Source organism: Lagopus leucura, unplaced genomic scaffold (assembly GCF_019238085.1).
Source record: "Lagopus leucura isolate 7727_CA_CO unplaced genomic scaffold, USGS_WTPT01 Super-Scaffold_100157, whole genome shotgun sequence".
Taxonomy (NCBI): Eukaryota; Metazoa; Chordata; class Aves; order Galliformes; family Phasianidae; genus Lagopus; species Lagopus leucura.
The window spans coordinates 49151277-49273278 of record NW_024962334.1 but is presented as its reverse complement, the minus strand read 5'-3'; the positions used below and the strand labels follow the sequence as shown (position 1 = coordinate 49273278).

Genomic DNA, 122002 nt, shown 5'->3' with positions numbered 1-122002 from the left:
AAGGGAAAGAGAAAAAGGAAAAGAGAAAAGGGAAAAGAGGAAAGGGACACACGCCCGGCGCCCGCCGGGGGGGGGCGCGCCCCCCAAGGTTTTAGAAGTGGAGAAAGTCTGTAAAAGAGAAAAACGGTGGAAAGGGAGGGAGGAGGGAAAAAGGGGAGAAAGGAGGCAAAAAAGATAAGGTGGAAAAGAGAAAAAAAAATATGGGAACTGGGGGAAAATAAAGATACGAGGGGAAAGGGGAGAAAAGGGGAGGGGTGGGAGAAGAAAAAGGGGAGAAGGGAGAAAGAGGGGGGGAAGGGAGAGAAAGGGGGAAGCAGTGAAAGGCGGAAAACGGGGGAAAGGAATGGAATGTGGAAGAAAGGGAGAAGGAGGAAAACGAAGAAAAATGAAAAGGGGAAGGGGGGGGGGGTGAAAGAAAGAATGTAAAAACTAAGGGAGGGGAAAAAAAGGAGGAGGAAGGAAATGGGGAACGGACGGGGAAAGGGAAAAAAACGGGAAGAGAAAAAAAGAGATAAAAAAATATATAAAAATGGATAAGGGGAGGAGGGCACCCCCTCCCTCCCCCGTGCAGCTCCGGCACCTGGGGCGGGAGGGAGGCGGAGCGGTCCCGCCCCGTGCAGAAGGCGGCTGGGGGCGGCGGAGCGGTGCGGAGCCGTGCGGAGCCGTGCGGAGCCGTTTCCGTCCCTCTGTCTCTCTCTCCGTCTCTCTGTTCTCTCACCGTGAATGCGCGCAACGGGAGCGCAAGTCCTGGAGCGCAGCGCAGCGCTGAGGCGAGGAACGGAGCGCTCGGAGCTCGGCGGAGCGCGGTGTCCTCGGCAATGCAATCCGCGCGGCTGCGCGTCCTCCTGCCTCTGCTGGGCTGCCTCCTATCCGCGGTGAGTGCTGCCGGTGCGGGGTTGCGTGGGGTTCTGCCCCGGTCTGTAGGCGCTCGGTTTTTGTTGGATGGGTTCAGAAGAGGCGTTTCGCTTAAAGCAAAGTTTGGGCAACTTTGGAAACGCGGTCGGTGAAAGGCAGGTGTGCGTTTGCTGGGTTTCCCTTTCTGTGTATAAGCGGGAATCTCTTAGTTATTATTATTTTTTTCTCCTTCTTTCCTCCTTTATTTGTTTATTTATTTTTCTTTCTCTGAGCACTCCCTCTTCAAGAGTAACGGTATCGCAGGAGCTCGAGGAATTCACTTTGTGTTTTCAGTGCTTTCTCTCGACTCCCGCTGGCATTCAGCTTTGCCGTCTGCCGCTCCCGCTCAGGAGCGCAATGGTTTTCGTGCAGCACCCTGCCAAAACTGGGAGTAACGGGATGCGATACCCCAGGACAGAGGCTCCAGATGGTACCATCCCCACCCATGAGAAGTTCAGCAAAGTGCCATTCTCCGGCACTTCAACCTCATCGTTCATCCTTTGGCAGCAAAGGATGTGTTTTCTTCCCGCTCTGTCCCTTCTGCTTGTAATTTCCATGCTAGCCAGTCCCTGACCACGGGCAGCGCTGCTTCTTTCCCACTGCTGACAGTTGGTAGCATGCTGTAGGGGTTAGCAAATGGGATTGATTCTGCTGGTGCATGCAATAGCTGATTTGCTGTGCAAACAGTGCAGGCGTGGGGTTGGGTACTGAATGTTTTACTGAAGCTCTTGTTTCCTTGCAGTTTGCAATTTCTAGCTCGTTCCACACTTTTTTTTTTTATTATTATTATCTGGTGAGCTGCATGGGGAGCTGGCTGTGGCTGAGTTTCCTTCCCATAGAGTTGGCTGATGTTGCCCATGGGAACTGGTTGCCCATTGGCACATGGCCACAGGTCTCCCTGTATGATCACAGAGTGGGTTGGGTTGCAAGGAACCTTAAGGACTATCCAGTTCCAGCCACTTTGGCTCTGCTCAGCAAGTGACAGCTTTGAACCACTCCACTCCCCATAGGGCAGAGCCAACCAGGCTGAACCTCAGAGAGTGACAAGTAACCCAGATTTGAGACTGCATCACTTGTGTCTCCTTACTTCTCCCCTTCTCACAAAGCAGTTGTTTCAGTGTTGCTTTCTTTTCTGCTGTCAGTGTGAGCCACCCAAGCAACTTCATCACCAAAACTTTCTTTGAGGAAGAACAGGTGGGAAAATGGATTGGAATATATGTACATGTGAATAAAAAATGGCCAGGTATTTCATTCCAGGAATCCTATAGATTTTGCCATAGTGAAGATCCAAAACAGCTCATGGCCAGGGCTGGAGTTGAGGGGGGGTTAAGAGAGGAGCAGTGCTCCTCAGCTGCTGGAGCTGCTCCAGCCTTTGCTCCCGCTGAAGCTCGTGGCAAAAAAAAATCCCAGTTCATTAAATGCTGTTGGCATGAAGGGGTCCTCTGGGTCAGGATCCTGCAGAGTTGTTTGCACCACATGTTGTAGTTTGGCATGCGTTTGTGTCGCTTGGTCCTGTTGGTGAGTGCACACCCTGAAGCTCTGCAACAGTGGCAACCTGCAGCTTCATTGTGTTCCAAGGGTCAATCCCAGTCCTTTTTCAACCCTTGTAGTGTTTTCTCGTTCCATGCTTTATCTTGCTTCCTTGCCTTGGTTTAATGGAACCTTCAGTTGCTTTGCTGTTCTTTTGCTGTGTTGCTTTTCCTGCACCTGGTTTGTGCTGGTGGGTTAGAGAGATTTACAATCTCCTTATCTATGCTGATCTACACAAGGTGACTAATACCAAAGTGTCTCAGTGCCAGAGCAAATCCCTGTTGTTTCTGTTTCGCTGTTTGAGCCCAGGAATCAGGATTTGTTTTTAAAGCAAAAGATAGCTGTGTGGTGGTGACAGTCTGGCTCTGGGACCTGAGATTGCAAAGGTTTTTTTGCAAAGTTTGTTGTGATAACTTTTATTGGTCTGCCATTGGAAAAAAACTTTGAACGAGAGCAATAGGCTGATTGAGAAGTTCAGTGCTATAAAGCTGTTGTGGCCCCGTGGCTTCTAATTGCCCCTGTAAAGTTTCACCTTGCCCTCTCGTGTTCTACTGTGGAAAGAAGAAACTGGGTAAATGTTATTTGCTGTGGTTCAGCAGAGCTGCCTCTAGCAGTGGTCAAGCTTAACACTGACCCAAAGAGTGAAGTTTGGGAGGGAGGATATGCAATGCAAATCTGCAGTGATCCCTGCTGGGTTCTGTTGGGTTGATTTGCCATTTTGGGGCTGTGATTGAGTTGATCCAGCCCAGATCAACAAATTGCACAGTGCGTGTCCAGCAAATGGGGATGTGGTTTAATTCAGAGCCCTTGGTGGGCTCTGTGTGCTTTCAGAGCTCATGGATTTGGTCAGACCTTTTCCATTGGTGTAATCTGTGCTTTTCTTCAGAGGTTTGTTCTGCTTCTGCAATGAAGGAAGGGAGTAAAAGCACTCAGATCTGATCTTTTAATACCCTAAATGTAGATGCAAGAGATGGATGATTCTGAAAAGAAAACAGTTAAATTTAGGCTTGTTGGACAGCCACTTTGGCCATAACTCCATCTCTTTCATCTGACCATCGACTGTGAATCTGAGCATTGAGAAACACACATTTAAACCAAAATAATCCATTTCATGTTTAAAGGAGGTGTTGTTACAAAACCGAAACCTGTTGCTGGGTTTGTGATTGATAAACATTTATCCATGTGTAAATGCATGGCTGGTTTTATTCATTCATTCATTTTAGGGCCATCTAAAAACACATTACCTCTCGGTAACTCCAGAACTCTCATTGGCTCTGTATAAAACTGAAATAAGTTCTTAGAGCATGTATTTTCAGCCATGCATATTTCTAAGAAGCTCTGATTTCAGGCATAACAAGAGAAAAGAGCAAAGTAGGCAAAATTATACTGTGTGGAGTATTGAAGGCAGTTTCCTCCAACGCGTCAGCAAGGGGATTCACATCATAACCCTCCCTCCTTCCTGAGCTGAGAGATCTGCAGGAAACCTTGGAAGAACCAGGCGGGATTGGGATCATGATGTGTCATAAAAAGGGCTGAATCCTACTCAGGGTTTTTAAAGAGAAGGGATAATTGCCAAATATTCAGCATCAGAAAGCAGATGTGACCATGGACAGAGAAAGCTGCCTAGCTTGTTAATTTGGGTTTGGATGTACACAATGCTTCCTTTTTCCCTTTTTACAGTGCTCTAAAAATAATCTGCTTCAAGTTCCTTCACCGTTGTAGTATCAGCAGTGGTGTGACAGCCAGAGGGCTGAGCTGAATACCAATGCCAATTGAGTTATGCTCTGTCTCAGGTGAAATCTGGCTGGTGTGGACTTGTGATGGTGCTGCTACTTTTTGTTCTTGTTCTCATTGTGACACAGTAGTGCAGCTTTTCTGGGTGCTCTACTCACCCAAGCGTGGAGGTTGAGGTCCCTGTTGGATGCAAAAGCTCTTCTGCAGTTGGACAACTGCTCTGGCTCTGATCACGCAGCTGTCTAAACATGGAGGTTGAGTTCACTGTTGGATGCAAAGCCAGTTTTGCAGCTGGACAACTGAAGCATGAGTTCAAGAAGTGTTTGGACATGGCTCTCAGATGTAGGGTTTGGGTTTTAGGGGCACGGTGTGGAGTAAGGTTGGACTCAGTGATCCTTGTGAGTCCCTTCTGACTTGGGATACTTGATGGTTTTATGATTCCCTGAGTACATTATGGGTCTGGTCACGAAGGCACTGATTGTGAGACCTAGAAAGAAGAAGAGGATGAGAACTGGGGAGAAAAAAAATAGGATTGGAAGCAGCCTGAGCCAGGCAGTGTTGCTCTGTGCTGTAGCTGCCTGAAAGCCCTTCGGGTGCTCAGCCCATGACTCAGCCATGTCCTTGCTGTGTCTCTGTGTGGGCTGTACTGTACCTTGTCTTCTTAAGTGATGGTTTGTGCAGTTCTCAGGAGATGAAAGACATAAATAGTGTTTTCTCTTTACTAAATGGTCTCTGGCAGAAGCAACAGGAAAGGCTGGGATCTCATGAAAATCAGTCTTGCCATATCCTATGGTGACTGAGTCTGTAGGACTGGAAAGTCAACAGCATTTGGACTACTTCATAGACACAGATTCTTGTTGTAGATGGAGAAGTGGGACAGGAGGAATATCTCCCTATTCAGCATCAGTTGTCCCATTGTTAGCCTGAAAAAGACTCCAGACATTATATAGATCAAGGAGATCCAAGACAAAAGTGATTATTTTTTAATTAGATCTGAGTGCACTTGGTGGTTTGTCACATTCTGTGTGAAATCAGTGGCTCAGATTCAGGAGAGTAGTCTGCTGATCTGTGTGAAGGGAAAGTTGGTACTCAGGTTTTGATGAGAAGAAGAACTTGACTTGGTTTTATGAATGTAGTGGGTCACATCATGCTCTCAGGCCAAGCCAGCACAGAGGCAGTGTAATTTCTGTGCTGGGAATGGGATCTTTGCAGCATTGTGTTGGTTTATGGAAAGAGGGATGTTCCAGTGCCTGGAAAAGGGGGTGTAGTTATTACAACCCTGTTCTCTGATCTCATCAACTTTATTCTGTGTTAGAAAAACAAGGAAAGTCCTTTGTGAGGTCCAGAATCTAAGAAATGCAGCCAGGAAAAAAAAAAAAAAAAAAAAAAAAAAAAGAAAAAGAAAAACACATTTATGGTCCAAATATGTAGGCAACCTGAGTAAGAGATGCTGTGATGCCTCAGGGCAGGAGAAGTGGTCAGCAAGGGGGTTGGATGGACAGACAGACGGACAGGAGCTCCAGCTCCTTCCATGAGACTTGCTGGGCCTGACTGTGCCCTGGCACTGATTACTCTGAGTTTCCCTTGCTGAGTGATGAGTATTTGATGCTTTACTGCTCACAGATGTTCTCCAGAAGTCACGAGCTACGTTTGGGTGGGAACGAAGCCAACACAGGGATGTCTGGAAATGAGATCCCAGAGGACTGTGGTGGTGGAACGAAGATCAAACCCTACGTTTTTCTCTATGAGAGAGGAAGGGAAGCGATGCTGGCTATCAGATTGGCCTCCATCCAGAGCTAACACGGCTAACAATGTGTCAGGGAGGTTGGACACGAGCAGCCTTCTCATCACAGCTCCCTTTCAGAGCACCCTGCGGCTCGCTTGGCCTCCTGCCTGCCCACCAGGGATCTCTCTGGGATGATTCATCTCACCAGGCACCAGCTTTACCTTTCACATTGCAAGACCCATAATGCAGGGAGAGCTCATTCATTAGCATTCAGAAAGTGCCCTGGGGAAGGGATGTGATGCAGATGGGCTACCAGAAGCCAGCTGGGTGCTCCTTAAATTCTTATCCTTCAATTCTTTACTTGTTGAACGGGGCAATAGTAGGCTTCTTCAGCACTGTGTTTATAAAGTACCTGAAGTCTTCTGGAGAGACAGGTGGAAATGCAAAGCTTCCTTCTGATAAAGATGGTGTTAGCAGTGCCCGGAGTTTGTCCTCAAACTTCAGTTTGACTGGAAGCATCTGCTGGTTATTAGCTTTGCTACAAATCACTTTAAAACTGCTTAGCCTCACACACAAACCCTAAGGAGGGAGCAGATACAATAGCAAGAGCAATTATGTTAAATGATTGCCAGTCTGCACAAGTAAATATAACCCGTGTGAGCACAGCCTGACCTGGCTGGTAAGGTTAAGTGGCGGAAGCAGGTGTGACATTTCTTTACTTATGGTCCTTGCCTCCAGCATTCATCCTGTGCTCGTTGGTTGGCTTGCAAATGTGGTGCCCTGGAGTTGCCATAGCCCTGGTACCGAGTTAGTGTTGGTGACATCAGCAATCAGCCCAGCACATTTGGGCACCTCAGTACAGAAAGGACACGGAGGTGCTGGAGCAGGTCCAAAGAAGGGCAACAAGGCTTGTGAAGGGCTTGGAGAATATGGCCTATAAGGAGAGACTGAAGGAACTGGGGCTATTTGATCTGGGGAAGAGGAGGCTGAGGAGAGACCTTACTGCTCTCTTCCAACACCTGAAAGGTGATTGCAGCAGAGTGGGGCTGGTCTCTTCTCTCTGGTGACAGGAGGAGAGGAAATGGCCTCAAGTTGCACCAGGGGAGGTTTAGGTTGGATATCAGGAAAAGCCTCTTTACAGAAGGGTTGTTAAGCACTGGAATAGGCTCCCCAGGGAGGTGGTTGAGTCACCATCCCTGGATGTGTTGAAAAACCATTTGGATGTGGTGCTCAGGAACATGGTTTAGCAGAGGGCTGTTAGAGTTAGGGCAGTATGGTCTGGTTGTTGTTGGACTTGATGGTCTTTAAGGCCTTTTCCAACCTGAACAATACTACGATTCCATGATTGTAGGCTGGTTTATAAAGTGAGTTTAGGGATATGTTGTGCACCAGAGTGTGCTTTGTGGATTGCTTATGGCTGGAAAGCACTCATTTTTGCTGTTTTACTGGTGTCTTAGTGTTCTAGGTTTTATCTACAGCCCCAATTTATACGTGTACATTAGTCTCTAGCTTCTGAGCTAAAGTCTCAACACATGAGTGTTGGAGACCCTGATGTGTTTTTCATAAATGAAGTCCCTTTTCCAGTCAACTGAAACAGCAGATGTTAATAGCCCTAAACTCCTCTGTGAGTCACATTAAGTAGGTTCCTTACCCCCAGGGCATTCTATTTAGTGTTTGAACATCTGACAGAGGGAGATTTACACTTCTGGTGTTCTATTTAAATTCAGGTGCTAGAAATGCGTGGAGATTATTTTCTGATTCAGATCTGAACTGGGATTATTTTCAGATACATTTCACAGGTGGGCCAAACAAAAGGCTCCGTGATGCTGCTTTGGTAATCTCTTCAGAACTTGAGAATTCGGCGTTGTTGATTTGCACGAAAAGTCAAGAGAACTGAACATGAAGGCCCCAAATCTTTCTGGGGCCACATATGTTTACTGAGCTAAACCCAAAGGTGTTTGCTGAGCTGCTGTCCTCCTGATCCACCTTTTGCTTGTACAGCAGGCTCAGGGATGATCCTACTGAAGTCTTGATGCTGAGCGTGACCTCCCTGTTGGTATAGTTTAATCTGCATCCCTGTGAAATTTCACCTCATCAAGAGGGGGGAAGAAAAAGTAAGATCTATTTAAATCCGGTTCTTCTCAGGAGGGAAAATAATCAATACCTCATGTCTCCTTTGTAAATCTGAAATCTATAGTGTGTCTTTGAAAAGGATGTTTATTTGTGGCTCCAACCTTGATTTTTGCGTTGAACAGATGTTTCAATTAATACCTGGTGACCCGCAGCATCACAGCACCTGAGCAGCGAGTGTCTCCAGGGCCCTTATCAATGTCACAGTCTCTTGCAGTTAATCAGCCTCTATGGGTGACCTCGGGCTGGAGATCACCTTGCAGAACAGGATGCCCGTGCTGCACAGATGTGACCTGGAGCAACGGAGATCCCACTGGGTCAGGTTCACTTTGGGTCAGAGGAGATGCATGAAAATACCCACAATCTCCCTTTCTCAACAGCCAAACCCACACAAATCCTGTGTTATCTGCCAGTCCCATGCACGTGCCATGAGCACAGAGGATAACAGTGCACCTTTTCAGGCCTCATTTTCAGGCAGGCTACAGCAGCAGTTTGCTCCAGCTCCTGCAGTTAGAGGTCTGGAGCCGCCAGCTGGATCCCTCCCCAGGTTATCCATGCGTTGTATCCCTGCAGTCTTCTTTATTCACAGCTCAGAAGCAGCTTTTATCCCATATTCCTTAAGTGGCCAGGTGGCTGAAGTTCAAACTTTAAGAAATATCTGCGAGGCAAAAAGGAAAAAGAAATATACTTAATAAAACCCTTAATCACTCTGTGCAGTTGTGAAGCTGCTTCAAACCAGAGTCTGTGCATCCTTATGCTTGGAAGCAGCCAGAATCCAAAACTTGCTGGAGATTCTCCCTCTTCCACCTTTATTTAGCTGCAGCCAAATTCACCTCCTAATTTAAGTGAGTGCAGTGATTTATTATGCACTCTTTCCCATTACAGGCCCCCTGCTACCTACCAGAGAAGGAGTTTATCCCGTTTGTGGCCATGTGAGATATAAGTCCTGGCTTTTTCTTTAAGTCACCTTTTGAGCCCTCAGGATGTGTTTTCATACTGAGGGAGGGAGTGAATAAAATCCTCCCTGGAAGCATTCAGCTCTAGCTGAGAGGAGAAGTGGTATCACACACACCACAGAGCTGCAGCAGGGCAATCCTATCGCTAAAGCCACTTAGTCCTCACCATCAGCAGCAAGGCTCCATCTGGAGCTGTGCCTGATGCTTCTAGTTTCCTGGAATACCTGCACCCATGTGGTTCTCTCCCATTTACACCTTTCCTTTTAACTATAATCAGGCTTCTTCCCTCCACTGCTTTTTCTTTTTTTTTAGTGTATATTAAGTTTTCTTGCTGCTCAGCATGCTCGAAGGAAGACAAATGGGCCCCGAAATGAGGCCAACCAGTGCGTGAAGAATTGCCGACATACTTGAGTGTCAACTGCTCGTTGCTTGCATTTTTTGGGAGACTGACATTAAGCAGTGTAGATCTTGGCTGTGCCATGCACTTAGTTCCTATCCTGTAACAATTCCTCTCAAATCATTCCCCCTCTTCTGTTTTCTCTGCTTATCGGTGTTGTGCAGTTGCATATTTTCTCTCTTTGCCTCCTGTAGGTTTGCAGTTGGGGCATAAGCTGTGTTTTTTGGGTATGGGAATTCTTGCTAGATCATCCCTTTCTTTTGAAGCACTGTTTTCAACAAAACTAATAATTGGAACCAAATAATAATTGGAACCAAATAATAATTGGAGTTGAAACTGGATGATCTTTAAAGTCATTCCGTGATCCCGTGGAAATTAACCTGGTTCTTCCTTCCCCACTCTCTTTTCCTTCCCCTGGGAAGTTAAACATGTTTCAGCAAACAGTGTGTTTAACTTCAGGCTGTTTCTATGCAGTGTGGATGAGGCAAGGTTTGTCGAGAGAAGCGAGAGCTTACACTGGAACAACTGAAATAGATAATATTAAAAAATAAAATAAAATCTAAATGTACTTGCATATGTAGCATTGCACCCTGAGTTCTGAAAGAGAACTGAAGCCAAGTGGCCATTGCTCTGGCTTTAGCCTGCAGACTAGCCTTAAAAAGAGCTGGACAATGACCAGCAGTGTTCTCTTGCAGCCCAGAAAGCCAACTGCATTCTGGAGTACATCAAGAGAGGGGTGGCAGTGGGCAGGCTCATGGTGATATGACAAGGTGGAATGGTTTTAAACTAAAAGACAGGAGATTTAGGTTAGATGTTTGGTGGAAATTCTTTACTCAGTGGGTGGTGAGGCCCTGACACTGCTGCCCAGAGCTGTGGGTGCCCAATCCATGGAGGTGCTCAAGGCTATGGATGGGGTCCTGGGCAACCTGAGCTGGTGGGGGGCAACCAACCCATGGCAGGGGGTTGGAACTAGGTAGATTTTTGAGATCTTTGAGGTCTTTTCCAACCTCAGCTATTCTGTGATTCTGTGTTTGTCAGCTGGATAATCTGGAAGAGAAAGCAATCCAGGCAAAGTGCCTGGAGATAGAGGCACTTTGCAAAGCCACTGCCGCCGTCCTTCTGCATTACAGAGCTTCAAAAGCCAGGCCCATGCATTGCCATTCATGGTTCTGCTGGACTTTAAAAAACACGGGCTCAATGAACATGTTGGTTTTTATGAGGTTTTGCCATCTCTACATCTCACAGCCTACTGGTTTCTTGCAGTCACAGAGTGATGGGGCTGATGTTCCCAGCAGCTCCTCCCTGTCTGTGTAGTTCATCTGTTCTACAGGTGCCAATTACTCTTTTCTCTGTAATTAACTAACATGACTAAACTCAGAGCAGTTAATTCAGGCCTACGTATAGCTTGAAGTTTCCTGTGTTTGAGTTTTATTTCTCTTTCTTAGTACAGAATCATAGAATCGCTGAGGTTGGAAAAGACCTCCAAGATCATCCAGTCCAACTGCCCACCTACCCCCAGTATTTCCCCACTAAACCATGACCCTTAATATAGAATGGTAGAATCACCAAAGTTGGAAAATCTCTATTAGCCTAAGAAAAAAATCTGATGTTCCACACACTTCATGGCCATTGCAGTACTTAAAACTGTGGTGCAAGAGGTTAATATAGGGATCTACTTATCACTGTACCTATTTTCTTGGAGTTGGATGTCTACCAGTGGGTGAAGATGTGCTGGAAGGGTGTGATCTAGTCTGTAATTAAATTGAAGTCGTCTGAATATGAGGCTTATGATGCTGGCACATGTATTTACATCTTCCTCTTAATTCTTCTTTGTATCTTACAAGTTTGGGGGGCATAAAACAGGAAGAATTTTTCAGTCTCCTTGAGATCTCTGCCAACACAGGTCTTCTGTTGGATCCATATGGTTATTTAAGTTACTGAAGTTCCTTTGACTGGGAAGATCTTCCCAGAGCCAGACAGCACTGGTGGTTTAACTGCTTTGGTCAAGCTCTGATACTTTCGTAGAAGGAAAGGAAATGAAAAATCAGAGCTTGCTGCCTTGGGTCTACTTGACCTGAGCCTCAGAAATGTCTTAAGCATCTGGAAATATTTTTAAACCTAGCTGTAAAGTTGAAGCTTTGGTTGTTTGTTCAGCTATTTTACTACTATGCTCTTTGTGAAGTACAGATGAAACAAAACCAGGATTTATTGAAGGGGCACCTTCTAAAAACACCAAATTCATTTGTGGAAGAACAGCAAAGCAAAGAGCTGATGGGCTGCAGGGTTTTGCTAGAGGAATGGCAGTGACAGAGTGTGACAGAACTGCATTTACTCTTTGGGAAAAACAATGTGGAAGGGAAGGGATGCATCTCTTGTGCAGGTTCATCAGATCTCTGATCTCACTTGGGTCGATGCTGTCTGGGACCATCCAGAGCTGCAGCATTCCTTGGGATAGCCCATGCTGGCATTGCTGTTCTGCCCTTGTGAGGCCCTATCTGCAGTACCGTGTCCAGGTCTGGGGCCCTCAGTACAAGAAAGACAGAGAGCTGTTGGAGAGGGTCCAGAGGAGCCACAAAGATGATCAGGGGGCTGCAGCACCTCCCTACAAAGACAGGCTGAGGGAGCTGGGCTTGTTCAGCATGGAGAAGAGAAGCTGCAGGGTGACCTGAGTGCAGCCTGCAGTACCTAAAGGGAGCCTGCAGCCAGGAGGGGAGTCAGCTCTTGGGAAGGGGAGATGGCAGCAGGACAAGGGAAATGGTTGGAAGTTGAAAGAGGGAAGATTTGGGTTGGATATCAGGGGGAAATTCTTTGCTATGAGAGCGGTGAGGTGCTGGAACAGCTGCCCAGAGAGGCTGTGATGCCCCGTCCATCCCTGGAGGTGTTCAAGACCAGGTTGGATGGGGCCCTGGGCGGCTTGGGCTGCTATGAAATGTGGAGGTTGGTGGCCCTGCATGCAGTGAGGGGTTGGACCTTCGTGATCCTTGAGGTCCCTTCCAACCCAAGCCATTCTGTGATTCTATGGTCACAAAGCAGCCTGGGTGCTCTTGTCTTTCTCACTCTGCCTTTTTCCAGCCTATTGGGTTGTGTTTTTTCCCTCTATGTATTGCTCTGATGTTTTTCTCCTGTTGTCCTTCTCTCCTGGAGATCTGACAGGTTTTGTTACCCCGCAATTGAATTCATCATCCCAATAAAATGGCATCTGTGCCTTTGATTTGGACTGGCTTTCTTCCCCACTGTATGACTGCTGAAAAGTCACATCTCCTCTCCAGGAGTGTTACAATGTAGGACAAGTTGGTGCTCCTCTACTTTGTAATTATTTCTTCTCTGCCAGTTCACCACTCAAGCTTCCTGGGCTGTCAGCTCTGGAAACAAATATTAATTATATATTGCAGCCCCAGGATGGAAGCCTAAGTGGTCAGAGTACAACACACCTAAAAATAAATGCTTGCTCCCTTTGCAGAGTAGCCTGGAGAGAAGAGCAGCAGCATCCGTTGAGGTGACTCTGAGCTGAAGGAGATGAGCTGATAAATTGGGCTGCTGCTGGCGATGAGCAATGATTCAGGCACAGGGTGAGGTTGAAAATTCCTTAGTTCAGCTCCAGGATCAGTCAATGGACTAAGGGTGTGCCTGAAACCCAACCTGCAAATAAGAAAAATATGCTTTCTGTGCACAGCATTTGCTTATTTCTTTATTTTGCCTGCCTAGATCATAAAGACAAAGCACTTTGTATTTGGTTAGGTTAGCCTAGCAAACCATATTGACCGTGGGGATGATGTTATTGTGCTCTACATGTGAACTCGTGATAATGTCAGGGAGTGGAAGCATCTCCTGAAGTCTGAGGCTAGTGCAGGCACAGGAGTGTCTGTACATTTGGTGGGATTGAATTTGGCTGGGTACAGGAAATTTTCTAGCCGTGAGAGGAGCATGATGTGAGAGCAGCCTGCCAAGCGCGGCACTGAAAGCCAGGCAGTTAAATTCTTGTGTGGGAGGTGGGTCCGTTTCTGGAAAGGATGTGGGATCTATCCCAGGATCTGCCTTGCAGCATTCTATGAGGTGCATGTTATTCAGCTGCTGCATAGTGAAAGTAATCAGTGTAATACCATTCGTGAGGCAGGGCCAGCCCTCCTGCTCAAGCAAAAGCTCTGCAAAGCAAAGCCAGGAGCAAGACATGGCTGCAGTAGGGACCTACTGCTGAGGAACCTATCACTGCAGGGATGGGAGGATGACTGGGTTTGCAGGTGCATCTGGGTTTGGATTTGACATAGCTGAGAGCTGGAGATACAGATGTGGTCTTGGAAAACTACTGGTTTGTTGAGAAATGTGCAGGATCTTTCTATAGTCCCTCCCAGTGTTGCAACTTTGCCAGTTCTCCAATGGGAAGCTCGTACTGATAAGGTGTTTCTAGTTGGTTTCTGCTGCAGGACACATCCCTGACACAAGAAACTCAAACTGGAAGGCTTTGCTCTGCATGTGACTGGGGTCGTTGCTCTCTGCCCCCTGTTCCCATTTGTTTGGAGGAATCCATCCGCTATTGACTCAGACCTTCCTGTGCCAGCCAACAGTGTCATCATTCGGGCTGTCATGGGAGTCATTGCCATGAAGGGAAAAGTGTTTGGCTAGGGAACAGAGGCAGGGAAGATTTATTTCATCAGAACAATGACCCTGGCCATGTGCTTAGCATTCAGCCAGAGGGTGACAGTCCCAGCACTGTCTCACAGTGCAGATGAGGTCTGTTTCTCATAAATCTTCTGTTTCATGGCAGAGGAATCATACAATGGCCTGGGTTGCAAAGGAGCACAGTGCTCATCCAGCTCCAACCCCCTGCTGTGTGCAGTCACCAACCAGCAGCCCAGGCTGCCCAGAGCCACATCCAGCCTGGCCTTGAATGCCTGCAGGCATGGGGCATCCACAGCCTCCTTGGGCAACCTGTTCCAGTGCCTCACCACCCTCTGGCTGAAAAACTTCCTCCTCATAGCCAACCTAAACCTCCCCTGTCTCAATTTAAAACCAATCCCTCTTGTTCTATCACCATCCACTTTCTCAGAAAGGAAGGTTTCCACCTGGTGTCCCAGTTAGGATCTCTTCCTCCATCCCTTCTTAAGGAAATGTCTCAGTTTAAAACCATTCCCCCTTGTCTTATCAATATCAACATATATAAACAATCATTTGCATGGAAGAGGGGAATTAGTATTTTTTTATTGCTCTTATATGAGCCGTAGGAATTCTTACTCAGATCCTCCACGCCGTACCAAAGTAGCAAATTCAGAAATGGTCCTTTTCTCCAGAAATGATATGATCTGCTGTCTCCATGTGCATGTGCAGAGGGATGTGAGCTGCCTCTGAGGGGTGGGCAGCTGGGTGAGAGGGAGAGAAGCTTAAAATTCATATTGTGCTCAGATACTGAGGTCTGTCAGTGGGAAACCACTGTATTTCTGCACAGCTCACCCAATCGGTGGCTGCAGCAGACCTGTGAGCATGGGGTGTGAGACTGTGGGATGAGATTTAATGCCGAGATCTAAAGAAAACTCGACTGATTTCTTCACATTAGACTTTGCTGGGCATTTATCTTCCTAATGTGTTTCTCTTAAAACAAATGAAAAAAGAAAAAAAACCTACAAAAAAATAGAAAACTTTTTCTTAAGGTTTTCAGAAATGTTTACTTTTTTGCTCATAAAGTTTTTGGGGTGAGGGGGATGTTTAACAGTGGGCATTTAAATTTTTAGGTTGTTAAAGAAAAAGAAACGGAGTGCATTTAACCTTTTTTCTTCTCGTCACATAACTGCAGAACTTCATGATTCCTGAAGTATTTTTCTTGGTGGAAGAGCAAATAAAAAGACACAACTTGCTTTTTATAGATTGTTTTTTAACGACGTTTTTCAGGCCAGAAAAGTGACCAGCCTGTGCTAAATCCAGTCACGCTTTTACAGATTGTACTGCAATGGGAAGGAGGGAAATGTCACTACTGATTTGCAGGCTGGAGGCCTGACACATGCAGAGAAGGGATAATGACCTGGGTTTTAGATCGTAGACCAGTTGCTGTTAGTGGAAGAGTTTCAGCATTGGAAGTCATTCAATTGCAACTCTTATTTGGAAACTATTCGTTGTTCATCTGAGGATTTCTACCTCGCTTCAACAGAAGTACAATTAATCGGGTAAAAAAAAATGTCCAAACTTCAAAATAGTGGAATAAGTCTTGGTTCTGAAGGTGTTTAAGCACGTAACAAAGTCCTGTCCCACAAGAACAGGCTTTTGGTGTTTCCTGTGAAAGTGGAAATGTTAGTGGGTATCCACGTTATGTTTTCTGTGCAAAAGGGTAGCATTAAACTGGTGTGACTGGAAGTGGCACATCTAAGGGACAAGAGCAGGAGGACTTACAGGAGCCAAACTCTGTTAAATATCATATCATAGAATCATAGAATGGCCTGGGTTGCAAATGCTCATCCAGTTCCAACCTCCTGCTATGTGCAGGTCGCCAACCAGCAGCCCAGGCTGCCCAGAGCCACATCCAGCCTGGCCTTGAATGCCTGCAAGGAGATGTTATATGTATATATGGGAGATGTTTGGAGATCAGTGTTTCCTCAGGTTTGTCTGGGAGAGGGTTATTTCAAGCTCTGGTGGCTGCCATGGTCTGACTGGAACAACAAAAAACCTTCCCCAAATGAAGTAACGCGCAACCTTCTGGCATCAGGGAAATGCTGCTGAGTTCCTGACAGTGCTTCGCTGATAGAAAATCCCATAGATCGATGTAAACAGAATGGGTTCAAGACCTTATTTTTAACATCCTGCCTCCACATTCCTTTTCCTAGCAGGAGCTTGCACCGAGAACAGAAAGATAGCAGCATGTGGGCACTCGGTCCTTTATTGGGTCAACCCGAGGAGTTTAACTAATGGTTGTGCTTGGGAAAATCCTGCCCTGCAGTTACCACCCTCAGCCAGAACAAATCAGCTTAGCTTTGCTGATGTTAACGTTACTGTGCCATGTTGTCTGAGCATCTGACCAGAAGTTTAATGCTCATGAAAATTGTTATGAGAGTCTGAAACGTGGATGTCCAAGCATAAAAAATGCAACTGCAGTGCCCTGTTTTCCCCAGAGGCTGTGACACCTGAGATGTTCCTCTAGAGAATGCCCCAGGGTGGGTGGATGGCATCGCTTGTGTGGCACTTCCTTGGCCATATGGTAACTTGTGTATTTTGTTGTCACCACATAGGGAGACCTCTGACAAAACAGACTGACTCTGGCTGTGAGCCTGGCTGAAAGTCTTTGAGCGAAAAGGGAAAAAAAAGGGCCTTTAACTAATGGAGTGGGTCTGATGTACTGCTTCAAACTTTGGCCTGAAGGTGCTTTAGAGTGGGAAACCTTTCCGTTGCCTACAAAGTTGAATTGCAGTGCAGCCAAGGAGTTGAAATGAAACATTTAGAGATGCTTCCATAGAGCATTCCCAGGACTCAGCAAATTGAAACAAGTGTGAACTCTGCTAGGTTCAGACAGAGGCAGGGAACTTTTCTGTATATTACTTCTTGTACAGGACTCTATCTTCTATATAGAATCATAGAATCACCAAGGTTGGAAAAGACCTAAAAGATCATCCAGTCCAACCGTTCACCTATTCCCAATAGCTCCTACTAAACCATGTCTCTCAACACAACATCCAGCCTTTCCTTGAACACCCCCAGGGTCGGTGACTCCACCACCTCCCTGGGCATCCATTGCAGTGCCTGACCACCCTTTCTGAAAAGTAATACTTCCTCATGTCCAGCCTGAATCTCCCCTGCCATAGCTTGAAGCCATTCCCTCTGGTCCTATCACTGATGACACGAGAGAAGAGGCCGACCCCCAGCCCACTACAGCCTCCCTTCAGGAAGTTATAGAGAGCAATGAGGTCTCCCCTGAGCCTCCTCTTCTCCAGTCTGAATATGACTTTTTCTGATCCTTAAATAGGATAAGAAGAGCTCGTTTGGCACATGTGGCTTAGCAGAGTGAGTTTGCCGCACAGCTTGGCTGGAGCTGGGAATGGGATGACAGAGGTTCATGTGTTTCCTCTGTAATGTTCTACATTCTCACTCTGATAAGCAAAGCGTGATTTTAATTAAAAAGCCATTCCAGTTGGATTTAATTTGTATGCCATTGAAGAGGCAAATTACTGTGGATAAAAAGAGAAAAAAAATGATTGTCTTCTCACTGCCAAAGAGTTTTAATCCACAGTGGCTTCAGAGTAGAAAGGGAGAATCACTTCCCTTGCCCTGCTAGCCATGCTTCCTTTGATGTGGCCCACGATGCAGTTAGCATTCTGGGCTGCAAGCACACACATCTGGCTCATAAGCATCATCAAGCAACAATCCCAAGTCCTCCTCCTCTGGGCTGCTCTCAATCCACTCATCACCCAGCCTGTATTTGTGGTTGGAGTTGCCTTGATCCAGATGCATCACCTTGCTCTTGGCCTTGTGAACCTCATGGAGATCAACATGAGCCCACCTCTCAGCCAGGTTCATCTGGAAGGCATTGCTTCCCTCCAGCATGATGACCACACCACTCAGTTTGGTATCACCCAAAAACCTGCTGAGCACTCAACGTCCATGTCACAACAAAGATGTTAAATAGTGCTGTTCCCAATACCAACCCCTGAGGAACACCACTCTTCCTTGGTATTCACTTGGATGTTGAGCTGTTCACCACAGATGGGGGTCAGCCTCCTCTCCTGCGTAACTGGTGATAGAACTAGAGGGAATGGCCTCAAGTTACACCCAGGGAGATTCAGGTTGGATGTTAGGAAACATTTCTTCTCCAAAAGAATTTTTAGATGCTGGAACAGGCTGCCCAGGGGTGTGGTTGAGTCACTGTCCCTGGAAGTGTTTAAGAAGCATTCAGATGTTGTGATAAGGGACATGGTTTAGTGGGGAGATACTGGTGATAGGTGGAGGGTTGGACTGGATGATCTTGGAGGTCTTTTCCAACCTTGGTGTCTCTATGAAATGTGGCCATCCATCCAATTCCTTCCTCATCAATAGGTCCCTCCATCAGGGAGTCATATTTACTCTTTTCCAGTCTATGAGAACTTCACAGTACTGCCACAGCTGTGGTTGCATCCCATCAAATCGGGTGGACTTGTACACCTTTAGGTTCTTTGGATGATCCTGAATGTGATCTTCTGCACAGGACAGTTCTTCATGTTCCCAGTTCCTGCCTTTGTCTTCTGTGACTGGAGCGGGTTGGCTAGAGCACTTGCTAGTGAATTCTGAGACAAAAAAGTCACTGAGACCTCAGCTTTCTCCATATCCTGGGTAATTACCTCTGCTGTTTCCTACTGGAGAGGGCCCACGTTTTTCCTGGTATTCTTTTCATCACCTTTGTATCTATAGAAGATTTTTTTTGTTGCCCTTTAACCATGTTTTATAGAAGATGACTTATGAGAGAACAAAGATGTTATTCTATTCCATTGCACCATTCAGTCTTCCTTGGTTATGCTGTTAAGCTGCTGCATGAGATGCTGCTGTCAAATAACTCTAATAATCAGCTGTCTGATAGCAAATTGTATTATTGAGGATATGAATGACATTTTAATCAAAAGCTGATGTACCTTCATATCTACCAAGGGAAAAAAAGGAGCTGGATCAGAAATGCATCAACGTATCGGATAGAAGCACAATCCAGAACTCCCCCCAGGGTTCTCTCTGATTTTTGTTTTTTCAGGTTTCTTATTTCATTTAATCATCTTCAACAACCATATTTTCAGTTCGTATAATCACAATTGTAGCCTGAAGTGTCACTGTAAATAAATGGGGCGGGATTGCTTAGTTTCATTTTCCTAAACTCTTTGCAAGATTCAGTTTTGGATGTTCAGCTGGCTGGGAGCGTGCAGCAATGGATGGCTCCTTGCCCAGGTTGGGAATCTGTGGAAGAAGAGAGCTCCCTCTTCATGTGCAGTCTTAATGAGTCTATAAAGCACATCAGTTACAAGTGACAGTAAATATGGCTTTGATATTGGAATAAAAGGCTTACAGTTAAAATACATGCCTGGCAATAAGGTAGTAACAGTTGATTTTAGGTTTTGTTGTGTTTTCTCATCTCGTGTCACCCTGTCCCACTGCTGTGCCTTCAGTGTGAATCTCTTGATTCTCAGCCTGGCAACGTAGGAATCAAATGGAGACATAAAGTTGCATTTCCACCCTTGAAGAAGCCAGTTCCTCTTAGAAATGCTCATAGTTTGGTAAACCTGTGAGGGATGGTGTTGGTTTTGCTGTGATTTAAAAGCACTCTAGCTTTGTGCTATGTCAAAATGCCATAAATTATCATCTTCAAAGAGCAGTTCTTTGTAATGTCTGCAGGGCTGAGGTGTTCTGGGCAGGAAAAACCCAGTTAAGAGAAGTTAATGGCGAGAATTGGGTGATGGTTAATACAATTTCTCATTGCTATATGCAGGCAGGGCCGCTGAGCAGAATATCCTTCTTTGTAAATAGCTGGTAAGTGAGTTGGCTGGGATGGGATTCTAAAGGTTTTGTGTCCTTCTCAGCCATAGCACATGTTGCCAGCAACCTTTGCTAGGTTGTCTGGAAGTGCTTCCCTCAGTGGATCAACTTCTGCCATGGCTGCAATGACCCTATATCACCAAGATGCGTTTTTGGCTCTGACAGCAGCTAAGCCTTGGGGAAAAAGTTGCATTCTTCACAGGAAGCAAAAAGCAATTGAGTTGTGAAATCCCAGCACTGCTAAGGTCTGTGTTCTCAGATTAGCAGCCAGTTGAGTCTGATAAGCAATGTACGTTGCAGCCGTCCTCTAAACGGACTGGGAATCTGTGATGGCAAGTGGGTTGAAACACTGTCCCATAGCATATCTGCAGTCCCAGCAATTGCAAAATCCATTTGTTTTCATTAGGTGAAGTACATCCAAGTACTTTGTAATTGGCAGATGCAGTCAGAGTTCATTGTGTCCTCAGCCAAGCACTCCAGGCCTGGGCTGCGGGGTTCTGCAAACCCAGAACTGGTGACATGGAAGTCACTTCGCTAATTGGAAGACAAACAGATAGTAAAGAAAAGTAAAAACAGCATCTCTTCTTTCCTATTGGGATGGATTTATTTCTTCTGTAAGCAGGAAAGAGGAAAAGGCTGTTTGAGAAGTAGTGTCAGCAAGACATCTGGTATCCTTCATCCTTTACTAAGACCTGGATGCACATCTTTAAAAATGTCCTCAAGGTGGGATTATTTTACAGACATATTTTACATGTCCAGTTCTGTCATAATGCTCACTGGAGCTTGATGTAACTGCTCCTGATAGGGTCTTTAGCCAGTTGAGGAAGCCTGGGACTCCCAGGTACCCATGTAGAAGGCATAGGTTTCTTACATATGCACTTCTTACTGGCTAGCCCACATGCCTTTGCAGCTGTGCTGTACTGGGCATCAAACTGTCAATATCTTTCCTTTAGATGAGGACATGGTTTAGTGAGGAAATATTGGTGGTAGATGAACTGGACTGGATGACCTTGGATGTCTTTTCCCACCTTGGTGATTCTGTGATTTTCAGTGCTCTCAGGATGTTCAGAAGGCTGCTGCTTATGAGTAGCCTGGGATGCACTGTAGGACAAATATTGCAAGACATCAAGTGAAACACTGGGGCTTGGCAGCACCCATTGGTTTGGGATGGATATTAGGAAGAATTTCAGTGATTGGGCACAGGCACAGAATGCACATGGAGGTGGTGAAGTCCCCGTCCCTGTAGGTGTTCAAGAACCACGGAGATGTGGCACTGAAGGACATGGTTCAGTGGGCATGATAGGGACAAGATGGGGCTGGACTACGTGAACTTAGAAGTATTTCCAGCTTTAATGACTCTATGACTACAGCAGCATCAGCTTGGCTTTGCTTTGCCTCTTTTTTCCCTTGTTCTGTATATTTAAATCACAGTCTCTTTTCTAACAATTATTCAAAACAGTGTGGCCATAAAGTTGGGGACTTGTGTGCAGTGTTTCCTCTTCTTGAAGTTCAGAACCTCACTGAGATAGAACTTGCATTATTTGAATACATTTGTTCCCAACCATTCAGCAGCAAGAGGACTCCCATGATTAGAGGCCAGCAGCTATTTGGGGAGATCTAACTGGAATATAATGTCTCAGTGCACAGGCCAAGATCAGACATCAGATGTCCAAGAAGTCTATGTAATTTCAACTGTATTAAGATTAGAGTGATTCCTGATGGAGAGGATAGATTACTTTATTTGGCTAGTTATTAAAAGCAGCCAGTTTTCATAATTTACCATGAGTAAATTGAGTCTAATCACCTGTTTCCGATAAAAGCATAACTCACACTTTGCACTCAGGAGCTGCTCCTGACAAATCATTGCCCCTTGCCCTAGCTATTAATCTAGACACCCTGGAGAGAGTTCTCAATTTGCAGAAGTTTCCACTTTGCACTTCATTGTGTCTTTTCTCTGCTAGATTTTATCCCCTTGTGGCAAAATGCCTTGTAGATTACTTTATAGTGAGAGCATCCAGGTGTTGCTCCAGAAGGGATTAAAGCTCCTGTAATTGCTTTGGTGGCCCCTTTCTACGCCTTTGCCTTGGTCTTCATTTCCCTTTCACAATGCCTGAAGTTGGCATTGCAGTACAGATCTTCCAACAGTGTGTGGAAAAGGAGTGTTATCATCCTATTCTTCCTTGCTTATACACTGAGCAGTTGTTAGCCCCTTCCTGATTGCACATATTGTGAGATCACACTGAATTATTTATGCTTTCTAACTCCCAAATCTTCTGCCACATTACTACTTTAGAATTCAGACTGCCATACAGGATGTCTGTGCTGAATTTGCTTTTTCTTGAGCTCAGCTTTTGCATTTGGCTTTGTTCAAATAGACCTTTGGCTGTATTCAAGAGTCCAAAGTGCTCTTACATGCAAGTTATCCAGGCCCACTGATTTCAAATGTTTATGCCTCGTAGATGTTGTTTAATATCCACCTGTGTTACTAATGGACTGGAAAAAGCTTCTTCATCATAATCAGATACATGCACGTTGCCCTGCTGCTTTCCAAATACAGATCAAAATCACACACTGAACTTTCCTCTACTGGACTGTGCCATCTGTAAGATGTTGTTTGCTGTAATGCATTTAGAAGGATGGGGAAGCCTGGAAATTATAACATTCTCGTTAAATTCTTATTGATACCAGCAGTAGATTTCTCCTGGTGTCTCAAAGTTCTTCTGAGCTTCATGACACATTGTTTATATTTGTTCATCTTTATTTTCCTTCCATTTAGTAAATGTTGATGGATTCGAGCTGTTTGTTAATTACTTATTTTTTCTCTTCTGGTTGTCCTTTTAATCTCAGTTCAACTGTGAGAGAAACTTTGAGTAAAAGTTAATGATTTGGACTGGAAAATTTGCTTGGCTCGGCTCCTTACCCTTCTGGCTGCCCAGTCCATCTCTCCAGAAGAACTGTGACCTGCCTTGCAGCACAGTGTGCCAGTGGGGCAGGCAGCAGGCACGTGGTGAAGGAGGCACCCCATGATCAGGCTGGGGCTTGGCCACCAGGAGGAGAAGGCTACATGGCAGCTGGGGGACATAGGTCACAAAAGGAGCGATGGCAGTGATTACAGAAGCATACCCTAGGAGAAGATGGGGGTGTTTTAATGGAATACCACTACGTGCTCGAGTTGCTTTCTGGTAAAAACAGATCTGCAGTTGGAAGTGGGAAAAAGATAACAGCATCTTAATTGGGATCCTTCTGAAAGTGTGACACAGGTTCCCAGAGAAGGTCCAAGGAACTGTCAGGGAAGAACGTATAAATGCAATGATCCATTTGCCACGACAACTGTCAACTGTTCACTCAAAACTCAGCTTTGGATAAACAGTGTTGGGGGTTTGATAGATGTTTATAAGTATCTAAAGGGAGGTGGGAGGTAAATGGATGAGACCAGGCTCTTCTCAGTGGTGTGTAGCAATAGGACAAGGAGCAATGGCCTAGAACTTGTGCATAGGAAGTTCAGTACTAACATGCAAAAGAATTTCTTTATGGTAGGGGTGACAGAGCACTGGAACAGGCTGCCCAGAGAGGTGGTGGTGTCTTCTTCTATGGAGATACTCAAGACCCATCTGGATGCCAACCTGTGTGACCTACTGTAGGGTGCTGCTTTAGCAGGGAGTTGGACTCAGTGATCTCTTGAGGTCCCATCCAACCCCTGTAATTCTGTGATTGTAATCTGCACAGTGAAATTTCCCAGAGTTCATAGAAAGGATCAGAGGGAAACTTTATTCATTCCATGAGGAGATAGATTTGACATTGTTATGAACAATTTAAGTGCTGTTTCATTAACAATTTTATGGCTCGTGCAATTAATAACACTAGAGAAGAAAAAGAAGCATGCTGTAATTTAAAATCAGCTTTCAGTAGATAAAAACAACAAAAAAAACCCAAACATACAAACAGGGAACTCCTGCTATGTGTCATTGTTTCTGGAGGTACATCTGTGTTTATAGAGCATATTCCTGTTTCTATGACTTGGATGGCAAGCTTAAAAACTTGGCTGGGTTTTGTGAGTTGATGTTTTCAGAGAATTCTTGGGATACATTTGTTGTGTGCCCATGCTTGAATTGTTTCTGTGGTGAATGCTTTCTGCAGGAAGCCTGTGACTTGCAGAGTTTATATTGTGGCCAAGATGGGACTAGATTTGTTTTCTTTTTTTTTTTTTTTTTTTTTTTTACTGCTATACCTTAATTGTTTTAAGATGGCTTGGCTTTTGTGTTTATTTCCCACAAGGTATTTTGTATTTGGAAAATGTTGACGGCAGCTCAAGCTATTGCAGAGGGATTTTTCAACGGGACTCTTTTAAACCTGCTTATACAGTTTCATCTTTGCCTACATCCAGAGCTTCCTGAAGCCGTAAGATTCATGGATACACTTGGCTGGACTTGTTAGAGAAACAGAAACTGGATACGGATGGCTTAGCGGATGACATCTTTACAGCAGCATCTTGAATTAACACCCTAACAAGATATTGGTGTTGGCTGAGGTTTGCAAGCATAGGTCTTCCCTTGATTGCTGTGAAGTTACTCGGCAAGACGTTGCTAATGTGAAGTTGTCATGGGCAAAAAGGGTGAAGGAATGTCACATAGGATCTAAAAGGGCCTCGGCAGACGGTTGTGTTTTATCAGGGATGCTGAGCAAGGAGGTATGGCTGCCTCAGGTGGGCTCAGATGCTTGGAGAAGCTGACAGCAATCTGGGAGGAGGAGAAAGGGTTGCTTCTCCATGAGTGTCCGCAGGAGCTATCACCAAACCAATGATCATGTGTGTTTGAACAGAGAGTGCAATACCTTGGGGCTGTAGGTGTGCTTTGGCTGCTCCAAGGAGGTCTTGGGCAGCTTTGTGCATGGTTCCCTGGAGACCTGCACCGCTCACTTAGAGATGCTGAAATCGCAGACCAGAGCCAGGATGGAAATGAATGTTTTTGAGATCATTAATGTGCTTAAGTGTCCTCCTTATCCAGATTCTGTTTATCCCAACAGAGAGGTTCAGATGTCGATGGTGATGTAAAGATCTGTAGGCTGTATGCTCCTGGTCATCTTTAAAACCTTGTAAGAAAGGTAAAGTCACAGCAGATAGAGGTGTGTCTTCTGCAGAATCATTCCCCTCGTTGCCTCAGTTCTTTCAATGTTAATTTAAACTTGAAGGCAATTCAATCCTTATTTATAAAAAGGAAAATCTTAGGTATGCCATGAAACCTGCCTGCCTGAGTGAGGTTAATGCATGTGCAATGCTGCTGTGCTTTATAAATTGAGATAAACTAACGTGTGATGTTAGCTTTCCAGGTAGGAAGTTGTTTCCACCAACTGTTGCTTTTGTAGAATAAGTCTGTATTTTTACCTTTCTCTTTCAAAATGAACATATCTGTACAGGAAATACTGTAACATGTCCTTGAACTTTAGGGAATTGCCCTGTTCTGGTAGCTTTTCTGCTGCACCTCTGTGATGGTGTTATTGCTGGCAAGTTTGTTTTTCCCTTTCAGGTGCAAATGACCCTGTGCAACTTAAAGTTCATTAGCATGTCGCATTTACCTCTCACAATGAAGTTACCAGAATCAAAAACTTTGATAAGGGATCTGAAGGAGCTGCATTTGGTTCCTGCTCCTAATGAAGCATCTTGTCTTTTTCAGCTTTGTGAGGTTCTCATATACACCTGCAAAATCCAGAATTCTCCATCTTTGTAGCATGTGTTCCTTTATTTTCAACAGATAACATTCAGAGTGGGAGCTGAACATGTAGGTTGCCCCACTTTTATTGGGCTCCTGATTATATTAGGCTGTAAGTAACATAAATAATAACAAGCTGCAAACAAACTTTTGTTATGGTTAAAAGAAGAGGCAAGTCATCCCTCACAGTCTTTTAACCGAAACAGATGCATCCATTTTTGGGAAAAAGCCCAGGACCACACTGGAGAGAATCCAGACAGGGCCAGAAGAATGATGTAAGGTCAAAAAAACACTTGAGGAGGAAAAAAGTGAAAGAATGAGGAGTGTTTGTTCTGGAAAACAAAAAAAAAATGAGGGGAAAAATCCCAACTTATCTTTACGCATAAGTTCACAAGAGGAAAGTCCTGTTTAATAACTTTATTTCCATTTATGGCAAGGTTACTCAGCTGAGTTGACCAAGGGAAGCCAGTTAATGTAATCTCTTTGGATTTCAACAAAGCTTTTGATACTGTTCCATACAGTATCCTTCCAGTCTGGACAAATTGCTTAGCATACAGATAGACAAATGCGTAATAAGATGGGTGAGCAATTGGCCAAAGGGTTGGGCACCAAAGCTTACAACAAATGAGGTTACACCACTGGTTGGATTCCCCAGACCTCCATTTTGTCTCATTCTCTTCAATGTCTTTATAAATGATCCAGGAACAAGATACAGATGCACACTAACATACAGATGCATACTTGGTTTGTTCAGCACAGAGAAGAGGCTGAGGGGAAGCCTCATGGCGGCCTGCAGTTCCCTCATGATGGCCTGCAATGAGGCAGGTGCTGATCTCTGATGCACAGAATAAGAAAAACGTAATATCTACTGCCTGTAACCAGTCTAGATAGAACCAGAAATTTGCTCCTTAATTTGCAGCCACCAAGCTGCATGATGTGCAGCTTAAAAAAGCCCAGGAATCAGTTAGGGCAATAACAACTCTGTGAAATCTCTTTCATTGGGGAAGATGGGACAAAAGTTTGTCAGAAACCACTCCTGGGTCTTTCTACATTTCACATGAGGATAGAGTAGTTCATCCAATATGGGCTGTCCTTAGGTTGTTTTTTGCCTTAGATCTGTGAATGTGATGGCTAAACTGTTAAAAGAAGAGCCCCAAGATTTGTACTTGTTCTGTTTCCTCTTCGCCAGCTTGGGATCATTTTGTAACCACAGTCTCCAAATTGAAATTCATAGGTATTCCGTTTGGGAGCAGGGATTTGACTTAGAAATGTTCCTTTTGGAGCAAAGCACAGAACTACCTGCATAAAGGTGTCAAACCTGAGATAAACATGTGAGAGCTTCCATGTAGATGAACGCAGATAGAGGTTTCCCAAAATTGCCCATCCCTTTCATTTAAACTTGAGCACTGACGTAACTTGAAGCTAATATTTGAATTAAAGTTTTTCCAGACCTTGGATCATTCTTATAAAAATGTCTTAGATGTTTGCTGAGTCAGTGCTATGCCAGCAACCTGGAAACTGGAGGTGAAATTCTGACTGTTTTTAAGCCAGTAGAAATCTCTTCAGCTGAAGTTCGTGTCTTAAAATACACACTCCCAAGGCAGGTTCCTGGTTATTGTTTTTACAGATGACATTTTGCTACGTAAGATTTGGTGGTACAGCTCCTCTTTGTGTTCAAGTTGTCCTCGGGGTGGTACCCAAAAGATACCCAAAGAACTTTCACAAAGAGGATGGATTTCTACACTGTGAGGATTGTGCAGCAGTGAAATGGGTCACCTAGAAAGACTGTGATTTTCAATACTTTGCTGGAGAAATTGGTGGCTGACCAAGAGTAGAGTTAGTACTTTTTCTGGCTTCTCTCTCATCTACGTTACTTTCAGTGCTTGATGATGCTGTTGGATAACAACATATGTATATACATAGATATATAAATGTATATATATTTTTGCCATGGTTTCATACCTCAATATGAAAATGGGTTTTAGTTGCTGTTTCGTTCTCTTTTTTTTCTCCCCCCTGCCCCAGCTATCCAGAATGAATGCAACTAATCTGCAGAACTGCAGTTTCTGGGGCACGCATCTTGTATCATCACTGTCTTTTGATCCGATGTGACCAAGATCTCAGAATCAAGAGATGCTGGAAAGGAGCCAGGAATGATCAGGTTCTGGATAAAAAGTTGCATAGCAGACAGGCATTGCCAGAGCATGGAGGAGAAAAGAAAATCCAGGTTTATTGGCTTTCTAGCTGTGGTTGAGTGAATTATTCCTGTCTCTCTCACCATCACTATCTTGAGTGTGTATTACAAGGCTGTCTATTTTTGTCATTTATGATTTCCTTTACTGTGTTCATGCTCAGCCTTGGTTTTTGAACCACATTACTGTAGCTGAGTTGATGGCATTGACTGTGTGGGGAGGAGTTCCCAGTTTGGCCGGGTGTTCACTGGAGCCATCCTTTAAATCATCCTTCCCTGTGCCTTTCTCAGAGTCCTTGCCTCCTCCTCCAGTTGTAGCCAAATCTTCGTTGGCCATTTCCAGGTGTGTGCATGTGTGGAATGTATTATTCTGCACCTCCCTTCTCTCATGGAGGCAACCAAGGAGGATGCTCAGAAAATGCCTTACAGTTGGATTAATCCCTGTATTTATAGTTAAGGCAGTCATTTCCCTTTAGCATGCCATTAGACTATCTACTGAAGTTAGGAAAGATTAGGCCCACCGATTTTCCTGCTTCTGAAAACATCCAGGGATGCTAAAAATCCCTTATCAAAAAAAAGCTATCAGTTACATTGCCTTCATTTACTTTTGATAACCGACGTTGCATTTTATCCAAATCTCTGTTTGCTACCACGCTTTCAGTTGCTGTTTCCTTCAAGAAGTGCTCAAACATCTTGTGTACTTTTGTTGATAGGTGTCTGGATCTTTTTTTCATCTCCTACTTACATATGAAAGAGCATTACCTTAGCTGACAATCATCCAGATGGTACCACTCTTCCAACCCAATCTGAGCATGTTGTTCTGAGGGCTTTCACCTCATGTATAATGCTTATGTACCCTTATTTGCCTTCACAGTCAGCCCTGTTCTTCAGTTATTCACATTATTTTCCCCACATGCAACCATTCTGCCTTCTATTAGCAAAATGATATTTTTTTACTTTAGAGTCGTTGGAGGAAGCCAGCAAACAGAAGGCCCAGGGGGAAGAGGATGAATTGCATGCGACTTCATTTTTGAGCTCTATATTTAGTTTTGTCTTTAATTTCGACTCTTTCCATAGTAATCTCCTTCCCCTTCCCCCCTCATTGTTGTTTTCATACCACTGAAAGACATTTTGTGCTTAACTGAGTTGGTCCTGACAACAGCAACTGAAAGTGTTCAGATGTCTTTTTTCCTTCTTTCCATATTTCTCTAAGCAGAGTTTTCTTTTCAGAGCTATCAGCCCCTCTCCCCAAGTATCCTGATCACACCCCATATCTATCTCAGCCTTTATCTTCCTAATTACCTAATCTGTCATTTTACACGAACCCAACATTACTAGCATGATATTTGAAGTCCTTCTCTTGGTCATGTAACATGGACTGACCCCTTTCCCAATCTTTTATTTTTCTGCCCAAGTTCTCTTTTTCTTTTGCTATCTCTTTGCTGGCTGACCAGAGTATATTGAAGAGAGCATTGAAGTATTTCACACAATTTGGGACCTCTCCTCAGACTGAGGTGGATATAGCATATATTGGTATATGGCAAACCTGATCTAAATTGAGTCATCTGATACTTAAATCGAGTCATCTTTTGTTTGTTGGTGGATCTTTTTGTTTGTTTTATCTGTTGATTGCTGGATAGTGCTGGGCTTTCTGCCTCAGTTTCCCCATCTGCCAAAAGAAGCTACTACTTCTGTAAAAACATTTGGAGATCTACAGCTGCTGGCATCTCCTGTGAGAGGTCTGGTGATACTGTCCTGCTAAGATTCAGCTGTGCCATCTGAGCACTTACATCTCTTTCTGTGCCTCATATGCTTTCCCTTTTACATAAACGGAGCAGAAGCATCTTTTGAGCATTTTTCCCCAGCTGTGTTGTTATCTGGTAAGCAGTGACAAAAGGAAATGTCCCATGCAGCAAAGTAAAGTTTGTTATCTACCTGAATGGCCAGCTGATAATTATATGGTTGCGTGGTGGAAAACAACTTCGCATTGATTTTGCATCAGGGACCAATGAGAATCTATAGCTAATGACCATGCTGGTAGAGTGAGTCATGGAAGAAGGAGGCTGAGATCCTCGTTTCCTTTGATAAGCCTTCTTGTGATCGAGCCTAGCTATTGGCAAATATTGGTGGTAGGTGGGCAGTTGGACTGGATGATCTTGGAGGTCTTCTCCAACTTTGTTGATTCTATGATTCTAAATTGTGACAGATTACAGTGGTTTGCTTTAGTTTGTGATGCAGATATTTCTAGCACCTGGCACTTTGCTTTGCTCATCGTTTGACACTCGACTGCATCCTCAGCAGACGTGAAATAATTGAGATGCAGACTTGTCATAGCAGCCTTTCACCTTAGGATCTCGAGTCTTTTCTGAGAGTGATTAACTGGAAGGTGGTTGGGCCTGGCAGAGATATTAGGTGTGGCCCTCAGGCACATGGGAAGATATCTGTGCTCTCTTCAAGTGGAAATGTTGAATGCGTTCCTCACTTAGACAGCATGTGTGAGTGTATGTCATCTTATATTTGCTAAATTTTCTTGTGTGTCTGAGGCTCTTAGACTCATGTTACAACCTGCTTAACCTGTAGTTTTAAATTCAGGTTTTTTTAGAAGAGCAAAACTGTTTTTTGGGGTTTTTTTTGCTTTGTTTTTTTGGTTTTTTTTTTTGAGTGAAGGGTATAAAAAATATCTGAATCCAAAGCTCCTAAATGTGAACAGAATCATAGCAGCTTTTCTTTCGGACAGCTCTGGGAAACAGACAGCAATTAAGTTAAGTTAACCTCATCTCAGAGTGTCTGTCAATGTACTGTCTTGGGTAAGGATCTCTTCTGTTGCTCTCTGAGTGGTTTTCTCCGTTCTGTTCTTCACTCATCCTACCCTTGCACTCCATCAAGGTGATCTGTGTTATTCTATCCTCAGCTAAAGAACAGAGGAGTGCCTCCTGCTCCAGAAGGGGATCCAAATCACTGGGGCGCTATTCAGTTCTCTGTTATTAGGAGCAGTGACTCAATGCTTTGTTCTGAAACACACCCTCAACTGGGAACTTGTCCTGGTATGCTCATCTTCTTGGAAGATGTTCTGGGATGCTTTGGGCTGCCTGTTAAGAATCTTTTTATAGAGAGCTCTAATGCTTTATAAAGAATATTTTATGAATTCAGAAGTAATGTCCTCACCCAGTCTTGCTAATTAAATCCTTTTTACTTGATTTTAAAGGAGGAAAATTCCTTCTGTCCTCATCTCTGAATGAGCCAAGTACGTTTTTTGCCAAAGTTTCATTATTTTTCTTGTTTCTTTTTAACTCTTGGAGGTAACCAGTCTTTTGAAATGAACTCTTCTATATACTCTCATATATATATATATTGTTCCATAGGTACCTGGAGTTCAGTACAAAGTTTTGAGTGATAGCTCAAACAAACCCTCTTAGAGGTGCTTTTTCAGGATGGGAAGTGGTGTAAGAATGGTCAACTCCATTGGCTTTGGTCCCAATGTTGGTTTAATGAAAAATGTTGAAGATATTGACAAACAAGAAGGGTAAAACCTTATTACCAACCAAATTATAGAAGGACACTGATGGCTTCTGGAAGGATGACATATACTGCAAGACGGATTATTATACTCATGTCTCATTTCTTATGCATTCTGTGTTTCTTGTTTCATCATTTCCGCCTGGCTGCTCTTTGGAAAGTGATACTGACCTTGGCAAACCTGTGCTCAGTCAGAAGAAACAGACTGTTTCTTATGGTTGCTGGATCACATGTTTGGAAGATCCATGTCCTGACTGCCAAGTGAGCTCAGAAAAATTGTAACGGAGTACCTGAAATGCTGTATGTCCTGTTTCAGCTGTTCAGCTGGAGATGCTGAGGCTATGTACACCCCAATAAATGTCGTAAAGCCTCTTTCATCCACCCTACTGGATGCCACTGAGCTTCAGAAGTGCCTACTCTGCTTAGCAAAGACCATGCCTGGGATGTTAACAGTCCTTCCACAAATGGACTTGCACAGGGAAGCTGTACGTGGGAATTATGCCCTCCCCAGACAGTCCTAGATTTCCAGGTGAAGCAGCTGCTTACTGTAGTGATGAGGGTTTCCAGCATGAACTGTGGGCATACATACTGTTAATCAAACCATCCTATGCTTTACTGGTGGTGCCGTAGCTCTGGATTAATGCCGTATTTCTAGACATTCTTAAATCTTTCAGTTCTCCTAAAAGTTAAAGGACATTGCACCATTTCTAACTGAACTGTGATTCCTCAAACCAGAACATCACAGTATTCCTGCAGACTAGAGAACATCCAGATTTCTTCATCCAGCTCCTTGGTTATAAATAACGTCCCATAGCCAACCTTGCAGGGGTCCTGTTTGCCAACAGTTGTACACAAATCCTGGGCAGTGTGAGCAGTCCAGAGACTGATGGAGAGCTTGAAATGCAGGGAAGAAATCACAGGAGCTTTACTGTGCTTTTGATCAAGCTCTTTTGTCACAGTCTTCATAGTGAACTGCCCATGAACTCCCCAAAGTGTTGCTCAAACTACCAGTCTTCATTGCTCTGGATCTGGGAATCCCTACTGCTCTCCACTCCCACCCAAATTCTGAAGATGCTGGGGGGCCATCTAAGCAGATGTGAGTTCAATCCAACTGATCTTTGATATTATGGCAGGTGCCCTTGGTGGGAGGTAACACCTGGGTCAGAGCTGGGAAGGAAACAAGATTCTGGTGCCACAGCTGGAGTGGAATGCAAAAGATGTGGTGAGGAACAGGCAGGACAGGGTGAGGGTGTCTCTGTGCTTGGCCAGGGCAACAATTGGGTCTGGATAGATGGAGGTTTTGTCAGGAGTGAGGAGCTGGCACAGGTTGGAGAACACAGGACCAGGCACGAGCAATTTGACAGTTTTGATGAGGCACACCCTCAGGGTTTTACCCTCAGGGTTTTCCAGTCTCTTCTGAACTTGCAGTTGAGTTGAGGACTGTTTCTACTGTGCACAGCAGCCAAGAGGTGGCTACTGGGGAGATGACTCAGTGCTGGGTGGGTGGCAATTTGGGAGAGGATTAATAGGTAGCTGCACATTCTTATGAAGACAAGTACCTAGTTCTGAACAGTGTTTCAAATTCAGTGTATCTTGAAAATAACACAAGCCACAAACATATTGGAACACTTAACTAATCTTTCACCCAAATTCTCCTGATGGATATCATCTCTCTTCTACTCTTAGACTGCAGTGTGAAAAGATGGGGCTGTCTGGAAGGTAATTATTCAGGTTAGGGGTGAGTCTGTGGGTTTTCTCATTTATCTTTGGGTATTTGGGGTATAGACATCTACAGTTGCCTTCAGCTCCCGGAACAAAGCAGTGTAGGTTAAGTTTCCTCTAAAGTATTTTAGACAGTTCCTTTATTTTGAAGTGACTCATGCTCTAAAACTGCCTTCTTGTCTCTGCAGGCAGGGAAGAATAATCAATCATCTCTTGCTTTTTCTTTTTTTCTTTTCACAACCATGGCAGAGATGTTACAACTCTGCTCTTCGTTGTACCCAGATGGTAGATCCAAACACCACTGATCTCAGTATTGAAGCTTCTATTTCTGCAACCGCCTGATTTGAAATCCTTCCTTTGAGCTTGCTGGAATGGAAATGCATACTTAGCCACTCCAGATGATAATTTTAAGTAAGGAGCAAAATATTTTTTACTCAGTCACCAGAGCTGCCTCCTACTCAGCAGTGGAAACTTACTCAAGTGCTGCCTCTCATTTAATTGCTGTGTCATAATGATCACTTTTTCCAACTCAGCTCTGCTCTCCAGGAGAGGAACATACAAGCTGAACACTAAAGAGTTAAAAGAGCTGCTCAGCTTCTTCCCTTCTGGTTCTCCAGCTCTTTGCATAACAAAGCACACATTTCTTTGATCTTCCAACCCCTCACATTGAGAGGAGACAATAAGACTAAATGAGGTCCCTGTGTCTCCAAGCTGCTGGATTGGTTTGGCCAAGTTGTCTTTGTTCTATGGGGCCTGCTTAGTTCAGCTGGAAGAAAAACCCATCTGCATTCCTTGTCAAATGATAGCGCTGTTCCTGGCATTATTGTGTCTGGCAGGAGCATGAAATGAAGTGGTTTGAACAGCAAACTGAGAGCGAGGACTCTTGGGTATTTGCCTGGACCTCTTTTGTTTGGAAGGTCTCCTAGGGATGTGTGCCACCACCTTTGCTCTGAGAGTCCCTTGGCTGATGGTAGAGCAGTGCAAGAGCTGAGGACATAGCAAAGTATAGCTTGGCTCTGCTTGCAAACACTGAATTGTTCTTGCAAGTTCCCCTGAAACTACACTTTCCTTATTGACCCGATGAAGGTCACAAAGGACGTCTTGTGTGTTTTGATCTTGTTCTTATCTCCCAGTTGGTCTATATTACTGGTATCTACCACTTATTTCCCCGTGTTGTCATGATGTTTGTGCTTTCCAATTCATAGACAAAGATCATTTGAAAGAGTAAATAATTATAATGCTCCGTAAATAATTTACAATCTTTTTTTTTTCCTTTACAGATAAGCAGATCTTACGAAGCTCTTAGGTTTGATAATGTTCATAACTGTGTTATCCATCCCCACAAATAGAAATTCTCTGTTGGTATTTCTATAGGTTCATTCTTCACCCATTCTTGCACTTGAACCACTCTGTATTTTTGACTCATTCAAAGGCTTGTTAGGAATAACAATGCTCTAATTTTAGGAAGATGTTCAAAAGGAAGAAACTGAGAACCTAGTTTTAAAGCAGAGCTGAATGAAGTTAAGGAAGAAACCAAAGCAGAGGCTATCGCATAACAAAAGTCTTCAGTCCTATGTTCTCATAAATAATAAGAACAAATGAAAGCATCTGATGATGCTAATGGTGAGCTCTTCCTTGGGCTTAGCTAGAGCAGCCCCTCCAGGGCTATGCTACTAAGGCGACTAAGGAATAAGACCTACCTGCCAAAATCTTTTGTTTCCTTTGCCTACCTAAAAAAGAAAAAAAGGTTGAGAATCCCCAGCACTGCCTACAGCAGTGATTTTGTGTTATAGAAACCACAGCAGCTGATGCTCTTGTCTAATATAGTTACTGCCTCCCCATGGGTTTGTTTGGACAACAAAGAGAAATGCGCCTGTCTGTCACTGTTTTATAGCCTCTGGGAGCTGCACAGAAATGGACAAGGGATGTAGTTTCATTTTCTGTAGATTTCTCAGTTCTACTCCTCCTTTGTTGGACTTGAAATGGTGTTGTAACTGTGGTCGTTCTATTCTCCATCTCTGCTGGGTCCTCCAGATAGGCAGAGGAACACTCTGGGATCAGTAGAAAGGGAGGTGCTGATGTTTTTTTCACTTCTTGTGAGCCCGTATTCCTGTTGTGGGGTTTTGTTTGCTGTGAATCTTGCCTGCCTTTGAGAAATTTCCCCCTTGTTAATCCGTTTCTGCCAATGACAGCACAGATGAAACCAAACATTTCTGTATCTCCTCCAGTCTATGACAAACCTTCAACTTGTATTTAATTAAAGAGTGTACACAATGGCTTTCTTAGCACTAGCAGTAATCCTTTAACAATTGCTGGGACCCTGAGAGAAGGAAAACTCTCATTAATAAAGACTTTGGGGGATAACTCCACAGGAGAGTTGCTGCAGAATTCAGAGCTGCAGGAAATCATGCCCAGTAAAAAACTTGTTCGTCATTCTGCTCAGTGTGTGCTGGAAAAATGGTCCCTAGCAAATCCACCACAACTTTTACGTGGTAACCCATGCGTTCCAGAAGGGCTTTTAGTGAATGGGTGTTTAATGAGTTTGAGCTAACTGTACATCCATGATGGATATGCCCAGGAAAAAGGGGTTATTGTTTGCTAGCTAGTGTTTGCGTGACCTACCAAGTGTTGTGGTCATGCTTTCCTTTTATCTGTGCTTTTTGGGTGGGAAATGTGGATCACTGTGGTCCTTAGCCCTGTGTCTGTGTGGCCAGTTGCCACTGATGTGAAAGATGTCAAACTCCACAGTCCTTGTGGATGCCCCATCCCTGCAGGCATTCAGGGCCAGGCAGGATGTGGCTCTGGGCAGCCTGGTCTGCTGGTTGGTGACCCTGCACACGGCAGGGGGTTGGAGCTGGATGAGCACTGTGGTCATTTTCAACCCAGGCCATTCCATGATTCTATGATTCTATGATCCTTGCCTTTTCCAGAGGGAAGATAAAAAAGCCAAAGTGGGGAAGCAGTGAAGTGACTTCATACCAAGCTATCTGTAAAGTCTCTTTCATTCTCTTCTGGGAGGAACCCACCAAGGAAGGATTGTTATTCAGCCTCTGATCCCAAGAAGGGGATCAGAGGAGTCTTGTTTTGGCAGACAAGACTTACAGCACTGAGGTACATGGTTAGAGGACATGGTGGGGTGACTTGGGGTTGGACTCTAGGAGTTTAGAGGTCTTTTCCAACCTTTATAATTCTGTTTGTTTGGGTTGTTTATTTCCTTATTTAGTGAGTGTGGGGAATAAGCCATAAACCAGAAGGCTTCAAATGTGAGTCTGTTTGACCTTGATGATTCAGTTTAAGATCTTTTGCACTCTAAATTCACACATCGGTGACCTTCCCAGCCTAAATATTGGATGTTTTAGTGTGAACTTCAATCAGCCAAGGGGCATGAAAAAACCTTCAAGACTGATGCTCACAAGCTCTCTGTGGACTAGAAGGAGTGGCAAAAATCAATTGATACTGAATGCAAAGTGTTTACCCAACTAAAACGAGGGAAGATAAGTCCCACTGAGAGTAATGATAAAATAGTCTTTAAAAAAGGAGTTATCTCATGCTGTTTTTAGAGAACTTAGTGTATTTATGTAGCCTCCTGTCTTATGATGTTGGCCCATGATGTCAGAGGCTGATGTTGGTAGGATGGCAGTAGAGGTCGAACCTTCCCACCAATATTCCATTACTTTTTCTCTCCTTGTGAGTGATGGCAGCAGAGGAGCAATCTGATAGAATGGTGTCTGACATGGAAGTGTGTATAGAGCAAAGGAGTGTCACTGAATTCCTCCATGAACTAAAAGTGGCACCTGCTGACGTTCACTGATGAGCACAGTGAGGAGTGGGTGGTGCATTTCAACAGCAGCGTCAGTGGGTCACCTCTGCTGATGCAGATTTGGGCAAGCCCAGAATGAAGGCTTTTGATCATTGCTGGCAAAAAGGCACAGCAATGTGACTAGACTGAAAAAGAGTTTTGCAGCTGGGAATTTGCTCTAGCCCATAGTGCTATTGCGCTCTTTGCGTTGGTTGTCATTTCCATGAAAATAAAAAGGAGGCATTACTTTTGGAGCGACCTAGGCAATATATGCAGTCAACCAATTTAGGCTTGCATTTGTTTGTGACTAGGAGACATGGTGAAGTACTTGCTAGTGGGCTCAGAAGAACATTTGCAGCCTAAAAGAATCCTAACGATGGGTTCTAGCGCTTTGCCAACCTTGATCAAAGTTAGAGTTGTATGAATTAATTTATAAAGTGAACACTCAGATTGTTTATAAATGTGAGAGGGATCAGGTAATAGGCTCAGTCCAGAGAGTTTTGACTTTCCTTTGATAAAAGGAATGTTTTGAAAGCAGAACATTTCAATCTTTATTTTTAAAGTAAGCTCCACGTTCTTTTACACGCATACACACACATATCTATATCAGTTAAAATAAATTTCCCTTTTGGAAAAAATAAAAATAAAAATAAAAAATAGAAACATTTCAGTACCAGGACAGCAGCAACTCAGTCTCCTTCAATGTGCTGTTGTTTTGGTTTTTCTTTTAATTTGGCTGGAAAGTCACATTGCAGTAATAATTGTCTATATGCTGTTAATCAAAGCCCATTCTCAGCCTAAGGGAAATTATAGTCTGAGCAAGGCATGGACTAGAAGAAGGAAAAGATTAGGTTGGTTTAGTAAGAGACTGGATTAAAATTATAACATAATTTAGCATATTAATTTTTATTCTAAGTGTAAATTGCATCAAAGCTTTGTTCCTTTGGAGGGTTTCTGGGTCTTCTGTTTTACTGCATCGGCTGATGAATGAGTAGAAAAGTAGCTCTCATTTTGAAAAGAAACATGAAGAGTTCTTTTTTTTTCTTTCTTTCTCTGCTTTCATCAGACCAAAATACTTCCCCCCCCCCCAACTTCACCAACTGTGAAGGCAAGAATCAATGAATTTTAATGGAGAAAAGCTGTAACTCTGCCTCACATCTGTCCCTGAAGCTCACCTCACTCAGGGTTACTCCTGCATTGCATTTCATGTTGTCTGAGCAGACTCAAGCCAACACTGCTGCTCTCTCCACATCGTTTCCTTCTCACCGTCTCTTTGCAGTTGAGTTTCTGAACAGGTTATCTCCCAGCTCAACGTGGTTTGCCATCTCTTTGAAGGAGGTTGGGTTCTCTGTTTGATTTTGTGCAGCACCTGCCATAATGGGAAGTCTATGAAGATATGAGCAACAAAGTCATGCAATCACGAGCAAAAAGCCTTCTGAGATCCTCAAGTCCAACCCCAGCCCATCCCTACCATGCCCACTGACCACGTCCTCAGTGCCACATCTACCCTCTTCATAAAAACCCCCAGGGGCTGTGACTCCACCACCCCTGTGTGCAGCCTGTGCCTGATGGGGTGTTCCCTCCATGTGAGAGCAAGTTGGTGACATTAACATGACCCCATCTGGCTCGTGGTTCCTTTTTTGGATGCCAATTGTTATGGTCCATACTTTGTGACTGAGAATGCATGATGTAAGAGTCCATGATTAATTATCTGCATGTTTTAGACACTGATGTATTAAAAAAGCCAAATATAATTAGGTCTAAGTGGGGAGAAAACACTTAGGGGAGAGAAAAAGCCTTCTTACTGGGAATTTCCTGCTTTTTAGCTCCTTGATCTCCTAATCTGCATCTGAGATTTTGTTCTTATTTGGTTTGGGTTTTGTTTTGCTCTGAATTAGCATGAGCCAGGAGGCAGTCCATGTGGGAAGGGAGGGAATAAACGATGTAAGCGCAGATCCCACTGCTCCTGGCATGAATTTTAAAGCTGCCATCTTCCTGCCCTAGATAGCTGTCAGTGTTAGTCTAGTCAGGCAGGGTTCCCAGAGGATAAAGAAGCAGAATTGGTCTTGATCATCAGCAAAAAAAAAGTTTGTTTTTATCTTTTTATGATAGGCACAGAGAACAATGGTGTTTTTTGTTGGGTCTTTTTTTTTTTTTTTTCAGTAGGTACTGGATTATTTTCCCCTCTCTCAATCAAACGTAAAATGAGCCTGGATGCATATCCCCATGGTGCATTGACCCAGCAGAGCCTTGGCTAGCTGTGCATCCCCAGGAATGCATCCTGAGTACACATGGGTTTTGCTCACTCTCTCCTTTCCTCTTGCCCTTCTTGCAGGCATCCAGCACGCGCCCAGAGTGCAGCATCATGCTGGAGATTGAAGAGGAACGCAGCCAGTGCCTGGCAGAGATCACTGAGGATAATCAGACCTCAGGTATGGGAGCAACTTCTTCCATCTCTGACCCTCAGGCTCCCATCCCTGGATTCACATCTGCCTTGTCTGTGCCATTTCTTGTCCCTCTTGCAGCAGCAGAGTGCTGCCTGGGTTTGCTTTGGCTGATGTTGAGCTCTTATGTTAGGAGGGAGAGATGCTGATCCTTCTAAAGCACAGTTCCACCAGTTCCATCCAAGTATTTGAATAGCTTGATGATGATCACCCACAGGGGGGTGAACCTCAGCCATCTCAGGCTGTTTAATCAGAGTCAGTCACGCCTCTTTCTGAACTAGAAGTGTCTTAACCAACTCTGATACCTTTACTCACCTCCCTTCTTCAATGATAAGAAGAAGAGAGTCAAGTTGACAGTGCCAGCTTTGCTCTCCATTCTCCCAAGGTTTCCCCATCCCAGCAGCCAAGGATCTGTGCCTCCTTTGAGGAGAAGGCATAACGCAACATGAATTGGGCAAGTGGTGTTTCAGAACAGGAGAGATGCTGCAGGACATGTCTGTGAGGATGGGGGATATTTCATACATTTTTGCTGTTGAAGTTCCTTGGTAGGCAGCCTGTAGGAAGCTTGGGGTATTTTGGCACAGCCACTCGGTGCTCAACCCTTAATTGTAGAGATCTGAGTGACAGAAAAATGAAGGTTTTATTCTGGTCTTGTCCTGTCATATCTCACAGCAGTTAAGTCAAAGCTCCAGGAATCGGATGTAGGGGTGGACTTGTCCCCTCCAAGTGCCTCTCTCAAGGCAGGGTCAGTGTTTGTGTGTAAAGGAGGTGTAGGGAGCAGTGGGAGACTGGTGGGTTCCAAAAAGGGGAGATCACATCGGTTGGGGTGAAGGTAGGAGGATGCATATCCTGCTTTACATTTGCATCCTGAAAGGGGAAAAAGTGAAAGATGTCTTCTCATCCTCTTTCACTTGGCACTGCTCAAAATAGGCTACAGACCAAAGGGCTGTTCTGCAAGATGCTGATTAATGATAGAACAGCATCCTTGGGCCAAGCTGGTCCCTCAGGGAGCTTTATTGAATGCAAGGAAGGCTTTTGGCCCCTGCTTTTATCTATTAAGATATGTTTTCCTTTGATTTTAAGCATCCCAGTGCATTTAAATAGAGCTGTTTCAAGAAAAGTTCCCCTGGAATACAGTAAAGAAAGGAGAAGTCAGGGTACTTAAATACATCCTCTGAAAGCCAACTAAATGCTTCATTTCATTTTCATGCACACTTGGAGAAATTCAATTAAATGCAGGACATTCAAAATGAAAGAACAAATATTCGAGTGTTAATCTTTTTTTTCTCCTTTTTCAAAATGTTCTTCCCCATTGAAAAGTTTAGTCCAAAACGTGTTATGTATTGTTGTTTTGTTTTGTTTTTTTTCTCTCCACTGAATTAAACGAGCATATTTATGCTGATTCTGATGTCAGAGCACGCTCAGCCTTACTGTGTGCCATCCATGCCTAAAGCATAAGCAAGTGTATAAACACCTTCTGGAGCTTGTTTTTCATCAGGGAATGCTAAAATATTGGGTTGTAGGAATTCTGCATTTCTGCCCATTGCTACCGTAGTTGTTACACAAGATATGAGCACTGTAAGATGTTCTCCTCCACGGAGATGGTGGTTACTACTCCTGAGTTTGTTGAAATGGTCACCGATGATATCAATGTGGAACACACATAGTGTTCCACATCAGTAGGTATTTAACAGTTCAGTATATGAATTCCAGCAAAGAACTCACTTCTGCCCTTGCAATCATTGGAAAGAAGCCTCAACTTCTGATGTGTGATTGCTCCGGCACTGAGGTGGGTGACCAATAGATAAGTGCATCAACTTTTGGAGATGTCTATTTTGGAAGTGACGTGGACCAACAGCTTCTAAATGTCTAAACAGCATGTGTTTTCCTGTTGGAATGTCCAACCCATGATGTGTGAGCTCAAGTAGACTGAAAAAGCTCTTTTTTCTGTGCAAGTCACTAATTATAGCTGAGCACAGCTGCAAAATTCAGCTCTGATCTTTGGAGAGGTGGAGGAGAGGGCAGTTTGGTTGGCAGAGATGACATGGAAGTGATGACAGGAGATCGCACGGAGGTGAAGTTTATTTCCAGCAACGTTAAGACTGAACAATTTAAAAATAAATGTTGCATAAAACCTCCTAGCTGAATTCCCTAGAAAAGCATTAACTTTAACGTGGCTCAGTCTCACAAAGGAGGAGAATGGAAAGCAATTGGAGCTCTCTGCCAGTTGTAACGTAGTATCGTGATTTATGGCCAGGTAGGTGTATTGCCTTCTGTGCATTCAACATCCTGTTAGCAAGAAGAAAATCACTTGAGATTTAACAGCCAATTTATTATCCTTTCTAATTGAATGAGTGGGATTAAGGAAACGCGCAGTTCCAATACAGTCTAGAAATAAAGCTTTGTTTAGAAGCCATTATCAGTTGTATCGATTGGAGGGGCTTAATCACAGCTGTAATTTGTTGTGTCAAATAGATTAGTCATTTGTAAAGAACACCTGATGGTAATACTGAGATTAATCACTAGCTCAGGGTAAGCAGGTAGATTTCCACTGATAAACAATAACATCTGTCTTAACACTGTTTTGTGTTTGAACAGCCATTAATTACAGTGGGTACATGTGCGTGAGTTAAATCAATGCTTTCTTTTCAAATTAAATGTCTGTGTTTTCAGTGCACGTGGTGGGGGCCAATTGCTGTTCCTAGAATCAGTCCTGGACCACAAACAGCCACTGCTGGTGAGACTGGAGTCTCTCTTTTCTCTCTTAGGCCCATTTTTGAGGAAACGGTGTCTGATAAGATGATGTTGTCTTTTTGAGTGCAGAAGGTGCAACTGGGATGCAACAGCAGTGGAGATTGGTTTAAGCTGGCAGCACGTGCAAAGAATAAAATGGCTGTGAGATTGACGTTTGGGCTTTAAGGAAGTTGCTAACCATCAGAGGGCACAGAGCTGCAGGAAGGAATGCTTTATTGGCTCCACAGTGGAGTGTGCCCAGTTTATGAAAGGGTGTGTAAGACGCAGTTGTGCTTTGCAGTATGGAATTGAGTTTCATGAGCTGGACTGCCCTGGCAGCCCTCTGCCCTGTTATCCTTTCACCTCAATGATCAGACAGCATGATCTTGTATCTCTTGTAAAGTGGCAATTGTGATGCAGTACAGAGGTGGATTCTTTATCATTGAAATGAAGACCAGATAGACTGAGATCTGTTGGCTTCACGTGGGCAAATAGCTACTGGTTGGGAATAACTTTTGGTGAGGGATCTCTGATTTTATGTTGCTCTGAGGTATTCTAGCTGAATGTAGGCATCTCTTTTAGGATGCAGTGAATCGTGTTCAGATTGCTGTATTGTGGAGGCTTAGCTCACCTGTGCTGGAAACAACCCCAGCTCCCAGGTGGATCCCATCCTGTTGTCCACTGGTTTGGAGGGGATTGGGGTAAGTGAAGTGAAGTCTCACTCCCACCATTAGAAGACATGCATCTGTGTGTTCACATGCAGAATTGGAATAAAACTTTCACTAGGGCATTTGTTATATGATCTTTCTAGCCTTTTTTATTCCCCAAAGAGTGTTTACAGTATAATTTATAGCACTGTTAAGAAAAAGTCTTCTGTAGATGTTATTACTGTGCAGATGGCAGGTGTCTTGCCTGCCCAGTGCAGGAGGTGATGCACACAGTGCTCATCTCAGTCTTGGTGCAGAGCGTGTTCCTAAGTGACCTAAAAACCAGTAATGTTGCCTGTACTTATCCTACAGTGTGATATAGGGGACCTTTGCTGGGTTTGACATGATGGAAATTGGGCATTGGTTGTTCCTTCCTTTCTCACAAAGCCCAGAGAAGGTATTGCTGAGCTGCATCGCAGATGTGCCTGGCTGTTCAACTGGGTGGCGTTTTGTAGTTTTGTCATGTGGGAATTGGCTGGCTTTTCTTTGCAGGCCACATGCTGATCTCGTGGCAAGCATGGCAGGGTTGCAGTAGTTCAGATACTGAGAATGGCACAAATCATAGCTGCACGTAGATGTCACACGTGTGTGAATCATTTAGAATGAATCACAGCATGGCTTCAATTGGAAGAGACCTCAAAGATCACCTAGTTACAACCGCCCTGCAAAAGGGGGCTGGTTTTCTTTTTACTCCAGATTCTTTAATTTCCCACCCTAAATGTGTTCTGATTCTCTCTCCATGCTGGTCTCATAGTTGTTCTCCCTGCAAACTTTGCCTCATTTGACTTCCATAGAGTATTGCAACATCATGGTTTAGTAGGCATGGTGGGGATGGGCTGACAGTTGGGCGAGATAATCTTAGTGGTCTTTTCCAACCATTAGTATGCCCTAACAGCACTATTGCTGAAGTGATGGTGGTTCCTGAGTATTCTTGGCTTCAGTTTTCCTCCTTTAAACTAAAAGTAATGCTATTTTCGTATCTAGAAGGGGTAAGTTAAGGACAAGTACATTGAAATGTGTCCAGTTGCACTTTTTTATGATTTAGACTTCTAACAGAATTGTGCATAGATAGAATATGAAAGGCAGTATTTTGGCAGCACCTACAGTCTAAATTCACAGGAAAATATTATGTATCTGCAGAGCAATAACACTTCCAAAGAGAAATCCCATGGAGTTTAGGTTAGATAAGTCAGGTTTTCTATCTTCTTCCAGTGAATCTGTATGTAGTATCACGCATCACTCTGAATTGGCTGTGGGTGCAGATTTTGTGGGTGATATTTTCCTAGAAGCTGCCAACAGAGGTTCCCCAAGGAACTCAAATTATATCCAACATACACAAAACCACATTCCCCTGTACACTAGTGCCAAGCAGTGCAAAGTGAAGCAAGCAGAGGCAAGAGCTCAATTCCTGACAGTGCTCTGGCATTTGATGTTGGTGGGACATAGAGCCTAGGAGTTCATCAGCCAGTTCCTGGGGGAGTTCTGCCTGGGCAGCTGCAGGATCTGTTCACTGAATCATTAAGGTTGGAAAAGACCTATAAGATCATCTAGACCAGCCATCAAGGCCAAGTCAGACCCAGGATTTGAGTGCCTTCAACAAAGCTTTCCCACTGGATGAGCATGGTGAGAAGTTTTGGGAGTTACTCTGCAAACAGGGGTTGCCCCACAGTCAGTAGCTGCTGCAGTAAGATGATATGCAGTACATGCTTGGGCTGTTGTCTTTCCATTTCTCTTTGCTTTCCAGCTTATGGGACTGCTCCTCTGGTAGCATCTCTCAGCCTACAGTATAAATCAAGGTGGTAATTCTATAGCCTGGTGTTCTCCAAGGCATTTATTAGTTGGAGTTTATAAGAGTTCCTTCGACATCTATGTTACTTTGAAAATGCATGTGAGCATATTTCAGAAGCGAAGAATGCAATCCCAGGCCCACTGAAAACTAAGCTTTAATCCAGATTCTTTTTCAGCCAAGACATGTGTGTGCAATGCGGTAACTGCTCAGATGATAATGCAGATTGCAGCAGTAGGGCAAGGAGGAGAAGGTAGCAAGAAGCAGTTCTGCTTTCCAGGCCCACAGATGGTGGCAAATCTCCCTCCATGTGAAGTGTGTCAGAGCCCTTAAGGCTTGCTGCAGGGCAGGTTTCATCACTGCATGGCTTCATGCTGACTTCCACTTGTTTTTTGTTTTGTTTTGTTTTGTTTTGTTTTATCTCTGAGCACCAACAGTTGTTTTTTCATTGTTGTTTGCCTTTGTTTTGTTTTGTTATTTTACGAAAGCTCCCCTTGCAGTGGCTGCGGTTTACAGATAGTTCAGCTTAATCCTAAGCATCCAAATAAAATAAAATAAATCCCATTTTATTTACTCTTTTTTTTTTTTGCCCTTGTCAACAAAAGCAATCACGTCTAGGTGAGCTGACTGTGCTCATTATCTCCTTATCTCATTATTGCTAATTGATTCTCTGTGCAACCAGAAATTCTTTCAGAAGTGACAGAGTCAATTAGGGATGACAGTTGAATGAAGTACTGTGTGACTCATATTTGGATGGGGTGAGCAGCTGTGGAGACCATGCTTCTATGCAGGAAACTGTGTTGTCCCACAGTTAATGGCCTTCATGGAGAGTAGTGGTAATATTAGGCAGATCTCAGGCATGGAAAGTCTAGCTCAGATTTGTAGATTAATAGCGTGCAAGTTTAGGTATGAGAGAAGATGCTTGAGGACACAGAGTTGACATTTAAACCACAGAAGACTGCTGACTCTGATGATCTAGGTTGATGAGAGGGGATTTTCTGTGTTTGTATGTTCCTTGGCTTGGTAACAAGTGTTGAGGGACATGGTTTAGTGGGAGCTATTGGGAATAGGTGAACGATTGGACTGGATGATCTTTTAGGTCTTTTCCAACCTTGGTGATTCTATGATTCTATGATTCTATGAACAGAAATTGCTGAGGCTGGCAAAGACCTCTGGAGATCACCTAGTTCAAACCTTAGCCTAAAACAGTCAATCAGCACAGGGTGCTCAGGGCCATGTCCAGTTGGGTTTTGAATGTCTCTGTGGATGGAGGAAACCTGTCTAGACAACCTGCTCCAGAGTTTATGCTTGTTAACTGCAAATAAATAAGTAAAAAACCAGAACAACTTAGGTTTAAATGGATTTCCTTTGGGCTCCACTGAGAAAATGCTGGCTCTGTTTCTTCCCACCGAATCCCAGCTGCTCCAGTCTCTTTGTCATCTTCGTGGCCCTTTTTTGGACATTTTCCAGTATGTTCACATCTCTGTTGTACTGAGGAGATCCAGAACTGGACACAGCCTTTCAGGTGCTGAGCAGAGGGGAAGGATCTCATCCCTTGACCTGCTGCTACTTTGCCCTTTGCAACCCAGAACACCTTTAGCCTCCCGAATGGCAAGGTCACGTTGCTGGCTCACCTTCAGCTTGATACCCACCTGCAAGCTCAGGTCCTTCTCTGCGAAGTCCATAAAGTGCATGGCTTTACTGCTCCCCAGGTACAGGATTTTGCATTTCCCCGTGTTGAACTTCACTTTTTAAATGGTTTTTCAGGACTTTTTTCATCCAGAAAGGAAGGCCTTCTGCTCTATTTGGATTCCGACTTCCTGCAGAAGTTAAATGGAAGTGAAACAAGCTCAGCACTTCACAGCTGGCGGCTGTCAGCATCTTACAGATCAACATTTTGTCTGTTTGCTCAGTACTGAGGAGATAGCTGAGGTGATTTTCTAAGTGTCACCGAGAATTGCCAGTAGCCATTGAGGAGCTGCTACAGTTGAGCTGCTTCTGATAGCCTGAGTACTTCAGCGCTGCATTTTGTATGTGCAATCTAGACCTGTCTGTCATTCTAGCAGGATTTAAAACCCAAAAGTCAAAAAGTGGAAAATATGAATGAAAATAATCTCAGTCACTCTCCCTGCTCTTTGCTTACTGAGTTGCATATGCCTCAACTTGCTGTGAGCAACAGACTCCTATAATCTCATCACCAACATTGTCTCGTACAAGTGAATCCAGATAGAGAACAGCCCATGTTGCTTATCCTCCACATAATGTCTTTCTCATTCTGCAGTTCTGCAGTGGAGGTTGGCTTGAAAAGCCAGATCTGGAGCTTGGGGTTCTTTGACAGTCTCCCTTGAAGACGTCAAGGCGTGTTTGACGAGAGAAGAGGCAGTGAACATACGGAAATTAAAAGTCAAGCTGGAAAAACGTTAATGAAGTTTAAATGAGGAGTCTGTTTATTCATCACCATCTGTTTATAATGCAGTAAGATAAAAAATAATTAATAGCTCCTTGCGAGCAAAAGTTCAAGTGAATTCTCACCTTCCCAGTTGCATAAGACCTCCTGGGGCAGATGATATGTAGGTTGGGTTTGTATGGCAGCCCAGTTGTCAGCAGGTATCCAGGTGCTCCATCACTGGAGGAGATGGGATGGATGAACACTCACCCAGGGCTGGGAATGTATGATGTTTTCAGGCTGCATCTCTGAGACCTGCCAAATGCTCCTATGGGTGCTCCTTACACCTTCACTTGAATCAGGGTAGTTGGTTTATTGGCCACTGTTTTAAAGTCAGTAGCGTAGGGATTATTGAGACAAGCCACTGAGCTGGCAGGTTTGAAGGGCAGTAGTTTTCTAGGGGTAGTTTAAAGCACTCAAAGAAAGCAGCTGAGAAAAACAGCCCCTTGGACAGGGGTTGATTCATGAAAGCATGAGATCGAAGGTCTGACTTCATAGAATTATAGAATGGCCTGAGTTGCAAAGGAGCACAGTGCTCATCCAGTTCCAACCCTCTGCTGTGTGCAGGTCACCAACCAGCAGCCCAGGCTGCCCAGAGCCACATCCAGCCTGGCCTTGAATGCCTGCAGGGATGGGGCATCCACAGCCTCCTTGGGCAACCTGTGCCAGTGCCCCACCACCTTTTTCACTCTGGTGAAAAACTTCCTCCTCATATCCAACCTAAACCTCCCCTGTCTCAGTTTAAAATAATTCCCCTCCATCCTATTACTATCCACCCATGTAGACAGTTGTTCTAGGTGCTTTTGGACAATGGGTATGGCCACCAGTTACTGTTTCAGAGGCCAGTAGGGCTCTTATAATTGCTGTGTCATATCTACATAGCCCCTGCAACATTCTCATACATCCTAGGGCCTCAGGAATGGCATTAAGAGCCTTTTTATAAGAAGCTAAATCAAGCCCTGAGGATCTAGTTAATACATTCAGCGAACACTGAAGGGTATACCAGTTCAGTCTAAAACAGTCATAGAATCATTAGTTGGAAGGGACCATTAAAGACCATCTGGTCCAATTCCCCTGCAGTGAACAGGGGCATGTGCAGCTTCATCAGGTGCTCAGACCTTGAATGTCTGTAGGGACATGGTGTCCACTCTGGACAACCTGTGCCAGTGCTTCACTACCCTTATTGTAAAAAACATTTCTCTTCTATCCAGTCTAAATCTCCCCTCTTTTAGTCTGAAGCCATTCCTTCAGGTGTTATCACAACAGACTCTGCTAAAGAGTCTGTATCCTTTCTTTTAGCCTCCCTTTGAATACTGAATAATCACTCGAATTGGTTCTTGACGATCTCTTTAATGACAGAAGGACCTACAAGACATCTTTCTCTGTTCTTTCCTTATCTTCCCTTGTCTTCTGAGTTACTATACTCTCTAACTCTGGTCCAGGCAATATAGAGGGTTTCTTGATTTCAGTCTTGCTGTGACCAGCAGTATTGATGGTCCGAGCATCTGGGTAGTACAGTGGTCCTCACTGTTCCTGGACAATGTTCAGGAATGAATGTGTTCTCCCACTGAAGGGGTTCTCCCTACAAATCTAATCACCCTACCCTGTAGAGGTAAGAGCTGTTTTTTGCCTCAACCTCATCTTTCTACAGACGCAGCCATGAGATAAGATACAGAAAACAGATACCACATCTGTTTTCTCCCTTCATATGCTGAAGGGTGGAGACTTTGCTTTTGTTTTGCCTGTTGCTGACATGTCCTGGCTCCAAGTTTTCAAACAACAGTGTTTATTTGACTCAGGAACAGCTGTCCTGTAGCTTTTGGGGATTAACAGCCATTTATTGGACATAAGTCTTGTACTGGCAAAGGCATTTTATTTTGGAGAATGTGTCACATTTGGAAATGCCATCAGACTTGTTGGTTATTTTCATTTTTGTACGCTATAAAATAGAAATGCACACAGCATTAGTATTGCAAAGGTTACAGAACTAAATGCCATCGCCGTAGACCAAAAATGGATGGAAAGCAAATCCAAAATGTTTTCAAAGCTCTGGGTAATTGCTCATATGAGATCTATTTATGGAGAGCTTTTAATTTTTTTTTTTGATAGCACTTGGTAATTGTCTACTTCCCATCCCATCAGGTTTCTGGTTAAGAAATCTCTTCTTCCTTATATTTTTTATTATTTTCTTTCTGATTGTGCCAAAGCATTTTCATGATGGCATCCATCCATCTCATGAGCAACAAGTACATTGGGAAAATGTTGCATATGGCATCAGTTATGTGGAGCTTCTGTTACTGTATATGGCTAAGATCCAGCACCTGTTGCAGATACTGGGGATTTTACCTTGCACTGGACTTTCTGTAACCTAGATGTCTTTACTTCTTGGTAGCCAGAATATTTAACATAGCAAAGTGAAATTGTGGAGAAAAGGAGAAGCTGAGGTCTGAGGTGCCTCACTGGGTGTAAGTAGGGCTTCTATTAGGAAAACCTTTTACATTACTCACAAACTTTGTTCTTGCCTTCCAACCATCAGTGTTGTGGGCAAGAAGCAGACTTCCAGCATAAAGTCCAGCCCATTCAATAGGAAGGAACCAAATAATGAAGGTTTTGCTCTCCAGCTTTGCGTGCTGACTGCAGTATCTTTCTAATGGTAGGTCAGGGAATCTATGGCTTAGGATTTGTTGAGGAAAGTTCCCCTTTCAGCTTCCTTTTTCTGTGGGGTGTCATATTTAGCAGTATGTAGCTGTATGTGCCATATTTAACAGTATTTACTTCAAGAGCAAGGCTTGGCTGAAAATTTCCTCCATTGCAAAGCACATTCTTTGGTCTTGGAGGAAGAGAATAAATCTATAAAATAACAGAATATGATATTTAAAATTCTGCTTCCACTCATGCTTAATTGTGCTTGCTTCTCTTCAGTGAGGAAGTCAAGCTGAGCTGGTCATTTGGTCATCACTTGAGTGACCAAGTCATAGAATTATCACAGAGTTGTTTGAGTTGGAAGGGACCCTAAAAGTTCATCTATTCCAGCTCCCAGGTTTAATTTCTGTGAGCACAGACAGATTTGGACAAGGAATAAGGGAATGCTGGAATAAACTTTTAAGCATCCTCCATGTCCAAGCACTAAAGAACTATCTCTTAGAAGCTGAAGAGGAGTAAAGTTACACTGTAGGCTTTATAAATCCTTGTTTTGTGTCTTGGCATCTTTTGTTTCAGTTCACACGTTTTCCTATTAGACAGAAGGGCTCAGCTTACAAATATCATTAAAGAAAAGAATGATGTGGAGAGATGGAGTCAAGTGTTTGTTTAGTTTGTTGGTTAAAGAAGGGCTGAAAGATTTGATATTTTTTTTCTTGTTTCTTAGTGGATGTTGTTGATGGAAAAACTCGGGATTTTCATGCTTAAAAATAATGCTCTGTAGTTATTTCTTTCATGCTGCTAAGAATGACTCAGTCTGGGGGCTTAAGGTGAGGTTTCCTTCACGTGTCTTTGAGTCAAATTTCTGCAAACGTTTAGGAGGAAAGACACCTTTTAACGTTTCCTGTTGAGTTCCTGGACAGTTTCTATTGAAAACCACTGCAGAAGTGCAGATCAGTTCTTACAGCATGTAACAGTGTTGTCACTGACTCCAGCTTCTACACCAAGTTCAGAAAAATCAAATTGATCACTCTGTCTTTCCACACGTATGGAATTATAATTCAAGATAAAATTTTTCACTTAATCCTTAGTCTGAGGATCCTTTTTGTCTTCTGCAGTTGACCAAATCAATCTTCTGCCTAACTGGGATTGCAGATCCCTCACTGAGTTAAGGTTGAAGGAGCACGAGTGTGCTGCAGAGAGCAAAGCAGTGGTGAGAAGGAAATGCTACAGTGCTGGGGTTTTTCACGTTCTGTCAGGGCTGTGGTTTTCCTTCAGCTTTGTGGTTTCTCTGTCACATCCTGCCCACATCTCTGGAGTGGCAGTGGGCAGCAGGCAAAAAATATCCGAATTGAATGCAAAGCCACGGAAAGCTGGGAGGGAAACTCCAAAGGGACAGGTTAACTCCAGAACAGACTGTTAGTGTTGATAAAAATAAAAACACAATGAGGTGGAGGTGGAGGAGGAGAGATGCCCAAAGGATGCTCTAATAATATTTATGTAAGATGCAAGAGGCTGAATTTTGCAGGGAGATGCGAGAGGGATCACAGTGAAACTTAGAAGCCTTTAGTGAGGTTGCTACTTGAGTACCATGCGCAGTGTTGGGCTCCTCACTACAAGACCAATTAAGGCAATTTCTTCTCCAAAAGAGTGGTCAGGCACTGGAATGGGCTGTCCTGTTGTGTCACTGTCTCTGGAGGTGTTGAAGGAGCATTTAGGTGCTGTACTAAGGGATGTCATTTAGTGCGGAAATACTGGTGGTGGGTGGATGATTGGATTGGATGGCCTTGGAGGTCCTCTCCAAACTTGGTGATTCTGTGGTTCTAAACAAAAAAGGTGCAAGGGAGACATGATAGGAAACTGCTTCCATGCAAGAAGCAATTAAATAGGCTAGGACACTTCAGCTTGAAAAAGAGATGCTTGAGGAGGAATATAAAAGAGGATTTTATGGTTTTCCTCTCGAGGGAAAGGGAGATTGTGACTAGGTTATAAGTATTTCTGTATTCATAAAAGAACTAGGCAATTCCTTATGAAACCAGCAATGAGCACATTCAAAGCAAATTCAGAAAAGGATGTTCTTTTAGCAGACACTTCTGCTGTGCAATTCCTTAGCCCAGGAGGTTATGAACGTGAAAAATTTCCATAGGCTTAAAAGCAAAATCAAATTGCAATTAATTTAAAAGATCTACGGAAGAAAAAGAATCTTTCTAGATTCTTATTATTGTTATGTACCACTTCTAAAATTTAAACTGAAAGTCATCTCTGATTCAGTAAGACTGGGCTCGTTGGAGGCTGGGGCAATAGTAGCAGTAGTTAGAGGCTCATGATGGGCTTTCCAGTTCTCTTGCATGACTGAATTCATGTTTCCCATCGAGAAGTGACATGTAGTTAGCAGATTATTGCAGGGACCATCGTTTGGGATTTGTTTTCTTTAGTCATGCAGAAAGTTAATGCCCATCTGGGACAAGAAAGTCAATGCAAAGGTGATTGGTTATAATGAGACCAAACTGGACAAACCAGGAGAGAACATGTAGGTGTAACTTCTGCTCAGGCTGTCAGTGGGAGAGTAAATCTCACCTGACAGCTAACTTACAGCCCTAACTTCTGGGAAGATGGAAAGTGCCTGGTGATACCAAAGTGGAGTGAAAAGAGTTTCTATTCAAAGCACACCAGGTTACCACTGTGATGGGACTGGGTGATACCTTGGCTTAGCCTAACCTTTGGCTTGCTGTTATCCGTATGTAGGTAGTGAGAGGAAAAAGAGCTCCCCGAGGTTTATCAGGCAACAAATGGGTATCTTCACATCTGAATGTGGAGTTGGAGAGCAAAACTCTGGAGGACTTTTGGGCAGAAGAGACCACAAGTGATTGCATTTGTTAGGAGGTGTTCAGTGTGAGTGACAGATGTGCTGAATGCCAGATGTGCTGTGGGCTTTTTCTCTGACTTGTGAGTTCACCTGAGTTAAGGCCATGCCCTGAAAGCAGCCTACTGCCATTGATTTCATTCCTCAGCCAAACCCAGTCATATCTCAAGAGCCAAGACAGAGCTCTGGAGGTTCATCTTTATTCACAAGGGGAAGTTATACTCTACTGCTTCCTAGATAAGCTTTGAAGGTATAATTTCTGTAAGCGTAGATATAGCTCAAATAAATGTTCTTTGAGCTCTAATCTGCCAGATCTGCAAACTGCTGTATATCTGTGCCTGATATGAATTGCCATGTTTTGTGATTATTAACCTTTTAAAGGGAGAGGAAATGAGGTCCTGAGCTTTGATCCGCATTTATGAGTGACAGTGGGAAAGATTACCACCACCTGTAGCTGTGCTGGGTTGTCCTACACTGCTGCAGCATGGACTCTGTCAGCATCTCTGGCCACAGTTGTGGCAGTCAGGCATGGCCTGCCAAGAGCAAGAAGAACTGTATGGTGGACACCACCCCAACATCAGCTTCTATTACCCCCCAGAGCTCAGAGAGCTGTGGCTGGTACAGTCAAGACACTTGGCTTGCAAAGAGGGAAGTCTGAAGTGTTGGATGTGAAAATCCAAGCTCCAGCACATTGCTGACAGCCTCCAGCTTGTTCCTTGACCATACTCCTTCAGCAATGCTTCAGGAGCCTGCTTCAAGGTGGAGAGAGTTGGCTGCTAGTAATTACGCTAATTGCATGGCTCATAGAGGAGTGTGAGCAGTTAGAGGTGCTTATCTGAAGGAGACTTAAAAGGCAGCTTCATTAGGGTTGTAAAGGAGCACTCCAGAAAAAGATCCTTGGCTCCAGAGAGCACTTCATGAGATTTTAAAGCACTGATGCCTTTTCCCTCCCATGGATACAGGTGACTGTGACCTTGGAAGAAGAGTGCCATCTTGCATTGAAGCTGGAGTACGATTTTGAAGTATCTGGGCTGAAACCAAATCTCTTTGTCTTTTTTTCTTCTGGAAAAATATTGTGCTTCAAAGACTTCCAGTTAGGACTCAGTCATAGCTCAGGAGAAGTGTGCAGTTTGCCAAGGCAGCAGTAAGTGCTAAGGCACAAATATATGCCTCTTGTCCTGCTAATGTAAAGGCTTCTGCAGAGGTCTCCCACGTAGATATAAACCAAACTGCTGCTTTAATGATGAATTGTGACAAAATCCGTCCTGGGTGATAGGACTATGCTCAAAATAGTATGAAGCAGCTGAGGACCCTGGGTTTGCTGGGCACAGAGCAAAGGAGCCCGAGGAGAGGCCTCATGGTGGCCCTAAAGGTCCTCGTTGCCCTGTAGCTCCTCATGATGCCCCTATAGCTCATCGTGATGGCCTACAGCTCCTAACAGTGGATGGGTCTCATGCACAGGGTGCATCCGTGGGTCATTGCTACCATGGAAGAGGACTGATAAATAAGTTTTCATCCTTCCTGTAGATACCCAGTGCAACTGAGAGAACAATATTTATGATTAATTAATGGAGAAGCATTTAGCCAAACATGTCACCAAACATGATTTGGTCCTGCAAAACATACTATCATCTTCCTTCCATCTATTAAAGCCAAGCGATGCCACAGGGAAGACAGGGATTTCCCTTCTCCAAGTCCTACTACAGCTGATTCTACCCAGAAGTAGTTTTCTGAGATATTCATCTGTCAGTGATATGACTGAATCATAGAATCAGTCTGAGATGGAAGGGACCCTTAATGCCCATCAGGTTTATTGCAATGAACAGAGACACCCACAGCTCAATCAGGTGCTCAGAGCCCCATTCCCTGATCTTGACTGTGTCCAGGGCTGGGCATCTACCACCTCTCTGGACAACCTGTGTCAGTGCTTACCCTTATTGTAAAAAAACTTCTTCTTTATATCCAGTCTTAATCTCCCCCCTTTTACTTTGAAATTGTTTTCTCTTGTCCTATCATAGCAGACCATGCTTAAGAGTGTCTCCTTCTTTCTTACAGCCCCCATTTAGATACTGAATCTTCCCCCCAGTAATTTGCCAGAGTATGATCTATAAGTTTTAGAGAAAGAAGACAACTTTCTCTAAAGCTATTTCATTAAGGCTTTGGTGTCCTGGACAGGCACAGACTTTTCCCTGATGTTGTAAGGGACTGACTGCAGGGCATGCAGTAATTGCTTGTGTTACTCAGTGCTAAGCAGCTTGCAATTCTCAGATCTTTAGATTGTTATAATTCATTTAAAGGGTGAATGTCTATTCTTTCTGTTGTGCATTTCAAATAAAATCATCATAAATTATTCAAATCACTTAGGCTTTGTTCTGCCTTAGACCTATGATGAGTGAATTGTATCTCACCGATCTTCAGGTGCCTCAAAATGAGATGTTTAAACTCAGGTTGTTCATTCAAGCCCTCTTCATTGGAGAGGACACTTCCAAAGAATGATTTGTTGGCTCTTCAGATAACTATTCTAGGGTGACATCTTTACACAACTAACTACTACAGGCATAAAAATAGGGATATGAACTCCACCTTTGAAACCTGGACCCTTCCAGGCAGCCACGCTAATGGCATCATGCAGTAAGAAACATTGTGCTAAAAGAGCTAATAGGGCTAATAGGTGGGTAAGAGAGATCATTTCAGAGGCAATAATTATTAAAGGTCCATTCTGTGTGTCTTCACCTTATTTTAATCACAGGGAGCTTCTGTTATGAAAACACCTGTGAGATTTCTTCATGCGTTACAAGTGGAAGTGATGAATGCTATCACAGAAAAAAGACAAGGGTCAGAAAAATTCTCAAAGCGGGTAATTCAGAACATTTAGCAAGCTGTCTGATGCTAACACCTTGCATTTCATTATTATTTTGCATTATAACCTGTCCTGGGGTAATGGGTGCATGTTAATTTATTGATGGTGATGGAGGTGAAGATTGTAGACCATGAACGGTCCTGGCAAGAAATCATTTATTTTCCAAGGGCAGAATACTTACTATCTTAATGTTATTGGAGCTGCTGGCTGTTTGGTAGCAGATAACTATGATGATGGAAAAACTGAGCTTTGCAACTGATACTACAAATCAGAAAATTGGATTTTAATGACTGCTACAGAAGAGCGTGCATGTAGAAGATACCGTTGGTTATTCCGTGTTTTAGGCTCTGATAAACTCACCCTAGGACTTTGAAAAGTTCGGTTTGCTCATGAAAGAATGAAGGAAAAGCTTGTGAAATAACTTTGAAAGTTCTTTTTTCAGCTTCAAAGCATTTTTATGTGCTCCCTTTATTGATCTGAGACAGCAAGCTGCCTCGCTCTGAGCAGACTTGATGATGACACCAGCCTTTTTCTCAGCAGAAGGGCTAAAAGATGACTTAAAGGAGGAATTGCAGATCAGGCTATAATTACTAAGAAGTGCAGCTTGGCAGTGGTTTTCGTAGTTCCCTTTACTTGCATGTGGAAAGTACTTTCTTCAGGCTTTCTTCTTCATATTCCAGTTTCTCTTGTTAGGCTGTTGACCTTAACAGCAACACTTTGGGGGAGCGTTGCAATGTAATGGGATGTGACAAATAACCATGGAGTAGAGGTGCTAGAAAGAAGTGACTTTTAGGGAGGTATGTTGACAACCCATTTATCCAAGCCAGTTATCAAAGTGTCTGTCTGTGGAAAATTGAGGGGGGAAAAAAATTAAAAATAAGGTTTTCAAGATTCTGATATGAACTTTAGAATTCTTAATACATTGAGGCAGAAACTCGTCTGACATTGTTAATTGCTATCTGCAAACATGTGTTGTCTTCAGCACTAATACTGCATTACTCAATCCTGTGGCACATATGTGATATCATTAATGTATTTTGAGAAAGCAGAAATGAAAGGACAAAATGAGAACAGTGTATTGCAGCTGTGCAGAAAGAGCATGCCTGGCTGTATTTTTACCCAGAAAGTATTCATTCTATTCAAAAAATCACGTTGAATTGCAATAAAATTATCAGGCTCTTCCCTAAAGTTAGCTCTGTTTGCTACGCCTGCATTCCTAGCTCAGATGGGGCTTCATGTCATCTTCCTCTCCCTACTAAAAGATGCTTCCGCTGAGACTCAGTGCAGAGTTGCTCTCCTATGCTCCTTACAGCAGATACCAGGGAGTCACTCATTCATGCTTGTTCTACCATCAGCTTTTCTCTTTCTCCAGGTTGCAGAAGGCAGTGGGACAACATCACGTGCTGGCCTGAAGCGCAGGTGGGAGCGGTTGTGGTGAAGCCATGCCCAAAGTACTTCAGGTTCCTCACCACTTTTCTTGGTAAGACAGCTCGTCTTGGTGAAATGTTTTTATGGCTTCGCTGCCTCTAGGATTTCACATTGTATCACAGGTTATAATCACATTAAGAATCATAGATCGTTAAGCTTCGAAAAGACCTGTGAGGTCGCCAAGTCCAACCTTGGCCCAGCCCTTCCATGGCCACCAAGCACATCCCTCAGTGCCACATCTCCATCGTTCTGCAACACCTCCAGGGATGGTGACCCCACCACCTCCCTGGGCAGACTGTGCCAAAGCATTACCACTCTTTAAGAGAATAAATTCTTCCTTATATCCAACCTGAACTTCCCCTGGTGCAACTTAAAGCCATTCCCTCTTGACCTATCGCTGTTTATCCGGGAGAAGAGGTAACTTCCTGGGAAGAACAGACTCAGTAGGTCTAAGGATTTACATGAAGTAAATAAGGTTTCCAAGCCATATATGGATATATACCATTACCATTACCATACCAAACCATTAGATCATCCTCCCCATCTTCTTCCAGCACAGTGCACTGTGTCATAGGGGTGCAAAAGCAGCTCCTGAATCCACTAATTGAGCGATTGTGCAGCAAAAGCTTAATCAACTTCTGTAATAGTATGTTTGTTGTTCAAAATGGACAGCTTAGTGCTGTCATTAATTAGGTCTCTGACATAAAATAAGCAAGCTGAAACTGTATGTAATCAAGTTTTTTTCCACTGAAATGACTAATTTGATCAGTAGCCAAAAAATTAACCTGACAAACAATGGGCAGGAGAGGTTAATGGAGAAAGCAGCTTAACGCACAAGTTAGCATATTCTGGGAAGCTTTAATTTAAAGCTCAGATCTCAGGGGCAGTGCAGCAACAGGACTCTCTGTCTCTTCGTAGTCGTTATTTACCATTTTTATTATAGTAGTTCTGCAATCCTCCACAGAGAAAGAAGAATTTTGGCACTGGACAGTATGCACCAAGCTTCCACAGGGTTACAATGCAAACACACGTGATGGGCTATGAATAGGAGTAAGGATACAATAATTTCTCTGTTTAACAGAGCAGGACATGACACTGAACCAGAACACATTGATTACGTGACTTGCCCAAAGCCACACCAAAATCCTGGGCAGAGTCAGAGGGGAAAACCAAAAGTCCTGGATTCTTATCCTAGTGCTGTGACCTCCCTGAGAAGTTTATCTCATACTTCATTCCACCAAAGCAGATCAATGAGGAAAGCATGATGCACGTATACATGCATACGTATATAGATACATGTGTGTATGGCATCCGAATCTTCCAGTCACTGGAGAGTTAACTGGTTTGGTCAGTGATGGCTGAGACATGATTAAACTCATTATAAATCAGCTACTTAAAGAGACCAGATGAATGCTATCATGAAAATATACCTGTTCCTCCTCATTTTGTAAGGTGAAGCATGGAGACTTGCTTCACTGGAGAAAGGAGATTCTGCGTTTTTTATATCTGCTGTTTGTAATGCAGGTTTCTATATGAGATAGGATTCCATTCATATCACAGAATCATAGAATGTCCCAAGCTGGAAGGGACCCATAAGGGTCATCGAGTCCAACCCCTGACACCATATAGGACCTATCAAAAATCCAACTGTACGTCTGCAAGCAGCGTCCCAATGCTCAACAAGCTCTGACAGCACAAGGCTGTGCCCAGTGCCCTGGGGGGCTGTGCCATGCCCAATATCCTCTGGGGCAGGATCTCTTCCTGACATCTAACCTGAACTTCCTCTGAACAGCACTTTAGTCATTGCCACCAACAGACATGTATTTAGAAGTGTGAACAGCTCTTTGGACTCTAAACTCACAGATGGGCACCTACTTTATAGATGCTGAGGAAAGCCATTCAGTTTCCTAAACTGGCATCCAGTGCCATTTCAGATACCCTTAGGGGATCCAAGAAATCCGTGAGGTTGCTTCAACTGACACTAAGATATTGGTATTTAAGAAGCTTCTTTCTAACATGGAATAGTGTTCATATTGATTTTAGGGTCTTCCATAGTCAACTGAGCATGTTTTACAGTGATGAGGAGTAGGCTCAGTTCAGGTGACCTTTAGACACTAAGATGAATTGAATAACATCTTAAAAAAGCCTCTTTCCATTTGCAATTGAATGACTGTGGAATGGTAATGACAGCACAAATGAATCCTGCCTTTGCAGACAATATATGTAAGCATCTCCCTCTGTGCACAAAGAAACTGATGCTGTTTTGAAAGCAAAAACAACAGCTTAATAGTGGACAAGGGACAGAGGAACCCTCATATTGTGGGAGGTGGTGGAGTCATCAGCCCTGGAGGGGGTTCAAGTAACATATAGAAATTGTGTTGAGGGATATGGTTTAGTGAGAACTATTGGTGGTAGGTGGACAGTTGGACTGGATGATCTTGGAGGTCTTTTCCAACCTTGGTAAGTCTATGAATCTATGATTTGTTTTTCTCTGAGCTATGCACTTTGTACAATCATATGCAAATGACAGAAAGCAGATATGAGCATAATTAAAGCGAAGGGAAGTTTGCATCTTGTTCTGCAGAATTTCTTGCAAAATAATGTTATTAAATTTTGTGGAGCAGTTCTTCCTTTGTAGTAGTGAATATCACTGAATAACTTCCAAGGAAATCAATCATCTGGTAAATGTTTATGTCTTACTTTTTGATCCCTTTGCAGTAACATGAAAGCTTAGACCAAAGTTGTGAGCAGTTACAGATCTCTGAATTCAGAGCTAGAAAACAGAGTGAGTTTGGGAAACAACGAGTTAATGTGATTTTCTTGCTCAGTGGAAAATATGCTCTTCAAATGACTAATATATCTCATGGTAAATAAAGGATAAAATATCTGACGGCATTTAGAAACCTTAAAATGCCTATCATACTTCTGATGTCATTTGACATTAAATTTTTATGCTACTCACAAATCCAGAAGATTTTCATTATTTTATGACATTCGTCAGTACCATGTGAAGGAGATGCATGAAAATATTTTTGGCACCTTTCACTATTAAAGTGCACTGTTTGCTGTCTCTTTACCAGCATATTCTAGCTTCTTTTCAATACATAGAAGGTGACATTTGTAAGAGGGATTTGTGCCCTGCAAAAGCAAACTGTCCACGCTGCAGTTAGCAGTAAAAAGACTGGCACTGATGGTTTTTTCTAGGCTTCAGCCATGATATGTTATGGGAATAACCAAGATCCACTCAATGAAAGTGAGAACCTCTTCTCCTCCAGTGCTCGAAAATTCCTTCCACTCTTCTTTCCTTTAATTTTTCCACTGCTCTATGAAGTAGTTGAGAGTTGACACTTAGGATGTCAGCTATAGGTGGGCCAAATCTGCCCATCCACAGACATTAAGTAGAGTTCTCAGATTGATCTGAATGATTTGTGTGGTTAATATCATTGCAAGATTTATGCCAATACTGACCTATCTTTAAAGAACTGTATGACTGAAATTGTTCAGTCTGGAGAAGAGGAGTCTCAGGGGAGACTTCATTCTCTACAGCTGCCTGAAAGGAGATTGTGGTGAGGTGGGGGTCGGCCTCTGCTCCTGCATAACAGCAAAAGGACAAGAAGGAATGGCCTCAAGTTGCACCAGAAGAGGTGCAGGTTGGATAGTAGGAATAACTTCTTCACTAAAAGAGTGAATGGGATGCCCAGGTGGTGGAATGCCTGGAGGTGTTCAAGGAACATGAAGATGTGGCACTAAGGAACATGGTTTAGTGGGCAACATTGGTGTTAAGTGGACAGTTGGACTAGGTGATCTTAGAGGTCTTTTCCAACTGTAATGATTCTATAATTCTATGATTCTATTTTATGAAATTCTTTGGGTTTAAAATCTTTTAATCTTTGATTAACTTAAGTTTATAACAGCATTATAATTCAGAATCTGACCCCAAATCCCTTTTCTGCATAAGTGGAGCCCCAAGACTTGTCTGAAGAATTACGGATCTTATTATGTTACAGTGGATGTAACATCCATCGTGAAGATTAAGTCTTCATTTGGTTTTAGATCTTCACTCTATCATTTTAAATTTACACATTCATAATCTTCTGTCAGATCATTTTTTCTTCTGAATTTAAAAGACATCATTCTCTCTGTGGCATATTTCAATTCAGCAAATATCAATCAAGAACTTTTGTGTTATCTTTTGTCATTCTGCTTTTTTATATTGTGCCCAAAGTTATTTTAACTGCTGTTTGACCCTAGGTACCTCTTGCATGCATTAAACAAGACACGGTTCATATCATTCCTGGCCTCTGACTGATGTCCCATTAATAAATTTAGTATGATGGGCAGCAGTCTTTTTGATTCACTTGCAGAGAGCTTTGGAAACGGCACCATTTCTCCATACCTCTGCTTTGAAAGACATTGACTGATCCCTTCTAGCATTATTTCAGTTCATTAGAGCAGAGGCAATAAAGTCAAATCCATTGGATGTCTGTCATTTCCTGTTAAGGTGCAGGTCTTAATGGTGCAGTATCCAACTATCAGAGGACAGTTCTGGCAATCTGCACAGAGAAAAGAGAAGAGCTCCCAATGAAATAACAGGAGAATGAGCTACCTGCAGGTATTGAAGCAAGTAGTTAAACACACTACTGCAGGTAGCTTCATTGATGTCATCTGCAAGCTTGCCCTGAAAGGAGTCCTTCAAAGCACCTGAATCCCTGTTGTCTTCGAGTGAGTCTTGGAGCAGAGTATAGCAATGTCCTGGGATAGTCAATGGAAATTTGTAGGTAGGATATGAATACAGCAAGGGATTTTTCATAAGTATAGAATTGAGAGTCCTTCCACCTAACAGTAGGCACTTTATGGTTAAGCATCCAAGCTAAACTCCTTTCTAATTTCTCCCTCAAGCCAATGAGAAAGAGAGGCACTTGCAGGGCATGGGTTGTCCTGTAACATGCCTTAAAAAGGCATGACCTTTGGAGGTGTGATATGGCCTCTTGGGAACCTATAGTGTCTGCTATAGACTAGAGTCCCTATGTTTCCATGGCAAAAGCTAAGTGAGATAAACGCCAATCTTTTGCTCATGCAAAGTAACTCTATAATGAGTAGGTGAAAACAAACAAAAATACAGAATTGTGCTCATTTCCCCAGCCTCTAAAAATGATTTTCATTCAGTTGAAAACCGTTTTGATTTCCCTCTCTTGAACCAGCATTCTTTTCCTCAGTTTCTTTCCTCCTTTACCTTGCTTTTGAAACAGAACAAAATGGAGAGAGGGATGATAGATGAGCGGAAGACATTACCACTGTTATAAAGAACCCAAAAGTCAATCTGAACCACTACTTATTTACTACAGCTTTCATTTACAGGGAAACAAGCCATTGAGTGTATCTGTTGTGCAGGTTTGTTTCACTGAGCCTTTTCAGATACCTAGCATCCTCAGTTCAAATGTGTCTTAGAATCATAGAATCATTAAGGTTGGAAAGATAGCTGATATCATCTAGTCCAACCATCAGCCCACCACCACCATAACACTAAACCATGTCCCACACTGCCCCATCTCCATGTTTCTTGAGCACCTCCAGAAACAGTGACTCTACCACACCCCTGGGCTGCCTGTTTCAGCCTGCCTTCCTATCACAAAGACAAAATTGCCAGGAAACCTTCTCATTTAGATGGAACTGTGCCAGGCATTTGCACACTCCACCCTGGAAGTCATGGGACAGGGGACAAGACAGCCAACACTCTTGCTCCTTACATTGATCATAGCAGCCTCCAAGCACTCTTTAACATCCATTTTGCTCATTTGTCAGAAGAACAGAAGTCCCAACTCAGAAATCAATGCTGGATTGCTCAGTTTCCATAGATTAGTGGTGATCTTTTTCTCTGCATTAAAGAATGCACCGCTCTGTGTTAGCAAGCTCCAGCAACGTGCAATGGTGTAATTGACTGAAGAAACGGGTGGCTATCTGGATGTATGGCTTATTTATGGCTTAATCCTGCCCCAGCCCTCTGAGGTTTGTTTGCAGCTGGGGTGTCATGACACATTTGCACTGCTCCTTTGAAGGTCTGGCGCTCAGAAGGTCATGTACACCCAATGATGTTGTGTTGTGAGATCCTCACACTGAAAGCCTGCTGTCAGCTGATGCCTCGTGGGGTTAATGCCACCACTTATGCAAAACTGTGCATTTTATTCTTGTAAATATTACCTGCTATACTAATAGTTGCAATGTATGAAGATCCAATGAGAAATTTGTCCTAGAGATTGACAGCTCTGCTTTCATTTTGAGAAAACAAGGTTTGCAAAAAAATGCCTAATAGAGGGGAATATGTGGGGTTAAGAAGGGAGGAATTGCCTGTACTTATTAAGGATCAGGATCTTTGTGGTGAGAAATGTGCAGGAAAGGGAAAGGAAGAAAAAGGAAAATGGGAGAACTCCCAGAATCAAGGATGTAGGGCAAAGCAGTGTGGAAGTAAGAACCACAGACCAAACAATGTGAATAAGAGCAAAAGGAGAGAAAGAGAAAACTGAAGGCAGCAACTGTCATATGATGTGTTGATACCATGCCACAATTTGTTTGTATACTGTGCTGGCAGAAATCGTACTGAAAGAATGATCTGAAAGGTCAGGACTGGGGCAGATAAAGCAAGTTTGGGAAGTATCTTAACTGTGCTTTATCACTTCAGCTTCTCCCAGATCCAGCCACATCTGTATCCAATTAAGAACAAGTGTAGCTCTGTCTGGAGGTCTCAGGTGTTTCCCAGTAATGGTAGGACAGATCAATAATAAAAATGGAACTGCATATGTTTGGGGGAGCTCAGCAGCATCTCAAGAATATTAAATAAGAGCTGCTATTGCTTTAATAGCTCCTGCTTGAAAAAATTGATTTCTGACTATGGAATACAACAACAGAGAAACAGGAGAGATTGCTGCATGGAGCAGACCTTCCCCTCTCTTTTAGAAGCTATTACAGCTGTGGGCAAGAGAAACAAGGGGCAGAGCATCCCTTAGCAATGGCTGGCATCAGATATCTTTGTATGGATTTAGGCTTCCATTAAAAGCCAATAAGATGTGCTCTGCCATTAAATCCAAAGAGGTAAAATCTCACCTATGTCACAAGCTTTCAGATGTATTTCTGAGACTGAAGAGTGTATTTGAAACAGATGGGAGATAAAAATAATTCAGAGAAAAACTTTGTGAGAGTTGGATATGTGCAACAAATTGCTTGGAATACAGTTATCTCTTTGTATTTATTTGGTTCACCTGTTCAGTGTGTAACTCCTATGCAGATCAAACAGCCTTTGTTGGAAGAAAATATTCTGTTTCCATCTCAATTTCACCGACTCCTCCTGCCACAAATATGTTGTGTGGTTCCTCTGCCAGGCCTTTACTGGTGGGTATCGCTCAATCTGAGAAGTTGTTCAGATTCATGTCTCTTCATGTCACTCCCAAATACCTTTACACATCAAGAAATTGAATTAAAGTTTTCCTTGCCTGTGTTCTTGTCCAAGAAAGTCTGTCCCAATTAATGAATTGTGTTCAGTGTTTTGCTGTAGAAGATCATCTCTTTTTCATGAGGAATGGCAGTGAAGATGAACATTCACTGCAGAGCTTGGGTTAGACAACCTGTATAGGGCTTTGAGGATCCTGGAGACAGGAGGAGGCCTTGCAGTTGTTCCACTGTTCTACTTTTGTGGGCATCAGAGGGAGCAGCAGAAAGGCCAGAAGATTTCATGGAAGGTGAAGCTGGTGATGCTGGGTGGACTTAGATCTGAAGGAGAATTCCATCATTGGAGCAGTGCATGATTGAAGGGTGGGTGGAAACCAGCTGGATGTAAGCACTTCAAACTGGAGAAATTTGGGCTCAAAAAGTGTAGGTCAGGATATTGTGGAGAAAGTAGGTGGGGAATGATCATTTCATGGTGTAGAGGAGAAGAGGTACAAAATGAAAATGTCCATCATCAGATCTAAATAAGGAAATAGGGTATGTTGTCATTCAACATACAAAGAAATGGTAGGGCTTATAGGCCAGGAAGATGCAAGTGAAATCCAAGATTAAGGATTACCTCGTTACATCATATTTGCCTGCTTGAGGATTTGTTTGTTTGTGTATTTATTTTCAGGTTTCTGCACTGTTATTTCGGGCTTGTAGCATAGAATTTTTACAATTAGTTTGCTGTTGGTTCATTAGGTAAACCTCAGAGTAAGAGCTAAGCTTTTTCCAAGCTTTATCCTAGAATCATAGAATCACTAAGGTCGGAAAAGACCTCCAAGATCATCTAGTCCATATTTCCCCACTAAACCACGTCCCTTAGTGCAACATCTGTGCCTTTCTTGAACTCCTCCAGGGATGGTGTCTTCACCACTCCCTGGGCAGCCATTCCAGCGACTGACCACTCTTTCAGAGAAGAAATTATTCCTAATATCCAACATTTATGTTCATCTTCAGTATAGGAAGTGATCATCCTCATTTCACACAGTGATTAGAAATGCTTGCTCTGTCATTTGAGCCAAGATTTTAGTGTGGTAAAATCTGTATCTTCTAACCTTGCATTTCTGCACCTCCCAGGCATCTAGCACAGAATCTGAGAACTATGAACATTTGTTTTATCAGATTTGTTATGTTCGAATCTTGCATCAAATAGTGATATGAGCTGCGAAGAGTGGTAGAAGACTTATCAGAGAAATTCCCTGAAGTCAGGAAGTTGGTTGATTGATTGGTTAGCTGGTTGGTTTGTTTTTCGTTGCCATGAGGATGTACCAGTTAGTTCTCCTCTACCATCGGTTGAAGCATTAAGACAGCTTTGAAAACTGTTGTGAGCAGTGAGAAGAACAGCGAAAGAGTCGAACAGTTAAGGGGAACTGCACTTTAGAAGTACAAGAAATATGAGGAAATGAATTGAGCTGAAACTGGCCCTCTTAGCTTGCTGACAATGAGAAGCTAAGATAAAAACCACCATGAAAACCAAAGGCATCCCCAAACAGAAGGAGGGAGTCATGAGCAGGAAATAAGAAGCAGAAAAAGATCAAATAAAGGGATCCATTGTAAAGAAGAAGAAATAACAGAAATTACATAACATCTTAGAACATAAACAACAAAAACTGAACAGTCGTGTCCTTGATTTGTTTGAACATGATTTCTCGTGATCTTGATGTGAACCCAGGTAAATAAAAAATGAATGTAAACAGTGACCATGCATAAAGCCAGAGGAACAGCAGCCCTCCAAACTGTGCTGCAGGTAGCTGCTTCTGGAGCAGTTCAACTACTTTCTCCTTTTGATAGAAAACAAAGGTAGCAGAGCCTGCATGGTGTGCAGGCTGATTGTAAGGATGAATTACATGGACAGGTTTTAGGGTCAAAACCTACCTATGAAGTATTCAAGAACTGAAAGAAATCAGGGGATAGGCTGCTGCTAGTGTCAGTGTCAGAGAGGTCTATAGTAAGGAAGATGTTCAGATGACTCAATAGGCAGAAATTTCTGGAGGTGATGCTTGGATATTTTCATGACTCATGGCCGCAGAACTGATTTTCTCCTGTTTGCAGTAGTTTTATCACTCCCGTGTGCAAAGATCCCCATTTCTGGAGATGTCTGCATAGCTTTTGAGTTGCACTGATGTAATTCTTCATCTAAGAAGTCGTAAGAAAGTTTTGACTGTTTACCATTTGCTTCTTCTGGTTTATTGTACCAGCTTTCCAGTTAGGGATGGCAGGCAGTTTTATGTGACAAATGACACCCAAGGAATGCCGACCAGCCAACAAGTATGATTATGGAAGTTGACTGAACAGTGGTGTGATTCACAAAAGATGGACTAAGAATGGTTTAGTGGTCAGAGAAGGTGCTGGGGAAATGTGCAATTTACTTTTTGATGGATCGATTCTTTATTGAGGAACATCTGCCTTGTGTACGTGTTAAAACAGGCAACACACTTTGTCACTGGCTCTTCCTTGTAGCCAAATGTTGAAGCATTTCATTGTCAAACAAGAGTACGGTAGATTTCCTGGGAATCACATTGAATAAAGCTCAGGGCTTGTATTGTGGGCAAGGTCTGGGCTTTGAGGAGTGCGTTCAGTTCCCAGCCTTTCCACTTGGTTGCACAGCAAGGAAGTGAGCACTTAGCTTCTCACAAGCAAAGTGAAAGATTTAAACACTTTGCTGCTCTGGTTAGGTGAAAAAAAAAATATTCCAGGAATGGAGACAGTAATGTTCTCAAACAACATCCTTGCATTGCCCACAACGGAGGAACCAAGTTCAAGCTGAGTTATGTTACCACTGTGAGAGTGTTTTGTGGACATCTCAGTTTAAAACCTGCTTATTTTGTGCAGACTGAATTTATGACCCCGTTGGTCCTTCTTGTTTGCATTGTGTAAGATGAGTACTTTTTAACAGAGGAAAATTACAAGACTTGCTGCACGTGTTACAAGAAATGTGCTCTGGTATTTGAATTAACAAAAGGCAAACGTTTGTTTAAGAGCGTGCCCAGAGAGTCTTGTTTTAATCTTCTGTTTCTTTTTCTTCCAGGAAATGTGAGCAGGAATTGCACAAGTCAGGGCTGGACAGATGTGTACCCTGCACCGTATGCTGTTGCTTGCGGCTACGATTCCAACAGCACACCAGGGGAAGAGGTCTGTAAACCCAGATGGATGGGTGGATGTCATGATTTACCTGGCATAGATAGCAGAGCCACACCACCTTCTGATGCTCTACTTTTTCATTCCTACTTTAATTCCTTGAAAAGGAGGCATCTTCCTGGGAAGTGCCTCGCCAAAGAGCCAATCTTCCCTTTAAATTCCTGCATAGTGGCAGGATCTCAGCACCTGAGAAGATCAGAGCCATGTCTCTATTAGGGGGAAGTGATTTCAAACCAAAAAAGAGGAGATTTCCACTGGATATAAGGAAAATGTTGTTTATGAAAGGGTGGTGAGGCATAGGTTGTCCAGAAAGGCTGTGGTGCCCCATCTCTGGACACACTCGAGGTCAGGGAATGGGGCTCTGAGCACTGATGGAGATGTGGGTGTCCCTGTGCATTGCAGTGAGTGGAACCTGATGGCCTTGAAAGATCCCTTCCGACTGGAAGGATTCTATGATTCTATGATAGCTCTCTCATATTAAACAAGAAAAACTCATGCTAGAAAAAAAAATTCTCGTGCTCTTTTACTGCAATCATATATTGATGTTAAACCTATGCCTGTGATGGGGCTTTTTGTTCGGTTTGTTTTTCTGGTTTTGTTTTTGGTTGTTGTTGTGGTTGCTTTTTCTACTGTATGGCAGAAATCGGTGTGGTGAGTACTGCATGGTAATAATCTATGATGAGAGGCCTTTGTGTATAATGGGGGTCACCCGTTACAAAGGCACACAAATTGTTAACAGAAAATCTGAGCTGAACTTAACCAGCCTTAATAGTAATATGATACAGAGAATACCAAATGGAAGGTTACACACACAACAAAAAAGAAGAGGTGTACCAAAGAGAGAGCCTTCAAGGTCAGCCACCACTAGAAATCCCACGTATCCTGTTCCTAACATTGAGTTGAGTGGCACTGATTGCACATTTTAAGAGCCATCATTACAGAGGAAAGCATTACTGCTTGGGAAGGCCCTCCCGCAAGAGCTCTAGTTTATTTTCCATCTGCAAAGGGATTTGGGAATTCCTGGTTTGTGCTTTGGTGACCCAATGGATTGCAGCACTGCCAGAACTCTGTGCTACCACAAGAGCATATATTGTGTTCTTCTAATTCTTTCTTAATTATTTTCTCTTGATTTCCACGGTTTTGTCATGCTGGTTAAAGCTAATTTGTGTGAAAGGTGGCAGAGGGGGGTGAACATGCAGTACAAGTCTGTGAAGAAGAATGGATTGTTGTTGTTGAATTGGCTGTTGGTCTAGGGAGGAGGAAGTAAAAGGAATAGAAAAAGAAAAGAACAGCAGGCTGTATGGGACATGAGGTGCAGAACAGATTGATCATCATCCATGCCTAAAATGCTTCATGAGCTTAAAACCTATACCACTTATACCAGAAACTGCAAGAAACTATGAGAAACAAATAAAGAGAGCGTGTATTAAAATTTTATTTGTGAATTCTGGCAGCCCTTAGGAAGCAGACATAGGCACCAAAATACTGTGCTGATGATCTCTGCAGTGTTAATGCTTCCTTCTCCAGACTGACTCTGAAAAACCGTATATTAGGAAATGGAGGATTGTTTTCCTGTCCCATTATCTGATGTGATACACAGCTTCCCCATCATCTGGTCAGAGAGGAGCCACCCAGACATCCCTGTAGGCTCTATGTGAAGGCAATAAAAACGTACTAACCCCACATTTCTCGCCAAAGAGAGAGAATCTGCATTTATGAGGAAGAACTCAGATGACTTCAGCACATGTGATGCTATCCCAAATCAAGCCTACGTGCAGGGCTACAGGAAGACTTAATATCAGTGTTCTTTTGCACTTATGAAGGTGAATATTTCACATCCTAATTCAGTTTACCAAGAGTCAAACATAGAGGCTACTGTCCAGAAGGGAAGGAAGCTAATTCTCATGTAAGCTCAGTTTAGCATCCCTTCATGCTCCGCAGGTGGATGAGGCATGGATACAGGTGGCAGACTCCATCACTGTATCAGGTAGATCCAATGACCTAAAGCCCTTACTATGAATTATGACCCAAATTTCTTAGTGATGTAGATTCACTTAACAAGCCTATGAAGACACTCTGCTTTTATCCATCTCTGAGATCCATGGTCCAAGAAGCAAAGCAGACATGGCCAGTCTAACCCCAGCACTCTGAAATTTCTGTGTTAACACCCCTCCAAGCTGGCTTGTGTAAATGCTAGAGGATTACCTTGCATCACAGCTTCACTGGTCCTGAAAAGCACCTAGTGCTTGTCAAGGCTATGAAAATAACCTATAGAAATGTCAGCCCTCACTGTTAGTCAAGAGTGTTTTCCCAGATAAGGTTGGGCTTAGATTATCCATCAGTATGTTTTTTTGTGACTTTGTTTGTTTTATTTAACAGAAAGTGGTGGCAAGGAAGGTAGAAAAGGGTCAGTCAAGGGCTAGGAAAATTAGATTTTATTTGGGAAAACACTCTTTACTGAGTTAGATTCTTGTTAAAAAATATCAAATTAGTAAAAAAAGAAAAAGAAAACAAAACACTGATAAAACAAATGTTTGAAAACAAACTTTTCTTTTTCAGCTGAAAATTGAAATATATTCATTTAGAGTGTTGCTGGAAAGCCTTAGGAGAGCTGAAATCTTGCTGCTGTATCTCCTCGTTTTATTTATAACAGGATTCCCAGTTGGATTTAAATCCCATGGTGCTCCATGCTCAGAGAATCCCTCTGTGTGCAAACAAAGAGAAAAGCTATGGACCAACTTGCAAATGAAAATATACTTCCGAATGAACATATCTGTGCATTCAGTGAGAACATTTTAAGTTGGTTTGTTTTTTTCTTAGTAAAACACAATGTTTTGCTTCCACAAAAGCAAACCCAGACCAGTTCTGTCCCTAAAATTCCCTTCGTGTAAGGAAGCTCATCGTACTCAGAGCTGACATGTCAGTGCACTGTTTAAATGAATATTAGCTGTTCTTGTTTCACAAGGTTATAACCATGTAGCTGTCTCTGCAAGTGTCAAATTCAGACTCCATCCTCTGCAGTTTCCCCTTGTGTAGCTGTGAAATGGTCTTGGTGTGATCCAGGCACGTTCTTCTTATTCACACCAGCTGTATTTGAATCATGTTCTGCTCCGGGCAGCCTGGTCTGGTGGTTGGTGACCCTGCATACGGCAGGGGGGCTGAAACTAGATGAGCATTGTGGTTCTTTTCAATCCAGGCCATTCTGTGATTCTATGTTCTCTACCAGATATGATTTTACAGAGAATTTTTTAAGAGAATGGAGTGGGACTCAGTTCAGCAAGGAGGTCAGAACAAGCTCAGCAATGGTGTATTTAGGTGGATTTTGGCAGCTCTTTGAAAGTCTGTTTTTATTTCTTTCCTTCCCCTTAGCAAACGGCGTTCTATGGCACAGTCAAGACCGGCTACACCATTGGACATACCTTATCACTCATTGCTCTCACAGCTGCTATGATCATTTTATGTCTCTTCAGGTAAGAGCATGAGCTCCATCACGAGACCCAGGCCTTGATGGAGATGCAGTGCAGCAAATTAAATGGCGTTGGGTGGTTAAGTGTTGGCAACTGAATTCATCCTCAGTCCCTGTTGTTGATCCTGGATTCAGACATCTGTATTTGGGTTCCTCCATCAAACAAGTCTATGCACGAGGCAACCTCCTGTTAAAGTGTTGTTTAAATATATGGCAAAAACAGCAAAATAATGAATAACTGGTAATTTTTAAGTGAAAATATTACCTGCATTGCTACAGAGTGCCTGCAGTATGAGTTAATTTGGGCAGCAGCTGCTAAGAATTTATCTCTCCTCATGAAGAAACATTTTGCTTTGAGAAGAATTATTACGGTACAAGCATGCTGTAGAAAATTGACCTTTCTCATGAACACACTTTGCTGAATCAAAAAACTCACTTTTCCAATGGAAAGAGGTACAATGGACCTTTTTTCTATCATTCTGTTTTGACTTTTTTTCTCAGAATTGGAAAAGCAGCAGTGCTGCCACAGATATATGGAATGTCACGTCTTTTGTGGCTTTTAAAGGGCTTAAGTGGATTTGCTGTGTTTTACATCAAAACATTGTCTTGATGTTTAATTGTAACTCCCTATCTTAGCAGAAGAAACATGTAAATAGATAAATAACGTTTTAGAGAAGTCATGCTATTCAGAAATGTTGTCTCTTCCCAACAGAAAACTGCACTGTACTCGAAATTATATACATATGCACCTCTTCATGTCCTTTATAATGAGAGCCATCGCAGTCTTCATAAAAGATGTCATCCTGTTTGAAAGTGGAGAACCTGAACATTGCTTTGTGAGCTCAGTAAGTAGCTGTGTATATTGAATTTTCCACTTTGTTCTGTTGTGCTTCTAAAACAGTGCACCAAAAACTGCCTTGCAAATGGATAGGAAACGTTGTCTTGGGAAGACTTTGGTTTTTTGTTCTTATTTGAAGAGAAACAAAAGCCTGATTGATGAAGTTTAATTTAAAGGGCATGAAGTAAGTGAGCAGGGTTTCGGATTAATCTGTTGGATGTCCCAGTCAAAGAAGACTTTCAGTCTTCTGCTTAAGGATTTAATAAAGCCTTTCCCCTCAGTGATGGTAAGAGATCCAGACTCAGATAACTCCTCTGCAATATCTTCAGGGCAGTACCTACACATGATCTATGTTTGTTAAATGCAATCATAGTCAGCTGAGATCTAATAAATAGGTTTGCTGGAGCTGTGAGCTGTCTGCCTCACTTTGAAGAAGGCCCCTCTGTGAGCTGGAGGGCTCCTCTAATTGCACTGACCAGGTCCCTGCAGGAGTTTAGGCAGGAAATCTATATAGAGACGTAACTGTCTGTTTTTCATCTGGATCCCTGTTCCATGCTAACTGTGTAACAGTAAGATTTCCCCACTGGGATGATAAAGGAAGGGAATAAAGGAGTTGGTATGTTTTCCCTGCTTTTAAGCTCAGTGTAATCAGCTGGAGTTAACATTAAGGTGGGAGAAGAGCTCTTTATCTAAGAGCTGTTTTGATGCAAGAGAACACTAGTCATGAATTAATCTCCTAAGTAGGGAGGTGTGATTACAGCATCATAGAATGACTGGGGTTGAAAGGAATCTTTAAAGGTCATCGAGTTCCAGCCCCCAGGTTGATCAAAAGTCATCCAAAATTAAATTAAATTAAGTACTCCATAATAAATTCATCGTAATAGATGATCTGCTTGCTGGTAATAGCAGGTGACTGGGCACAGCAGTCCAGCAGGATCTCTTTTGGACTTATGTTTGCATCATAAAGCAACAGAAAAGACTGTCTTTGCTATCCACCCAGTTTCTTCCTTGCCTTTTGACCTCTCTGTATCAGTACTCCAAGTGCCATCTCTGCTGGTATAGTGGCCTTTCTGCATGAGCACTTCCCAATCCATATCAAAGCATGTCCCACTCCCAGAGTTTCCCTGAGATCCATCCACAGCACAGCACGTTCCCATTGCAGTGACCAATACCACTCTCCATTTTTATTTTCCCTCTGTGATTCACTGGAATCTGTATCCTCCAGCAGTGAGGCTTCATTGTGAAAGCCCTGAATGATTGCGGTGACATAGAAATTGGGATGAACAATTGGCCGGTGTCTGCTGCCACACATAACTGCCAGTGCTAATTGGCAGAGGAGCCAGGAGCCCAATGAGCCGTGGAGTTTGACGTAACCTCTCACCCCTGTGGCAGTTTGTAGCGGGTCGTGACCGAGGCATGGTTGCAGAAAATGGTGTGAGAAGTGTCTGCTGAAACACTTCTGTGCATAAACACTGGACGTTGTCCTGCGGAATCTGCAGTTCCTGGAAGTCAGGGTGCTTTCAGGCAGATTGTGGCTACCAACACTGTGTGTGTTTCCTCCCAAGCAGAGGATTTTTTGTGGTAAATGTCAGTTCAGGGTTAATGGCTGTGTCTTCCAGAAGGGCTACAAAAGCATGTGGGACAATCTGTCTCCACTACACAGGGCTGAACTTACCCCTTGCAGAATCTGCACACAACTTGACCCAACAATCTGTTAAACATTTTAGGTTGCAGGGAAAACATACCTACATGAAATGCAGTTGCAGTGCTTCTCCTACCATTCATTTGCTTGGAGACATAAAATCCATTGTGTTTATGTTGAGTTTGGCGGTGTTTGGTTGGCTTGAGCTAGGTGAAATAATTGTGTTGTTTGTGCTTTGAACTTGCAAGATAACGTTTTGCCTTGGGGGATATGGGTGCTAACTAGTTCATATACCTGGGGTCTGATAAAGGATCTATGGAAGGTTTCCTGTTTCTACTGATAATGCAAGATATTGGCCTTGAGCTCATTCAGTCTGAAGGGAGATTTGAACAAGCAGTTCACTTTGCTGAATGCTGTCACCACTGTACTGTTTTAGAAGAAGGGAGAACCAAAGCAATAACCATCTTTTATTGGAGAAGAAAGTGCTGCACTTAGTTCCTTTGAGGAAAAAAGGACAAAAGTGCCTACCTTCGTTGGCTTTGTGCGGTAGCATTTCAATTCTACTTCATTTTGTATAGTGTGGGAAGTTTCAGTTACAATGTGAATTCTGAAGCATTTTAAAGTCAAATACTTTGGGATTATACAATCATAGATTCAGAGAATCATGCAGGTAGTTTCCATGGAAATAAATAGGAGGCATTACTTTCTCTGTGACCTGCATGGCATCATTTGAGTTAGAAAAGACCTTCAAGATTGTTATATCCAACCATTACCATTGAGTACAGCACGGATGCCCCGAAAAATTAGGTTTGTCTGCGGGCCACAAAGTCTGAGAATGTGGCAGTAAGCATTTCAGGTAATCAGGACCAATGCAATCACTGAGCCATCACAACATGCAACCTGCACTGGATGCTGATTGTGGTGGTGGCTGGAAGATTGGACTGGAGGTCTTTTCCAGCCTTGATGATTCTATGATGTAATGATCCTACAGCTGATCCCATAACCAATGCAAAGTGGCCCTAGACCTTTGTGCTGCTACAAGGAAAGGCCCAAATCAATTAGGCCCACTCTTAGGCACAAAGGGGGTCCTTCCTCTCATGTGACAGCACATAGACTGACCTTTAGAAGACAGCCTTACTAAAGCACTGTGGTGTTTTCCAGGGGGAAACAAAGCACTACTGAGGACCCTGAGTATTTTAGAGGGAGAAACAGTAGAGAAATCTCATGGCCACATAGATATGCAGTTACTTGCCCAAGGAACCAGCAGTCAGTAGTTTCCCTGTCATCCCACTAAGTTAGAAGGTACGTCTGTGATTATGTGAACCTGAAACATCACGATGACTTAAATTTCTTACAGATTGACATATGCTCAAGTGTATTAGCGGATACAGGCTTTAAGCATCCAGATGTAGATACCATCAGGTTAGGAGATTCTGTGGTGTCACCCATCCTGACTCCTCCAATAACTGTTCCAGTTCTTTCAGAATGCTTTCTGTCTCAGTAGTCAATCATTTCTGATGGAAAAGCTTCACTGCATCCAGTGGTTACTCAGACTGTGTGAAAAATTGCCTCACTTTCCAGTCTGTATTTGCTTGCATTCTTCTGTGTTCTTTTTCTCACTTCCAGACTAAAAAGGCCTCCTAACAAACTCTAGCTTTTCACATTAACTTTCTTTAGACCTGCTGATGTTCCATTTTAGCATCTGTCTTTCTCTTTACTTCTCTCTGGAAAATGCCATATGAAGCTCAGAAGCCAAAGTTGCAAACATGGCAGAAGGATTGACTTGAATACTTTGCTTGTCTGTCCATTTGATCTATGCCTGTGCTTTTATAGCTAAGATTTGGTTTAGTTTCATGATTGTATGAAATGTATGGATTGTAAAACTTGTGTTTGCAGTTTAGCTAAAGACAAAGAAGCCAAACATATAGTTTGATATAAACAAAGATCCAGTTCTGCAGATTGAATTCAGACTGACTTTTCTTGAGCTCTGCAAATTTGCCTTTGCTGAGGATTTAGCCAAAGGAGCAGTCATTTCTCTTTGTCCTTCTGCATACCAGTAAGACAATCAAATCCAAAGAGAAACCATTTGCAAAGGAGGGCAGGACTCTTATCAATAGTGAGCGTTTGCACATGTCTAATACTTTCAGAGTGGAAAATTCATTTTTCAACACGAGTTCCCTCAGGCCAAACTGATGAAAGGATGTCTACTCCCTCTCTCCATCATCGTGGACTGGCATTCGATGAACTTTGGCTGACTGGCTTGGATGGAGAACCTGGCACAATCCTGTCTGTACACAATGAGAATTTTCCCCTTGACTTTAATTGGAGTTGGGTCAGGCCCCAAAATGTGTGAAAGAATCGACTAGCACTGTTCCAGAAGCTCAGCCCATTCCTGCACAACTCTAAAGCATCTATTGATTTCTCAGACCAGCCAGGCACAAGGATGCTGTTTGAGATAAGGAAAGGCCTTAAAGTCTGTCCTGCTGTACAAATAAGGCCAAATGTGAAGCCCACTTTTTTGCTCTATTTTGCTGAACTATTTAGGGTGAAGGAAACTCTCTTGCTTCCCACCTAATAGGTAGCAGTTACAGTTGGGTTTCACTCCAAGGATCAGCACAGGGAGCAAAGGAACAACCACTGCTCACGTGGATTGTTTCTCTCTATGCTCTTCCACTCGTGTCTGACCTGAACCACCTTAATGGCTTCAGTGGATGGGCACTGAAATGGAATGTCTTCATTTCTTCTTTCTGAGCTTTTTGACAGCATTTGGTTTCTTCTTAAGGTTCTGCTGATGCTGCTGCCACAACACAAATCCAACATTCCAATTTCCTTGGTCTACATTTTTACCATTAGGTAAGAGGAAGAGATTTCCATCTACCTGGTAATGAAACAGTATCCTTAAAACTATCTTGTATCTCCATATCTGCTGCATAACTGCTGATCACAGGGGAAGAAAAATAACCAGAGAATGCTCCTGTAAATGATATGAAGAATTTAAAAACAAACAAACAAAAACAACCAGAAAGCAGAGAGAAGGAATGGGGTCATTGTGTGTTTGCCAATTCTCCTTCAGATCTCACACCAGCATTTTAAGGTTCACTTCACCAAAGGTATTGAGGCAATCCTAAAAAGGACCAGAAAATGGAAAGGAGGTTGAAGGAGAAGAAGAAACAAAGAGGTTAAAGAGACAGAGGAGAAGAAGAAAGAGGTTAAAGCTACACTCTTTAATTAGCCAGGACCTAATAGTAAACATAGTAGCCAAAAGTAGAATCGTAGACTGGTTTGGGTTGGAAGGGACCGTTAAGATCACTTGGTTCCAACCCCCTCTGCTATAAGCAGAGACACCTCCCACCAGACCAGGTTGTTCAAAGTAAGTAGAACTAAAAATAAAACATAAGCATTTAAAAAAAAAAAAAAAAAAACCATAAAAATAAAGCATTCGTGTGCTTTTAGAAAATCAGTGCTAGGGTTGATTTGAGGATTTATTGGCAAATGCAATAAATGAAGAGTTTGTGAAGCAATGAGTGGCTAGAAGCTTACTGCCCATGGGGCAGTAGTAGCTGTGAGCATGGGAAGTGGCTATCTATCCACCTAGACTTATTCACATTCTTGTTTAGATTTTGGAGCTAGCCAGAAACACCCCACCCAGGAATGTAGTTTCATCATCTCTTCTAGAACAGCAGAGGTCTGTACCTGTACAAGTCACCAGTGATGGCTATGAAAGGGACGTAAGCCATCTAATCCATGCCAAAGGGAGAGGGCACACACACAGGTAATTACTGTGGAGCTGCTGGCAAACAGTAACATCCTTCTGGATTGGTGAGACAGCAGTTTGTGCCTGGCACTTTGCAGCTTTCATTGCTGATCCTCTGCCAAAGGATGTGTAAGAGTGGAGCATGAGCTTGAGGTCTGAGTTTGGGAAGAAGGAGATGTGAGGCAGTGAAGAATGAAGAAAACCTGGAGTGTCAGAGAAACTGAAGGTCAGGCATCATCATTTTGGGGAGGGAAGACAATGGATGGCCACAGGCACTGGAGGTTTGCCAGGCTGGGTAGGTGAGAAATATTCATGGATTTGGGGATCCACTTCTTGAGGTTGAAAGTACCAGACCCTGGGTCATGCCTCTTCTGCTCTTTGGTCTGCTGATATCTTGCAACCCTTGAGAGGGTCCAGATCTCAGAGATCAGGCTCTAACATGGTTTTATGTGGTTCTGCTTGGATTATTTATCCCCTGGATTTCTCTTTTCCTCTTGGAAATAACAGAAAATTTAGATTATAGAAGAGCTCTGAAGTAGGAACTGCCTTTGAAAAAGCGACCTTATCAGCTATGCCTCAGTCAATTTCTAGCACCTCACAGCAATGCAGCATTGCCAATAAGGGTATTATTAAAACTTTGATCACCTTCTCCCTTCAGCTGGTAACTTGTGCTCGTCTTTCCTTATCACTGAAGACATGTTCAGAAATGCTGTTATCATTCTCAAGTTGATGAGCATGAAATAGGGACAGTTACCCCATTTACCAAGATAAAGCTATTTTTACATCTGAACTCAACTGTGAGTCATCTGACGCAGAGGTTAGACCATCTAGAGCTAATCACCATCTTACAAGTACTCACAAGATGCCCCCCCTTCTACCAAAAAATCAAACTAATATTTCTTAGAGACAAAATAGAAAGGTCCAGGCCCTCAAAGCCTGTCAGTTACATAACCCCTGTTAAACTCAGCAGAAGAGAAATGCTTAAATAGCCTTGAGTATCACAGTCACGGGGCTTAAACTTGCTTCTTAAGTGAGCTAAAGCAGACATGAGAGCTTCCTGCAAATTTCAACCGTGTTGTATTTGGGGAGGCCTGGGTGGGAGGTGGGCTAGGCATAAAGTGCAGTCACGTGGACTGCATTTTTGTTGGAGTAAACTGGTATGGTTCCATTTATTTTAATGAAGTCCACAAGGTTTCTGCTAGCTGAGGATCTGACCCTGCTGTGCTTTGCTTTGGGTTGGAAGCACAGAAATTAGAGTTTGCATCATGTAACTTCCGTATTAGCAGATATGAACTTTTAAATGTCTTACTGCTTTCAGCTTTCATTGCCAGGCTTTCAGCTGGCATTGAGGAAGTGAAAGCACAAAGGGAAACCAGTGTTACCTTTGTGGACTTTGGGGGCCATATTGGTTTGGCTACTGCTAGACCAATGGTATTCTACACCCTATACAGGTTGAACAGCGTCCCAGCCTCGATGCATGTGGATATGGTAGCAGAGGAAAGAGACAATGAAATTGAACTAAGTGGTGTCTTTCTGCTCTGCCCATCTTTCCATGTCACACTGGAAGCAGGCAAGATGTAGCTTGATGAAATAGTGTGTATGTGCATGCGTATAGTTTTGCAGCTCAGCTCATCAGTCTAGAAATAGCATTTCTACTGTATGAAAGTGGTGACAAATCAACAAGCCTGGACACAAATCCTGTTATAATGGCTTAATAAATTGGCTTGTGTCAGATGACACGGGGTAAGTAGTCCAGTGTGTGCTGTTAGGCAATGATGGACATATGAAAATGTAATGCATTGTGACCTAGCAGAAAGAAGGTTAAGGTAAATTGAATTAATTTGCTTTTGCTACGGCTTAAGAGCACTCTTACATGTTTCTGGGACATCACTGATGCAAAGCAGCATGTTAACAGGGAAAATCTGTGTTTGAGGCATCTTATTCCTTGAGGCATCTTATTCTTGTGCCTGAGACAGATGGTGATCATGAGCCCTCTCTGAATTCAGTTATGTCCATCCACCTGCCATGCATTTTATAGAGTTGATGTAGTATTGAAGCCCCTAGGGCAGCTGGAGCTGAAGGGTCCATCATCAAGATGTAAAATTATTATTCCCCTGAAGGTTTTTAAAGACTCTCTTTTCATTGTTTTAATTCCTGATTGATGAAGAATTGCTTTGAATTTGACAATTTAGGCCCTCACAAACTGTTGTATGTTCCAATCAGGATCCACATTGTTTCTATCAAGATGCCTTCTTAAGAATTAGTCTGGTTAAATTTCTTTTGGCAAACATACTGCCAGATAGGACTCAGCATCCAAAATACCCATGCATCTCCCAGGAAAGCTTGCAGAACTAATCACTAGTGTAGCAATTTAGTATTTAAAATGACTTGCTTTTCAGACTCCCTGATAGGGAAGGAGGAGTGGAAGTTACCCAAGCAACCTCTTTGAATCTAGGGCTACAACTGCAATTAAAGAGAAGGAAGAGATAAAGCAATGGTTTTGCTCCAGCCTGTCTTGTTTGGTTTTGCTTCCAATTTGTTTTTTTTTTCCCCTCCTTACACAAAACGCTGAGTGTGCCCAGGGTAAGTTAACATTTTGTCTTTCCCTTTAGTTTTTTTTGCTGCTCAGCAAATTGGCTTGACCTAAGGGCTCACTTTCAGAGAAACAGAATCACCCAGTAAGAAGCTGTTTTATTTCTTTCAAAGATTCCAATTGATATCATGCAGATTTTTTGCAAATTGGGTCTCTGGCCTGAAGCTCTGAAATCAGCAAGGGTTTTGCCATTGCCCTCTGTAGGGTCAGACCATCACCCTGCAGAAGGTTAGACACAGTAGCAGAAGGCTGAGATAACAGATGGATATTTGCATTTTCAGTTTGCTAAGTAGATGTCTGGAAATGGCTTCTCTGTTAATGGATGGCTTGGGTTGAAAGGGACCCCAAAGATTGTCTAGTTTTCCATTCTTCTGTCAAAGGCAACTAAATAGCGAAAATATAAGAGCCTTAAGCATGGGAATGAGACAAGAAGTAATTTGAGGCTATTAACATGTCTTTGATACCTCCTCATGAGACATCTAAGCCAGGATCAGGAGTCACTATTGAAAAGCCACCTGTGCTCTCTTTATGAATTCTAAAAGAAGGTTGTTCTAGCCTCTAGTTGGAACAAAAAGACCCATTTGGATGGGAAAAAGAGTTTTTGTTTCCTGTAAACAATGTCATCATGAGCAACATCTTCCTAGGGAAAAGCTCACACCATCTTTACCCTTCCTTTTTTAACAGAGGCAGTACCTAGGCCAATATGGTATATCTACTCTTCCTATCAGGTTTTTTTTTGTCTCAGAAAGCAAGAAAACGTATGTATTAAAAGTAAAATTAAAAGGAAAAGGAGGTGTTCCATGAAGAACGAAAGCAGGTGTGGAAACTAAGGCTATCCTGACATCTCCATGCAGCACACACACAGTGGCATGCAATATTTAGGTTATAAAATGATTGGTAATTGATTAGCTGTATGAATTCCAGTGTGCAGATAATAGTGAGATGAGGAATTAATCATATAATATAATCACACAAGCAGAATAATTATCCGGTTATTACATCTTCATCACAAATGACATTGTGCCTTGGCTAAGGTGGGCATCTCAATACAAGAAGAACTGGAATGAGATTCAGTCTGATTTAGGCACGTGGGACAGGAATCAGCTCAAAACTCCTGGATTTAGTTATGATTAAGGCATCAGCATCTAAAATGGCACTGTAGATATGGAGATTTAGGACAAGGCTGATCCCTGGTGAATGGGGATCACCATCAGCAAAGCAGGAGGTGTTGCTCTCTGCTACTCCATCTTCCTGCCAGGTCTTGGAAACAGGATCCATAAAGAAGCTTTTAAATAAGATCAGGGAAGCCTCCTTGACCAGGCTGGGGAAAAGGACAGCTGTTGGTGTGGGCAAATTCTGCACAAGTCATTCAACGCCCAGCCTTTCGGATAGGTCATGTCCTTTGGACAACATAAAAGAGAAGTGCTGGATAAATCTATCACTGAGAAAATGAGTTTTCACCTATCTCCTGTCGAAGAGACCTGCAGAGATGTCTGTGTAAATCTGTTCCTCGTTCTTCAGTGGTGGTAGCCCAGGTGAATGGACCCAAGTACTTTAAAGGAGATTCAGAGGCCTCCACATTTCATGATGGATTGAGATGAATCTGAGCCCAGGCTTTTGCCAGAGGCAGCAGGGACTGGGCTGAGGGCAGTGTTCCACCTCCACAAACCATCTCAGGAGCTTCAGTGTTATCCAGGATTGCACGTGATGACATGAATATATCCTTAAGCTGACTGTATGTCTGGATGCCCTGTCACGAACATCTCAAGTTCTGTTCCACACCGTAGGAGGGTGTAGAGTTGAGGGTGCAAGGAGGGAATTATAGGGACTGCAAAGGGGGTCACATCCTTGCACAAGAGTGGTCACACGTGGTGAGGGACAGATCAGGTAAGCTGCTGGAGGGACCCATGCTTGGGGCAATGGGAGTCAGGTAGAATGTTTACATCAGGACATGTTCCTAAGCCAGCTATACAGTGTATGAAGTGGGAGAATGCCCCTTTGTACTTCTTTGTCCAGACTTAGATACTTCTTTAGCCCAAATCCTAAACCATAACACACCTTATCTTCAGTAAAGACATGTGCTAGTGCAGTGGTGATCTCTGGTGCACAACAGTGTTTGTGTGAAGTTAACTGACCTCTTGATGTTGAGTTTTGTTGCATTCCCAGTAGGTTGGTGCATGCACACATGTGCATTGTGTGTGTGCTTCCATTAAAACCTCCTTAGACCTACTCCTGTCCAGCTAAGCTGCTTATACTGAGCTAGAGAAATTCAGGAGCTGGTTGAGTCTTCCATTCCTTAGCAATTATTAATGAACAGAGGTATCTTGCACAGAGTTAATACCACTGACAGGTAGGATATATGTGTATATAATGCAACATGTTCAACTCCTTGTTAATCACTGCCTCCAGCATCTGGACTGCATTACTCCAGGTGACTCAGCTAGTTGCTACATCAGTTTTATGAGGAAAAATGTATTTCTCAGGACTAACACTAAAGTATAAAGTGCAGAGCCTGGTAGCCTGTGATCACTGGTCAGCCTTGTTTTTTCCACCCTCATGCTCCTCTGCATCTGTCTGAGAAAGCCTGCTTGTGTCTTGAGTACATTTTTCCTACCAGTTGACAAAGTGGGCTGTGTTTTTTGCAGCTACTGTAGGACATGAGCTCTGTGCTGCATGCTGGCTTTGTGTAGCCCTGTTATTTTTTCTATCATTACAGTAAACTTTCAATTTGACCCTCTGTTGACATCCTAAAATCTCTGCCCAGATTCTCAGCCAAGCGTATTTCTTTGTATCACTCCACCAGTCTAACCACTGTACTCACCCTCTCCTTTTTGGAAGGACTGGCTGCATTCCTAAGTATCAAAGGCTTAATTAAATATTTGCCCTAACACGACTGCAAGGTGTTCTCTTACAAAGCAAATGCACTCTCTTCTACCTTCTCTATTTCTTTGTTAGCTTTCAGATTATTCTTCTCAGTATCTAAATCAATGTGATCTCACAGCAGATTTGTCTAACAGGGCAATGTATGTCCCACGTGACATGAATCCTTGCTTTGAAAGTCATAGGTCTGGTTCCTGTCCAGAAAGCAGACATTCATCCCGATATACATTCTAAATGGGAATGCTAAGTACTCTGTGACCAGAAAGCAGCTTGATACATGTGTTCTGCACATCCACAATGAAAAGTAATAGAAATTGATTTCAAAGATGTGTCTGCATTTGAAAATACGTCCTTCCTTGTGTCCTTCAGGATGATCATGCAGAACAATATGTAAGGTATGTCCATCCAGGCTGGATGTGGCTCTGGGCAGCCTGATCTGGTGGTTGGTGACCCTGCACATAGCAGGGGGTTGAAACTGGATGAGCATTGTGCTCCTTTGCAACCCAGGCCATTCTGTGATTCTATGATATTTTGATTTCTTGCTAGCTCACCACCTTTAAGGATTCCTTGTGATGGGCAAACTTAGAATCATTTGAGCTGGGAGGGACTGTTACAGGTCATGCGAGTCCAATTTCCCTGCAGTGAACAGGGAATTCCCTGTGAATATCCTCATCATTCATCATTTAGGAAAAAGAGCCTGCAGAAGATCTTACTCCTTGTGGAGCCGTAACTGGAGGCCCAACAAATACCTGACAGTGCCTACAAGATCATGAACAGCCTACTTATAAGCAGATTAATTTTGCACTGTCTCCTTTTCATATAGTCCTCAGAGCCCTGCATGTGGATGCTTGCAACATAGATGGTTGGCCACAGTAAGGCAAGGGAGGGTTGGCCCATGCAGTAGCCATAAGGTATGCCTTATCTCACCCTAACATAAACTTCTGAAATAACTAAGATGAAATTATCTTACTGATTATGATGGATTTAATGAGAAGTGCTTGTTTGGGTCAAAAAGGTTTCTGTCCCTCCTTAACTGGAGGAGGAATTGGTTACCGTAGTTGGTGACTAGTAGCACAGGAGGAAATGGAGGAGACCTTCATGGAAAAAGCAAACAGGTTGTGGCTAATGTAATCTTGAAGATGGGGAGAGGAGCTTGTTGAGTCAATAAGGCATCAACAAAGGCTGGGTAGACCATCTCACTGCAACATCTCATGTGGACACGAGCAGTGCAAGCCACCTAGAGAAAGATGGGGTTGCAAATGAGGCAGAGGATGGGAGAAAATCAAGCAAGCAGTGTTGTAATGCTTCTTTTCATGCTGAAAATGTCTTGCTGATCTCTCCATGTTCCCTCTGTAGTTGGTGGGGAAAGAGGTATTTTTACAATACATCTGCTGTCCTTTATCTGTGGATGAGGCAGATCACACCTTGGATGTTCTTGACAGTATTGTCTGGATCTGCATGGCTGAAAAAAATTAAAAAGATGATTTTGTAGATATCAGCTGTCGGAGTCCCACCTATAGAGTCAGCTTGTGATTATATAGCTTTACCATTGTGTACTACTGTGGTTATATAGCTTTGTGTTGAGGGATATGGTTTAGTGAGTACTATTGGTGACAGGTGGATGCTTGGACTGGATGATCTTGAAGGTCTTTTCCAACGTTGGTGATTCTGTGACTATAGGCTCCCCGATGATCCACTTCCAACTCAGCATATTCTATGATAGTGTTGGCTTGGTCCATGCCAGGCACCCAAGTCTGTTCCAGTGCAGGACATCCTCGTGTCACAAAGGACCTCAGACTGCAATACATTATCAGCCTGTGCTCACTCTGATGCATAAATATATCTTTTTTTTGTGCTAAGTGAAAAATGCCTGCGATAGTAGCAACTGTTCAAATTGCCATATATCTCCCAGCACAGCATGAAGAATTGCTCACAGACCCCTTAAGAAAGGAGTTTTGTGAGTTGTCATTCCTGGTCTTGTACTCTGCCTCTATGCCTTGTGACTGAATGGGGCCCTGGGCAGCCTGGTCTAGTATTAAATGTGGAAGTTGGTGGCCCTGTCTGTGGCAGAGGTGTTGGAGCTTAATATCCTTGAGGTCCCTTCTGATCCAGGCCATTCTGTGATTCTGTGACATGCTCCAGCCTCAAGCCTCTGCCATTCCTTCATCATACCCATCCAGAAAGGATTCCCCAAAATTCATTACCCAAAGCAAATCCACGTTTGAGGAGCATGTAGTTGAAATGCATCAAATTTTGCTCCCCTAAATCTCACATCTCACCTGGGAGCTCCTAAATGCTGCTGAGTGCACTCCCACCAGTAAATCCCCACTGGCTGCAGATGGCCCAGGCTTTGGATGAAAGGAATGAGTGTCACTCATATCCACACAGAGGCAGGGAAAAAAACAAAGAGCAGAGGAATGACCTGGGGAGGAGGATGACACATCCCAGACACATCATTGTCAGCTCAGCTCAGTGTTACCTTCCCTGCCTGGGAGTGAAGTGCCTGCTCTGCCACCACTTTCCCCCATTGCCACCCTGCAGCAAGTCTCTGCTTGTGCCATCTGCCTTGCAGCAGGCATCTGCTGTGCATACAGATTGGCAAGCAGGAACCCATGAGGACCCCACTGCAAAATACCAATGGGTGATAGGGGAGGGGTGAGCTAATTCTGAGCAATCAGTGGGGACAAGTCTCTCGCCAAACATATGGCATCGAGAAAACACTTTTTATGCCTTCTTTTTTTTTAATTATTATTATTTTTTTTTATACCATCATGTTTCATAGCAACTGTTTTCAGCAGGAGAGAGGAGCAGGGGGGATGTGTGAGTGAGCTTGTCACTCGTGCAAATCAATTACTGCTCTAAATTCACCATGGTGCAAATGCAGAGCACCGAGGAAGAGCTGCTAATCAGATCTTCATGCCCTGGCCCAAAAGGAGCAGGGTGAAACCTAAGCAGACCCACTGAAACCAATGTATCTATTTCTGAACATCTCGGGGATGCTTAAGCAATATGGATATAGGCATATAATAAGTAATATAAGTAACGATGCAATTGATGCACTCTTCTAAATGAGTCTGGAGAACAGTGCTGGGGCAATGGCAGGTGCTAACAGAGCTCTTTGGGCAGCTGATTTCAACCCTCAGATGTTTTGCAGTTGTTTGGGCCATTGAGTGCTGGAGAGAAATTTCCTATTCATTTCTTTTTCCTCATTTTTCTTTTCTTAGGTGACTGTTCCCATTACCTGTAAGCATTAGTTCTGAGCTGCAGTGAGGACTTCACAGCAAGTTGCTGTGTTTAGTTATTTATTTTCCAAGGAGGAGCAGCCCTCCTTCTCACTTCAGCTCTCTCCTTGCATTGCAATCTAATCTGTCCATGTCATTAGCATTTACCCTCTTTTCCCTTCTTATCCTCTTCTTTTTACTTTTCTTAACTGAGCCTTTCTTCTTTTCTTAACTGAGCATTCGCAATTCTTTGTAGACTTGACTTTCTTCAGAGTCCTTTGTCAGACCCCTTCAGTTTTTTGCAACAGCTGCCAGGCCATGGGGTGATTATAATTGGATTTTGTTTACAAGAGCTACTTTTTTATCGTTATTGTTGTTTTTATTTAACCTGGGTAATCAGTTTATTCACCAGAGACTTCATTTCTGTGGGCTGGGGGAGGCAGCCCCATGTGAATGATGGGGGGACCATGATGCTCAAGTCACTCAAGATGATGTCCATCAAGGTAATGACTTTGGTGGCAAAAGTAGCATAAAAAACCCAATCACTTCTTGTTTCTTCTCCAGTTCAGATCACCTCCATCATGCTGAATCAGGGGTTTGTGGATTGCACCATAAATGAGCCACTGGGTTGATCTCAGTTCAGAATCACATTCTCATGAGTTGGTTAATGCCTGCCAAGCAGCCAGAGCATGTCCCTGTGCAGGCTTTGAAGGCCTTTTGGCTCTTCACATGGGACTTCACAGAATCACAGAATCACAGAATTGCAGGGGTTGGAAGGGACCTCCAGAGATCATCGAGTCCAACCCCCCTGCCAAAGCAGGTTCCCTACACCAGGGCTTATCCCATAAGGACTTCAAGGGCTGCAAAAAAGCAATCTCAGAGTTACACACAGAGCAAGGTTTACTGGGAATTTTGCGTGTTCACAATGGAAATGTGCTACAGATCACCACTGTTTCTTCCTTTCTTCTCTTCCAGGTAGGCTGCAAAGCCATGATGGTTTTCTTCCAGTACTGCGTCATGGCCAACTTCTTCTGGCTGCTGGTGGAAGGGCTGTATCTTCACACCCTGTTGGTCATCTCCTTCTTTTCAGAGAGGAAGTACTTCTGGTGGTACATCTTAATTGGCTGGGGTATGCATCTTCTCAGGCCTGAATGCCAGGTGGTAACCCTGGTAGGCATTTTTAACAGCAATTTAACCCCCAGTGGTCAGAGGAGCTTAACACCATTAACCTTCAAAACTATTTAAGAGCTTAGTTTGTGCTCGATTCGTTGATAGTTGAGCACCTCAGTGTCTTAAACGTCTTTTGGCTGAAACCCCTATTTGATCCTGACTGGGATCCCAAGGTTGTATTGTGCACTGACTTTAAAATGTACAGATGAACTAAGCAGGACTGCTGGATTCAACCAGACTCTGCAATCCTTTGCTCTTCTCGCCTTGCTGAGATCAGGCTAGATTGCTGTCCTGACAAGGGGAAGAGGAAGGGGAAGAAGACAAAATGAAACTTCACAAGGTTGCCCAGAGCTGAAATACTAACATACAAAATTAATCCTACTAGATAGACTTCTCTTCTTTCTCCAAAGACATCGTAAGCCATTTAGCTGGGGATGTATGTATAAGCAAGCTAAAAAGGCTTTCTGTTCTGTGCTCTCAGTAGCTGAAACTGGGAAATAATTAGAGCAGGCAAGAATCTTGAAAAGGAAGGGGAAAAAGCATTTGTGTCATTTGGAAGGTTATGCCTGGACTCAGGGTTTGACCAGTTAGCTTTACAGTAACTTCCATTGAAAGTGACAGGAGTTACACTTGGGTTCACCCTGCAAAAGAGAGGCAATTCTCCATGCTGTAAGTGTGGGGAGGGATGATGTTAGCAGGCCTGGCTTCAGATGCATCAGGTCAGACCTTCTTTAAACCTGGCTTGTGCAGAGATCCTTTCAGCACAGTGCCTCTGAAAGATCTTAAAGAGGAATGTGTGATTTGAAATCAAAGGAAATATTTTGCATTGGTAATGTGTTCTCAGGTTCTTTGGGTGAGGAAAGGCAGTGGAAGGATTTTTGGCCTTTCAGTCATCCATCATTTGCAAGAGTGTGGATCTGAAATGGATTATGCAAGAATTAATAACTTGGACATACTTGTTCTGTTTGCACTACCGTTGCGTTTGGAAATCACTGCTAATGAAGAATACTGTGATTAACCCAGAACAAAAAGACCTTTCCTACCTGGGATGTTTCCAATATAAATCTAATCAAAGACAACAAACAGAGAAAGAGGAAAAAGGGACCACAGAGATGGAGCAGGACCGCTCTCCTCAGGCAGACCATCCTGGAGTGAGGAGCAGTGGCGAAAGCATGCCTGATGGTTTGTGACAGTAACACCATCTCTCCTCTCACCAGGTGCCCCCTCCGTGTTCATCACTGCTTGGACGGTCGTCAGGATTTACTTTTTCAATGTTGGGTAAGCCTATGGACTCACTTTTCTTTCCTGCTGTGAACATATGTGCAGATTTGTGAGCAGACCCCCCACTGTCCCCTTTTGCTCCCCTGAGCCCTGTGCTGAGATCAGAGCTCCTACAGAACTGACCCTGCATACTCTAGAACACCAGAAACCTCATAAACACATCCATTAGCTCCCTCAGAAAAGCTCCAGGCAGATCTTTGGATCTGTTCTCCATCCTCTTTAACATAACAGCTGCCTTTGACACTTTATGTAAGAAATAGATAGAATACAGGTAAGCAAATGAGGCACATATTTGAGCTACCCAAGGAAACATGCAAGTAAACAGGATCTGATCCGTCATGCTTTGACTCAGTAGTCAAACTGGGGTAGTTTGAAATGCTTTTATGAGAAAACACTGCAGAGCATCACAGATTCAGGTGCTCATTATGCACTGTGCATGCCCTTGCATCATGCATTTACAGCACATGGTTAATTCCATTTTCTCCCTTGCAGTCTCTCTCCAAACGTGTCCTGATTTGTCCTTATTTCAGTAAAGGAAGCAGCTCAGATTTTTCCTTGTGTTTTTGATGTATAGTCGTGCTAACACATTTCCTTAGGACTGCTGACTTCTTCTATGGTCTCACTCTATCTGCATAAAACTGACCTTATTTACTGTGTTAATAAATAGCCTCTAAAAATGAGATAGAGACCAAAGGATTTAACCATTCTGACTACCAATTCTTCTTCCTATACATATTCCCACTCTGCTCCAGTAATTCTTAATAAAAATGCAGACTGCTTTGCAGCAGAGGCTTTAAAGCCCTGTATTTTTATGCCAAGTAAAACAGTGTGAATATACAGAATATGTTAACGCCTAACGTAGATTATTTCTTTTTGCATATTAAAATTACCAACAAAGTTGCAAGGAATTAACCCAGGTTAAATAAAACCTAATTAGGTAAGATTTGTTAAACAGCATTAAGCTTGTATTTAGAAATTTAAACTCCAAATTAAAGTGACCTTCATTCAGAATTCTTAAAAATGGAGTGCTCCAGATATAATGAGGGCCACTTTAACTGAATGAAAGGGCTGCTTGGATGCATCTAGCTGGATTTACTGGGGCTAACCCCACCACACCTTCTGTTATCTGTTTCAGAAGGGAATGTTTGTTTTTCCAGCAGTGCCAATTACTCTGTGCCCAAATAAATTCCTAGCCAGGATGATGGTCAGCATTAGAGGCCTCACTAATCCATGATTCTGATAGCACTCCCTTGGAGTGAGACCTCAATGTAGGGAAAATTAAGCAAATCTCCATCCTTCCCCATATTCACCTTGATACATTCATAGATCCATTTGAGTTGGACGAGACCTTTAAAGGTCATCTGTTCCAACTCTCCTGCAACGAACAGGGACATTTTCCAGCCCATTTTATTACCAGGGAGAAAAGCACCCACAGCCTTATATTTGGAGCAAATGTTACCTACCAGTGCTCAAAGCCACTGCAACAAAAGTCATCAGCTCTTCCCAGTGCGCACAGCTTTATCATTTTAACACAGACTATTAGGGATGGGACAGAGGGTAATGGCTTTAAACTGAAAGAGGAGAGATTATGTCAGGTGTTAGGAAGAAATTCTTTACTCAGAGGATGGTGAGGCCCTGGCATTGCTGTCCAGAGGGAGTGTGAGTGTCCCATCCCTGGGGATGTTCAAGGCCAGGTTGGATGGGCCCTGGGCAGCCTGGTCTGGTGGGGGGCAACCCTGCTTATGGCAGAGGATTGGAACTATATCTATAAAGTCTCTTCCAATCTAAGCAATTCTGATTCCGTGAGTTAAGCAAAGTACCTGGAAGGTAACAGAGCTGGTTGCTTTTTTTTAATTGATGTTTTCAGTCTGATTTATTTATTTATTTACTTACTTACTTACTTACTTATTTACTTTTTAGATGCTGGGAGGAAATAATAGAATCCCCAATCTGGTGGATCATTAAAACTCCTATTTTGGTGTCCATTTTGGTAAAGTATCAACGTATTCTTAAAGCCATCTTTAATACAAAATGGGGGGGGAGGGGGGAGGGAAGGATAGAGGTGCCTTGATAAGTATTCTGTAAAAATCCACGTAAAATGCACTGACAGATAACATTGCATTGTGTACTGAATGCCTTTCTTGGGATAAGAAGCTCAGCCTCTGGATAAGCATCTTTATCTTTAAACACTGACTTAAATGTTGTGGGAAGAGCTTGAGTGATGGGGCACTCAAGATGGAGCTCATGTAAGCCAGACCAGCTCCATCTCATCCTTTTTCTCTGGTACAGTAGCCGTGGGAGCACATAGCCAGAAGAGATCAAGGAACATACTTGGAGACCCAGGAAAAAGTCATTTTATCTAATGAATCAATGTATAAGTTAGAATTTTGCCACCAGTTTTTGTTTCTCTGAGGTCAGAGCCCAGGGTGACTTGTTCCGTTGCAGATGTGGACAATGTGAAGAAATGTGGGATGAGGCCTACCTTAAACTTCTACCTAGCTAGATGAATTCCCACAATTATTTGCCTCTTGTTGTAGCATCTAGCACAGAAGCTGGATTCCAGCTATGTATTTTTGCATTGTTCTTGAGAAGCTTGGCTAATTTCCATATAAATTGGCAAAGGTGCTTAACTCATTACTTCTCCAGATCAGTTCTTAGCAATCATGACACTTCTGAGGAACTGAGTACTTCCATCCCTGGTGAATATTATGTGTTTCCTCTGTCAAGCGTAGAGCCAAAACTTGAAAAATGAATTTGAGTTAAACTTAGCTTTGAGTTTTCTCAAATCAAGAAACATGCGTGGGAAGGGAAGGAAAAGAATACAGCAGAAATCAAAGCCAATGTGATTTTTTTTTTAAACTGAAGCCTTGTCTTAGACATACATTCTTTTTATTCCGCATACATTACGCCCTTTACAAGGAGACCTTTTCTGTAGCATTTGTCATACAGGAATTCCAAACTGAAACAGTTGGAATAATTACTTTTTATTCTTTCGCTGCACTGCAAAGAAATAAAATACTTAGATGACACATCTCAAAATATTTATGTCATCATCAAAAGACATAAATTGTATTCTCCCTTTCCCAAGATAACCTTTTAGTGCAGAAATACGCCGTACTCTCCTGGGATCAGTGATGCCATGTTTTCTTTTGGTCAGTAAATCAATTCCTCATTACCAAACAAAATCTACCTGGCAATTATCTGATTTTACTTTTGCAAGTATCATATAAATCTGTCACAAAGGAAGGCCATGATAACAGCCATATGATGAATAACAGATTTCTGCAGGCAGGAATGCTACAAATTCTGCATGTCCACTCGAATAAAGCATAGCCTCAACTGAAGGAAGATAAATATACATATATAAAGTTAAACGTTAGAAAAATCTTTCTAACCTGAAGAATTAAGCACTGAGAATTGATCAAGTGCCTTTAATTCTATTCCAAGTTGAAAAATAATCTGAACCCTTTAGTTGTTTGATAGCTGTGTCTTCTACCATGCAATGCTAAGGCCATACTAAGCCTTTAAGTCACATTCCACCTGTTTCTGTGCCCATGTCTGCTCTTAACCATGATGAGCCAACACAGTATTTAATTTCTGGCAGGAGGCTGGGAAGCAGCTCTGATCCTACCTGCAGTGGTGCAGACTGTGTGCTATCAATGCTCATTAGAGTAATAGATCTAGCTAATTCTATTTTGGATTGATAAATTTTACTTGCCATCAAGTCGGATGCTAAATATTTTATAAGCAAATAAATATGAACAGAAGCTATAATAAATGTCATGGGGTAGATAAAGAATGTTTAGGCAGTGCATCATAACCAAGAAATATAATTAATTTCCAGTCACTCTTAGCCTTGGAAAAAGAGCTGTTGTCTAAATGAGAAATAGGCTTTAGTCTGTTGCATTCACCTGTTGTTGATATAAACCTGAGAGTTGCTAGAGGAAATGTTAGAATTTGTTTTTGCAGGAAATCAGATTGGTTGGTTGACACAATCCTTCCTGCCTTTACATATATTACATTTTCAAGCTACGGCAGGGGAGATTCAGGCTGGACATGAGGAAGTATTACTTTTCAGAAAGGGTGGTCAGGCACTGCAATGGATGCCCAGGGAGGTGGTGGAGTCACCGAGCCTGGGGGTGTTCAAGGAAAGGCTGGATGTTGTGTTGAGGGACATGGTTTAGTGGGAGCTATTGGGAATGGGTGAACGGTTGGACTGGATGAGCTTTTAGGTCTTTTCCAACCTTGGTGATTCTATGATTCTATGATTCTATATCTTAAAAATCAGAGTCCTTTGTGCATTCACTAAACACTAATGGATAAAGAAACTAAACTAGACTATAAGGAAAATAAACTAGACTATAAAGAAGCTAAACTAGACGAAGGCCACACTTCACTTTTCTGTTGGATGTGTTGCGTGAATAACAGCAAGGTTCAATGGATAGGATTTTAGAAGCCAGTAATTTTTGTTCAACTCATACCATCTACTTTGTACAAAACTGCCATTCCTAGCTCTACACATTTGCTATAAAATAAGGCTAGCTTTGCTTGAGTACGTTAATGAAGCAGTTCTAGCTGAGTCTTCTGATCTAACCTTGTAGGAGAGGCAACTGTCCACTATGCTGGTGAGGTGTAACTCTTGCTATGCGTTGTCTCCAACTTCTCTCCAGAGAAGGATGCCCATCAGCACTGAGCGGAGACCTGCTTAAGTGAATACAGCTTTGTGTGTTGTGTTGGTTCCTTTGGCTCACTGCCTCGGCCTTTGACACGCTCAGCAGCCGCTCCCATGTCACCGTCTCCCAAGGGCTTTTGACGTCCGTCGCTCCGCTAACTCCCAAGGCTCCTTTCCTACCCTGTCGTCGGCAGGACGTCGTGCATAGCTGTGCTCTATGGGTTTGACATCATCATACTTGGGATGTATGACACAAAGTCCCAAGCAGGCTGATGTCAGGCCCAAGATGGCTGCCATCCTGTGTCGGTTTACTGTGTGCTCCTAGAGTGGGGTTCTCTGCTCATGGCTTTTTAACAACGGCTTGCTCCGTGGCAAAAATATTGCAGTGAAAGGCACCCCTCCTCCCCCCCTTTAACAATTTCTTCTTTTCACTGCAGAACAATGCTTCAGGGGCATGATTTTTATCTTTCTTTTTCCTGTTTCTCTCCATCCCAACAGGTGAACTTCATTCTCTTCATTTGTATCATCCGTATCTTAGTCCAGAAGTTGCATTCCCCAGATGTTGGACACAATGAAACCAGCCAGTATTCGTAAGTCCTGGGCTTTTTTTTACAGTATTGTCTGGTTTTGCAAAACCTGTTTGGCATTTAGTCAAAATACTGCATCTGTCCACATTTTTCCTCATCACAATTGTGAATTTGTTCATTTGCTAAAGATGATCAGAAACCAAGAAACGGGCCTTTCGCTGGTGGGCATGAGAGTAAGAGTAGCGTTCATGAAACAAAAAGGCCTTTCATCAGTATTTATTGGATCCTGAAGGCCGGAGGACCCTGGTGAAGAACAAAGTGTATCCATCTACAGTATAGGGGCATTTTTATCTGAAGCAATTGCCCTCAACTCATTTCTTCAGAGTAGAAACTGAGAAAATCCATGCATTCAGTAGAATCTATGGCAGTTTTTCCATACCCTAACGATGACTCCTGAACGGGATTGCGTTAATCCATCCCTACTGTACTCATTTCTCTTTGCTCTTGAGAAACAAATTTGTCTGAGGAGTTTTGCTTATCATCTAGCTTTTGTCCCGAGGATATAATGTTGACCTTACTGGGGCTCTTTATAATGAACAACAGTGCAAGTGAAATGAGAATTTGTCTCAGTGTGTAAGACTGGTCTTTGGTGCAGCATTTTAAAATTACAAGAAATCCATTTTCCTGTATGGATTTCTTATATCTTCAATGCAAATAAAATAAAAGTTCAGACATCGTCTCATTTTTACCTCCTGCTTCTGTCCTGGCTTAGCATTTCAATTATCCAGGATGCTACCAAAGGATTTCTAGAAAATAACTAAAAAGGAAGAAGAGCAGTGTCTACCTGCTCGCTGTTCATAAAATCTTCTTTACTTTTTGAGGGAGCTGTGTACTTTGAAGAATGTGAACTCAGTTCATCCTTCAGCAAGGTGGAAGACTTGAAATGAGTATAGACCTTAAATATTGACCAACCACAACTCTGTGCCTTTTTCTCTAGTGATGGTAAATCACCTATTTCATCTCCTTCCAGAGATTCTCAAATTTATAAAGGAAAATTCCAGTATCTCACCTTAACTTCTCCCTGCAGCACACAAAGCCAATGATTTCTTTTTTCATCATAACACACCAACATTACCAGACCTGTGTTTTCTATCACATCTCTATGTATTTCAAGTTGGGCAATATATATTCCCAAAACCAAGACTGCAACAGCTTTAGCAGGTAGGTAGATTAAATCATCATATTGAAATATGTTCTAGTACTTACTATGCAGCAGCCTGGGGCAGTTGGCTCCTGTTCATCTCCCTAGAAGTGCTGCCAGCCTCTCATCAGAAGGGTTATGCCCAGATTACCTAGCAGGTCATGCTGAGCTTTGAGCTCACAGCTTTTTTTGTACTTATTTTCCAGTGAAGTGTGAATTGCCAGTAAATCTTCTTTGCCTGGTAAACAAGCCTTGCATGACAGGGCAGTAAGTAACAAAGGCTTCCCCACGTTGGCCTGTCAAATAGGAACCAATTGCAGAAGGATGAATGATCTTCACATCTTCAATTCTTCACCTTCCTCATCCATTTGGAAAAGCATCTCAGCTCCATTCAGGCACAAATCAGTCACATATGGGTGTCCAAGCCATATCAGATGCCTTAGGATGTTTGATACGCTTGTCTGGATCTGGCATATATGACACTGCACCTGTGGGAGACTAGTGTGTAACTTGTGTATGTACAACCAGACTCCATGGTCTGTCTGAAAGTCTCTACTGACTGTTGACTGCAATGAGACATGAGGCACCATAGTCTCCTGTAGAAAATAATGTTAAGAGTCTCAACTTAAGGTTTGGATCCCAGCAAGGGTCCTCAACGTTTAGTGTTTAGATGGCTAGCTGTAGAGAACCTGGAGTCATCCATTGGTAGGAGGATGGTTGGACTAGATGATCTTAGAGGTCTTTTCCAACCTTGGTGATTCTGTGATTCTATGATTAAGCATGTAATCTGCAGTCTGGATCCTTTTATAAGTCATACCCCTGTTACCTGAAATGCTGCTGCTGGCTTCAGGGCTTTGTCCTGCATGACCCAGAAAGCTTACCAAAACCTGTTGGTAATGATATGCATTGGTTCCCCCTGCCACATCTGGGATAAGCAGGCTTTAAAATGACAACACTGTGAATCTCTTGTTTCCATTTCTTCCTCCTCCTCTTGTTTGTTTTATATTGTTTATATTTTAAAAATAATGTGTTGATATGTTGATAGTATTGTTCAGCTCCAAATGGTTTCAGTTTATCTGCAGGGTAGAAATTCAGGTACACTGCTGATTCACTCACTCATTAATGCTACAGGTACTGAGCTGGGCTTTAATATGTCTGAAACTGTGAAAACAGGTCTTCTAAAACAGTTTTCTGCAAATGACAGAGATTTGTGCAAGAGCAGGACAGCAATATTTGGGGCAAATAGAAGAAGCAAACACCTTATTTTCTGCAGAAGAAATGTTGAGCAAAATTCATCTCATTCCATTCTGTGCATGTTCATGATTCAATATTATCATCAAAGTTTTCTGGGCAACTTTCCATTATGTGTTCAGGAGCAAAGTGTTGTTTAACTCTTTCCTCTCCTTTGGAGAGGAACAGGTGCAGTGCTGGGTAGATGTGTTTTTCCTAAATCATCTGTCACCACATCAGAGAGGATAGGTATAAGAAGTTCACTCTGTGACAGGAGGAGAAGGTAATTAATTTTTTGAGAAACGTGGCTTCCTTCAGGTGACATTAGCCAGCCTCAGACAGCCTCCCATGCATTTATGTCTACTGCACAGCCAGTCTTTAGCTTCCTGGGAGTAACACACCACGACATATGGAAGACAGTTTTCCTTGTTGCAGTTTGTAGGGGGATTTTTCCAATTTTACAGAGCCAGACCAAACTTGCCTTGAAGATGACATAAAATCCAAAACATCACTCAGTATTCTGGGAAGCTTAGTGCTGGAAGTGAGATACTGGTCTCAGGTGTTGTGCAAGCTGGAGGATGGAACTCCTAGGGGTTAGTCTATGGACCCTGCTCATAGGCTGGTTCATGACAGTGACAGTCCTTGCTTCCTACAGGCATTCCATTTGCCTGGAATGAGTTGCAGCCAGCAGGTATTCCATGGGGAACCACAGCCTCCAAGCAGAATTTTAACATCAAACTGTCATTGGGCCTGGCCCAGGGAAAGCTGGAAAGGTCTACTGGGAGATAAGTAATAAGCTGATAAGCATCATCTGCATAAGCTGGCACATGAGCCTTTACTGCAGGTCTATACAGATGGAAAATAAATGAAGATTGTCTGGAGAGACTGAGCCAAATGGAACCAGAAGGGTTTGTAGATGGAAGAACAAGTATTCCAACACCTTTGCCTAAGCTTCAGTTTCTCCAGAAGCCTCTGGGAGAGGGGGATGCAGAAGGATGTGGGTGACCAAGAGAGCCAAAACCCCCTTAAGCATTCTGAAGTTCTTGATTTCCTTTTTTTTTTTTTTTTTTTTTTTTTTGTCAGCTAGATTCTAATAATGATTAGATTTAATAAATTATCATCTCTTCCTAATTAGACCACTCATTACCCAGCCTGATGCCATTAAGCACTAATACTGTTCATCCCCCTCCTTTGGAGACATTCATTGTGCAATAGCCTATCATTATTCTGAGCTAAACATACCATTTCTCTCCCAGAAGCTGTAATTTCCAGAAATCCTAAGCAAACAAAGAAGACACTAGATAATGGTTTAGCTTGTAGAGATGAAAAAAGATCTCCAGCAGGAGGAGAGAAAGAAATACCTCCATTGAAGTTACGGGGAATAAAGATAGCACATTTTATGTTGTCACCACATCTGAATTCACCAGCCATCTGCAGTCTGCAGGGGAAACAAACTGGGGCTGATGGCTCTCCCTCAGCTGAAGATGTGTATTTCTTTGAGAACTGTTCATGAGGTGGAAAGGGAGCAGGTGGAAGCGCTCCCAGCACAGTCCTTTGTTCCATGAACTGCTGTAGCTAGCAACTGACTGTGCTCAGCAGAAGGTCTGCTTCTATGTTCCATCACATCCCAGCCCGGGTTGTTAGAAGGATCCTGGGGAGAGTAAGCAATGGGGAACTGATCTTAGCACCCTCCTTTTTGGTATAGCCCAGACATTTCTGCTTAGTAGGTGAGGGCAGCCTGCTGACATTGCCTTGTTTGAGGATGCTATTGAAAGCCTGGATGTTCCCAGGACCTCAGAGTAGGTGGCCCACATCACATATCCCAACGAAAAGAAACATTTTAGTGTGCATGGCTGCCCTACCACGGTCATAATAATCAGCAAATAGGTACTGCATGCAGCAAGTTGAAGTTTCAGGGGTGCATAAAGTTCAGCTGCAGGATTTCTCATCAGTTTACCCTTTAGCTCCTCTTCCCTTTTCCCTTATGACTCATGTTTGTCTTTCCAACAGGAGACTGGCCAAGTCCACCTTGCTGCTGATCCCTCTCTTTGGCATTCACTACATCATGTTTGCTTTCTTCCCTGACAATTTCAAAGCAGAAGTTAAGCTGGTGTTTGAGCTCGTAGTTGGGTCATTCCAGGTAAGTCACCAAGTGGACCACGAGATTTATATATACTTTACCAGGAGTTTCTCTCTCCTTGTTTTAGGCACCTGGAAAGAAAACACACTTCTATATGCTAGTCCCCCTGGGGCTTTTTTGTACTTACAAGAGAAAATGAAGCATGTTCATCCAGTTTAGATATCATTAACACAGTAAGATGTGATGAGTAGACTTCAGGAAGAGTCTTTCTGGCCATTAATGGCATCCTAGTCTATGACCAGTTGGCTTTCATGAACTATATTTTCTGCTAAAAGAGTTCTGCCTCTAAATCCTGCCCAAGTAGGATTGCACTTCATTGGAGGAGGAGTCAGGTTCCCCACGAGGACGCATTAATCCTGAGGAAACCTTTGATGGAGTTTGCTTTGTATACGTTCCCACAAGCCTCACCTCATTCACACCCAGCGTTGGGCTGTTTACCTTGGCCTTGCTGTTGCATGAACAGAAGCACTTGTTTGTGCAATTGCATCCATCCGTCGAGCAGTTGTAGCCACTTTGTGTTCTCAATCTCTGCACAGTTCAGGTTTCCTGAGGAAAGTTGCCTCTACTATCCCACCAAATTGCCTTCGGTGCTTAAGATTGAATGGCCAGGTGTCCTGCTTAGAGCTGAAGTGATGCCTGATGGATTTAAGCACCAATTTGGAGCAAGCCTTGAAGTCAAAGCCTTGCATCTGCTCCAAGGTGCCCTAAGCAACTTTCCTCTTCTCCTTTTATAGGGAAAATGTGATCGGTTGGTTTGTAAGAGGCACCTTAGCAGTTCCCTGACATTATGCCCTTTCTCCAGGACTGCAATGGGCTTGGGTTGTGATCTAGGAGAATACAAGCTAGGCGTTGCTAAAAGCCTGCTTTCTCCTTTCCCCTAGGGTTTTGTGGTGGCTGTCCTCTACTGTTTTCTCAATGGAGAGGTAAGATCAACAATGTTGTCTGGTTAATATTTGCTGCTATGGCAAATTGAATGCTTGTGGAGAGCAGATTAAGGAGTGTCCCATTCCTGATGTTATCACACTGGGGAAACCTTCCAAGTCAAGTCACTCACCCCATGTAAACAACTCAACCATTAGCCAGAAAGTTTCCAGCGCAATCAATAAACATATTAGGACTCTAACTTATTAAATTGCTGCTGAGTCCTTCCTTTACTCATGAGACAGTATCAGCAAAACCTTGTCTAAATCCTGAATTAAAGGGAACACCTTCAGCAAGGAAGGATGCGCCCATCTTTCAAGTTCTACTCAGGTTTAGAATCTCCTGAAACCTCAACCTCGGAATCAGACCCACTGACAAAATGGAGGCTTGTTAGTGCAGTGATATTTTTGTACCACGCTCCATCTGCCAGAAAGAGACTCAGCAGAGACTGATTAAACCCAAATGGTGAAGTCTATTGGGAAGGTGTAAACAGCTGGGAACTTGGAGCTGCTGTCAGATGGAGCCTGTTCAGCTCGATAAACTGTCAGGAAGGAAACAGCTGTGCTCTGGGCTTGTGTTCCAGCTTCTGAGGAGAGGAAGAGTGTTCAGAATCAATTTGCTCTCTTAGAGCTCTGATCCTTCTTCCAGCCATGCTGATGCCACGTGGTCAACACACAGAGCCCATCTCCAGCAGGGACCTTAGCTAGTGAGCCTGTTTGGAGCAGGGCAGTGTCACACAGACTTCCTGATGGTCCAAAACCCAAACAGGACTGATGTATCTTATTATGCCCAGACCCGTGCTAGGTGAACGTATTTCCAGCTTACAGGTGTTGATCTTGACTTTCCCACATTTCCAGCACCGGAGTTTGCATTTGTGGTGTCCTGTTCTTGTGCTTGTTGAGCCCAGAGACCCTCAGAGCTGTTTTATCTAATTCATGCCACGATCCAAAACTTTGCACTCAAAGCCTGCATGAGGGGATGGGGACTGTGGCCAGATTTGTGCAGGGTTTGAACATGAATGGTGTAAACCAAATGATGTGTGTAAACACCCTGAATAGAAACAAGAAACCTCCATCAAAAAGCACAGCTGTATTGATTGCTTTACAAACAAGCTGCAGTTAAATCATTTTTACTGGGACAATAAACAATTAGATGTTGTACTGGGGAGGCATGGTTTAATGGGCAAATATTGGTGGTAGGTAGATGGTTAGACTGAGGGATCTTGGGGTCTTTTCCAGCTTGGATGATTCTACATCTATGAAAAGCAGGGCAGTAGGAAGGATCCCAGTTATACTCACACGCTGTAGCAGTTGAGTAGTCTGACATCTTCACTTTGTCAGATAAGCAACTCCCCATGCTCACCTTTCTGATTAAGCTCAAGGATTTCTGCTGAAGGAATCTACTTGCTGCAGCATTATCTCTCCCCTGTGTGACTAGCAGTTATTCCCAGGTTCAGTGACCTCTATAAACACTTATTACCCCTACGTACGCTCTCCTCTGCTGACTTGCTTATCTTTCCACCATGTAGGTCCAAGCTGAGCTCAAGAGAAAGTGGCGGAGGTGGCACCTGGAGCGGTTCCTGGGCTCAGACATGAAGTACCACCACCCTTCTTTGGGCAGCAACGGCACCAACTTCAGCACCCAGATCTCCATGCTGACCAAGTGCTCACCAAAGACACGCCGGTGCTCCAGCTTCCAGGCAGAATTCTCTCTGGTTTGATGGAGAGAGGCTCTCTGAGCACTGAGCATCCAAGAGAGAGAAGGATCCCCAGGAATCAGTTACCTATGGACAAATCCTTGTGAAATGACATGCTCCACTTGAGCCAACAGAGGACAGAAAACTGGAAAAGCCATTGGCATCCAGAACGAGATCAGACAAGCTAAGAGGCAGAGAAATACTTTTCCTCTCCCTCTTTTCAGACCTTTCTCTCTAAGTTGGTGCCCGTGGGGCTGATAATGCTGAGTAAAGGTCCCAGTCACTCGAGGAGAGCCTGGGAGATCCTAATGTGCTATAAATACTGAATTTTGGGGGTAAGGGAGGGAAGAGCCTGAGTTACTGGTGGCTTTCCCGGAACTGGCATCTCTGAAACAGATAAATTGCACTTTTTTTTTGTTGTTGTTTTAAATGAGCCAGTAAAGGACAGAGAGAGGGAGAAAGAAATGGGGGGAAAAAAATGCCAAACTTATGAATGTGCCAAAAGCCCAGTCGCTAAGAAGTGGTGATGTGGTGCTGGAAGCAGCAAGGAGAAGAACACAGGCAGGAAAGGCAGAGGCCAACCTGCACAGTGCAAAGAAGCTGCAGCACCAGGCAAGGCCCCAGAAGGATGCTCTGATGTTGGAGTGTGTTCTGCTAATTTGCTCACCATCCTCGTTAGCTGAAGCTTTCCATGTGCCATTGGGTACCCTCTGGAAAAGCAGCTTGCTGAGAAGGACCAGCACAAAATGCCCTTCTCTGTGCTGCGTTCAGGACATCAACATGCTTTGTTTGGTTGTTTTCACTGAACGGTTTGCATGTATAAAAACCAGGTACAGATGCCAACTGTGGAGTATGGCTGTGTTTTTCATACTTGTTCATTGAACCTGTAGATCTTGGTGCATTACTGCACCCAGCATTATTAGGGATTGGGGGAAAGCAATTGGTCTGCAATCCATTTGCACTTGCTTAGTGCACACTGCCAGGGGAGGGAAGATGTAGAACCCTGTAATCCTTAATTGAATCAGGCCTGACATAAGGAGCCAGTCTCCAGATGAAAAAATTAGCTTCCCAGCAGCAAGCAAAATTGCTTTCATCAAAACAAGGTTGGCTCAGCACGTAACTGGCACTCCAGGAGTCGGAAAGGAGTGAGGGAGCTATTAAATTGATTTCTTCTTCAGCTTGTGCAGGGAGCTTTCATCCTATGATAAAGGCACTGTTAGATCTTTAAGAGACGCATGTGCATTTTATGTCGTTTTTGAAGACCTATTAGTGTTCACATTGGGGCAGTCCCTGTTTGAAGGATGTACATAGAGCTTGCTGAAACCAAGGGAACTGTTATTTTTTTTTCTTTTCTTTCCTCGATGGAGGGGGGAAGGAGTGAAACCAAATCCTGCTCCGGCACACCAGGCTGGTGGTTCACAGCTCACATCACGTGAGCTCATTCCCAAGCCATGCATCCCAACCTTAGAAAACAGCCTAAGGATGCAGATGCTCATGGCTGTTTCCCACCCAACTGCATTGTATGAGGTCACATCAGTTTTACACTGGGGGTGGAAAATCTCCGACAAGCAAAGGTGTAAACTGAATAATTGGGCTGCCATTGTTCTACTCCAGCATGTTACATCAGTGTCCTTGGGAAGGAGTCTGAGTCACCAAATTAACACGTGTACATGGAAAGCAAATATGAGTGTTTTCATAGATCAGAGATCTCAACTTTTCCACTAACAGCAACTGGACTCTTCTTTCTCTCAAATTAAATTGTCGTTCCTTGAAGGGAAACATCTTTAATTTAGAGTCTTCGGGGTTTGGGGTTTTTTTTCACTTGTTTGCTTGCTTGCTTTAAGCATCTCAAATTCACTGCCGACAAACCACACTGAGCCCAGGAGGAGAATTGCAGATCAGGACATCCCATTCCTTTCTGAGTTCTGAGGGGAGGTTTTTCCTTTGCATACCTCTCCCCAGAGCTGTACTGTTGCCATCTGAGCTGGATGCTGCCAAAATACTTCCCCACATTGAGGACTGAGGACAGCACAGACAACTGACATCAGTTGATGTGAGATACTCTGATAAAACTGCTGTGAAGGGTAGGTATGTACCCACGGGTTTCCAGCCTGTCATGGAGTAATCATGGCTACCCAGCTTGGAAAACCTAGAGCAGATAGATATTTGTGAAGATAGCTGTGCTGATCCCCATGGTCCTGGTATTAAACTGCTGGCAAAACTCCAGGCTAGCCAGTCTCGGGTCATCTTTGTTCTCATTAGAATCAGAAAATCAATCATAGAATGGTTTGTGTTGGAAGAGACCTCTTAAGGATCATCTGTTTCCAACCCCCCTGCCATAGATAGGGACACGTCCCACCAGACCAGGTTGCCCAAAGCCCCATTCAGCCTGGCCTTGAGCAGTTCCAGGGATGGGGAATCCACAGCTTTTCTGAGCAATCTCAGTGCCTCACCAGCTTAAGAATAAAGAATGTCTTCCTAAGAGCTAACCTAAATTTCCCCTCTTTTAGTTAAAATTGTTCCCCCTTGTCCTACTACCATGTACAATGCTGATCTCTAAGTGGCTATGCTACAGTGAAACTATTTCATTAGCAGTCAGAATCCAAGTGCCATGAAATATTCAAAGTCCTCTCTTAGCAGCCACTCAATTCCCAAAATGCAGAGAAACATTCTCACAGGGCTCTCAGAGGCAGAGACTTGGTGCTTGGTGTTGGTTCTGCTGCTCTGAGTGCTTCCAGAGCTGGGTTAGGACTCATGCAGAAGGTGCTGGAGGACTCCCATAAGCAGTGCCAAGTCTCCCATACCAGCAACAGAGGAACTGAAGCCCAAAGCTGTTGAGAATTAAGTGGAGTACTGCTGCTGGCAGCAGGAGGTGGTCAGTGCCTGTGAGCCTGAGACACCTTGTGCATTTTTGTTCTGTGTTTCTTTTTTTTACCTTGCTTTTCTTCTCCCTGTGCTTGTGATTCCATCTGCAGGAGGAACTTCTGCCTTTCATTTACAGCTCCTCTTTATTTACAGCCCTGGGCCAGCACTATGGCCAAAGCCAGCAGGAATGGTTTTGCTCAATGGAGACATGACAGGGAAAAGTTTGGCTGCTTATTTACCCATGCAACAAGGCCTTCTGCAGCCCCTGAGCTGAACTGATTTGCACCTTCAGAACTCCATTACAATTGGTTCATCCCCACGCATCCAACTGCATCAGCATTAAGCTGTCAAGGGTCAATGAAGAGACCAAGTGAACATGCTGTGATGGGCATGGCAGAGCTGCCAGCCCAGCTGTGTTGGATTCAAATTCTGGGAGAAGAGAGGAGTCAGTGATGAAATCAAAGCTTTTCTCTCTGGGGATCTGAGCAATCAAGTGAATGAAAGAGTTTCTCTGCCCATTCTGGCTTTTGGATCAGGCCCTTGCTTAGGTGCTTAGTGCAGGAATTTGGCCGGGTAGCTTGGCCTCCTCTACTCTGAATGTGATTTTCATCCAACTCATCAATAAAATGGAGTTCAAGGACCTCACTGCAGCCCCAAATGACTGCCCAAACCGTATTGCCCAAAGCAATGCTGAGTAAATGTCCCAGTGCTCAGAGCTGTTGCTGCTTGTCACCAAGCACGAGCCTGACCAGTGGGACAGAACCAACTTCAATGAATGCAAGTGAATTATCTTAGTGAAAAAGATGATTAAGAGTCATTCCTGGATACTCTGTGCTTTTCAGATGTGTCTGAAGATAATGAGTTTGGATCCCAAAATGCTTTACAGAAATGACACCAAATTCTAACCCCTCTTGCATCCCTCAGTTCACAACCGTGACTCCTGATTTACACAAGCTGGAAACTGGAATTTGACTTCAGAAGAATTCCTTTACTTTCAGCCTGGAACTGTTTACTCCCTTTTTATATCAGTGAGAGATCAAATCCAGTCCTGTTAATTAGTCACTCAAGGTTTCAGTGAATAAACTCTTAAACAATTAGTATTAACCATGGAGCAATTAGAATATAAAAATTAAAAGACTTTCTCAAGGTCTAGAGGTGCAAGGTGCAATGCTAACATTAGGCTGTAGATATTTCTATCCAGCTGAGACCTGTATGGCTCTGTGTCCCTCTGATAAGCAGTGTGAAATATAACCATGTTTAGGGCTTGAAAAAGAGCAGTAAAGGAATTCTAGGCTGTGACTGAATTCTAGGGCATTAATTTGAAATTATTTTTTAAAAACAAGACTATATGCAGCAGCGTCGTTGCTGCAGTTTTGGAATGAAAAAGGGATTCCAAACAAGCTCAGAAGATGAAACATCTGATGTTTATTTATTTTGTTGGGTTGGATTGTGGTGGGGTTTATTTTTGGCTGATCAATGGGCAGTTGCCAGTTGGTTTATAGAAAGGAAAATGAAGTTACAAAGAAAGCTGAGGAGTGGACACTGCTTGGCTCCATTGCAGAGATTGAAGGGTTTCTTTTTGATCACCATCTCCATTCCTTCTTCCATCAGCATGGTGTTTAAATAAGGCAAAAAACCCCGTGGGATTTTTGAAGGAATCATATACTGTTGGACTAGAAAGGGGTTTCTGAGACCTGGGAGTGCCAACGTGTCATTATGAAGTGCATTTCATTCTGTCTACACAGGTTCGTGGTAGCACTTGGTTTGGTTAAAGGTCATTGGGAACACATGTGGTAGAAAAGCACAGAGCCTGACAGCAGCCCATCTTCCCTGCAAGGTGAAGGGTCTGAGCTCTCTGTGTAAAACACCTTCCTCTGCTGTGCCATCCTCTCTGCCTTCAAGTAGCTCACTGGGCTGAAGAAGGTGTTGGACTGGGCACAGCTGTCTCTGCACCAATGGCGAATATGCCGAATTCTTGGCGATAAAGACCACAGTCCAGGGCTCCATGACTCTCCACGCAGCTTTGCACTTTTCACACACCAGTATTTATGCTGGATGGGACTGTAATGCTTCTCAATTGTAGATGACCCTAGAGGAGCAGGAGACCAAGCCCTTGGCCTCGTGTGCATTCATATCAATCTGGAGTGACTCTGGTGGGATTGTAACTAGCTGGTGTTACAGGGAGTAGAACTAAATCCCAGTCTGGTACTTGGAGTCAGACATCCCAAAATCCAGAGCTGCATAGAATTCAATGTTTTTTTTCAGTCAACAAGCTTTTTTCAGTCAACGAGCAACAACCCTGTTCCCAAAGCCAGTATTTATACGCTGGTGTGATGAAATACAGTTACAACTGATCTTTTCATTTCCCCTAGAAATCTATAAAGTTACAAACCATGGCTTTCCTGGGCCACTTCTTCCACCTCCTTTTCTCTGGAAGTCCTCAGACTTTGCTCCCTTGCACGGTGTTGCATTGTGTTGAGAAGCCCTGGGTTCAAAACCCTACTTCTTTCTAGCACACTGCTGCAGAATCACAGGGGTAAGATAGTCATTGGGACTGGAAACTGTGTAGCAGGTCTCTATGGGAAATTAATGCCCATAGTGTTCTGAAGGCCAGGCCTTTAGGACACAAAAATTGACATCAGTAGAGCACTTGGCGGTTTATACCCCAGTTTTGTGGATGCTGTAAACTTGTACATAGAGGAAATCTGAAGAGCACATTCAAAAAGCAAAAAGTCACACATTTTTTTATACTCTGTGAATAATAAATCAAGCTTAAAAAAAAAAAAAAAAACTTTTGAATTCAAGAGTGCATTTTTCATACTCTGTTTCAAACACAGCACAGGCTGTCCTTGTTCAGTAGCTGGTGCCAACCAACTCTTTGGTGACTCTGAAAACTCGTTCAGACTTTTAGCCCCCCTGTTCTGCCCTCCTGTAAATATGCTTTGACAGCAAAGAGTGATGAAAACTGGCTATGAACAGGGAATCATTGTTAAGCCACATTTCTGTGGATTTTTATGTACCTAGGTGCTCGTGATGTATTTGGAACAGGCCTGCTTGCTTGGCACAGGTGAAATCTCCACCTTGTTTCATGGCCTTTTGCCTGATGTTATTTATTTTGTTCTGACTCTGTACAAATGCAATGAAATGGCTATTTTTTTTTCCTTTGTACTTGGTTCATCTCCTTGCTTCAGAGGAGGTTCTTCTCTGTGGTTGACACTGCTGAAAACAAGCAATAAAACCATTGTGAAGAAGTCGTGTCTAAGATATTCCAACTGGTGTTTGAATTCATTTTTCTCAGTTCTGAAGAAGACACAAAGGTGGTGGAGGAAAAAAAGCCATTCTATGAAGAAGAAGCCATCCTATGATCCTGTGGTTCAGATTATTTGAATCTAAGAGGTAACGAGCCTAGAGTTATGCATAACAATCTTCAATCATAGAATCAGAAAGGCTGGAAAAGACCTCTACAGTCATCTAGTCCAACCATCCAACCGTCAGTCCATCCCAATCACATCCAGTAAACCATTTCCCTCAGTGCCACATCCTCATATTTCTCAGCATCGCCTGGGACAGTGACTCCACCACCTCCCTGGGCAGCCTGTGCCAATGCCTACTTTTCCTAATATCCAATCTGAACCTCTTCTGGCACAACTTGATGGAAAGAAGTCTGATCCCCACCCTGCTACAACCTGCTTTCAGACAGTTGGAGAGGGCAGTAAGGTCTCCCCTGAGCCTCCTCTTTTCTCTAGACTGAACAATCTCAGGAATGGGGTGACCCAAGAGGTTGGTTGCAGTAATTTCCCTAACTCACTCTCCTCCACCCCTCTGCTCACCTAACTCAACCCCAACCCTTTTGTCCAGGCTTGCCCCCATCTCTCTCATGCTCCATTCTCACCTCTTTGTACTCCAGCGCCTTTATTTCCCAGCTCCTCAAGGAACCAAGCAGTTCACCTGGGAAAGACCAGGCTACACAGTCATGCTCTGCTCACACGTCCATTGGTCCTTCTTTGAGAACATCTGTGCCAGAAGAAGACTCAGTACCAACCAGATCACAGGGTGCCACATGTGATCCCAAAAACCACCACAAAGAAAGCCACAACACAGCACGATCTAGATGGCTGAATGTCTTTTGGGGGTGAGAGTCACACGTGATGGTGATAGCCACACTATTACAAAATGATGGCACTTTTGCCATATGGTGTTAAATCATTTCTGTATTGTAGGTGTGCATACCTTTGCACGCGTGTAATTGTTGCAACTGTAGAGTTGGACACTGGAATATCCTTCTGAAACATATTTAATGACATGGCGCATCATCCATTGCAGTGCAGTTTCCAGATCAGCAGATCCAGACTTCAACTTTGCATCCTCCTCTCCTGCTTTCCCAAGAGTGTCACATCTGCCTCTGCATGATGTCTTTCATTCTTGCTGTGTGCCCAGTTAAGTAGTGCTGTCTTTTCAGGTCTTTACTACTCAGAACAAAGCTTCAGACTTCCTCTGCTTTGGAGAAATGCCTAGCAGGCAAATGCAAGCTAACACTAATTATTCTTATAAAAGGCACATTATTTAATGCACTTGAATATTAGACAGTGGAAAATATATTGCAGTGAGGAATCAATGAGCTTTTCCTTGTTCATAGGTTCAGTTTCACAGCTCACCTCCTCCTTAAGCTGGTTTACACCCATTGTTGACGTGGTTGATAAAGCCCAAGCTTGGGATGGCAAGTCTTCTTTTCTGTGTGGCTTAACCATTTTCTTTTGAAAGCAAAAGGTTTAATGCTCTGGAGCATCTTGAGAAGCAAAGACATTGCATACGGACTTTTACTGTACCCCTCTGTGGATTAAAACAGAAATCAGAAATCAGAAAAAGCATCATACCAAGGCCAAGCTCAATCAACTGCATTTATTCTGTGTCTATAGAAGCAATGGTGACCACATACTGACAAAAACATCTTCCATGTGAGCAAGTCAAATCACTACCCAGAAATAATTAATGTAAGCAGCTTTGATGAAAGTCATCTAAGAAGTCCAGGGTAAAACTCATCACTAAACCCCATCCTTAAATTGCTGTGTGCCCTCTGTGCAAGGGTCGCCCCTCCTGGTTTATAATGAGGGTAGCATTGCTTTCCTCAGACACTCACTGCTATTTAGAATTTGATAGAATATGTGACCACCAATATCTGGGATTCTTGAGCTTGGCTTTGAGAGCTTCCTCGTGTAAGTTCAGCAGTGAAGTGGCTTTTCATGGCTGCAAAAACATCATTCTCAATTAAGAAAAAAAAAGAGACATGATTAAAAATGGGCAATGACATATTTTTCCCTTGATCCCCTGTGGTTTCCATGGCAAAATGCTACAATGACGACATTTGTGATCTCCACAACAATACAGCAATTTCCTCTGTGGTGAATCAATTTTAGCTGTTAGATTACCTTCCCTCCACATTCAACCAGTTGCTTCTACTCTCTCCATGCAATCCATAGAGTCCAGTTGTTTTCAGGCAAGCTTAGAAAGGTTTTGGATTGTCTGAGAATCACAGGGGAGCGTAGCACAGGGTGCCCAGGCATTGTGTCACTGCTATTATACTGTCCACACTCAAAGTCTTAACACCTCCTCCTCCAACACCTCTCACTGAGGATTCATTCCCACCAGTATAACTCCCTGTGCAATTAACTTCTTGCTGGATCAGATGAACCAAACTAGGCAAGTTGAAATGTCATCTAGAAAAAGCATTTCCCACATTGTAGTATCTTAAGAACCAAGTTGGCCTCATAGCCAAAGACCAGAGTAGGAAAGAGTTTTGTGTGTGTGGCATTAGAGCTCCCCATCAGCGTGCTCAGTGATGAACCCTTCTCCCACAGCCCATCTATGCATACTATTAATTGAACCTCTCCTCTCAAGGATATCTCTACTCTGCCTACTTGAGATCAAGGGCTTGGACCATTATCACACACAGCCTAAGAGTACAGGAACTGACAACTGTTCTGCTCTGGACTTTCAGAACAACCCTACAGGACACACACTTATTGCATATTGACCAGGACAGAAGAAGGGAAAGAAAGAAAAACAGACCCTAACTTGTAAGTCTGAGAGTTACAAAGCTTGTTGGACAAACAAGCTTAAATTATACTGTACAGCACTTAGTTATCCAAGAACTAACAGAACAATTCAGCTTACAACTGCAGTACCTTGATGGTCTGACGTCCTGGGTGACAAGTGTATTTTCTGATCTTATTTCAGCTAAAAATGTTGGTAAAAGGAGATTCTAAATTGGTTTTCTAGCCAAGAAGCTGCATAAGTGAAAACAGCAATAGAGCATTTTGCACTTTTCCAGCAGATGACATAAAAGGCCTCAGAAACAGAGAGGTGTGGGCAGGACCTGGGCAATGCTTTAGAACAGTGCCATATCAACACCCACGTCTGTATATCCTTCCCTGCCTTCTGATAAGTGGTGGCACCCAATTATTACCTTTTGCCTGTATCCACATGAGAATTTCATATTACAAAGGAAGGAAAGTACTGGCAGCAGGAGACCCATACTGAGTCAGTCACTGCTGCCAAGAATCTGCCTAGTCCAACACTTGCAGGTTTACGTTGCTGGGATGCCTAATCAGTAGCTGTTCCTTATCAGCTACCTAACTCTAAGCTCTCTAGCATGAAATAGCTAGAAGCCATAGCATCTCTTTACATTTTGCTTGCTCCCATCTAATTATTATGAGCATCTGATAGAAATGCAGCTTCTGTCTGCTGTGTTGGAGAAAGTTCTTACAGAAGACTGCATGCAATGTGATTTCTGGTTCGGATTACATGCAGCTTTTCATTTCATCCCGTCATATATGACCCACTAAGTCAGTACTTGTGTGATCTCATCCTCTGCTAAACTCCACTCTGTACGTATCCCACTTGATTTACAGATAAGAATCTTAACAGATGACTGCTTTGGAGTTATTCCAGCAGGACTCTTAGATTTTGGATGAAACGCCATTTGTTTCGGCCTATGATGGGAGAAGGTCCACATAAATCTCACAGCTCTCAGAGATGTCCCTCAGACAGCAGTAATCACGAGTGCACATTACTCAGCCTGGTCTTCCCACTGCCAAATCACGTCTGGCTTTGTCCCCTTGGCTGAGTCTGAACTCACCCCTTCCTTGCTTCGTGCTCATCACATTTCCAAGGATCTGTTTGTAAATGAAAAGATTATTTGTAGTCACAGCCTTCTCTGTTCTGGGAAAGGATACCGACCAATTTTCTCCTTTCCCGTTTACACGACTGGCCAGGGACAAGCAGTTCTGGAGTGGGTTACTGCCACTGTGGCCAGGGCTGAACAACAACAAAGCTTGGAATCAAAATGGTAGAGACTCCTGAATGCTGGGTTCTCACCAACTTGTCAGAGGAAATCTTTCATCATTTGTGATGGTTAATAGGACTTGTGAGAATAACTGACTGCACTCGTTTGGCTGCTGAGGACCGAAGGGAGGAGGAAAAAAACACAGCATGGTTTATTTGTAGAAAGCATTAAAATATACATGCAGTGGCTTCTTTTTTCATTCTCCCTGGAAAAGAGAAACCTCAAAATGCCATTTGAATAAAAAACAAAAACATTTGTGATGTGAAAGGGAACGTTTTCACTTCTGCCTTTTGTAATTACAAAAAAGAAAAAGGAAAAAAATAAAAATCAAGATAAACTCAAATACACTTGCAGAAAGAATAAAAGGCAGCACTGCCTCCCTTCTGCTGACTCAGCTCATTGCCAAAGCAACCAGGTAGGGTGAGCACACCATCCTGGAACTGCAAGATCAAGTCCTTCTACACTGTGCGTGGTTGAATAAGGCTACTTTATATTCTTGAATATTAAAAAAAGAAGAAAAAAAAAATAGGAATTTGAAAGCCTTCAGTTCCTTTCAGTTGCACTGAGGTGACTTTCTGTAATGGGAAGAAGTCAGGGCTTGTGTTCTCATGCACCCCATCTCTTTTCCAGCATGCTCGTTTCTAACAAGCCTGGGGAGTAACGCTCCATTTCAGCAGGCCGTGGCAGTAGCACGTCTTTTCTTTATATACAGTCTTCTTTCCTCGTGTAGGACATTACTTGTTTGTTGAAATTATTTATTCGAGCTGGGCAAGACTGAAAGTGTTGAACTAAGAGTAGCGGTGTACAGAACAGCATAATCCAAAGACCTGGAGCTTGGGCTGCCATCTCAGAGTTTTACATGGGTGAGGTTAGTAACTCTGTCTAAGGTGGCAGCTTGTAAAGCAAATTAAACTTTTTCCAAGGCTTAGCAAATATAATTTATCTACAGTAATATTTCTAACATGGATAATGTTTCCAAAATGATGATCAAAATTAATTCTTGCTGCTGCAATATCCTACTACATCGCCTCGTTAATTCTACACACACAGTGATTAATAGGTGTGCAATTCATAACACACAATCCTTGTGACAAATTAGAAGCATAAGGGTCACATCTATGGAGGTAAGCAGTGATAACAGTCAGCGGGTACCTTTTATAATGTCAAAAATAGATACACATAATTTAGCAGCTCTCATTATTCAAATGTCAGTCTAATTATACTGCAGAATGTAAATTAATGCAATATGGTTCGGAGAGCTGCCCAGATCCATAGTAATATCCCAGTTCTGGAATTGCCCAACCCTTAAACAAAGGTGAACAAATTCTGCAGATTCAATATCATCTGAAGTGCTATGGCCTCTTCACCATAAAACAAAATAAATTTTAAAAGGCTTTTTAGGTATCACATAGTCAAAAAGAGCAAAGTAATAATTAGTCCAGTGAAGGGGAGATTGTTAGGGAGCATTTCAAGCAGGTACCAAGTGGATCATATATACTCAACTAGAGCATCTCTCTTGAAGCCAAAAAAGGACTCAAAAGGCAAAGGAGCTGAGAAGTGCTGAGAAGTGCAGCACAGTGTGACACACAGGTAAGAAGCCCTTCAGCAGTGAACATAAATGGCAGTCCTATTATTGTAGAGAGAAACTGGGTGCAGAAACTCATTACCAAAGTTCTTCCCATTCTTGGAAAGCAAATAAAAGTTGGTACAATGCTACCCAGTGGGGGAACAATACAGATTTCCACCATTCTGAATTACAATTTATTCCACTTAAATCTATTCTGACCTTCTCAAGCACAAATAGTTCGCTTGCATAGACTTGGTTTCTTCATATAACCTTAGCAGGACTGGTAAAAAATCCTATCATCAGCCTAGGGGATGTATTGACAGACCCTATTCAACCTCGGGTTGAGTTTCACCTTCCACCCAACCGTGCTGTAAAGCCATTGTCTTTGTGGGGACAAGAAGTTGAAAAACTACATTGCATTGCACATAGAGGATCAAAGTGGGTCTGAGTGTGAAAAACTACTGTCAGCTTTGTAAATAGAAAGCAAAAAGCAATTGTTAATGTAGTATTGACTTTCTGGGTGGAACTTCTTTCGCCCAGTACCTATTATACAGTTGTTAGTGTCAAAGCCACTCAACTGAACTCCTTTCCAGGGACCTCTTGCCAATCCAGTGAATTCTCTTTAGGGGGATATTCATCTATCCAGGTGTAGCAGATGAATTGAGGCAGCTGAGAGATGCAATACGCTCAAATAACCCCAGGTTGTCTGAATTAGGACTGCAGACCTAAATACAGAGCAGACACTGAAATGACCGATTCTCCTGTTTGAAAGGAGAAGGTTCATCATACAAAGATCTCTTTTCCCAGTCTGCACTTCATGTAAATTGTCAGATTTTGAGATGCACAGTGAGTGTGAACTGCTCTGCAAAGGTCCGAGGCGATGGCTACAAAGGCATTGCCAAGGGAAACCTGGACATTCAATGAATGGCACCCAAAGCTCCCCTTGACAATTCAACTTCCCCGCTTCAGGGAACACAAAAAAATCAGTAACAAGCTCTCATGAACAAGAATGTGCATTCTAAGAGGTAATTCAATCAAGATACGATGGTGAAGATGCTATGAAAACCATTTCAATTCAAAAACAGAGGAAAGAGGCAACAATTATGGCTTTACTTGAAATACAAACCTGCAATTTTTGCAGGACATACAATGTTCTTTCTTTTAATTTATACATTATTTTTCATTTCTTATTTTCTCTGTTAATGTTTAATACAAATTGTTACAATAAGAACCTTTTCATGACTACTGAACATGGGAACCTTGAGTATTATATAAAAAAAAAATACACTTCAGTCCAGAAAGAACCTTACTCTTGGTAAGAACATAATTACCCTTACTATGTCAGCACTTACTTTGTAATTAGAATATTTATTGAGGTTTTCAGAAAAAGCAGAGAACATATTTTCCACCTCCAGTAGTATATTTCATACTTCTAACTTTGGTTCATTGCCAGTACTCTTTAAAACCATCTTCTAGGCAACTTTTGTTCATCAGGGAGTGAATCTGACCATGGCTTCAGGAAAGAGATGTTAGCTGGGATGAAAAGCTCACCAGATGATCATTAAAGTGGTCATCTTCCTTGTAAGCCATACAAAATTCTTTCTCTCCTCAAAGAGAATGAGAACAAAAAAAACACACTTACATGCATATTCAGCTTCCTTACTAACAGAGTTTTAATTTTTGTCTTCTGCAGGGTTGTTAGGGAGGCTTTAGTTCAATGTGTTGAAATTGCAGCTGCTTATATTTAAATTATTTATGCATCCAGCCATGTACATTGTGAATAAATGTCTTATTTGGTTGCAATACAAGTTTCATTTCATTTGCTGGTTGATTTAGCATGAAGAAACCTTCCCCGCAGGGCTGCTTCACAATAAATTGCTATTGGCAGATAGAAATGTCAGGCTTACCCTCCAGATAGGAGCAACAACAAATCAGACCTTTGCTTGCTCCAGTTTTCCTCCTGCATGAGAGATGTGCGTCCTTCTGCTTCCTTCTGTCTGGACTCAAATGTAGAATCATACTGGGGCTCTTCTTCACGTTTGAATTTCATGACCACTGATAACTGAAGCAATGCAACCCAGGGTTTGTGAAACTAGCCAAGAATGGACCAAATTTCAACTATACTCTGAATCTACTGGAGCTGAAGCCACGGCGTTTTGATTTTCTGGACTTATAACTAAGATCTACTTAAAGTCACCAGAGATTTGATTAATAGTTAATTGATTAATAATTTGATTAAGCAATGCAGCAAATCTGCAATCGTTTCATCTCAAGCGGATGGCTAAAATTCATCAGATTAATTACATATCTGATGGTAGGCTTACACTGTGCCTAATGCCACATGAGAGACCGAAGGTGTTACAGACGTCTGCATGAGAACAAAAGATGTAACACAGGATTTACAGCACATACCCATCATATTGTAAGAGCAACATTAGTCCTGGAAGGGAAACCCACAGCAACTACAGCAGCTCTAAGACTCTTTGTTTAGGCAGCTGTACCTCACCTGAAGTTCCTACTCCTCATCTTGAAGCTTATTGGGACTATCTCAGCTCGAGGTATCAACAGTGGAGGTGTCTAAAGCTACACCAGGCCAATTCATCCTCTGTTTCATATCTTGATTTACTGTGACCTCAAACTGTGTGCATTGGGGAGACTTTTAGGTGCAGAATTTATCAGTCCATATTTTAATTTACTGACAGGCACAACTCAGGGCAGCCTACGGGTAATGCTAGGGCTTCAAAGCTTCCAAAGGGAAAAAAGACTTAATGGTGTCATTTACATCACATTTATATCACACTGAGGTTCAAAGAGCATTGCTGTTAAGGTCTCAATTGGGTGGTAACAGCCAGTGGACAAATAATGGTTGCTAATAGGGCTAAGATAGAAATCTAATGGAAAACATAAAGAGAGCAAGTTCACAACCTAAACTATAAAAAGTCAGCCATGCCTCACTGCTTTCTGCCCCTCTGTTTTCACCTCTTCTCCCCCTGCTCTGGGCCCATGCATTCTTTACCCCAAGGTACCTTCTAACAGCATCATCTGGGAACATGAGATATTCACCTGCTGAGCCAAGAGGCAGAAGAACAGGGGCTGTAAGCAGCCTGTCGTGCTGTTTACCTCTGAGATAAGCAAGGTGGCTCTATGTTTGCAGCAGAAGTCTATTTTTATTTGTCCTGCGTCAGTCAGAAATGTAAAGGAGCAGTTCTGCTGGCTGGCCAAACCAGCCTTCCTTTCTGTGCAAACAGCTGGACAAAGGAAATGGCATTTGTTGAAGTCACGGCAGCTCGTTAAACTGTGACCTGATGTGAAAACACGAGGGATTATCAGATAGCTTTTTATGGGTTGGTTTGTCAGTATGTTTTTAATTTCCCTGGGTCCCATGCAATACTGAGAAACCACGCTCTTCCTTCTGGGCAGTTGCAAAGGTGCATTTGAAGGCCTCATTATTAATTCATTTTACATCCATTAGTGACGAAACCTTCTTATTCCTGGCCATGGGAATCACCTGTGTCCATACAGACATGCAAAGCCATCATTTTTTTAGTGAGAATAAGGAGTGAGCGTTATGATTAATGCTAGTTGAGTGCTTTGTACTTACATCCATGAACACCTAATGGGGTTGGAATGGGTCTTTAAAGCCTATCTAGTCCAGCTTCCCTGCAATGAACAGGGACATCCACAGCTAGATCAGGTTGCCCAGGACCTGATCCATCCTGGCCTTGCAAGTCATTGTGACAGACTTTTTCCTTATAGCCAAAGAATTTTTCCTTATATACAAGACTTATTCCTTACATCCTGTAGCTGGGCTGCAGGACAATGGACCAATGTCACTGTGGTCTTTGCACTGTATATCTATCTTGACAAATGGAGGCACCAGAAAAAAAAGAGGTTGGAAAAATAAAGATTACAGTAACAGGACATGCTTTGGAGAAGACTCAGTGTCATAGAATCATAGAATCACTTGTGTTGGAAGAGACCTTTAGGTTATCTAGTCCAACTCTCCAAGCCAACGATCTCAGTTTATTCTGTGCTTCATTTACAATGCTAAGAGACTCAACAGTATGAATAGTGATGCAGTGCAGAGCTTCCAAGCCAGCAGCTTCAAAGTAAGTGCTCCTTTCTTTATGTGTAGGGAAACTGAGGCTTGTGCAGTGACGTGGCATAGACTATATAAACATAAAAGTGAAAAAGCAAAGTATGAGCCACCACAGCTTATCCAAACAGCATCTGACCTGTTCATCACATTATCCTGCACTGTGGCTCAGCAAGGGACCAGGTGAAATCTCTCTCCATAAAGAGGGTAACTCCTGCAGTAATCATAGAATCCCACATTCATAGAATGGCTTGGGTTGGAAGGAACCCCAAAGAGCATCAAGTTCTAATCCTCCTGCCACAGGCTGGGCCACCAATCTCCATATCTAACACTAGACCAGATTGCCCAGGGCTCCATCCTACCTGGCCTTGAACACCTCCAGGGAAGGGGCATCCACAGCCTCTCTAGACAGCCTGTTCCAGCACCTCAACATTCTCATAGTAAAAAGCTTCCCCTCACATCCAATTTAAACCTTCCCTCCTTGAGCTTAAAATGAACAGATGCTTGCTAGTTAACAAAGCACAGGGGAAGAAAAAAGTTCTCCTTCATTCTGGGATGCTATGGAAATAGGGATGCAGAAAAAGGACAATGAGATAAATATGCTTTGATCTCTTTTTTCTAGTACTGTCAGCTCTCAAATGCCTATAACAGCTGCCCATCCCTCCTCCTTGTGTAGGCTGCCAAGGCTCTGCACCTCTTCAGCAAGGAGAGAGCAGCATCCTCTGCATAATAATGCCTTACAGCTTCCAGAGGAGTTGGCTGTGGTGAGGAGATGTGACTAGCAATGTGCTTTTCATTTCTGCTATGCACAGAGAGAGACTTACCTTGCACCTGCTGGGACATCACCTCATTGAATCCCTCCGAGTGCAGATGCTTGAGTTCAGCCTTGTCACTGCATCATGCTCTGAAGCTGGTGAATTTATCTGCTGCATCTATTTGGTAAAAAATTTCTTCCAGAGTTAAATTTGAAAATGCAGCTGAAGATGTATAGAGACGTGGATCTGTCAGAGAATGTCCAGGGGAGGGCCACAGAAATGATCCAAGGGATGGAACATCTCCCTGTGAGGACAGAATGAGAGCACTGGAGAGGAGGAGGCTCTGAGGTGATCTGAGAGCAGCCTTTCAATATCTAAAGGGGATCTGCAGGAAAGAAGGGGACAGATTCTTCTATCTGTGGTGATAGAACAAGGAGAAATGGCTTCAAGCTCAAAGAGGGGAGATTTAGGTTGGATATAAGGAAAAAAGTTGTACACTCCTGGAGGAAGCCATAGGCAAACTGGTGAGCAACTTGCCTCATGCTGAGCAAGACTGAGCCACACCGAACCAAGGAGCAGAATACCTTTAGTGCCAGATCCTTCTTTTAGGGTAGAACACATCCCTCCAACCCTGCTGCACACATGGGAGGATTACAGAGTAACACCAGCATCCCAAAATCCCAGCTCCCCCAGTTTTGACATACCTTGCCTTGCATAAGGACCCCCACAAGCTCACATTGGTCCATTCATTTTTTCCCCACCATTGCTGGGCACATTATAAAGGCTATTGCTTCTTTCTGCACCACTGATAAAATTTCAGGGCAGCTGCAGCTTTGCCCATCACTTGCAGGCAAACCTGGAGCTGAGGCAATTGTGCTTTTATTGCTGAGCGTGGAAATCCTCTTTGCTTCCATTTAAGCAGTGGAAATGGTTATTGCTCCTTCAGCCTGTCTGCTGTCTGCATCCCTCACAAGGCCAGGGGAGCTCCAAAGTGTCGGTTGTGAAAGAGCAGGGCAAAGATGCGAATGAGATTATCCACAGGGCAGCTTTCACAAACAACGGGATATCAACTGTGCTCTTTCCCAAGGGAGGGCAGGTGGTTTTTGGAGCACTGATTCAGTGCAGAGCCAAGGCCTCGCAAAGCACTTCGGTGCTTCAGTCAGATGCTTTGACATCAGTAAGTGTTAAAACTATTTCCTGATTTGTGCTGGTAAATTCGTGCAATGCCACCAGATGCTTACAAGCATTGAGAGAGGTGGCATCCTGCTCAGAGCCTCAGCTCTGTGTCCTCAGCTTCTCACTGGAGGGCTTCCACCCACCAAATGGTGCAGCCATGTCCCAAATCTCTTCCAGCAGACTCAGTGCAGAGGAAAGCTTGCTTTGCTGCTGCAGTGACCCACTTTCCTGCTGTATTTTGCTGGCTAACTCTCAACTCACGGCACCCTAAGGGACAAGCAATGAACAAGTGAGAAGTCCAACTCCAGAGGCTGAGTTGCTTAAAAGTGGGATTCATTTCCTCCACCTGTGGTGCTCTAAAAGTCTACAAACTTTTTAGGCCATCTCTGGACCAGACAGAGCTGCCCACCTGCCAACTTGCCATGAGCTCTACCAGACCTCAGCTGGGGCAGCTGGGTGATACACCAGGAGCATCTGACTCCCTCCACTGGCTCTAGCAAGAGCTTAGAGCCCTAAAAATTTACTTTGGGCTGGACAGTAAGGTATCTGACAGGTATAGATGTCTGAAACCTCTCCAAAATAATCAGTCTGTTACCTTTCTCCACCCAGTCCTGGAATGCACTCTCTGATCCGCATCCCAGACAGAAGGCTCAGCCCTGTGGGTCACAGCTCAGGAAAGCAAAGATTCGTTTATGAGTTGTTTTCCAAGCTGAGTTGTTTTCTGAGCTGTGCAGCAAGACTTCAGAATGCAAAGTGCAGTTTCCTGAGAAGGCTCTTCAATTGACTTATAAATGTTTTTGGTTTTTTTTTGCTTGTTACTGCTATCTATATAAAACTCTGGTTAAGAAAGGAAAATAAATTAGCCATAGACACTAGCATAGGCAACTAGAGCAATTGCCCTCACAAATAAACCAAGTAAAGCTGCAGTCAGGTCAAGAAAAGTTCAGACAAGCATGAGAAGCATCCCTCCCCAGACTCTGGAAAATCACTGGGAAGCTCACGGTCTTTTAGTAGCAATGGCAGTACTGTATCACAGAGTTACGTGGTTACATACTGAGCCTTTTAAAATTTTTTTTTTCCCCTCTAATTTCCCTATTTTATGCCTTCCAGACCACTTGTCTTTGATGATTTTTAATCAAAAGAGACAGTTCATGGATGTCAGCTGCACGCACAGCACTAATTGGAGCACTGGCTGAACTTTGCAGTGATGTCACAGGCGCCTCAAAAGAGTGCTTTGGCCAAGTGGAAGCTTAAAAGCTCTCAGCAGACACCTCATGCGTTTTTTTTGATCCATCCACGGTCGCTACAGGGAACCTTGTTGAACAATAATAACCACAGATCTATCTGAATAGATAGATCACAGCAGACAGATAGATGCATCTGGTGTAACTCACCTGAAGAGACATAGAGCCCTCACCCCAAGGTCCTCCTCTTGAAACACTCTCTACTAACGCACTGAGTTAATGAAGAACTACTCTGGCCAACAGTGTGATTCAACATATCTTAGGCAGTCTACGTGGTCCTCTGTGTTCTCTGTGAGCTTCCTGGCTTGGACTCACCACTGGTTCTAATATCTCTTCATGAACTCCTTCTTGTAGAGTTGTACCTTGCCATGCCCTGAGTCTTTCTCATCTTCTTGAATGGATAACAAAGAATATCCTCAGATAGCAAGATCAATTAGCAAAAGTCACATTTCAGCAGACAGCGCAGGTACCAAAATTAGCACTGACATTTCCCTCTCTATTTATGATTCCATCCATTGAAGCAATGGCAATCACTTTTTGCTGGTTTGGTTAGTCAGTTCTTGGCAAGATACGGCACTTAAAAGTGCTTACTCAAACAAAAAACAAAAAAATCTACCTTGATATTTTTTACACCTGGCTTTGTGTTGTCTCAGCATCTAACCATACCCACCAGGTGTTAAGCACTGTCTGACCATTAGTCTTGATGATCTTCAATTAAGGATAAGTAAATCAACCTGACCTGTTGGGAATCCACCCCAAATAGTTTCCAAAGGAGCTCACTAAGATGTCCTTCTTTTCACAGAGTCATAAACAAGCAACCCGACTGCTTTAAGCTTATCTACTGGTTAAAGATAGCAATAATTATTCTACCTTCTGCACCCTAGTTCAAACACAGCAGCCACAGGGCAATAACCCTTATCTCCACTCCAGCTGTAAGGCAGAAATAGTCTTGGAGGAATGCCTGGCAAGAAGTCTCTCCACTGGCTTCATTAGAACTTGGACCAAATAGAGGCTAATCTTCAGATATTCCCCTACAGAGTTATGCTCTTAAATGATTCATATAAATGAGGTACATACATTAAATTTATAACGCCACAGGAATCAACACACAAGCGTAAGGAAAAGCTCTTTATTGAAGCAACCTGGGCAAAATCCTTATTCTCCTATGGGGAAAAAAAGTCCTAAGGGATTTGGGATAAAAATGATTCTTCAAAGTGCACATTCAAAGAAAGGTAGAAGAATCATTTTGAATGTATCTGTGACATCTATTATTCCATAGAAAATTTATCATATTTGGTGCATTTGTAAATATATTCAAGGCAATGATTATGCATTTTCATGACTATTTTACAGCCTGAGCTGCTCCGGAATTAAGCTGAATTCTGCAAAGTGACTTTCTTGTCAGAGGAAAAAAGGTATAGAAGTACTCAGTATTTTTTAAAAGTCAATTGTTTTGACAGCCCAACCTTCCACCAAGAGTTGGAGAGCCTTGATATATCTTAACTTGTATATGAATCTCACCTGTTGGCTACGCACTTATGGCCATGACCACAGCTCTCCTGAAAGAGCTCTGTTCAGCTTTCCACTCTGAAGTGTCCAGCACCAGGTGAGATGCTTCAGGGTGTCTCATCAGGCTCCAAGTATAGCTCCAGAAGCACACAAGTCTCTCATTGCATCCTCGTGGATGTTTCAGACACCTTCAGAAACCTGCTTGGGAGAACTAACAGGGGGAAAAGAAGAAAAATAAGACAAAATTCAGAGTTTTCAAGAGGAGGAATTACAAATGGTGTGATGTGTCGAATCAAATGTTGACTCTTCCAGCCACTGCCTAGGCACAGCCAGAAGTCCACATGGGACACAGGGGCCACACAAATGGCTGCTCCACTAAGGGGCACGCTGCAGCCATCTGGAGAGCAATAAGCTCAGCTGCATGAGCGATACAGAATCACAGAGTCACTCAGGTTGGAAAAGACCTTAAAGATCATTGAATCCAACCATGACCTAACCATACTACCCTAACTCTAACCCTCTGCTAAATCATGTCCCTGAGCACCCGTTTCTCAATGTTTTTACTACAAGCACAGCCAAAAATGTCAGCAAAATTATGTTTCAAGGTCTAATGTGGGAAAAAGCAGGTTTATGTTGGTATTTCCAGAACAAAAGTTTCTAGCACTTGGAGCAAAATGTATCACCTTTCCATATAAACAGCAGAAATCAAAAAGGGGAAGTTAGATTTCGTAACTGTATAGAATAATACAGAATTCTACTTATGTAGCAGCTCTCTGCCAACATCAACCCACATCCTCTCAGGGTTTTGAGAAAAGAAAGCATGTGCAAACCATACAGCATCAAGAACTGCAGAACAGCTTTTCCAAATGAACAAGATGTTTGCTCCAGAGTTGCAAATGGAGCATGGCTATACTTCAGTGCAACA

At 43.1% G+C, this 122002-nt stretch overlaps 1 protein-coding gene across 1 annotated transcript; it reads left to right on the top strand.

Moving 5' to 3' along the window:
* Positions 1–652: 652 nt before the first annotated feature.
* Positions 653–100811, top strand: VIPR1 (vasoactive intestinal peptide receptor 1). The gene is made up of 13 exons (XM_042888776.1): positions 653–875; positions 39100–39196; positions 56616–56723; positions 67182–67285; positions 70661–70761; positions 71470–71602; positions 86661–86814; positions 88073–88133; positions 90057–90126; positions 93307–93398; positions 97777–97906; positions 98788–98829; positions 100356–100811. Exons 1-13 carry the CDS (start codon positions 819–821, stop codon positions 100545–100547), a joined length of 1341 nt encoding a protein of 446 aa, XP_042744710.1. The 5' UTR covers positions 653–818; the 3' UTR covers positions 100548–100811.
* The last annotated feature ends 21191 nt before the right edge of the window (positions 100812–122002 follow it).

Bases quoted from the DNA above. Each gene is read 5' to 3' on its own strand.
- VIPR1 (XM_042888776.1), top strand. From the start codon at position 819: ATGCAATCCGCGCGGCTGCGCGTCCTCCTGCCTCTGCTGGGCTGCCTC. The intron at 67,286-70,660 runs GTCTGTAAACCC...CCTTCCCCTTAG, and splicing joins ACAGCACACCAGGGGAAGAG to CAAACGGCGTTCTATGGCAC. The intron at 98,830-100,355 runs GTAAGATCAACA...TCCACCATGTAG, and splicing joins ACTGTTTTCTCAATGGAGAG to GTCCAAGCTGAGCTCAAGAG.